The sequence below is a fragment of the Mesoplodon densirostris genome, chromosome 11 (assembly GCF_025265405.1).
Source record: "Mesoplodon densirostris isolate mMesDen1 chromosome 11, mMesDen1 primary haplotype, whole genome shotgun sequence".
NCBI lineage: Eukaryota > Metazoa > Chordata > Mammalia > Artiodactyla > Ziphiidae > Mesoplodon > Mesoplodon densirostris.
In genome coordinates, this window is record NC_082671.1 from 76,500,767 (window position 1) to 76,644,945 (window position 144,179).

Genomic DNA, 144,179 nt, shown 5'->3' on the forward strand with positions numbered 1-144,179 from the left:
GCCAACTCTGGAACAATGTACCTCCAGTCTTCTTGTCATGCAAGATAATATCATGTCTTCATTGTTTGTCACTTTTACTTCGTTGTTTTGTTCCTTGTTGTTAAAAGCATTCTTATATAAATCCTCTCATTACAGGAGGAAGGTGCATTTTCACTAAGGCTGTTCAAAAGAATGTGCCACATACTAAAAGGTTCTTCCGAAAAAGGTCCAGCAAGTGTACTCCCCCTTTATGGTGACTACTCTGAAATGGACACCATTCATTTTGGATTTATGTGTTTTAATGAATTTAAAAAAAAATCAGTCTCATTTCTTTATAGTTACACACTTGGGCTTTAGCTCAGCTTATTTCAATATTTACTTAGCACCAATTGTATCAAACATAGTAATAGCACTAGTGACACACAATGAAAAAGAGACCCAGACCCTGCCCAGTCCAGGGGGGGGGAGAATAAACAGATAAACAGATAGTTTCAAAAAATGGACATTTCAATGATGATATGGAAGTACAAAGGAGGGGAAGTAGCCACATGGTTGGGGGAGATGAAGGGGGTAGCAAATCCAACCAGGAAAGAGAATATTTATTGAACACCTACTATGTGGTGTACAGAGTATATGAATGCGTGGCTTTTATCTTGAAGTCCTGGTTCTGGAATCCAGATCAGCTCATGAGAACTGCCTTCCTTCCTCATCTTTTCAACATCAGCAGATTAAGGTAGATTAACTTCTACCTCCATAAATGATAGAGAGATGGGTGGGGGAAGCACAGCCAGCATGGACACTAATCAACATACCTAGGATCAACACATTAGGGTTTGCTTATCTTCATAGAGCCAATGAGAGCAAAAGTGTGAGCAGCAGCACTCCAGTGAAACCAATCACAGAAAAGGAACCATGAGCTTTCAAAGCTGGACGGCATTTGTTGACACGATGGGGGCAATGTGGTGCCCCTCTGCATGCCCCTTCCCCACTGCCCTAAGGAACCCTTGGGAGACTTTCGTCAGAGGCTCTGAATCATGCTCTCATGAGAACTCTTGTACTGGATCCAACCCACACTTATGGCTGAGACAATAGCTGAGGTGAGAGGGAGAACGTCCATTCTTACAAGTGAGTGATTCCTACAGGTACCTTCCTGGACATTAAGGCACCAATAAGGCCTTTTATCCCAAAGGAATATATGTGTTTGCATTAAGGTGAAGGTTTAGTCTAGAGAGTTTAGATAATTTTATATTGCAAGATCTTTTAATGTTAAGTAATCTTGTGTGTGTGTGTGTGTGTGTGTGTGTGTGTAATCTGAAAGGCGTCCTCTGATGAGTTTCTACTTATGACAGAGCAAGTGCAATGAACAAAGCCCAGCTCACTGTAGTAAACCCCTATAGCTCTGACCAGGTGCTTGTAAACGGGGACTATGCCAGATACTTCTAAAATAATGAGGATGGAGTTTGTGGGGTCCACTGTCTCTGCAACTCTGTTGTTTATAGGTTTCACTCAAGAGGCCAGAGCCATAATCAAGGTTGGACTTTACAAATCCAGGAAAACATCCTTAGAGGACAAGATCACCCCTGGCCAACATTGCCACGTGGGACTTATTTGCAAAAGGGAAGTTCTCCTTCACCTGCACTGACACTTCTTAAGCTCATCTGGCTATGCTTGAAATTCTGTAATTAGAGTTTCATCCTTTTGGCTAAAGTCAACCAGGCAATCTGTGCCTTGACTTAACAACATTGCTTGGAGAGTGAACCATTACATTTACTGGTCACAAAAGTGATGTTCTCATATTCTTTCCTCTCATTGGATGCCCTGAGCAACCCAGTAAGATAAGTTTGATGATTATACCTGTTTAACTGATGAGGAAACAGAAGCCCAAACAGAAGCCAAAATCTAAACCCTTGGCTTGAATTCCAAATTTCTATGGATGATGTGGCTCTTGGGTCTCACATTGCTCACGTAAAACTTGGACACAATAATGTAATAACACAACTCTCCTGGACGTCATCAGGAAGACCAAATGAAGCATGCTGCTCTTTCGCTTGTTAGTTCCTTCATTCACATTTAGCAGGTGGGTTTTCATAGTTCTGATCTGAGGGGCAGAGGGCTACCAAGATGCATGAGGAGAAATTGCTGTCCCAACAGTAAAAAATAACAATATCTCCCTTTAATTGAGCCCTTATTATGTGCCAGACGCAAGTCACACTTCAATATAATCTTCCCCAAGTTATTTGTTAGGTATTGTTCCCATTTTGTAGATGCAGAAACTGAGGCCCAGAGAAATTAAGCAATTTGCCCAGGTTTTGACTCAGATCCAGAACTTTCATTCTCCATGTACATGGCCTCTCCTACGTTGGACTTCCTCTGCTCTATATTCCCTTCGACATTGGCTGGGCTTCTTTTAGGTACATGCAGCTGGCTGCTATGGAGCCACACAGTCACATGGAGCTCTGACCAGCAGGTAGACCCAGGACCCAAGCAATTTGGTGAGAGCTGCTGGGACATTTTAGGTACTGGGGGCCGAGACTCTCTGGATAATCACTGTATCTTTTTGTGGGTGGATGTGATGAAGCCGGCTGCTCCCCAGCTCCTGCCTCACAGGAGGCCCTTTCCTCTCTTCATGAACTTCCTGGGGGGCTACCCATGGTCCAGTCTTTGTCAGTGTGGGGATCTAGTCCATCGGGCCAGAGGCCACTCATCACCCACCACGTCTGGTAGGAGTGGCTGGTCCTGCTGCTGAAGAGAAAGCCCGCTGGTAACGGGAGAAGGCCAGGGGTGAGAAGCAGAGTGAGAGTCTGGAAGGGGACTGACTGCTGGGTGAAAATACCCCAAGGACGCATTAACTTCCCTAAATGCCCTTCCAGCATAACGAAGGTGTGGAGAAGCCAGTCAGCTGCTCTTTTCAGAGAACGTCAAGGGGGCTGTTCTTTTTTTAAAATAAGTTTATTTATTTTATTTATTTATTTTTGGCTGCGTTGGGTCTTCGTTGCTGCACACGGGTGTTCTCTAGTTGCGGTGAGCGGGGGCTACTCTTTGTTGTGGTGCGCAGGCTTCTCATTGCAGTGGCTTCTCTTGTTGTGGAGCACGGGCTCTAGGCTTCAGTAGTTGTGGCACGCAGGCTCAGTAGTTGTGGCGCACGGGCTTAGTTGCTCCGTGATGTGTGGGATCTTCCCGGACCAGGGATTGAACCCGTGTCCCCTGCATTGGCAGGGGGATTCTTAACCACTGTGCTACCAGGGAAGTCCGGAGGTGGCTGTTCTTTTTGAAAGAGCAGGAGACCAAGCTGAAGCCAAGGAGGGGTTCTTTGTCCTGCCTTTTTTTTTCTGGCTCACTGTACTCTAATCTGGAGGCTGAAAGCTCCGTGCATTCCATTTCCTTATAAAAAGGACATCGAGACCCTGCAACGAACCATGTAGAAAGTATTTCACAAGTGACTTTCACAAACATGCCCCCCACGTTTATTTTTCATTTTGACAATGTCCCTACGATGGAATATTGTTGTCTCCCATTTTACAGGTCACACAGTTAGTGGCAGACCTGGTCCTTTGACTCCATCTTCTATTCTCTTTCCATCACATCACTTCTCCCTGAGTTCTTCAAGTTCTTTGAGTCTGTCCTAGGAGCTGGTCAATTTTTCTGCCCGGTAGTATATATTTTAGGCTTTGATGATCATATGGCTTCTGTTGAAACTACTCAATTCCGCTCTTATAGCTCAAAAGCAGCCATAGACATACATAAATAAATGGGCATGGCTGTGTTCCAAGAAATCTTTATTTATGGCACTGAAATCTGAATTTCATATAATTTGCAGATATCATAAAGCACTATTCTTATTTATTTTTCCAACCACTTAATAATGTGAAAATCAGCCTTAGGTTGTGTAAGACACAAAAACAGGTGGTGCAGGTCCCTGCTCTATCTATATTCATAAAACTGGGGAGCACGCATGCCTCTCTCTTAGGCTTGTATGGATTAAATGAGATCATACAGGGGATGTGCTTTGCACAGGGGACATCATTGCTCTTATAACCCACCTGTAAGAACATGAACTTCCCTGGGCTTCCGTTTCCCCATCTATAAAGAGGGAAGGGTTGGCCACTTGCAGCCCTAGTAGTCTGTGAATTTCTGCCAAATTGCTTCTTAATTTTTAAAAAAATTTTTGCCGTACTGCACAGCATACGGGATCTTAGTTCCCCCACTGGGGATTGAACCTGCGTCCTCTGCAGTGGAAGCACTGAGTCCTAACCATTGGACCACAAGGGAAGTCCCCCAAATTGCTTCTTGATAAAGAGCTTTGACTGCCTGCCTTCTCCTGTTCCTGAGGACACCCATGCATCCTGGGTTGCCCCTGAATTTCTCCATTCCACTTCCGCCAAGTTTTTTTTTTTTTCCTCAGTCCTGGTCATTAGGTATTTTGTGTCTTGTCTTGCCCTGAAGTGAACTAGAGTTCTTCTGCCTGTTTCATAGAGATTTTCGTGGGCAGAGGCTCAGCCACTTGGTGGTGCTGTGGGAAAATGTTTCTTCTCATAAAGCCACCTGGAAGTTTCTCCCAGAGAACTTCAGGTTTCAAGGGAGGAACACCAGAAATGGCACTTCTGGGGAAAAAGAGGTGAGGTTCATACCCGGGCATGAGTTTTCTGCCTTGGTCCACATCCTGTTAATTTGGGCAGTCAGGGCTCTGAGTTTTGAGGTTTTAGGAATCCCGAGTGGGGTGCTTGCATTGGAGGGGCTATGGGAAGACAGATCTGGGGAGACTCCCAATTCATCCGAATTCCTGGCTGTTTCCCAGATGTCCCCTCTTCTGTCTTGTTGGGGGAGGGAGTCAGTCTCTCTCCTGTCCAAACAAAACATGCAATTCTCTTTGGAGCCATTCAAATGGCCTTTATCTTTCAGTGAGCTGACTTTTTGTGATTTTTATAGAACTGCTGTTTGCGAGATGTGATGTTGCTTGGATACTAGCTGTGGTGGAGCCCAAATACCTGAGTTTGAGTCCTGGCTCCCCATTTGTGAGCTGCCAGAACTTAGATAAGGCACTCAATCTCTTAGCACATCAAGTGTATGTGGGGAAAGTAAAAATCTCTAATCCTAAGTAAAATATCATTATGAGAATGAAAAGAAGCCAGTCGTGTGAAGGCATTTGTAAGGTGTCAAGCAAGATACTGATGGGAGGTATTAGAAACTTCCCGAAGGCAAAGGACTCCATTGATTACTCTTGATCCCCAGTCCTGGCACAAGGAGTGCATCTTACAGATGCTCAAGGAACATTTGTTGCATGAATAAATGAAACCGGTGGATGCAGAGAGCATGAAGGGAAGGGGAGACTGGAAATGTGTCTGTTAAATTAAGGGTTTCAAAGGATGAGGCTGCAGAAGGAGCTGGAACAGCAGACCCTTGAGAGGAATTTGGGGCACCTGCCTCATCTGCGGGGAAGGCAGCTAACGCATCCTTCACCAGCTGGCTGCCTGGGCAGCCTGGCTCCGGTTGGGCCCAGCTGTCAGGCCCCGGGCTGTCTAAGGCCTGGGGAACTGCTCTAGAGCAGGTGGACCAAAGAACTTCTGCCATCACAGGCAGGCTGGTGACATGCCTGGAATGCCCTCCCTCTCGAGCCTGCTTTTAGAGCTTAGGACCTATATCCCAGGGTTAGAAATACAAACAAAGACAGGTAAATATAGGCAATTATGTAGGATATCTAGAGCCCAGGACTATTTTTCCCTGACCTAACATTTTTTGTTTGTTTCTTTGGGACAGAATTACTTGGGAAACAGTAATTGCTTTACATGGTTGTTATAGCTGGTAGAATAAATTTAATAATATTATTAATTAAACCGTAAGATAGCAGCTCCCAGTTTGTCAGTGCTTACTACATGCCTATGTAGGTATTATGCTTAAACACTTCATAGACATCATCTTATTTAGTCATATAAGGTAAGCATTAACCCTGCAGGATCACATCGCACAACTCTAAAAGGTAAGTATTACTATGATACCCATTTTACAGATGAGGGAACTGAGGTTTAATCTTTAATTACTTACTGGGGTCATGGAGCTAGCAGATGAAAGAGCTGGAACTCAAATTATTCATCCATCCATTAATTCATTCCACAAATAATGATTGAGCACCTATTATATACCAGGTACTGGGGATTCATGAGCAAGTAATATAGATAAAAATCTCTGCTTTGTCCAGACAGACACAACAAATAAGTAGATTGTATAATATTATACACTGGTCAATGCAATGGTGAAGAATAAAGGGGGTAAGGAGCACCAGTGGTGGGGTGAGGGAGAAGAGGGTGGGCTGCAATTTTAAACAGGATGATCAGGAAAGACCCCACGGGCCAGGTTACATCTGAGCAACAGTAGAAGGTGCTGCTGGGTTGCTGAGTTGTGTGGAAGTGAGTCAGAGAGTATAACTTTAATGCCTTTGAACTTTGCCCAGTGGGGCAAATTGAAAAATTGGAGTCCAAGGAAGACTTCTACGGATTTACCTTTCTCTTAAGTTCATTCTTTCTTTCTGGGGGTATGCATTTCCAGAGTAAGAAATAAGAAGGTAAATTAGGGAGGAAGTAAAGGTAGTCAAATTCATCCATCCATCCGATGTTTATATGGCACACATTATCAGCCAGATCTATACTTCTATTAGAATGAAGAATAAGATTGAGCTCTGTACTGCTGGATATAATGGCTATTAGCCACATGTGGCTATTGAGTGCTTGAAATATGGCTGTGTGACTGGGGAACTAAATTTTTAATTTCATACAATTAACTAAAATTCAAAGTATAAAACCTTGGAGCAGTGGAAAATATTTTTCTGTTAAATACAACTTTATTTTTTTGCTAGGGTTACATTTCAGTTTAACCATTGCAAACTTAGCTCTGAATTAAGATTTACTGTAAGTGTAAATTATGCAAAAAGAATGTAAAATATCTCATCAATAAGTTTTTTTTTTTTTTTTTTTTTTTTGCAGTACACGGGCCTCTCACTGTTGTGGCCTCTCCCATTGCGGAGCACAGGCTGCGGACGCGCAGGCTCAGCGGCCATGGCTCACGGGCCCAGCCGCTCCGCGGCATGTGGGATCCTCCCAGACCGGGGCACGAACCCGTGTCCCCTGCATCGGCAGGCGGACTCTCAACCACTGCGCCACCAGGGAAGCCCCCAATAAGTTTTTATATTGAATACATGTTGATTGCATATTGAAATAATATCTTGAACATACTAGGTTAAATAAAATATATGATTAAAATTAATTTCTCTTGTTTTTCTTTTTTAGCTCATTTTTAATGTGGCTGCTAGAAAAGTTTAAATGTTATACATGGCTCACATTATATTTCTATTGGACGGTGCTGTTCTAGACCTGACTACCCTGGAGCTCTCAGGCAACTGGGCAGAGCTGGGCACATAACTGAATAACTGTGCTACCATGAGGTAAGCGCTGTAATAGACTCAGGAACTGAGTGTTCTGGGGCGAGAGCCTTCAGTTCTGATTAGCACAGGATCAGAGGCAGAGTGATATCTTAAGCTAGGTGTCCGAGGTGAGTAGGAGTTTGTCATCTGGAGCACAGGAAGGGGGGTGTCCCAGGCATTGGGTGCAGCACGTATAAAGGTGGAGAGAAATGAAACAGTGAGAAGTACCCCAGAAACCATGGGCGCTTGGTGGAAGGAGGTGGTGTGGATATGAATCAGGAGAGGGCCGTTAGGGTCAGACCTTGCAGGGAAAGAGAAGCCGGCATTGCTCAGGAAGAGAAAGACACATGGCTGGGCCCCCGCGTGCCAGCCACTATGCCAGGTGCTTTCTCCTGTATTAGCCTATATTAGCTCATTCGTTGACTCCACACAAACTTGTTGAGTACCTACTATGTGCTGGTCATTGTTCTGGATGCTGAATATACAGAGGGAACAAGACAAAGTGTCTGCTTTCAGAGACATGAAGGTCATAATATACAGGACAAGGAGGAAAGAGAAGAAACCAAGGTCAGAGAGGTCGAGTGACTTGGGCAAAGTCACACAGCTGGTGACAGGTAGGACCAGTATTCTGATCTGGGTCTTTCTGATGCTAATGCTGATGCTCTTAGTACCCTGTCAAGCTGCCCTGTATGTTAGGCCAAGGACTTTGAACTTTGTCCTGAAGGCCATAGGAGATCAGTAGAGGAGGTAGATACAGGGTCAGATAGACGTTTGTTTTAGGAACGACATATGGTGACCACGTGGGGGAAGGATGGCAGAAAGGAGACTGACTAAAGAGCTATAGTCCTTGCTTTGTAGTTCTTATAGGTGCCTCTCCTTAGCCCTCGTCAGAGTCACCTCCCCTGTCCTTCTCCAAATCACTTCCCTCCCTCCTCAAGCCTATTTTCAGTACAGTGGTTGCAGGGAGACTTCTCAAACCCAAATCTGATTATGTCACTTCTCTCATCAGATTGGTCAATGGCTTCCTGCCTGACTCAGAATAAAAGCCAAAGTCCTCCCACCATTCCACAAAGCCCTAGAGGATGGGGTCCTCTGTTAACTCTCCGGCCTCAACTCCTATTCCACTCTACTCGCAGTGACCTCCTCACTGTTCCATCAACAGGCCAAGGATATTCCTGCCTCAAGGCACTTACCAGACCCTATGGCTGGGAGGGTCTTCCCCCTGATATCCATATCGTTCCCCAGAGACCCAGATGGTATATTCTCTCGCTTCCTTGGAGCCTCTGCTCAAATGTCACCTTATCAGAAAGCCTTTTCCTTACTGCCCTCATCATTCTCTACCTCCTTACCTTGCTTTATTCTTCTTGCTAGCCCTTACCGTTACCGGACACATAATACATTTATTTGTCTATCTATAAACCAAACAAAGGCAGGGGCTTCGTTTTTGTTCACTTCTGTATCCCGAGTACCTAGAATCATGGTGAGCCCATGGTAAGCACTTAGCTCACGTGACTGAGTGCATTCGCCCATGCAGGGAGCGAAACGTAGAGAATTCTTTGTATCTCCCCAACCTGCCCAGAACGCCCCATGTAACCTCAAGGAAACCCAAAGGCTCTTCCACTGTAGCCAGTTAGAGTTCTTCCCACATGACCCCAGTGCATCCCTGCATGTGACACGTGTACTCTCTTGACTTTCTGGCAGCCACTCTTTCCAGGGTGGTATGGTATTGTTTGCTCCTGCTGGAGTCCTGCCAGTATTTTCCTTGTTGATGGGGAATTTATCACATTTCAGTTTCTTTTCTCGATAACAGAACCTTCCAACGAATCCCCGCTGTTGTATTCCCACAGGAAGCCGGTATCTTATTTTTCAGTATAAAGTTTAGGACAGAGAAAACAAAGCGAATGGAGCTGCTGCCAATCGTCCACTTGCCCCATTCTCTTCACACGTGCATGAAGAAGGGAGGAAAAGAAGGAATGTGCCGGGAATGTAAAACTGAAATCTCCAAAAGGGATCGCAAATTGTCAGCCCCGAGGGGCGTCTCGCCTGATGACAGGATTCCACAGAGAGGCGAAGGTACCTGCCCAAAGTACCACCTCTGGGTACAGCAGGGGCCAGGAGCCCTGTCTCTTGTCCCGTTGGTTGTCTCCATACCCCGGTGGATACCCAAAGTGATGCTTTTCCCAACAGGACCCTTTTGTCCCCTCAGTCACCAAAGAGATGAGAAGAACGGAAAGTAGGATCTCAGTCTGGGTTATTTCAGTTGAATCCTTGTAATATCAATGGATTTTACTGAAAATTCTGCTTCCTGGTGTCATCTGTCAGCCCCCCTGAAAAGGTCTTCCCTTGTATCCTTTTATACACATAATGTAATACCAGTGGGAAGATGGCAAAAAATAATAACAGCCAACATTTATTGGATGCGATCTCGTGTCATCTTGTGTTGCTCTTAGTGTCTTTTTTGTTTGTTTTGCATTAACTCAATCAATCCTCAACAGAAACCCTTTGAGCTAGGTATTATTAGTGTCCCATTTTAAAGATGGGGAAACTGAGAAACAAAGAAGTTGCCCAAGATCACACAGTTTGAAAGTGGTAGAGCCAGGATTTGAACTCAGCTGGTTCTGATTCTGGAGCCTACGCCCTTAACCACCGTTTTTACTGTTTCTCTAGCTACTTAGCAGGGAGAGAAACACAGCTTCTGTTTTGATTTACGAGGAAATTTTAGTTTTTATTTTAAGTATATATTCCACATTCAAGTAGCCTGGGCTCTCCCAAGAAGTTTGGTGGCTGGAGGTCAGTTGAATGCTGTAAATTGTGTTTATTACCCACAGACTAGAAACTTCAGGAAGATGAGACTAGGCCCGTCTCGTTACAGTGCATTCTCAGCCCCAGATGCCTGGTATGTAGTGAGAAAAAAAGAACTATTGTTGAATGACTAAATTTGTTCCTTACTAGTTTTATGACTATTGAATACTACTCTTGTTTGATCGCAGATACTTGTAACCTGGGAAAAATTAAAGGAAAAACTCCTGCTCCAAATAATAAGCTTTCTCCTTAAATAAGCAAGCGGACAGAGAACATAAAAGTGGCATTCTGGGCTCCAACTATTCAGAGGGTTGTTATAATCTTCCATTTTGCTTTTTATATGTAAATACAGACAGTATAAGCTCTCTATATTAGTTAGGGTAGTACTAGCTGCTGTAACAAAGAAACCCTCTAATTTCAGGGGCTTAACACAATAGAAGTTTACTTCTCATTCATGCACCAGTCGAATATCCTGGTCAGAGGGTGACTTTATTCTTCAAGGTGCTGCAGGGACACAGGCTTCTTTTATTTGCTGACTCCACCATCTTCTGGGGCCTTGGAATCCTCTGCTTCCAGCTAGGCAAGGTGGGGAAGGTATACCCGTTTTTCAACACCCTGGTCTAGAAGTAATGCATATCACTTTTGCTTATATCTCACTAGAGATAACCAGTCATATGGCCACACTGGGATGCAAAGGAGGCTGGGAAATATATCCCCAGCGGAGCAGCTGTGGAAGAAGCATGAATATTTGGCGGGCATCTAGAAATCCGCCCCTGTGAAGAATAAGCGTCTGCCTGGGTTGCTTTTTATTGTAGGACGTCTACCAGACAACATAAGTTAGAAATGTCACAACCTTAGGTAACGTTCCAAAACCTCATCTAGAAAAATGGAAGACTCGTGTCAACCAAAGCATATGCATTCATTGACGTGAGCTGGGATGTTAGGCAGCTTGGAACGGGGGTTAGAGCAAAGCCTGATCACAGGTAACTTAACCTCTTTGAGACTCAGCGTTAACAGCCAAGTGGGGATCATAACACCCATCTTGTGGTTTTATGATGATTAGAGGTAATACATATAAAGGTCGTGGCAGACAGTAGATAAACCGTAACTGGTATTACTATGTTTTTGAACAAAGATTTCTCAAGAGAGCAAACACTCTTTCTTTTAAATTGCTTTGAAATAGAAAGTGTAGTAAAGAACAAGTAGGGAGCCTTATGTAAATATAAGTTGTAGGACCGTGTGGATGTCATGCTTCCAACTGCTGACGTGACAACATTGGTCCCATATCCAGAATGAAACCAGAAATCAGAGTCTAATCAGGCAGTATGGTTACCCTGCTTGTAACTGCCTGAATTCTAGTAGGAGCCCTAAGAAGACAAAAAATAAGTATACTACTAATAGTCATGACTTATTGAGTGTATACATTATGTCTCTTAATCCTCACACCAACCCCCTGGGACATACTGTTACCCCTGCCAAATACCTCCTATGTTATTACCATTGCCATTTTGCAGATGAGAGAACCGAGGGGCAGAGAAGGAAAAGAATTGTCCAAGATGCTCAGTTACGCATGGTGGAACAGGGATTTGAATCCAGACAGTCTGACTCCAGAACTCAAGTTCCTAACCAAGGAGCCTGGGATCTTGTTGGAGGAAATGCTTTATCTATGTGAAAACACTTGAGCACAATGCATGAGAACATTGTGCTGAAGTGTGGTTCAAATTATAAATGCTATAGGAATTCAGTCGGGAGAGGAACTCTCTGTGCTTGGGCATGACTGTGTGCCAGGCATTGTACTGTTTCCATCCTTTCCATTTAAGGAGAGGTAGCACAGCATACGTGGAAGAAGAACATACACTTTGGAACTGGACAGGTAGTATTCAAATCCCGGCACTGCTATTTACAGCCTGTGTAATCCCAGGCAAATTACTTAACCTTTCTGATATGGCTTCCTCAACCGAAAACAGGGTTTCCTGTCATAAAATAGGTTCGGCACATGCTAGGTGTTATTCACGTAATAAATACTGATTAAGTCCCAGGCACTTGGGAGCATCTCTATCAGCCAGAATAAGCAACGTTATGCTGCTATAATAAATAACCCCTATATCTCCCTGGTTTAACATGGGTTTAATATTTGCTCATACTACTTTTCCAATGCAGGTTAACTGGGACAGCTCTGCCATCTTTACAGAGGCCCAGGCTGGATGACGGAGGCTCTATCTCTGTACTTCATGGTTGTCATGATAAGATTGCCAAGACTGAACTTGCAGGATTGTCAAGACATGCGCATTTGCCCATTGGTCCTTAAAAGTTTCTACCTAAAAGCAATGCACATCACTGCTCTCATTCCATTGGCCCATGCAAGCCATACGGCCAAATCTAATTTCAAGAGGATGGGGTAGCAGATTCTTACCATGTCCCTGGGAAGGGAAAGACCCAGAAAATATTTGGTTAACAATTTTAATTACCGCTACAGACACGATCTGTTTATCTGTAAAACAGACCCACTAATCTATACTTTAAGAAGAAGAAACTGAAGCTCTGAGAGGTTGAGTCATTTGACCAAGGTCACACAGCCTATCCACTGGGAAGCCAGGCTCAACCTGCATGTTACTCACTCTGACTTTTTAATCTACATACACAACGTCTACAGACTTTGTATAAAAGCAGAATAGTTGCAGGATGGGGGCAGGGAGGCCCTAAAAGCGTGGAGGACAGAATAGGAATTGAATAAACATGGCCGTTGTGTTTGTATTAAGCGATAACCAGCGTGCTCCTGGGGAAAGCAAAAAGGGACAGCGGGGTTTATGTCAAGCATCAGTAGAAGAGAAGTTTGGACAGAGAAGAATACCAAGCACAGGAGTGTGGCATAGAGAGGATATGATGACTGCAGTGTTATAGGCCATGACTCTGGCAGCAGGGAGGGGGTTTGCGGGGAGGACATGCTGTTGCCGGAGTCCACGGTAAGGTGATAAGGGACAGACAGGAGTGAAGACAGCAGGAATGTAGAAGGGATGAACCTGAGAGCTGCAGAGGAAGGGCGAGCCCAGCTCACTGGTGAAAAAGTAAGAACCACCAAGCCATCTGCAGAACGCACCAGACATCCTTCATACCTCACTGTTCCCATCCTAGTCTGGTACACTGCACCATTTATAAAAAAAATTCCTAAGGTTTCTTGTCCTTTTGCCTTCTTTATTTTTCCTTGCTGCTTCTTAGAAGAACGGGGCGGCCTGGCTGCAGACGTAGGCCCTTCCTGCCTAACCCTCGCTTGTGGCGGGTAGAGTGCCTGGTACCATGTCCAGGATCTGGCCATTTCAGTTAAAGGAAAACTCTAAAGGCCCAAGGGGCCGAGAGGCCTGCAAGTCGCCTCTGGCTTCAGCAGGCCCCAGGCCCTGCTCCATTCGAGGCCCCTGGTTTGCCCACCTCCAAAGGCAGCATTGGCGGGCAGGGTGGGCACCCAGCTCTCCTCCTCTGTCAGCCGACGCCCTCCTCTCTCTGGATGGTGTCGGAGGGCGGCAGTGCGGCGGCGGGCCCCAGATTCAGCCTCCTAGCCTCCCTCCCTCCCCGACTCCGCCTTTCTTCGGGGAGGGCGCGGCGCCGGGCTCAGCGCGCCCCTCTTGGGGTTTTCGGGGGCGCGCAGCTGCCCGGGGCGAGCAGCCCTTCCACTGCCGCGGCGGGGGTCTGCGAGGCGGGGGTGCCAGCCCCGGCGGGGCGGAGGGGGCTGAGCACCGCGGCTGGGCAGGGGTGGCCGTGACTCACCGCCTGTAACCCAACACCCGCGCTGCTCCCCTCCCCCAGCCTCTCCCCCGTCTCCGGCCTGGCGGCCGCGGCGACACCCAAAAGAAAATGAAGGGGCGCCCGAGCCCGCGGCGCCCCCGGCCGGATCGCGAGAGGGCCCCGGTGGCCCTCGGCTCCGAGCGCTCTAGCCTGCCCGGCCCCGGGGCTCGGCGAGCCACCGCCGCAGCCGCCGCCGCCGCCGCCAGGGCGCGAGCAGGAAGGGAGGCCGAGCGGCCGGAGCAGGAGTCGGAGGAGGCGGTGGCGGCGGCCGAGGGCCCGCGGTAGTTGCGGCGGGCGAGCCCGGGGAGGGGTCGCCCGGGCTGGGAATCCCCCGTCTCCGTCCCGGCCGAGCGAGGACAAAGCCCGCCGGCCGCCGCCGCCGCGGCCTAGGCGGCGCGGCACAAAGGGCGAGTCGCGACACGCACCCGTCCCCCTCCCAGTTCGGGGTGGCCCCGGGTCCCGGGAGGTGGGGGAAGCCCCGGCCGCCCCGCCCCTCGCCCCCCTCCCCCGGGGCCGGCCCGCGCTCGCCGCCTCCGCCCCGTCTGCGCGTCTTCCCGGGGAGGGGTCCGGGGGCGCGGCGCCCCACATAACACTCCCCCTTCTGCGCTCGGAGCCACCCCTCTCCCCTCCCTCCTGCGAACACCACCGCCTCCCCCGCCACCGCCGCCACCTCGCCCGACGCGCCGCAGCTCGCCGCGGCTGGTGGGCGGTGCGCGGATCGTGCGCGCCGGGGGCGCCAGATGTGCGGTCCCCGCCGCTGCCAGTGACCCAGCCGCAGCCCGGGCGGGAGCCGGCCGCCTACCCAATGCTGCGGGGGCGACCTTGAGCGCGCCCAGGTTTCCCTCGGCGGGGACCCAGACACCGCGAGCGCCGTGCCCTGTCCTGCCCTCTCCGGCCCGGCTTGCCCCGCGTTCGGACATGGAGGGGGCCGCTGCGCCCGCGGCCGGGGACTGCCCGGACTTGGGGCCGGGGGCTCCGGGCTCTCCCCCGGAGGCGGGGGCGGGGGCGACAGCAGCCCCCGCGGCGGCGGCCCCGGAGCCCAGGAAGCCGCACGGGGTGAAGCGGCATCACCACAAGCACAACTTGAAACACCGCTACGAGCTGCAGGAGACCCTGGGCAAAGGCACCTACGGCAAAGTCAAGCGGGCCACCGAGAGGTTTTCGGGCCGAGTGGTGAGTTGGGGGGAGACCCGGGGGGCTCGGGCTAGACGCGGCTGGGGACCCAGCGCGCGCGCGGCGGGGTCTGGGGCGCAGAGGAGGGTCTCTTGTCCGAGAGGGGGCTTCCCGGGAACCCCCAGACAGATTCCTCACTCTCCCCCCAGCTCCCCGTGACTCAGGCGTGTCTTTCTCCCGAAACACTTGTTACATCCTGTCTGCGCATATTTTGGGGGTTTTGATCCCATCAGCAAAGTAGTGTTTATGATTTGCAAACACTTTGCAACGTCGGGACCGTTGGGGTCTCCCTCGCGGGCATGCATTCATTCCCTGGAATGCCTTATTGCTTTAACTCCAGACAGAACCACAAACTCAGCCCGGAGCTGGTCCCCCAAGCCCCATGTCCTGTAGATGAATGAGACCCCCCTCCCCTGCATCCTCACACTCCCCGTTACCGCGATGCTGCTGTCGCTGCAAGGGAGGACGGACTCCTGCCTGTTTTTAAGAGAGAAGGTTAGGCGACAAAAGTAAAGGCTGCTGCATGCCTGAGGGTTATGACAGTTTGTTGCTGGCTTCTGGGAGAACTGAAATGCCTAGGGCATGGACACCCACACGGACGTGGAGTTGCAGACTCAACTGCATTTCAGGCCCTGGCTGCAGGGCTACTACATTGCTTAAGGGGTCTGCCCCAGCCACCCCACTCTTTGTGACAGCCGAAACCCTGCCAGGGTCCCAAGACCATTTACACAGCCCCAAGTAGCGCCTCGAGTGCCTTGGGGTCTCTGCATTGTCCCAACCTCGGTGTGTTGTCATTTTCCTTTCTGCAGAACGGGCCCTTGAAATCCACACTGCTTGTGGCTGGAGGTTTGGGTTCAAAGTGACTGACTGTTGCAGAAAGATTTTGTGTGGTGTGTGGCAGGAAATTAACATGGCTCTTTGATTTGCAGCATATCAGATGGATTTTAATCGATTGGGGGCCAAAGTCAGGAACTAATTATGGGACTCCTTGTGTACACTTTTGGGGGCTGTTTCAGGTCCCAGGTTGCTTATAAACTTAACAAATGACCATAGGGGACAAGCAAAATGGACTGTTGAATGAGGTGGTAGGTTAATGTCAGTATTTTTCTTTTGCATCTTTGCAGGGACAGTTCTGTGGACAAAATGGGGCATCAGTCAGAAAGTTCAGCCCCCAAATTCTCAAATATTTGGTTACCTGGGTAACTCCCTCATTCTAGGCTTCACTCTTTGGGTTGATACGGCTTTATCCTATAGCCTAAAAAAAGTCTGTTACAGGTTAATTGGAAATTTGAGAGATTGTACCTTGTATTTTTAAGTTGTCGACTATCAACAAATTCTATAGCAAGCAAGTCGTTGAGGGGGCAGGTGCCATTTTTGTAGGTTGAAAAATTTCAAGAGGAGATGGTAGTAAAGATGACCTTTGAGGAGCACACTGGCAGGTCTGTGGAAGAGGAGGCTGAGAAACGTGCACTTCATTCATGCTTTTCGTCTGAGGTGATATTCCCCAGGCTGGATGTTGAATAAGCAAAAACTAAGCCTAGCTCCTTGCTCATGTTGTCTTAATAGCTGTTGAAGAATCGCGCTGGGAAGTTGGAAAGCGGAGTAATGAAAACCAGACGCGGTTGGAGCTGCAGGTTGAGGATGTGAGCTTGTGAGGGGTTGAGTGGTAAGGGTGTGTCTGGGATTTGTGAGGGGACACAGATACCAGAAGCCTGGGGAGCTGCCGCTAACTGCAAGAGTGAAAGCTTGTCTCATGGCAGACATCTTTCTGAGCTTCACTGGGGCCTCAGGTATTTGTCTTGCTGTCTGATCCACGGACTAGGGTAGAGTGAAAGGGATTGCATCAGTAGACGGGAGCCTGCCTTTCTCTTTTGGTGGGTATCTTTCCCTTTATTTGCAGAAACTCTGAGCATTCCGTCGGGATTTAGTCGAGTGGCCACTAGGGGGCGCCCTGAGAACGGAAGAGGCTCATTTCACGGCCGCAAGATTTGAGTCCTGCTCTGGTATTGTCCAGCCCTAGTTCAGTTTCCCATTGTGCTATTCATTTCAGCTCCATCTCATGTTTTACTCAAAAATTATGCAAAGATTTTGAATCTGGTAGCATATCCACATCCAGAAACTGGCAATCCCCAGACTGCTTTCTACTTGATAGATAAACTTAGGATGTTAGCAAAATCATCTGGTGAAAACCCTGCATTAAGCAGATGGGAAAACCGAGGTTGGGTGAAGGGAAGGCTTCCTTGGCCTCAAGTCCTTCCCCTGCTGAGCACACTGCTCACAGATGGTGTCAGAACTTAAGTGAGAAACAGGAATTGTCAGGTGGAAAATTCCCTGTGCCTGACTGGACAGAAAATAAAACAAACATCAAACAAATTGGTCAGCAAGTTGTTCTTGCCTGTACAGTGCTTGGTGACTCAGAATCTGTCAAGAGCAGCAAGGAATTTTCATCTGAAGTGTGAACTTGGAGTTTTCTTCTGGTTCTAAGGATGCACTAAAATCCACAATTTGATTTTGGGGTGCAGTTTAGGAGAATTCAGAGCACGCTGTCTCAATTCTACCTTTTAGGTCTTTGGGTAGAATTGTGAAGTGATGCTTTATTTTCATTTGTACCCACGCCCTTCAGAGCACTTCCCAAGAGGAGCGGTGACTTTCAGCTCCTTTGCCAATGTGAGTGGCGGAAATCGGGTGCTGGGTGTCAGGCTCCATGAGATGCTGTGAAATCAGCCCCCCTGAGACAGAGAAGTGTTTAAGAATAAGAATGTTGTGGCTTTTAATTGCACGTCTGCAAGGGCCTTCTGAATCAAACAAAATACCATGCAGCATCAGCACTCCGTGAAAGGCAGTTCCATAGAGAGTTGCAGAATCTGGAACTTGGAGTCGGCTGGTCCAGTCCTCTGCGTGGTCCAGGCATCTTCCCCTCTTCATCCCAAATGTAGTCTTGCTGCTGCTGCCTGAGCATGTCCATGAGAAAGGACTCAAAGTGGCTTCTTCCAGAGATTAACAAGCCCCACAAAGGAGGCACTCTTGCAGAAGGGCTAAGAGTCCTGGCTTACGTTCAAGTCCTGACTGATCCCTGACTAGCCTTGTGACTTTGGGCAAGCTATGTAACTTTCAGAAACCTCCACTTCCTCATCTGTAAAATGGGCTAATATAGTACCAACTTCATGGACTAGTTGTGAGAATTCAATAAAATAACCTATAGAAAACCTCAAAAAGGGAAATTAGCAAATTTACTTTCCTCTTTTAGCAGATGTTTTTCTCATATCATTTGTACTTTCATTTAGATTTTAAGACCATCAGAGAGGCATGATGCATTGGACAGTTAACTCACTCAGAGAGAGGAAGGAGAAATCATCAACTTTTCTGGTTAATTAGGGATGTGCACCCATAGGAAGTCACGACAGTCAGCCAGATTCCGATAGGATCTGAACACATTTCTAAGGCCTTGAATTTGGGCTTTGTTTATTGCACAACTTTTGTTTTGATACAGTTTCAGGCAGGGCTGTGTAGTGAGCCCCAGTGTTATAACATGGCATTTTCTTTGAGCCAAACTCCGTGGACCCTCAGGCTGCACAGAGCATTGCCAAAAAATTCAAGGGCAAAAACAAACAATGTTTTGGGGAGAGGTGTTCTGCGATCACCTCACCGTCAAGGGCTAAGTTCAACTCTCCCTCTGCACCAGGTTAGCTCCTGTGAGCAGTACGTGACGTGGTGTGAGCAGGAAGCAGGTCTCCGGGAGGGGTCTGGCATGGGAGTGACAGGGCTGGCGGGCAAATCATGCCCCCAGTTTGCCATGGTGCGTGGGAGATGGGGCATCCTTGCCCAGCAAAGGAACTGATTTGACTAAAAATGGGTGTTTAAAGCACTGGCCCAAAGTTATTGATAGCCTGGTGCTGGAAAATTGCAGATCAGGGATGCAAATTAGTAAGCTGGCCTGCTGAGCCAGGGGTGCATGGCTGTCATACGCATGGTGGCTGAGGTGCCATGTTGCAGCTAAGGCCCAAACCCAGTTTCAGGGAGTAAGGGACTTTGGCAGACACGTGGTCCAAACTTCTCATCCTTGAGGTGGGAAAAATAAGGTACAGAATTGTTCAGTGACTTTTCTGAGGTTGCCCAGCTGGTGAGTGACTGGGCTGGGTCTAAGAAACCTGATTCTTAGTTTGGTACTTTTCCATCACTCATTTAATAAATCTTTACTGGAGCAAGACATGAGCCTCACTCTTAAAGAGCTTATAATCTAGTAGCAAAACGAAATGTACTTACAACTATTGAACTAATTCTGCTCAGTTCAACAAAGATTTATTACCATCTGCCATATGCTTCTCACCATGTTAAATTCTGGGACGTACACATGGATGAGACCCGAGGAACTTAAAGTCTGGTGGAAGAAGCAGAGTGAGCAGTTGCTAGGCCATGGGTACCTCTTCTATACAGGAATTGATTACTTCTGGAGATTTTCAAGTTGGAATGTAGCTCATTGAAGATCAGTTCATTACACTGAGTTCCATGCTAGACAGGAACACCCACTCCTGTATTGCTGCTGCTGCCGCTGTTATTACTACCAGCGGATATTTTTGAGAGTTTGTGGTGTGTCACGCTGTGCTAAGTGCTTTACAGACATTTTCTATTGTTTGATCGTCACCGCGATCCTAAGAGGTGCGCACTCTTGTTAGACCCATTTAACCAGTGGGGAAAACAGCGCTTGGGGAGGTTAAGTAACTTGCCCAGGATCAAACAGCTAGGCAGTGTCAGACAGGTTTATCTGTTTTGAGACCCATTGCTGCTGGTGAAATGGAAAACCTTCTTTTTGATGCACAGCAGGTGACCTCTGGATTTGGGTGCGGTGTTTCACTCATGTGCCAGAAGATTAGCCATGGGGAGGGTCTTCTCCTGGAGGGGTTTCTTGTTGTTAGGAAGGGTATAGAGAGAGGGTGTACTGTAGGATTAGGGAGGGCAAGGGCTGTTGAAGATGACCCTTGATTTGGGTTTCCCAAGACTGAAATATGGAAGCTTTCAGGCAGAGGGCAGATTCCAGGGTGAGCAGGCCAGATCTCTTGGAATGCAGGGTGTATGCTGGGGCATAGTGGGAGGCAAGGTTGGTGATATGGGATGGGGGGAATAATAATAACATTGAATAATAATAATGATAATAATAGCGGCTAATTCTTCTTGAGTGCCTCTAACATGCCAGGTCCATTTAACTAATTTAATTCTCGTGACAATCCTGCAATCGTCTCATTTCCCAGATGAAGAGATGGAGTCACAGAGGGGTTCGCTAATTGCCAGAGTCACACGCAGCAGCAGAGCCAGGGTCTGGACCCAGGCAGCGTGAATGCAGAGACCTTGGCCAGCTCCCTTCCTCTAGGTGGGCTGAGCTGGGCTCTGGCCGCAGCGGGGGCTCCGAACCCATGGGTCTGGTGTGCTGGCTTGGAGCAGGGAGCCAGCCTGGAGGTTTTCACAGGAGTTGAGCTATGAGAAGATAAGCCTCAGCACGGTGCTGGGGGAGAGAGACCTCTGCTTGTTGGGCCCCGGGTCTGTTTTAATGAAGCAGGTCAGGGAGCTCTTCTCCTGGGCACACACTCTGTTCTTTGTGCCTTCAGCAGCCTCAGGTTCTGGAATCCCTAGGGGGCCTCGGGAGGTCAGCTGGTTCACTTCCCGGCCTGCAGACAGAAATGCACCCACCCCACTCCAGGACATCTGATCTCACTTCCTCCTGGGAAGCCGCAGGAGATAAGGGTTGAGTTGAGGTGTCTTGTCTGCTGGGAAGCCCCTTCTAACCGTCTTGGACCTACTGTCTGTGCCTAGCAGTGTGCCAGGCACATAGTACGTCCAGCGCAAAGGCTTGTAGGATGGCACAGAAGGGAATACCGTGAGCGAGGGACTGTTTTAGGAGGTGTGGAGGCTGGAGGTCACCACCCCTGACCTCAAGGAGCTTTCCGATTTGTGGGCAAGGAAAGACAATGGCTGGAAATGAATGGCGGGTTACGTAGCAGAGTCTGCAAAGCCAGGCAGACCTTCCCTGCACGAATTCTCTTTCTGTTACATTTGGTCATGCGCTTGTTAGGGGGAGAGAGCCTTCCTGGCTGTGGCTTCCTGTCCTCAGTGGCTCTGGAGTCAGACAGCCTAAGTCTCATTTGTCTTTCCCACATGAAAGTCCTGGAGCATCTGTAAGTTATGATTTGTGAAGTATCTGCTTTAAAGCAGAATGCATTTATCATTCCGCTGGCCCAGACGCCACTGTACAGCGCAGGAATGAGAAGATCCCAGGCCCCGGCACAGGAGGGGCTGGGCCAGATGACCCACCGTGAGTGGAGTCTGGCTGTATTGATAAAATTCTCTGGAAATGGTCCAGAAGCAGCCAGATGTTGACTTCACGGCGAGGCTCTCCGGTAAGCTGTTAACTGCATGTTAAACCGGGGCTGGGCTGAAGATTCCCCATGTTGAAGACACATCCTCCGCTGGGGTTGGTACCCCTTTTCCTTTCAATTTGGCAGTAAACCGGGTGTATCTCATGAGGGCTTCCTAAAGTGCCCAGGACAGTGGGAAGTTTCAGAGCAGAATATGACCTGCCATCGAGGTCCCGAGAACTTAGTTGGGGCGTGTCGTGAACGCATCTGGAATAGTCTGAGAATGATGCAAGGGAGTATATAAATGAGGAGAAAGAAATCATGGCTGTACAACCAGGCAGACGGGTTCCTTTGCCTCCCTGCGGCTCAGCAGCTGGAGGATCCTGGGCAAGCTGCACGTTTCCCCTGAGCTTTTGTTTTCTCATCTTGAAAATGCGGCGACCAATATCCGACCAAGTGTGATTGCCATGAGAAGTAGGATTTGGGAGCTTGCAATGCAGATCCTGTGCATAGTGTCTTGAAAACCAGAGCTAGTATTACTACTCTGTTGAGAAGTACTAGCATCGAGCACCTGGTGGCCTTCTTTTTTTTTCCTGGTACGCGGGCCTCTCACTGCTGTGGCCTCTCCCGTTGCGGAGCACAGGCTCCGGATGCGCAGGCTCAGCGGCCATGGCTCACGGGCCCAGCCGCTCCGTGGCATGTGGGATCTTCCCGGACCGGGGCACGAACCCGTGTCCCCTGCATCGGCAGGCGGACTCCCAACCACTGCGCCACCAGGGAAGCCCCTGGTGGCCTTCTTATACCAGGTCATGGCTGTCCCTGCTTTAAACCCTCCCATGGGTTGCTGAGGACTTAAACTGAATCTGTCACATCCTTCAGGTCCTGACTGGCTGTCCAAACTCTCACTCCCTTGTCCTCCTGTCTTGGCCCTGTATCGGTTTCCTTCAGAGCTTGTGGGTTTGATGCTTTGTCTGTATACAGCTTCCCCCTCCTCCCCCATTAGAAGGGAAGCAGGGTCACTGTCTGACGACGGCATCCTGGCCTGTACCCGGTGCCGGGCGTACAGTAGGTGTTCGGTAAGAATGAATGAATGGATGAATGAATGCACGAATGAACAGCTGTATCGAGAGTGCACCAGCAGTCCTGAGAAGGGGGGAAGGCCCCTTGGGCCCCCATCCTCCTGCTCTGGGTCACCCCTCTCCTTAGCACCACGTGGACCGCGGTGGAGGGCCCAGCACGGCCAGGTGCGTCTCCACTGCGGCTCTGAAGGGCTGGAGGGAGGAGGAGGGAAGCCGGTTCCCACCCCTGGCCGCTGCTCCCCGTGGTTCTTTGGAGCTCTGTGGCCTCCTTGGGTCACTCCCACACTTCCGGGAGTCGCCCGCCCCCCATCTGAGAATCCCCGGTGATCAGCTCTGCAGAGTAGGCAAGCTGGAGACACGAAATGCATTTGCAAGATTTTCAAAACATTTTCTCTCTGGGCTGTAAATCAAGCACTTAAGGAATTGTAAACCGGCTGGAGTGCGGAGTTTAATGTATGTCTGGAAAAAACACCATCGTGATTTGCCTTTTAAACTCGAGAAAAGAATGCCACTTCGCTTACTTTCATTAGAGGTATTGAGAGGCAGCTGGAGGTTTCCAGTGGGTGGGTGCTAAGAGGCTGCTGTGGTAGGTTCCCTCCTTCCCTGGAAGGGGAGGGGAAGGGCGGTGTCCAGATGGCTCAGGGCGCAACTTGCAACTCTGTGGCCAAAGGGAGTTTAAAAAAAGGGAGCTGCTGCTTTGTCAGTGTTTCCTTAAGTCCCCAATTCCCTCTCGCTGGTGTCATGCTCCTTGTAGCTCACGTGGCTCGAAAGCCACAAAAGCAGCTGATGGGTGCAGGTTGGAAGGAATCCTTGCTGGCTGCTGTCATTTCATTGTGAGTTGGGCTCAGTTCATGTATGATTCACCCCAGCTGCCAATGACACTCACAGGAAGGTGGAAGGGAAGTGGACGATCCAATCCAGGAATCCAAAGGGAGTGTGGGCTGGTTCTGAGCGCCTGGGTTTGAGACCCTGCTCCAACCTCCTGTGTAAATTTGAGATGGTCAGCTTGACTCGGTTTATTCATTTGTGAAATGGGAGTGGTTGTGAGGATAAATGAGTTGTACGTCAAGTTCTTAGAAAAGTGTGTGGCCCACAGAGAATGTTATCCTTGGAAGGAGCCCTCTTGGGAAAGGCAGGATGGGATCTCAGCTGTCTTTGTACCTTGGGCAGCCTGGGCACAGGGCATCACAGAGTAGGTGCCCAGGTGTTGAAGCCCCTTTCTTCGCCTGTAAATCGAGGGGCCAAGACAAAATGCTCTCCAAGGTTCCTGCCAGTGCATAGGAAGAGAATCCTGGGATTTGCTGAATGCACCTGGTGAAATGTAGACTTCATTTCCTACTGCCTGGTTTTTGGCAGGAGGTCTTGTTGCGGGAAGGGGAAGTATCTTCAGCTTCCCAAACCTTTTTCAGATTGTTAGGTGCAGGCTTTGTCAAGCGTAGGGAGAGTCTGCATTTCCATTCAGCTCAAGGCAGACATTGCTTTTGAAGCACGTCTATGAAGTGAGTTCTGGCCTAGGCTCTATTGTGAGTTAGACCATTCTCATTTTCAAAGAACCTAATCAGTTTTCTCATCTATAAAGTGGGATGATAATAGAACCTGCCTCCTGGGTTGTCAGGGACAGTGCCGAGGACTGTGCCTGACATGTAGCCAGTTCTCAATAAAAATTAGCTGTTATTATTTGGGATTCAGAGGAAGGCAAACTCATATTCTGCTGGGTTGCTTGGAGGGATCTTCACTCATTCCTTAGTTACTTCGAGTTTAGGGGACTTTGCTTTTGGTCCCAGTGAGGCTGGAGGCCTGTGGCTGCCTCTGCTCTCCATGAGCATTTGGGTCTCCCAGTGCTTTTAGCATCGACGGGGCGGCGGGGGGCGTTCAGCATCCAGGGTGCTTCTTCAACCTGGGGACAGGTGGGTGGAGGCAAGACTCCGGGAGGGAGGAGAAGACTAAGGAGGGGCCCTCTCCCCAGTGGAAGGCATGTTTTCGGCATCCTCACTTAAAAGGAAGAATTGACCGGTATGTTTACTAGTCTTTCATCCTTAAAGATGAAATCACTCTGTCAAGCTCACCTCTGTGGAGCACTTTATATTCACCAGGCCTTGGGGTGAGTGTGTTGCCTGCATCATCTCGCTGAATTCCTGGTCATTCTTAGATACCCTCCGTCCCAATGAGAGAGATGCTCTCACAACCCCCATTTTACTGCAGAGGGGACTGAGGCCCAGGGACACACTCTTTGTGACCTGGGGATGATGGCAGGAATGAAACTCACGTCTGACTGAGCTCTCGGCTACGACCCTAGACGGCTTCCAAGGAGGAGTAGAAATAGCTGTCATTTTTCCTCTGCGTCTCCCAGGTTGCACGTTTAAACACATTTATTCAAATATTTGCGGAGCTCCACCACTGTGCCAGGCCCTGTGTGGGCACCAGGGAGGTGGTGGGGTGGGGCTGGGCAACAGCAACAGGGAACAGCCCCTGCCCCAAAGGAGCTCAGCCACCTCTTGGTTCTAGAACGTGCAGCTACCCCTTGTCATTTCTAGATCCCCAGCCTTTGTGGTCAACGCTTACCCCTCCTCGCTGGTCCATTTAAGGACACTGATTCCCTATGGTATTTCTTTTGTGTGTGCTTTAGTCTCTTAGAATTTCACCCCTTTACATCAAGTGCATTCATTATGCAGATATGACTTTCTCAGTATCGATTAGAAGAGAAGACAGCAAACTTTGAGAAGCTCTCAGTGGCCCTTGATGTAACGCTGCTACCTTGTCTAGCTCTTGGTAGATTGGAAAGTGAATTATTTCTCCAACTAGCAGAAGCCGTGGGAGGGAAGAGGCTGATACTCGGGTTGATCTGGTGAGCTCAGAGCCCAGCACGTGAATGTATTTGGGTGGAAAGGCAGGGCAGTGATGCACCTGCTCCAGGGAGAACCCTGCTTTGCATCTTCCTTGTGGTTAATTGATATCTGTTTCCCAGGCAGAATCAAATGGGATGCTTGGGGAAGGAACCAGTGTGTGAGTGGGTGTGCAGGCAGCTCGTGGCAGAAATCCTGGAGAGGGGAGGAATGAAGTGGAAATCTCCACTGAGTTGTATCCACCTTCTTGAATGTGTAGGAAGGTCCAGAGCGGAAGGAGGATTCTTTCCCTAACGGTTGTAATAGCAGGAAACATTTATTGAGTGGCGCGTGTGTGAGCCAGGCACTGTGCTAACTACTTTACATGCTATCTCTCCTTTGAGCCTGTATTATTAGTACATTCATGTTGCAGACCAGGAAGGAGAGGCTTAGAGAGGTCACAAGACTTGCCCAGAGTCACAGAGCTGGCATCTAGGGCTGGGCTGTCTGACTTCAGGGTCAAGGTTGTAATCATTGGGCTCCATGGCCTCTCATGGGCACGGATCCTTGGAGGCTTCTGCAGCTTCTTGCTTTGGTCCTTCACCCACACGCTGTGGGGTGGACTCCCACTGAACCCAGACTTACCGTTCAGAGAAGCTGTGTCCAGGCTTGTGAAAAGAGCAACTGGAGGAACTTGGTTCCATGAAGCCAGTTATTCCGTGTCTTACTCACTTATGTCCTCCCTGTGTCTGGTTCTGTGCCTGGTGCACGAGAAGAAGGCACTTCGTGTTTGTGGAATGGCTGTGGAGTGTGAGGAGTCTGGGGATGTTGTCAGGAGGCTTGGGGGCCAGTCCCACCACTGCCACAACTTGAGCTGTGTGACCTTGGGCGAATTACGCCCCTCCTATGGCTTCAACTAATTTCTCTGTGAGATGAGAGTTCTGGGACTGATTTGGAGCTTACTTTCCAGCCCCATCCAGTTTCTGCATTTGGTGTGTCTTCAGGTCTTGTCTCCAAATTGCAAGTGGCAGTCACCAGCTCCTCCCTTGTTTGTCCTCCTTCACGGGAAGGCAGGCTCTTCCAGGGCCTGGATTTTCACCAGTTTTGTTTACCGGTGTTATCTCAAGTGCCTAGCATGGTGCCTGGCAAATCAGTATCGGTGACCTGCCTGCCTGCATGCCTGAATGAATGATTGCAGTCTCTCTCTTGCTGATGAAATCTCAGCATAGAAAGAATTCTGGGGCTAAAGCCTAAGAAGAAAATTAAGGAGCAAAAGTACCATCTTCCAAGAAAAACACCATCTTTATAAAGGCAAGGTGCAGCCGAGACGGGGAAAGTTTATTATCTCTGCTAGCCAAGGGATTAGGTAGTCAGCAGGATTCCTCGGTTTTTCATCATCTGGTGATGCTTTTTGCAAACCACAGAGAAAACAAAACAAAAACAAAAACTCTCCCATTCCTTCCCCCCACCGCCCCAGCGCCTCCTTTAACTTCAAGCTGAAAAAGCACTTGCTGCTTGAAACAGCTCATGAAGGAAAAAATTATAACAAATATTTTGCATTTCTCTGGTGGCGGCACAGTCTGAATTCCTTTCAGCCCCACAATGAGTTCTAATTTTATGAAATGTCTGGATTAGCCACCAATTTTCCGGTGGAATTTAGGAGGCTTGTATCCGTACTTATGCTTGAAGCGAAGAAATCTCGTAAAATCCACGCAAGGCCCAGTGGGACGTTGTAGCCAAGGACAAAATGACCATCAGCGGAATGACGGGGAAGAGAGAGATCTCTCTGGCAGCTGTGGGCAGGCTTTGTGGATGGTGGTGTGTTCTTGAACCACAGTCTCTGGGGCTTGGCCGGGCTGCATACCACTTCCAACTGATCATGGCCTATAAAAATTCCAGCCCAAGTACAATGCCTTGTACCTGACCTTGTTCTTTCAATTCCCAGAGCCAGAGAACATTAGGGCATCTGGTAATTGGGTGAGAGGCATTTGATAACACATGGTGGTCTACCCGCCTCCCTCACCCTCATAGCACTGAGTGCCTTGTGTTACGATTTCTAGTCTACTAATCTCTTTCTGCCCCTAGACGTGTGCTGTCATGTGGACACACGTGCCTATTAAAGTTAACATTAATTACAGTGAAATAAAATTAAAAACTTAAGTTCCTTGGGCATACTAGCCACATGTTAAGTGCTGGAAAACCCTATGGGGCTAGTGGCAACCATCGGACAATGCAGGAAAGATCATTTCCATTATCATAGAAAGTTCTAAAGGGTGGCGCTGCTCTAGAGGCCGAGTTTAATGACAGCAGGGACATGCTCGACCAGTTTCCTTGCTTTATTAGCTCCGTCCACAGCACTTGTCACCACCTTTAATTATCTCTAAACAATCTCATTCATCATGTTCTCTGCATCTCCAGTGTCTAGAACAGCACCTGGTATATAGTAAGCAGGGTGAAGATTTTTAGAATAAATGAATGAAGTTGTCTGTCTGATTTAGCATTGCTTTGCATGTGCCTGCCACCTTCAAAACAACTGACTGACTACTTACTGAGTTGTAACTCTTGAATGGATTCATCTGATATTTGTTGAGCACGTACTATGTGCAAACCTCTCAGGCTATGATGGTGGGCAAATGGACATGACCCTCTAGTTAATGAGCTTAGCCAGTCTAAGGGCTCTTAGATTTGTGGGGACATGGGAGTCCCCTGGGTGTGCCAGTTAAAATGCACCATCTTTGGCACCCATCCCAGAGAGCCTGGTCCAGCAGGGCTGGGGTGTGACTTAGGTAGACCTGAGAATCTTCAGCATTTTAACCAGATAACACAAGGGAAGGTGATGGGGTTGGTCCATGGTCTGTCCTTGGGAAACACAGTAATGGAAAGCTCGTTGTATTCATCTGAGGATATACCACCCCCCTTTCTTCAGTCCACACCTTCTTTTGTGATAACTGGAGGGCCCTAAGACCCCACGCCTTTGTACTGGAGCCATAGTTTGAGGTCTCCTTGCCTGTTACTTTCCCATGGAGTAATCATAATAGCAAACAATTACACAGCAGGAATTGTGCCAGGCGGTAGTCTAAGCACGTTGAATCACCGACCTAATTCATCCTCATGGTAACCCTAAGAGATGCACAGCATTATCATCCCCATTTTACAGTGGATAAACGGAGGCACAGAAAATTAAGTCACTGGCTCACGTCTGCACTACTTGAAGGGGAATGCCGGCGTGGAAGTGCTGCGGGGCTGCTGCTCTGTCACTGGACCTTGACCTCCTGCCCCCCAAATGCCAAATGTGCCTTGATATCCTTTTCTGCCAGTTGCTCAGAATCAGAGTCAGGTATATGTATGAAATGCTTGTTTAGGGGATTAACACGTGTGGGCCTTAGGAGCTCTGTTGATCTACAAATACCCATCCCTGGCCTCAAAGAGCATAATTAATTCAGACATCCCCTTGGGCCTACTATACCTCAACCCTGTGCTGCCAGGTGTAAGAGGCTTGCAGCTAACGGGAGAGATAGAGGCAGAGGCAGGGACTTCCCGAGAACATGTCACACCCAGGTTAGGTCTTCCTCTCGCCGGGAAAAGCAAAGCAAATCTTACAAGCTAGGTGTTCCCTCATTTTGCTGCTTGTGACTCTCCATTCTTTGCATAGTTTTGCTGTAGAATAATATGCCTGCTTCACCAGTAGGGGTTCCGAGTGCGTGTATTTTGTATGTGTGATGGGGCGGATCCAACAGAAGGAAAGATGTGCCTCCCTCCCGCCCTTTTTCTTCCCACCTAGCAAGGCAGGAAGCCCCTTAGAGTTAGGAGGTGCCCAGAACTCCTGACCCCCTTGGGAGAACCTTGAAAGAAGGGGGCGAAGGGAGAGGAGAGAACATTTGTAGAATAGTCCCCCTCCATGAGGCCGTTTACGTGCATCCTCTTATTTCACAGCCGCTCTGTCATGAAGGGACCGTTATTCCCACTTTGCAGTTAAAAAAGTTGATGCTCAGAAAGGGTAACTGATTTGCTCAAGTAAGCAAGGTAGCGCCGGAGTTAAAAACTCAGGTCTGTCTGACCCCCCTGTGGGCTCTTCCGGCTACACCGCTTGTTCTCAGTCCCGGCAGAGCGTTAGAATCACCTAGGGACCTTTTAGCAGCTCTCTGCGGGTGGGGCCTGGGTAGCACCATCTTTAAACAGACGCCTAGGTGCACGGCTGGAGCTGAGACCGTGGCGGAGCATGGTGATGACAGAGGCCCAAGGGTCTGCACTCCTGAAGGTGTGTGTCCCATCCATGCCTGGTCCACCTGGGACCTTGCCCACAGCAAGGTGAGGCCCCTCCCCTATGTGGCTCCCAGTGTGCTTCCTCCACGGAGGGCTGGTGTGTCCAGAGCCATCCCACTGGACCTGAGCTGGGGACCTTTTGCTCTGTTGCATGAGAGGCTGCCTGTAAATCAGCAGCTGGCTTGTTTTCTTGTTAGGCTCCAGTTGTAGCGACTTTTGTGTGTCTATTTATTTCAGGGAAATAATTCCGTCCTGCAAAATCGATTCCCTGGGGGCTACAGAAGTACATTTGGAAGGACTTCTTTTACTGGGGTGACCCGAAATGTCCTCTTCCAAAAGAGGCTACAGCTGTTCCTTGTCTCCCAAGCCCTGTGTCACTTTGCCCTCTGACACCATCCTCTCAACCTCGTATTTTGAAGGTCTCACTGCAGGGTTCTTACTCACACACATTTCTGCATGTGGCCTAGTTGTTAATAATAATAATTTAAAAAGGGGCTTTGCAGTATGTACTGTATGTTGGACAGTATTGGGCATTTTTCGTATGTTGTCTCATTGCATTTTGCCTTTTCTTGGCAGTGATGAATCTGGGGATCTTTATCCTCAAATGGAGGAAGTTACAATTATACCATGATTTGCTGGCGTTTTGGGAGCATGAGTTGCTCCATGGACTATAGAAGCTGCCATATTGGGGCAGTTGGCTTGGCTGGGATGCCGGTGGGGAGTTGGCTAGTAAAACAGAGGAGGGTGGGAGAAGCAGAGAGCAGCGCAGCGGCCCCTAGGGTTCACCGTGACATGAGCCCAGTCAAGAAAGTGGAGAATTCTTGTTAATCTGATGCATTGGTTAAGTGGAAATACTAAAAGGTTATAATAGAGAGCTCTAAATATAGTTTTCCAGGTAATTGAAGCTCGCTTATTTACAAGCCAATCTTTTAAAAAATTGTAGCCATTTCTTATGGAGATCTTTCTCAGTTGGATGCACACTTTCTTGCTTTCTTAAAACAGAGTATCTTGAAGGTAGTTAAACCTTTTCTCGAAGTCTTTTTGGGAACTTCTAAATGGTTCTCAGTACTGTATTTTGGAGTTCTCATGTCTGCTATTTATAGTTTGTCTATCTGCTCCTTCATCAGCTTCCATGCCTTTTTGTGACCCTTTTAAATGATAACATTTTTCTTTTCCCTCTAGCAAAAATAATGCACGCTCAATACTGAAAACTCACAAGACACAGAAAAGTTAAAGACGAAAGGTAAAAGCCAGTCGTCCTGTCTTGATTCCACCAGGGAGGCTGTCTCTAGTGGCTTTCTAGTTCCATATTTCCACTTCTCTACAGCTTTGCCATGACAAGCTTGTTAGAATTGTGTTAGCAGGAGAACATTGGGTGACCATCTTCAGGGGCTCAGTGGATGGATTCTATTTCTTGGGGTGGCTTTTCTAAGAGTTCGTTTCCTTTCTCATACAGTCTTCAGAGCTGAATGGGCCCTGACAATGAATCTAAGGAGATTCCGTTTTCTCTTGTAAAAGAATGAGCCATTTTGGGGAGAGTTGGCCTGGCCAGGCTCACTCAGTTAGTATGTGGCTGAGCTGAGTCTCTTGATCCAAGGTCCAGTACATTTCCCATTTCGCCACATCTTACCTGTGTTCCGGAGGGGCAAATGACTTTGTAATAAAGGAGCTATTGCTATATTTGGAAAATTAAAACCAAGAGAAAACCTACCTTCACCTCAATCATCTAGGGTGCTCAAGTGACAGATTTTTTAACTTCTTTTCTGAGGGAGTAAGAAACAGAATGTGGCCTCCTCTTTAGCATGCCAGCCAGACCCACTGCCCTTTTGAACATCAGTCTTAGATTAATACCGAGATGGACTCAGAAACACACTTGAAAGCAACTTGCATTATTATCCGTACATAGCTTACATTTTATGACCTGCTTAAAGATGCAGGGAGCATAAATCTTGGGGAGGACCGTCTTATTTACTTGTTCTTCTTTTCTGCAGATGGGATGCTTGCATCAGAGCCTGGCTGGCTTCAGATGTCTGCTCCAGGATATTTTAGCTGAACTGTATGAGTCCATTAAACAAATGTAAGAGTTTTTGGGAAAGGAGGGCTGTGTCTCAAACCAAATGTTTTACATGGAGAACATCTGGGGAATATTGGTATTTGTGTGTACAGTACATCAGAAAGCAGCTTGGCGGGGTTCAGCCAGGATGTTTCTGGCCTGCGGTTGCTGGATTTGACAGTTGTATTGTAAGGGAATGGTTCTTATGAAGTGTTGCCATAAAGGCAAGGCTTGGTCCAGGAAGGGGTGTCCTCGTTTAGCCGTGCACTCAAATTGCTCTGATTAGCTCCCCAGCCAGATCGCCCACGACATTTGAACAGTCTGGTATCTGAGCTAGTTCTCCCCAGGGTTTAAACGATGGAGAAAAGAAGCATCACAGTGCCAGGACTTGGGGTGTTTCTCCTTTACCCCGTGGTTGCATGGATTTCACGACACTTGGAAACAGGTGTGGCCCAGTGGAAGTAGTACTGGCCACAGAATCCAAGTGCCTGGGTTGGAACTTGGGGTGTTGCCTTTATGACCTGTGGGCACTCGGAGAGTTCCTTTCTGCAGGATCAGTTTCTTTCTCCTGCAAAATAAGTAGTTTGTCTTATGGGTGGTAGGGAGAGTAAAATAAAGTGAGATGGCACTGTATACATGGGGGGGTCATTTATACACCTTGGTATTGCATACACGGGTTTGCAGTCTCACCCGCAAGTATAGAATCAACGTGAACCAGAGTGGAATTGGGAACCTGACATCAGCAACTTGTAGATTTTGGCCCAGGTTGGTGGTAGTGGGTGGATGGGTGAACATTCTTTTTTTTTTTTTTGCGGTATGCGGGCCTCTCACTGTTGTGGCCTCTCCCGTTGCGGAGCACAGGCTCCGGACGCGCAGGCTCAGCGGCCATGGCTCACGGGCCCAGCCGCTCCGCGGCATGTGGGATCTTCCTGGACCAGGGCACGAACCCGTGTCCCCTGCATCGGCAGATGGATTCTCAACCACTGCGCCACCAGGGAAGCCCTGGGTGAACATTCTTATAAAAATTATGACTGATGAGATTCAGCATGTTTGATTCAGTTCAACTCAACACGTGTTTATTGAATGTCTGTTATGGGACCAGACTCATCCCTAGTTGTTGGGGACGCAGGGGTGAATGAGGGTTCCTATCCTGCCGTCTCTGCTTCCTATTCCTGGTATTAACTGTGAATGACTCTCCAACTTGTTATATTATGTGTTGACCGTGATTTAGGTAGTACAGACAACGACTGGCATATTAGTCTGCTTGGGCTGCTGTAACAATACCATGGCCTACGTGGCTTAAATGACAGAAATTAATTTTCTCACAGTTCTGGAGGCTGGAAGTCTAAGATCAAGGTGCTGGCAGGGTTGGGTTCTGGTGAGACCTCTCTTCCTGGCTTGCAAATGGCTGCCTTCTCCCTGTGGCCTCACATGGCTTTTCCTCAGTGAGCACGTGCTCCTGGGGTCTCTTCCTCTCCCTCCAAGGACTTCAGTCCTGTTAGATCAGGACCCCACCCTTATGGCCTCATTCAACCTTAGTCACCTCCTTAAAGGCCCTGTCTCCAAATAGTCACATTGGGGGTTAGGGCTTCAACATTTGAATTTGCTGGGGGGAGGGGAAGACAATTCAGTTTATAACAACTGGTAATATTTTATAGGGTAGAACATTATTTGGCAGGGAATATCGTTGGACTTCCTGTACCTTTCTTGCAAGGTTGGTCAAAACGACCTGACTGAACCCCTAATCAGCCAGAAAAAAAGGCCAAATTCCACAATAATTTACTATGTCTTAATTGGGGTGAGAGAGGAAATTATTGTAAGAATTAATCTGGATGGGTCCTGAAGATGGTATTTCAACTAGTACCAGTCAAGTGAAGTAGTCAGAGGCCCATCTTATGGAGGGGATGATGGAGTGTAAGACACATGACATGAGTGAGCAAAGAGGACAGGGGAGGGCTTCCCTGGTGGCGCAGTGGTTGAGAGTCCGCCTGCCGAGGCAGGGGACACGGGTTCGTGCCCCGGTCCGGGAAGATCCCACATGCCACGGAGCAGCTGGGCCCGTGAGCCATGGCCGCTGAGCCTGCGTGTCCGGAGCCTGTGCCCCTCAACGGGAGAGACCACAACAGTGAGAGGCCCGCGTACCGCAAAAAAAAAAAAAGGAGACAGGGAAGATTCTCTCCTGGCTCTTGTCAGGGATGGGAAAATTCATATTCTGGGCAAAGTGAGACTCAATTCTGCTCTTAGGAGCATGAGGGAGACTTGGGGGTGGAAATGGGGGGATGAGGCCTGGAAGGGCTTCTGCATCAGTTTCTGCCTGTGATCTCACAAAAGAACACTTTGCTGGGAAGGGTCTCAGAGTCCTAGGAAGAACATCTCCTTGGCCAAACTGTAGGTCATGTGTCTACCCATTGGCATGGGGAGGGTGCAGTATCTTGACTGGCAGACTCTTTAACAGTGGGGTAGGGGTGGTCCCCGGTGCAATGTTAGGGTGCTCCTACCAGGAGAAGGATGAATGGGTGCAGGGCAGGGAGAGCCTGTCCATTGCCCTCTCCATGGGATTGTAAGCAACTTGAAGGGTAGGTCCATGATCTGCAGGACCTTAATCAGTACCTTATCTAGAGCAGATTTCCCAGGATTGCTTGCTGGAGAATTGACTCACTGTTGCATCATTTTAGGGATGTGCTTCCCAGACCCTCTGGTCTGATTCTGCCTTTTTTTTTTTTTTTTTTTTTTTTTTTGTGGTACGCGGGCCTCCCACTGTTTGGGCCTCTCCTGTTGCGGGGCACAGGCTCCGGACGCGCAGGCTCAGTGGCCATGGCTCACGGGCCCAGCCGCTCTGCGGCATGTGGGATCTTCCCAGACTGGGGCACGAACCCGTGTCCCCTGCATTGGCAGGTGGACTCTCAACCACTGCGCCACCAGGGAAGCCCCGATTCTGCCTTTTGTTCAGCTGTTGCCTGGTCCTGCAGAGAGCAGCAAGAAACACCAGTGGATGTGCTTTTGAAGATGGGAGTGATTTGAATAAGAAAAGACTCAGGGTGGGGACAAGGCGGTGCAGTGTGGCTTTGGTGGCGCCTGCATCTCCAGAGACTCCAATTCAGCTTTTTTTATAGACCCCCACTAAATGCCAGGCACTGTGCTACTTGCTTTGTCAGTGTTGGTACCGAGATTCAGAGTGTGGTCTTTTGGTTTAGCGAGACCCAGCTCTCCTGTTCATTAGTTGTGTGCCCCAGGGCAAGTTACTTCACCTTCCTCAGACTCAGTTTCAATTCACTGAGAAAGCAGAAATACTGTTTCAGTAAGAATTTCATGAACGAGCTGTTGAGAGGTTTAACAGGATGGTGCCCAGTGCCTGGCACACAGTAAGGGCTTGATAACCGGGAATTACCATGATTACCACTAGCTATTGTCGTGAATTCTCTCCCAGCCTTTCTGGAGTGGGCACTATTATTGCTCCATTTTAAAGATGACCAAATTCAGGCTCAATGATTTTGGGACAGGCAGGGATTCAACACTTGAGATTTTAGCTAGGTCAAAGAAGACTCAGTGGCAGGGGACTGGGGGCTGGGTTGGGTGGAATCAGATGCCCTATTATTGTTGTATAGTTTCATAAAGGTCCTTCTTAATACTTGGGGACCATGTCAGCCACAGCTCTTTGGCACATACAGAACACCAGTTACCTGCCAGGCGCTGGAGATGTTGCAATGAATAAAACAGAAGCGGTCTCTGTGTGAATGAAGCCTGTAAGTAATGGTGAGCAAGGTTATGAAAGGGGACCTAGATGTGCGTTTCGGGGGCTCATTGCAGGGGGTGGGTGCGGAGGAGGGGGTCAGCTGGAGGAGTTAGTTGCAGACTGTAGGGTGTGGGGGGACCCGGGCAGAGGAAATGACAAGCACAAATGTCCAGGGGCATGGACACACCCAGGCTGCCCCTTAAGTCCCTGTAATGACCACAGCCCCCTGCCCCAACCTCCCTGAGGGTAGGCACTGAGTGATGGGTGTGGGTGAGGCCCATGGAGGCAACCGGCCTGATGGGGTGGCAGGAAATGCCCACCTGGGACTGAGCATGCGCCTTGGGGGTTGGGCTGGCAGAGCTGGGTGGGGGCTGTGCCTTTGTAGCTGGAGGTGCTTCTGTGACAACATCCCTGGTAGCAGGTTGGCGGGGCGGTAATTAGCGGGCTGACAAGCATCCAAATGGATTGTGCCGGGGGGCGGGGAGAGGATAGGGGGGAGTGGAGGGGGATGGGGGGGGGGTCCAGCGGGTGGGGGGAGGGGCTGTGGAGCAGGGATAATGGACACTGAGAGCTGAGAGCTTCCCCTGGAAGGAAAAGAAGCTGCTGCTTGTGAGGAGATGATGAATGAGGGCTCTGGGGGTGGGGGCCAGGGAGAGACTGCATCTCGGCTCTTATTCCTTCCCTGTCTGATCCATCTTTTTTTTATTTTACATCTTTATTGGAGTATAATTGCTTTACAATGGTGTGTTAGTTTCTGCTTTATAACAAAGTGAATCAGTTATACATATACATATGTCCCCATGTCTCTTCCCTCTCTGATCCGTCTTTGTGCTCTAATTGCTATATGCCCGTTTTCCGCCTAAGAGGGATTCTGTCAGGATAAAAATAACCTCTGAGGAGTCTTCTCTTTCACTTATCTTTAAAATCACTCATGGTTAAAGTATAAAATTTAAAGCCATGCCGTTTAATTTGTGTGTGTGTGTTATATGTATCCTACCATCTTAAGAAATTAAAAACTTTTTTTTTTCTTTGTTCGGCTCACCTGGATAAGCTAAACTCAGTTGGCTAATTTCCTTTCCCTTTGGAAAACTAATGTTTCTTTGGTCTTTTGTGTCCCCTTTTCATTGGTTCCCAAGGTCAGTGATTCAGTGGCCGCCTGAAGTTAATATTTAAAAGCAATGTTTTCAGTGAATTAAGAAATAATGGGATAAGAACCGCCCAGGTATGCCTACTCATGTGTGATATCAAATCAGGCTTCAGATATTGGAACAAGGATCGGACTGCATTGGACTGAAAAGTGTCCCCAGCAGGTCTGTGTGAGGACAGCCCCCTGGCATCAGATGGAAATGAAATGACGCATCGTGCTGTGAAGCGGGTCCTAAATTGCCAGCACGCTTAGGAGTGGCTGTCACCTCCGCCCCACACCCCCATCTCAGTTTATTAATAATGCAGCAGTTCTGGGGACTTTGCTGTGCTGGGGCTTGCCTCACATGTAAATGTGAATTTAAACCCTTGTTTTTTGGTGGCAGTTTCAGTCCTGCTGCTAGCTGTGGTTTGGAATTTGGTTAGGAATCCCCACCCAGGGTATGATATATCCAGGAGTGGAGTGGGAATCAGGACCCTTGTTGCCGTTCCAGTGCTGCTGTTAGCTTCGTGAACTTGAGCCTGTACTTTAATCTCCCTGGGACTTGGTTTCCTCATCTGTAAAACGAGGGGGCTGGCATAGAACATTCTGGGGCCCTTGTCGCTCTAACATCTGCCAGTGATAATGTTGCTGGGTTATGCCTTCTCGCCCTTCATCATATACACAATCTGATACGAGCCCCACAGCAACCTCGTGGGGTCAGTGCTCTTGTCACCTTATTTGCAGATGAGGAAACTGAGGCTGTGACATGTTTGTCCGAGTACCTCCCTGTGCAGGGGGCACCTGGGCCAAGTTCCTGTGACTGATGACAGGGCCAAGGGGCTGAGGCTGGCTTTCCTAGCACTTCTGGCTGGGGCTCTGTTGGGCTTGGAGCTTGATAAATCAAGGTTGCACAATCCTAAGCTTATTCAAGCTGTGGTGTAAACAGTGTCAGAGTGATGAGATGCTACTACTTGAGGCTGTCCAACTTAGAAGTAACCTCAGCCCTCTGGTCTGGTCTGTCCTCCCCCCAGAACTATTGAAACCTGGAAGAAGAGCCGTTGAGCTTTAGATTTCTGAGTTGGTGTTGCATTTGGCTTTCAGGAATGTGAGAGTCCAAAAATAACCCCCTGCTTGGCCACTCGAGTCCCAGCTGAACAAGCCTCGCGTTTTCAGTATTTTTGTGATTCTGGTGTTGCCGGTGTAGCATCTCTTGTGCTACTGGAGACCGTTTCCTGCAGGGGGCCTTGGGATGGTTTCTTAGAGGTTTCCAGCAGATCCCCGTAAGAGGGGGCTTCTCACAGCCCCGGCTAGACCCTGTCTCACGGAGCAGGCAGGACGGGGGGCTCCGGAGCTTACCTCCTCTCTCCTCCTCTGGACACATTCACTTTGACCAGGCGTGGGAGCTCCAGGTGGCCTGCAGAGCATGAAGTAACCCATGAGCAGCCAGCTTCCGTGGCCTCTGGGCATCCACAGGCCTGCCTCGGGCTAGGATGAGCCAGATGTCCTCTGGGAACAAACCTTCCCTTTCCCAGGGGCAAATTAATGCAGGTCACTGAGTCCCTTCAAGGAAGTAGCTTGTTTTAAATTCCCCTCTTTATAGATGGGCAGTTCATGAATTTTCCTTAATCATCTAGCATTTAATATGACTGCATAGTATTTAAGTTACGGAAGGTGTGCCATCCCGGCCACATTGACTGTGGTTTAAGGTCAAACTAAAGAGTGCAGCAGAATCACTGGGGAAGCTTGTAAAAAGTGCCCATCCCAGCTTGTCCTCATCCTCAAATTCAATAGGTCTGGGGTGGGCCCTGGAATCTGCATTATGGCAGTCAACATCCCCCTTTCCTCCCCAGATGGAGGATCTGATGTAGGTGGTATGCCAACCAGCCTTTGGCAAATTGCTGTCTCCTGGAATCTAACTGCGTGCTCGGGGTGGGCTTGTCGCTTGCTCTATCATTGCTGCTGGTGCTAACTTTCCATTGGTTCCTGCCCGGTTAGCCCTGGCCACTGTCTCCTGTTTACAAACCTCAGTGCCATACAGGGAGTGTAAATCTGCCTGCAGTTTCTTAGTCATTAATTCCACTTCCCTTGTGGCATCGACACGTGCAATAATGACATTCTTCGCTCAGCCCTTGAAGGGGGCAGGTCCAGAACAAGGGATGACTGTATCTCTAGATAGAAACATCCCAGGCCCTTCTGAGGACCTCCTAAGTTCCTAAGTGGGCCCTGGCCCGGTCAAATAAAAATCTGCTTTGCTGTTTCAATTCTGGAGATAGAACACATTTTTCATGGCAGGAGAAAAAAAAAATCAGGGTCATCTGAGGAAACACCATCTCTTATGGGGAGTTTTGGGAAATCGAGGATTGAGAGCTGACTTACACAGGGTTATATGTTCAGAACCTCTTACAAGGTTAAAAGGCTGGTGGTGGTGAATGGTAGGATGCTGTTCTTTGAAGAGAAAGGTCTTTCTTCTATATGCTGTGCTCCCTGGCATCAGGATGCCTCTCCTCAGAGCCTGCTGATACAACTCTTGGCTTCTAACCTGCTTCTGTCTGAAGAAACATCCACGCATTGACATGAATCAACAGGCCAGAGAGGAAGAGGCCCACGGGCCCCACGGTGGAGCTGCCTTGGATTCCCATGGGGCTGGTTGCATCATAGCAACTTGCTAGAGTGCTTCCCTGAGTTGGCCAGACTCCTCACAAAGAGCTGGGGGTCATTTAATTAATTAGGGGCTTTGGCTGCAAGGTGGCCTCCTGGCTGGTGTCACCATGGTGATGGCCGGGCACAGCCTTTCTAAGTGAAAGCCGTTTGGTGATCCTGGGGAGCTTTGGACCTGTGGGGCCCATGTGGAGCTGTGCCTTTGCCTTGAACTCTGACCATCAACCAGGCCAGAGCAGGAACGCCCTACGCTGGCCTCCAACTTGACTTGGCTAACCATTCATTCCCACTGCAGATGGCCTCTGGGCCCCTTGGTAAGAAAAGGTCCCCTGAGCTGCCTCTGACTCAAGTGCCTTGCAGCTCCCGTGGAGCGGTGGAACGTGGCCGGGTGTGAGATCACACCTATGAATGGCAGGGAAGCTGCCAGCTCCTGTTGCTGGGATTAGAACTCAAACTTGTTCTCTCTAAGTGATGCTAATGCCGTGTTTATGGCCCCGTTTCTTCCCTGCTGCTCAGTCCCCAACTCCTGACCTCCCAGGACCTTACATGGGACCCTGTAAAAAACTTCATCCGCTTGGAGGGGGCCCATCACACTGGACTCTGGGGACTGTTTGGGATCCTTTGAGAGATTCTGTCACCTGCGATGTTTGCTATCCGTCCCAACTTTGTCCAACGCCTCAAGAATCAGCAGCCTCTGGGCTCAGCCTGCCTGGGTTCAAGTCCTCGCTCCATCTCTTACAGGCAGCGTGACTGTGGGCAAATTTTATCTCCTTGGTGCCTTGGTGCCCCTGTACAATGGGGTTGTAGTTAGGACTAAATGAGATAAAGTCCACTGGCACGTGGTTAACACATAATAGATATTAGTTACTGTTATTATTAAGAATATTGCCGCTGCTTTAAAAATGTTGATATGTTAGGCCAAAGACAAAGCACTAAGATCTTGCTACTCAAAGTGTGGTCCCTGGGCTGACATCACTGGTGCATCACCTGGGAGTTTGCTAGAAATCCAGAATCCCAGGCCCCACCTTAGACCTTTGGATTCAGAATCTTCATTTTTTTTTTTTTTTTCTTTTTGCGGTACGCGGGCCTCTCACTGTTGTGGCCTCTCCCGTTGCGGAGCACAGGCTCCGGACGCGCAGGCCCAGCGGCCATGGCTCACGGGCCCAGCCGCTCCGCGGCATGTGGGATCTTCCCGGACCGGGGCACGAACCCGCGTCCCCTGCATCGGCAGGCGGACTCTCAACCACTGCGCCACCAGGGAGGCCCCAGAATCTTCATTTTGACCAGATGCCTAGGACCCCTTTGAGAGGCACTGTCCTGGAACCCTCTCTTTAGGCTGACAGATGTCAATCAATGAGCATCATGGAAGGTGGCTCTGGAGGGAAGAGGGTAGTGATTCTTTTGGTTGGAGCCTCAAATACACACAGTCTGCCTGGAATTTTCTCCACTCCCCAAAGCAGCCCAGGAAGATGGCTGGCTGCCCTGCTCTGTGTAGGCATGCAGGCTGGATATTAATTTTAACCTGTTCTTGCCTCAGTACAAATGTGGAGAAGGGGAGGATGTGTGAGGGAGGAATGGGGAGGGGAGAGGCCCGTGTGATGATGTGCTGTGGGCTTGTCACCCCTTTAAATGTGGCCCAAGACCCTGTATCACTGTGTCGTTCTGACAGGCCTCGTTATAGTCACTGCCATTCAGTGAACACCTGAGGGCCAGACACTGTACTTACTTCTCCTCCTTACAATAGCCCCAAGAGTTAGGACTTGCCGACCCCATTTTACAGATGAAGAAACTGAGACCTGTGAGGTTCAGGTTTGCCTGAGGTCATCCAGCCAGCAAAAGCCTGAGCTTTCATCATACTGCTTTGCTCCCCATAGCCCTGCCTAGATCCCCGAGCTCTTAACATTCACAATGGCCACGGTGGAAAAGGAAGCCCAGCAGGCTGCAGAGCAGGTAGTTTTGGGTGATTATTCAAAAAAGGAAAAACGACCACTGCAGAAGAGAAGGCTGTTATATTTAGCAAGGGATCAGCATTGGCTGGGCTGTTTGCCTCTAAAACAGTCAGGCACCGCAGGGCAGAATTTGCAGGTCCACAGCCACAAGGTTTAATCATTAAACGACAGGGTGGCCTCATTTATAAGGCACACGGTGATGTCTAGACTTGGGAACACTTAGGAAAGGGGCTGTGCTGTGCGTCGGGCTTAAACACCTGAGTTCCCAGCTTCAGTCATTTGGAAGGCAGAGTGAAATCTCTCCAACTCCTGCAGGAGCAAACTGGACTTTTTTTTTGGAGGGTGTATGATTTCAGACATTTGGTAACCTCTTCCTGCTGGGCCCTTTCCTTACCTCTGTCTTTCTTTGTAGATGTGGGTGAGGATTGAGGAAAACTGGGGAGGAGGTTTGCTCCATAATATCGGGCATCTCTGTGTATCTCTTTGGTAGCCTTCGGCCACGAGGATAATTACGTAATTATTGTGTGATTTTTGCTTATTGCCCTTGTCCCCTTGTCCCCCCGCCCACCGCTTGAGGGCTGGTTGCATCATGGTATCTCAGCACTGTGCTTGGTACCAGGTGGGCGCTCAAAAGGATTAAGTCAATGAACAGTCAAAATCCAGAAAGGCTGGGCTTCCCTGGTGGCTCAGTGGTTGGGAGTCAGCCTGCTGATGCAGGGGACATGGGTTCGTTCCCCGGTCCAGGAGGATCCCACGTGCCGCGGAGCGGCTGGGCCCGTGAGCCATGGCCGCTGAGCCTGCACGTCCGGAGCCTGTGCTCCGCAGCGGGGGAGGCCACAACAGTGAGAGGCCCGCGTGCTGGAAAAAAAAAAAAAAAAAAAAAAAATTCCAGAAAGGCTGAAGTGGATACCGTGAGTAAGACTTTTGTCTCTAAGTGGGAACATTTGATTCCCCTGTTCACCTGGCAACTATTGGAAGGAGAAAGGGGAAATGGTCCTGAGGTTGCTTTTCGGGTTCCAGTTGTCTGTCCTCCTGTCTGGTCTCAGACTCAGGAGCCACGGATGCTCATGTGGGCTCAGCTGTTCTGAGCTTCCAGACATTTCTGATGAGGGTACAATTTAAAGACCCAGGAGAGAGATTCTCCTGCCCTTTGTGCACTTTGGGAACAAATGTGGTCTCCATTCCCTAGACCTTCACTTGCTGCCCCACGAGGAAGCGGGAGGAATTCAAGTTTGTTCTCAGGTTGGAGAAAAGACAGGAAGGCCCTATTCAGGGGGTATTCTCTCTGGGTTAAATGAGGCTGACATTTATTAAGCCCTTATCCTGGGCCAGGCATGTTCTAAGCCATTTAATCCTCATAGGGACCTGTGAGGCAGGTCCTGTATTTTCCTGCTTGACAGATGAGGAAACTGGAGCACAGAGAGGTTTTGCAACCTGCTCGAGGTCACACAGCTGGTGAGTGGTTTTAGCCAGGACTCGAGGCCATGTCCTTAACCATCGTGCCATGCTGCCTCACCGTGTGCTGGCTCAGTTTATCCTTCAACTTCACAAAGGAGGCACTGCATTACATTGCAGGAGCTGCATTTATAGATCTCGTTCTCCTTTTTAAACAACTCTTCAAAAATGTGACAACCATTTTTAGCTATCTGGCTCCTATGGAAACATCCTGGGAACTGGATTTGGCCTCAGGCTGAATATGCATCAAGCAAAGAAGCAGGGTAATTTCAGATGGTGTGGGAAAGGTGTAGGGAGAGTATAACGCCAGGAGTGTCCTTATCAGGTAGAGGGGTCAGGGAAGGCCTCCCTAAGGGACCGTGGAGCTGAAGCTTGAATGATAAGGATGTAAAGATCCGTGGTGTGTAAAGCACTTATCACAGTGTCTGTACCGTATATTAAGTGCGTCATGAATGCCGCTATTATTTCTATCCTTATTGCTTTCGTGGTTGGCCATTCATTGGATCTATGACCTTGGGTGAGTCATCTCCCGCTCTTGGGAGTTGAACTGAATGTCTTCCCTCTGGCCTTGACAGTTGCACAGTTCTAAGTGATTTCTAGCATTTGTCTCCCACCATGCCTTTGAAATAGGGGGCAAATGAGCCCTCTTTTACACTTTCAATGGAAGATTCATTGTCGGAAGAGGGAAGCTTTTGTGGAGGGACAACCACCGTGGCTATTAACATTTATGGAGCCCTTTTAGTTTCCTCAGTGCCGAGTGGGGTGTGATTAGAATGTGGGCACTTTCCTTTTCACACTGGGCTGGAAACATCCCTCTGGCAAATACACCGTGGGACCGTTGGCCTCTTGCTCCATGGTTGGGGGGATTGACAAGTCCACTTATTTTCTCAACCCCCAGAATGTCACTACCCTCCCCTGACCTTGGATGGTGAAAGAATTTATTTCTATTGTCATTTGACAATAGGGCCTCCCCAAGGCCAAGTTCAGCCTGCTGTATAATCAAAGGGGTAGTTTCACCACTCGGCCCATCTTTAGTTCCTGGAGGAATGTAGGAGTTGGTCCAAGAGCCACCCACATCCTCCACGGCCTGCGTGTGTTCACTGTCCGCTTCCTGCAGATCAAGCTCCCAGGATCGCAGGCCCTGCTCAGATAAAATAAAGCCTTCAAGTCATGTCTTTACATTTGACGTAAGCAAAGGCAGGCATTTCTTGCTGCATCCTGAATGGGGCTGTCATGAGGGCCTGGGGGAGCTGGGGGGCCTGGCACCCTGGTGAAAGGGGGCCTTGAAGCTGGAAGCTCATTCATCTCTGTGCAGCCTCCTTGTCTCCAGACGCGTGATCCACCCACACTCTAGGGAGGGTGCTACCTGCCCCTGGGTTTACAGCAGGGCGTCCTGTGTTTCCTGTTTGCTTTCCCCATTCCTCGATTGCCCACGTTAAGTAGGATGCCAAAGAATTCCTAAATCATCTTCTTGACGTGCCTGTCTCAGTGGTGCTGTTTGACTGGAGTGGTTGCTCCTCCGTTTTTGCTCCAATTCTACTATCACTTCCCTGGTCTGGCCTCTCATCCACCTAATAACATCAACCCCTGCCCCCCTGGCCTTCTTCCCTCCTTCCCCCTTCCCTCTCTATGTACCTGCCTCCCTGCCCACACTCAGTGTTTTCTTAGGCCTGCCACGCGCCAGGCATGGTTTTAAGCTCTGGAGAGAAAGCAGTGAACAAGATCCCCCACTAGTGTAGGGTCAGGTAATGACACCAATACTGATTTAATGACAGCTGGGGAAAGGTCTGCAAAGGAGAAATCCGGGGACGTGCTAGTTGATTTAACCAGCAAAGAGCAAAATCAAGAATAATAAGAGCTTCCTAAGTCTTGTGGCATCACAGATGGACTGGTTGTATTTTAGAAGCATTTCCATGTATAGTGCTGCATGGGGATCTGGTGCCCAGTCGGAAACTGCAGATGCTCACAGGTGTGAGTGCATTCCTGCTGCCGCCGCCCATGCTTGACCCTGTGATAGGCAAGGTGTGGCCCTGGGCTGCTGCTCACAAGGACTTTTTCCTCCAGAGCCTTTGCAATCCGAGGGGTGTTTTACTTCCTTTCATCCAGGAAAGGTTGCTAAGGTGAGGGTTGAGGTCACAAGAGGACCAGTTTGGAGAGAACTAAGCAGGCGTTCAGAGCTGGCAGCAAATCGATTGGCAGGTTTCCTTGTTACCCATGGATAACCCCCTCCACCAAAGTAGTTTTTGCCCCCCTTAGAGCCAAGGCGGATTAAATTACCAACCAACTTGTTTATGAGCAGAGATGAATTCATTGGCAAACATATTTCTTCCTTATTAGATTCCCATTGTCCTTTAATGTCTTTTTATTTATGTGTTTCTTTTGAGTAATTGCTCTGCGCCTTGGCCCTGGCAACTCTCTGCAGTTTGGATTTGCAGACAACATTGGCACGGAGCTTTTGGAATCAACTGGGGCTGAGTCTAGCTTAGCTTCCTTGGTTTTACTCTGACTTTTCTCAAGCAGGGCCTTTTGGTCGTATCACTTGCTATCAATGGTGCCTTAGTGAGAGGAAGGATGTAGGAAGGATTTGGCTTCTGAGCAATTGCATCAGCATAGCATAAGCTGGAGTCTTAAAACCCAAGGTTTGAGCAGAACTGGCCTTGAGACAGGCCACGCAATAAAGCCTTTTCTATCCATCACTGCGGCAGCTGCATGGTGGGGCTGAGTGATGCTAATTTCACCTCTCCATGTTTAGTCATCGACACCCTGTAAACCAAGCTCTCCTTTTTTCTTTTTTCAAAGGAACAGGATTCCTAGAGTAAATGAATCTGGCCGCGTGAAGCAGCCCTCTGCTTTGTGGGGGAAAAAAAAAAAAAAAGCCACCATCCCAAACCCAGGCTGTTAAAACCTGATGTTTTCTGTTGTCTGGAGAAGGGTGTTTTTGCTATAAATGAAAGATGTGACGGGGGTATTTCGAAGCTTTGTTTTGGTTATTGTCGGTTCTGCCAACAAGTAACATCTGTATTTATTTTCCAAACTCTCCCAATGGCTGATTTGCATCTGTTTAGTTCTCTGAGTAACATTTCATTTCCTGACTTTATAGGTTGCTATAAAATCCATTCGTAAGGACAAAATTAAGGATGAACAAGACATGGTTCACATCAGACGAGAGATTGAGATCATGTCATCCCTCAACCATCCTCATATCATCAGTATTTATGAAGGTCAGTGATTTTTTTTTTCACCCCCGTATCAGTTACCATTTCTCATACCATGGGGCCTGCCAAGATTTTGAGGTAATTGCCCTTCTGGGCAGGAGCCAAGTATTTTTCCTCATGATGCAAAAATAGCTGGGTGTTATCTCTTATTTGGTTACCTTGAGTGCAACCAGACACATGTAGCACAGCGCACTTTGGTGATAAAATAGCCCTGGCTGGTGCCTTCTTCTATCTTCCCAGTTTCTTGGTGGTTGCTAAGCAACCCACCTTATTGAAAACCAGTATGTGAGACAGGCATGGTTTCTGGAAAATGGCAGTTTTCTGGGTGGCCAAGTAACGGTGGATCTATTGTAAATGTCATTCCCCAAAGCTGATGCTTCAGGGGTGGTGTCATGAGTTATTCAAAGTTAGCCTTTCTGAGTTAGGAATTAACTTCCAGCAGGTCCAAGAAATGCCAAGAAAGAAGAGGGATCTGTTGGTGTGAAAGATACTTTGCAAATGCACTTCGAGTTGTTGGTGTTTATAGAAGGACAGGGAGGGGAAAAGCTTAGAAGGGTGTTCATGCTTCAACTCTTTAGTTCCTCATGGGAAGAAATGGAGAGTATCAACTTCCCAGTCTATCATTTAAAAAAAAAAATCCTTCAAAAAATTACACAAGCAACATGTGTTTATTGCAGAAATGATTGAAATACAACTGTTAAAATTTTAAAAATAATTTCTGCTCTCTCATTTTGATAAATGGCTCTTTATACATATTTATATTTTTAGTCTACTTTTCTATATCTGTATGTAGTTTTTATCCAGAGTTAGATCATACTGTTTATACTGGGTTTTAGCTTGATTTTTTTTTCATTTTTTATATCATGCATCTCTTCCTATATCAATAAATATTCCACTATAAGGACATTTTAAAAGGCTTTATAGTGTTCCATTTATGGACATACCATAATTTATTGGATCTATTTTCTTTTGTCAAATATATAAATTGTTTTAAATTTCTGGTTATTATAAACAGGGCTTTAAAGACTCTCCTTATACATCATGTTTACATTCATTTCTGATTATTTTCTTATGAAAAATCCCTAGTCTTGGATTTACTGAGTCAAAACATTTCTGTAGAATATTTTTTAATATATGGCTGAGTCAGAAAAATAAACCTATTTTTAATTTCTGGTCTGTTCATCATAACTTTTACAGTAAGGGCTAAGAGGAAACCAGACGGTGACCCTAAAGTTTTTCTGATATTTCAGTTTTCCTTCTTCTGGTTCCCTGCTGGTTTTTGCTATGCTTTTTTCCCCCTGCTATTTCTATTTTTGCTCCTCATGTAGAAGTAAATGCTGGTAGTATCTTTTATCTTGATTTTTCTAAAGCTCATTTTTGGGACCCTTGGAGGTAGGATTTTTAAGGGAAATTTGCATTTATTCAGTCACTTATTCATTCCACAAACATCTCTTGCAGTGAGCCTCAAACTGCAGTCCCTGGACCAGCAGCATCAGCATAAATTGGGATTGTTAGAAATGCAGAGTCCCAGGCCCTGCCCAGGACCTGCTGTAGATATGTAAACAATATATTCTGGGACCAAGGAGGCCCAAGCTTAGAAGTTTTCATGGAAATATATGGCATCCAAGCTGGGCCTTGAAGGAGTTTTTTGGAGGAAGAATTGACAAAAGTAGAATTCCAGGCTGGTAAAACAAATCTGAATATGCCTGGTAATTGAGGGGAATTTCCAGAAGTTGAGAAGTGAGTTGAGATACAAAATGCAGGATGAGAGTGAATTTTATTAAATGTGGAGTGTTTTTGCTCTGTGCGGGCCGGTTGCCATGGAAACCTGAAGGCCATCATGCACGGTGTGGACCAGTGTGAGTCACGTGCTCTGTGTGCAGTTCTGTGAGATTTCTTAGCCTAGAGCTGGAGGCTTCTTTACCAGGAAGCAGAGTTTTAATCCAGCATGAAGTTTCCAGTTCTTTATTTGGGAGACGGTCTGTGGTCACAGAAGTCTGGCATCAAGAAGCCTACTTCTTTACTAGCATCATGCTCTCCTTGACCTTGGGAATCCTTCAGGCTGAATGGGGAACAGGAGTCTGTCCCCCTTCCAAGGGAAGGCCGGAGATGAACCTCAGTGGAAGAACATCCTATTATCAAGGTCAAGGCCTTAGTCCAGCCCCTACTGGAGGCTTCAAGAAGAGAAGCCCTTGCTTGTAACTTTAAAGATGGGTATCAGCATGAATTAAAGTTCTTTGGGTGACTAGAAATAACTTTCACCAAGGCCTCAGGTGAGAGCTTGGGCTTCAATTCATAAAACCCTTAGAACTGGTTTTAGGGAGTCAGGGAAGAGCTTGAGTTCTCACACCAGACTTGAGACTTTGAGCAGGATGGTGGGCCTTTCAGTGCCTCAATGACTGCACCTATAAAATGGGGATAACAATTCTGCCCCCTCCTAGGGTTTGTCAGTAGGATTAAGTGAGATGATACATATACTGGTAAGCTCAAAAAGGTCATTGTTATGAAGACCCCATAATCATCCTAAGTAGTTCTTAATCTGGGGTCCATTGACAGGGTATTTCATGAGTGAGCTACAAAGGGTCTGTAAAGCCTCTGAAATTAAGTATGTAACTATGTTGTCTAAGCCACTAGCTACAGATGGATATTAAAATTAATTGAGGGCTTCCCTGGTGGCGCAGTGGTTGAGAGTCTGCCTGCCGAGGCAGGGGACACGGGTTCATGCCCCGGTGCGGGAAGATCCCACATGCCGCGGAGCAGCTAGGCCCGTGAGCCGTGGCCGCTGAGCCTGCGTGTCCGGAGCCTGTGCTTCGCAACGGGAGAGGCCACAACAGTGAGAGGCCCGCATACCGCAAAAAAAAAAAAAAAAAAAAAGAAAAGAAAAAAAATTAATTGAAATAAAAATTCAGCTCCTCAGACACTTTAGCCACATTTCAAGTAGCTCAACAGCCACATTTGGCTAGTGGCTGCCATATTGGACAGCATCGTAGTTGTGGAAACTGAGGCTCTGGAAGGTTCATGACTCCCTGGGTGTGTTTGTTTGCTAGGGCTGCTACCACAGACTGGTTGGCTTAAACAATAGAAATTTATTTTTTCTTGGATTTGGAGGCTTGAAAGTCCAAGACTAAGGTGTCAGTAGAGTTGGTTTCTTCTAAGGCCTCTCTCCTTGGCTTGTAGATTGCCATTTTCTCCCTGTGTCTTCACATCTGTATGTGTCTGTGTCGAAATTTTTCCTTCTTAGAAGGACACTAATCATTTTGGCTTAGGGCCCACCCTAATGACCTCATTTTAACTTGATAACTTCTTTAAAGACTATCTCCAAATAGGATTGCATTCTGAGGAATTAGGTGTTAGGACTTCAACAGAGCGTTTTTTGTTTGTTTGTTTTTTGTTTTGCAGTGGGGCTGGGAATATTCAGCTTATAATACTGGGTATGCTGGCTAGTTGGTGGCCCTGGCACACAGGTCTTCTTACCCCACTTGTTTTTTCCCTCTGCCAGGCCTCAGCCCTGTATTTCTGACCTTGTGTCTTGTTTTGCTGGCTCTGCAGCCCACCACTGTGCCCCAGGCATCCCCCTCAGCCTCGCCTTTTCCCTCCTTTTCAGCCCTGGGGTGTGGCAGGGGCAGTGCAGAGGTAGCAATGGTGGTGGGAACTGAGTCTGTGAGTTAATACCCTGGTCTCTCTGTAGCTCACAAAGTGAAACCTTCTCCCTGGAAGCTGATTGGTCATTTGATGGGCCAATCAGGAGCCTTAGCTGAGTGCAGACATGTGTTAATTTTCTGAGTGAAAAATCAGTGCTCAGGCATAATTGGCTGTTTGGACATTAGCTAAGTGAACTTTACAATTTCTTCTTCAACAAGGACCTTTATGATTTAAAACACACACACACACACACACACACACACACACACACATCCTAGCAAAAGCAGCAGTAGCAGTAACAATAATAGCAGCAACATGACAAAGCAATGATGTACCTAAACCTGTACGTTTAGGGTCTTTGGGGTTTCATGTGGGGAATGCACCATTTTGGACTGTACAATCAGGTGATATTGAAATAGCTAGTTCCAGAGGAATAATTCATTCATTAAAAAAACTAAGTGCCTACTATGTGCCAGGCCCTGTTCTAGGTACTAGGAATGCAAAGGTGAACAAGACAGGCTCTGGGCTATGGAGCTGAAATTTAGTGAATAGACAAGCGAACAGATAAGTGACTTTTGAGCTGAGACCTGAATGGAATGAGAAGTGAGCCCTTCGAAGACCTGGGCATTCCAGGCAGAGGGAACAGTATGTGCAGATGCTCAGAGGAGGGAAGCAGCTTGTGTTATGAGAAGTGAGAGAGGGCCTCTGAGGCTGAGGGACTGAATAGGGTGGCAGGAGAGAGGAAATTGGAGAGGGCCGGATTTTGACCACATTGGCTAAAGGAAAGAGTATGGATTTTTTACACCAGGAGTAGGGGGATGCCACTGGTTTTGAGGAGGGAAGTAACATTTTAAAATTAACACTTGAGGGCTTCCCTGGTGGCGCAGTGGTTGAGAGTCCGCCTGCTGATGCAAGGGACACGGGTTCGTGCCCTGGTCCGGGAAGATCCCACATGCCGCGGAGCGGCTGGGCCCGTGAGCCATGGCCACTGAGCCTGCGCGGCCGGAGCCTGTGCTCCGCAACGGGAGAGGCCACAACAGTGAGAGGCCCACGTACCGAAAACAAACAAACAAACAAATAAAATTAACATTTGAAAATAATACTAATAATAGCTTGGAGTTATTGAGTGTTTACCCTGTGCTAGGATATGTGTATGTATGATCTCATTTAATCTTTATGTCCATGAAGGATGAATTGTTAAGATCCCTATTTTATGGTAAGGAAAATTCAGCTTGGTGGCTAAGTGCATTTTCCAAGGTTATACCAAATACTAGTAAGTGGTGGATCTGAGAGTTGAACTTAGCAACACTCTGAAGCTTGTGCTGCTGTTACTAACCAGGTATTTAGTGGTCTGCAGCAACCCCTAATTGGGGGCAAGCCTTGTCCTAAACCCTGTGATACAGATAATTCCTGGCCTTCATAGAGGTTTCTGCCTTAAATATGTGAGAGTATTAAATCCCAGCTTGGTGGGTATTTTAGAGACTATTTCTGCATACATGTTAGGAAGAAGCTTGGGTCCCCAGTCCAGTAAATTCATAGGTCAAGTGTTTTCTTAGCTGCAGTTCATGGAAATGTAAGTTATTTGTATATTATTCACAGTACCTGCAGGCTCATAAAATCTGCAGCTTCACTGAATCAGTGCCGCTGTTCACCAGATCTCAAAAATAATTCCTTTTAAATGTTTCTTTCTCAAACCAGATCCTGGGGTTACTCTCCTATTGACATGTAGGTGAAGGTGATTGACCCTCAAATTTGTCAACTCTGTGTAAACACACAAACCATAACTGGCTTCTAATGCTAAGTAAATAAAAGAGGATAGACATACACCTTCTAGCATGTGATGCTATAAGGGTAACCTAATCGAGAGAGAAAAGGAAGAAAGAAATCTCTGGCACCATCTTGGGATGGACCCCTGTTTTCAGTCAAAGGAATTCCATTCTCGCAGCAGGGAGGTAATTGACAATAAGGAAAGAACAGCTGAAAAGGAAGTGCCCTGGAGCTTTCAACTTGGTTGCCTAGGATGGAAGAGATAAAAACGGTTTTTGCCTGGGGTTCTGATTTCAGGACCCAAGTTCAAACATCAAAGGCACATTGTCTCACCCCCATTTCCCCTTTGGAAGCCCAGGAGACTCAATCTGCAAAACCACAAACCAGCTATCTTGCTGCACAACACTTAAGGGAAACAGCACAGTCCAGCACGTAAAAGCAAAAAGGTGGGGAGTGGGGGAGATTGGGCCGGTGCTTTCACTTTTATGCTCTTGGTTTTTTTTGTTCCTGGAAATCTCTTTTCTTGGCCCTGCAAGATTACATCTTCTCTCTCTCGGCCCTTTTTTACATTGTGATATGCCGGACTGGCCAGCCTTTTCATCACATCCCCTGTCTTAGGTAAGGGTGAGCCTGGCTTTCTGGGACAAAGTAGGATGGCTATTTGGCATTTGTCAGCTGTGATCTCTTGCCTTTGGGAGAGTCTCTCAAACTTCAAAAACACAGTAGCAAGCAAATGTGTTTCTTTTAATAATCATGTGAGTTTCATGCCCTGGCTCCATGAGCCTTAAACCTGCTGTCCATGAGAAGATGTAACAGAGTCTATATTCTACTAAATTCTCCGAACTCCTACTGTGGAGACATTTTGGATGAGTTTACTATCAGTTAAAAGCTCCTCCCAGCTTCTTAGAAGTATACATTACAATATGCTTTTTTAAGCTACCTGTGCCTTATGAGATTCCAGTAGATCTTTCTGGAAGGGGATCTAGTTCTTGCCTCTTGGTGAAAATCACTGCTTTAAAAATCCAGGCTCTGATGACGGGCATTCCTGCCTTCTCCTCCCTTGCAACTTGTGGCCAGAGGCAATGGGGCCAGTGCAAGATGTTTCCACAGAACTCAGCAGAGGTCCTGGAGTGAGAAACTTTTGCTGCCCCTGGAAGAGAGCCCCTTGAGGATGGCAGGATCCCGATAAACTGCTGAATAATACACTTGAGCACGATTCTCAGAGGGTGACCCAGGACCAGCAGCATCAGCACCTTCTGGGCCCCATCCCAGACCCACTGAATCAGAAACCCTGCAAGTGGACCTGATGTTCTGTGTAATAACCAGCCCTCCAGGTGACTCTGCTGCACTCAAGTTTGAGAAGCGCCATATTAGAAAAACCCCTGTTCAGTAGGTTAGAAACTAAAGCAGGGCTTCATTGCGAGCATCAGTGATTTGGGGATACCTACAATGGAAGCGGTTAACATTTTTCTTCTCTGGCTCAAGTGACTTAATCCAGGGTTTTCAGGCAGCAGGCAAATCCTGATTTAGGCTCTTTCGAAGCCAAGGGACAGCTGATTTGATCTAACAAGGTCTGTGGGTCACTAATACTACCCCGTGTTCTTATTCATTTGCCTTATTCATTCATTCATTTTACAAAGATGTATTGAGCACCTATATTCCAGGTACTGGTCTGGCAGGGTGAATATGTATGCATTGTCCAAACGGGCTTAGATTTGAATGAATCAATTGCTTTGCCAATTGCTACTGTGTGACCTTGGGGTAGTGACTTAACCTCTCTGAGGCTTGGTTCCCTTAGTTATAAAGTGGGGTCAATAGCTAGCTACTTTATAGATAAGATTGTGAGGATTAAGATAATGAATAAAATGGCTAAGCTTGGTCCCAGGTACATGCTCAATAAACCATACTGATCTTTCTTGATGTGATGTTAGTTAAGAGATCTGAGAGGTCCTTTCTGGCTGGAATAGAAACTTCTATTGGGAGGTGGTAGCAGAGAAGGTTGAGGCCAGATTGTCCATTTCAGTGATTCTGAACTCTGGATGCACATTAGAACCTCATGGGGTGTTTGCAAGAAGAAATGCTGATGCCTGGGCCTCACCCCTAGGGATTTCAATTTAATTGGCCAGTCTGAGAAAGATGGGCTTGATCCTCCAACCAGGAGGAAGTGAGCCCTGCCCTAGAAACTTGTCTTGGTCCGATCATTTGTCGTCAGTGGATTCCAGAGCAGAACATGTGTCTGGCAGCTGTCACCAGTGAGCCGTGGGCGATACCTTTGGGCTTGGGTTTCCTTCCTCAGCCATTTGGTTGCTGCCCTCATCAGGGACTCAGAGCCCCATGAAACAGTTTGTTGAACTTGGCAGAGTGGTGTATTATGCTTGTGTTTACTCTTCTGAACCCATGGCGAATTGCTGAGCATTTTAACACACTCCCTCTGCTGTCAGATTCACAAGTTCCACATGAAGTCTCTTCAGACTACATCCAAATGAAGGACCCACCCCTGTTAATCACACAGCTCCAGAGAGTTTTCTTCACTTATAATCAGACAAACAAGCTCTTGGGCTGTGAATCTGTCCAGTCACGTTTCTAATGAGTTTCCTATGAAGTTAGCTATTTGACCTTCAAGTGTATTATTTTCATTGTTTTCATTTGATTACACCCAAGTCATTTTTCTAGAGGCTGGAGATTAGAAATAAAACAACCCAACGCGAATGCTACTCCCTGGCTGTCCTGCCTCACCCTCTTGGGTTTCCTGGAATTCAGTATTTTCTAGTGCCTCAAATAACGCCACTTGTACTTGAAGCTAATGTTTAAAGAAAAAAAAAAAAAGGAACTGTATTGCCATGTAACTTAGGGTCTTTTGAAATGAACTGGGATGGCTCTGTTAATTTGCCGAGGCTGCAAGTTAGGAAGCCTCATGGAGTGTAGAAGGGGGAGCTCTACAATGCCCATACCCTACAGAGGAGATTTGGATATTGAAAGAGGGATTGGACTAGATGAACTATAACTTCTAACTTGCAGAGTTTTGAGGTTTTTTTTGATTTGGGAATTTGTGCTCCGCCCCCTCCAGTGACTTCTGACAGTGGGTTCATCTGGTAGGTACGGCTCCAAGATTGACATCTGTGCTTTGGAACACCACTGGGGACTGAAGAATGGACCGCAGTTAAGAGAACCAGGCTTGCGGAGTCCTTTGATGTCTTTGAGTGTTAGTTCACTCTTTCCTCTGTTCTCCTACCCCTCTCCCATCCCTCAAGGGCACAAATGCAATCTCACGTGTGGATTCTGCCAATGCAGATCCATAATAATCCTGGATTTGATCCAGGCATGTCTTTGTTTGTTCTTCTTTCTTAAACTAAGATTTGCTGCCTGATAATAACAGCGGACACTTACATGTCTGCTTACTGCTGCGTGCTGGGGTAATCCTCACAAAGAGGATAGAAGCTTCATTTTAACAGATGAAGAAACTGAGGCAACAGAAAGGTTAAGTCACTTGCCAAGGTCACTCAGATGGGTAAATGGCAGGACCTGGATTTGCACCCAGGTAGCCTGGCTTTGGGAGTCAAGCTCTTAAGCTCTGCACTCTGTTGCCCAACGAAGCAGACTAGAATTTAGGGTTGACAAGATAGTCCTGAGCCATACCTCAGGGTCAAGCAGTGGCTAGAACCCAGAGGTGTGATGACCACAAGTTTGTCTTTTCCACCCTAAGTGATAAGGGTGGGATGAAACCATATAACAAAGCCACCTGTGGGGATTTTCAGGAGAGGGAGACTAAGGTTGTTTTCACAGAGGGTGGGATTTCTATCCCTTCACTGTGCAGATTGGGGAAGCATGCTTTTTTCCAGTTCACTGTAGAGGAGGGTGGAGTCCAATGGTTCGTCCTACATGGCGCCCTGATTCCTTCTCCCACACAGCCCCTCTATCCTGGTCATGTCCCCTGCCCTCCTAGTATTTGCTATTGGTCTCCCCAAATAGCACTAATAAATGGTACTTGGCCAGCCTTTTACATCTGCTCTTCCTCGGGCAGCTTATGCACTTTCTTTCATTTCGTCTGCCTTCTGTGGAGTCCACTGCTGGCGGTGGGTGGCCTGCTTGACTCTGGTTCTCCTTGGGCATGCCAACCGACATCCAGAAAGAGTTTTGGTTTAAGAAAAGACAATGAGTGAACTAAAGAGCCTTTCATTGTCCAAACCAGGAAACACATTGAGTCAACTCTGACCAGCTCACTGATGATGGGAGAGCTGCCAGTCTAGGTTAATTTTCTCACTCTCACTGCCTGGGCTTTCAGACTTACGGGATTAGAGGACCATTTTATGAAGGTCTGAGCCCATGAGGTGTCTGAAGTTTAGTTCTGGGGAGGGAACTCTTAAAGTATGAATCTTGTATTGACTAAATGACCCAGTTAGGCTGCAGACAATTCTTGCCAAGGAAAGATCACTCCATTTCTGAAATGAAAAAGAAAATGACTTTCTGGGAGGATCTTCCTGAACTTTAATAAAAGAGCACCCTGAGGAGTGGAATGGTACTTCTCTCTGAGGGCTTAGGAAAGTAATAAAGATGCTACTAATGTGAGGAGGCCCTGCCATGGAGCGAATGGCAGCATCCTGGAACTGATTTAGGAGATGGAGTCGATGGAAGGCAAAGGCATGAAGAGAATTCAGATTGGTCCATTCTAGGCTCTTGGCCTTTCACTTAAAACCAACAAACGAGTCTTCCTCTCTTGAGGTTACATGTTAAGCAGAAAGAGAGCCTCCATTTTTTATAACTTGCTTCTCATGGAACGTCCTGTTAATTGATTCTCACCCTCTCCCTCCCCAAGCCCATTTTCTTCCTAAATGGCCTCGTATTTGGCTCTAAATGACCAGTGGATGGGTGAAATCCCAAGATCTCCTCACTCATCGGCGTCTCTCCCAGGCCAGGCCACTGTTTTTATCGTATGCATTTTCTCAAGTTATACAAGTTGTGTTATTAACCCCAAGGGAGGGAATGGTTAGGAGTTGGGTAATTAGTGTGGTTGTGAAAGCCAGACAATCAGAAGGCAGAACTGGACTGTCAAACTGAACATCTAATGAAATTCAGAATTAATTGGGAGAAGTAGCTGTTACTATAGCAGCCAATTCCCACTCTCCCTTGAAATGGAAAATAAACAGAAAACAAGAAGAATAATTCAAGTTGGTATCCGGGAAGAAGGCCCTTCTGCGGAACAGCAGAAGAAAAAGGAGAGAGTCTGGATATTTTAGGTTATGCCGAGACAATGGTAAAACCAGCTGGTGCAGACAGAACCCAAGGTGTTTTTTTTGTTTGTTTGTTTGTTTTGTGTGTGTGCTATGCGGGCCTCTCACTGTTGTGGCCTCTCCTGTTGCGGAGCACAGGCTCCAGACGCGCAGGCTCAGCAGCCACGGCTCACGGGCCTAGCCGCTCCGCGGCATGTGGGATCTTCCGGGACCGGGGCACGAACCCGTGTCCCCTGCATCGGCAGGCGGACTCTCAACCACTGCGCCACCAGGGAAGCCCCCCAAGGTGTTTTTGATGGTTCAGTTCCACACCTGTTTTCTCTAGGAATCTCCTCAGGCCCGCTCAGGCTGCCTCACCCACCGTTCTCGCTGCTCATCTGGGGACTTAAAGTCTGTATCCCACAGGTTAGCATTTGATTTATTTTATAAGTACTAGTTTTATACAACTAGATAGCAACTCCTTGAGAACAAAGACCATCTTATGCTACATTTGTATCTCCTTTAACACGTAGCAAAATGTTCAGATAAATGCTTCAGATAGGCTGATAAACAAGCATTGTCAGAAAAGGGAGTGATGTTGGTTCTCCTTCATGAAGGAGAATCTTTACTGAGTATTAGACAAGGAGAGTAAACCTATGACGGAGGAAAGTGGTGGGGAGTCATGGCAAGAATATAAGCTTTCAAGTCACCCACATTTGGGATCAGAGCCTTACTGGTTATCTGCCCAGCAGACATGCATACAGAGGAGCATCCAAAGACACACACAAGAATGTTCACAGCAGCATGATTCGTAATGACCCTTACCTGGAAACAACCCAAATGTCTCTCACCAGTAGAATGGATAAGTAAGCATGACACACAGATTGGAGTACTCTACAGCAACAAGGATGGACGATCTTTGACTCCATGGAACGGCATGGATTATTCTTACAAATATAATGTTGAACGAATGAAGCCAGATGCAAAAGAATATACTGTATGCTGCATGATTCCATTTTTAGAAAACTCAAAGTCCAAAACTAATCTATGATATTGGCCTATATACATATCCTTGGGGAGACGGTTAGTGACCGAAGAGGACGTGCGGGGTGCTGGCCACGTTGTTTCTAGATCTGAGCGCTGGTTCTCTATTTATGAAGTAGGGGTGATATTAATGTCTCATAGGATTGTTAGTATTGGATGTGGCGATCCATGGCATGCAGTAATTGCTCAGTAAGTGTTAACTATGGTGATTATGAATCAGCCTTCTAGGAGAGGAGAGATCACTGTCTGGGGAGGCTCTTGGGGTGATGTGAGCTCTGCACTCTTTCATGGGTCCAGGATCCTGGATTCTACCCTGTCCCCTGTTCCATCTGTTTATTGTTCTTGGCGATGTTCGGTTGCGTGTCTGTCAAGCTCCTTGTGGGCATTCAAGGCCTCTGTGTTTCATTCATGGTCTGTTGCTTCTTTCTCTTGTCTTAGTCCCTGGCACCTGTCCACTCTGGTGGTCCTGCTTACGGCACTCCTGTTCCCCGCTTCACTCATGTTGCTCCTTCTGCCAGGCTGACCTTTCCTCCCCTTCTTACCCTGGTAAAGATTTCTTCCAGTATCCCCAGTGCCATGCACGTCATGGGTGCTTTGTAAAGTTTTTGTGGCTCTTCTAGAAACCTGGGTCTGCACCACATGGACCTGGCCCCTGTGCTGTGGGCTGACTCAAGTTGAGCTCAGTTTCTATTCAGGGGTTTAATTTTCCTGGTAGGCTTGGCATGTCAAGGGCCATAGTTTTCCCTACCATTCTGGAGCCACCGGGCTTCTGGGTAGAACTGTCTGGCCAAGAGACACAGGCTTTCATTTTTCAGAAAGGAAACCCTTCCCAACTGGTGGAAAATAAGCTTTTGCTTAGTGACTAATAACAAAAACACAGACAAGATTTCTGGGCTTATAAATAACCAGTTGTAAATGTGCCCAAGGGAAGCAGCCCTTTTTGCCAGAAGAATGGCTGAGAGTGTTCCTGTCACCTGGCGGATAGGGACCTCACCGTGGGCAAGGAGTCGTGGGCCAGGGGTGCGGAAGCCGGTCATTCTTCAGGACGAATTCCCAAGGACTTGCTGTTATACATTATAAATCCTGGGCTATTCTGGAAAAATAATAGCTGATCTCTAAGGTTCTTCCTGCTCGAAAATCCTGTGATTCTGGGGAGCCACAGCATGTTTTAAAGAGTGATGCCGGCCGGGAGAGGAAAGTCTTAGGGTTTTGTTTGCCAGAGCTGCCTAAGAGGCAGATGAAGTAATTATGAGAATAGCTCCCATTGACTGAGCAGTGGCCAGGGCACCGTGCTCAGGGTGCTAGGCCCATGAGCTCACTGAATCCCCCATTACCGTGTGAGGAAGTTGTTAGCCTCGTCTGACTGATGAAGAGACTGAGGTTCAGAGTGGTTGATGTATATGGATAGCAGTAGAGGGGCTAAGAGGGTGGAGTGTTCCATCAGACCGTGGGCCCAGGCCTTGAGCTTGCTCTCTGGCCGTGGCAGTTATTAACCTTGCTGTACCCGGGCTTTCTCATCTGTAGAACAGAGATACTCATAGGACCAAAGCCATATGAAATAATTTGTGCAAAATGCCATGGGTACAGTGCCTGCACATAGTAGGCTTTCAGTAAATGCTGCTGTTATTAGGAAGGGCTCAGGAAGCTTCATGTGTAATACCTCATGGCCTCCTGGATGAATCACTGATGCCCCAAGTCGAGAAATGTTGTTTGCACTTAGCTAATCCAGGGCTGCAATCAGGGCCTTGACGCTGACTCCAGCTGCTTCCTGCTGGAGGACTGGGAGTGGGATCTCAGAGCCAGGCCTGGCCCTGTGGACAGTTCTCTTGCCCGGCTGCCCACCAGCTCTACCAGCAACAGTGAGGTTATCGCCTCGTTCATCCATTGTTTCCCAAACTGGCTCCCAGTTAGTTCAGTGCAGTGGCCAAATCGCCCTGCAAAACTCAGTGTTAAAGAAACTAGGTTCTCCAAGGGGTGATCAAATATTAGCATTTTCCAAATATTTTACCTATGTTTTACCTTCTTTTCCTCCAGAATGTCTTGTGGGACTAGTGTTCCATGAAACATGCATTGGGAACTGTTCCCCAGCACCCCTCTCCAAATGCAGTCAGCAAAGAGGCAAGAGTGAACAGAGGGGAGATCATTCAGAAGGGGGTGGCCGGGGACGTGAGACAGGTGGACAGGATCAGGCTCTATTTTAGAGGTAGGACCAGAAGGACTTACTGATGGAGGCTGTTTAGTAAAACATTTGACATATTGAACTGTGTCGAACTGAATTGTGTTTACATCTCCTTGATACCAAGTTAGCCGGTTGGAAAGGGATACATCTGGTCACTGAAACAGTCCTTTTGTCTGAGTGCAGCCAGTGACCCGCACCTTCTGATGGTCACTGAAGAGGCCAGTGGCTTTGACCTCCTTCAAGGATGCATCAGACTTTGGGGGTGTGAGGCTCCTTGTTTATTTCCCTCTTCCTCCTCCTCCCTGCCCCCACTGGTTTTTAAAATTAGAAAACCCACTGCCCTCTCCAGGGCCTATCACTCTATCATTTTTAGAGGCTGAGCCACGCACCTTGAGGCAGCTTTTCCACTTTCCAAAGTTTATTGTTAATGAAAAGCGCACCACAGGCTGAAATCCCTGGCAAGAGCCAAAGCTGCAGGGCACACCGAGGCCAGCAGATGCAGGATCAGCCAATGTTGATCTGCTGTTCCCTTTCCTCCTCCTCCCTGCCCTCCTCCTCCTCCCTTCGTTTTATCAGAGAGGTTTGGCTGGACTTGAAGGAGCCAGAAAGGAACTGGAGGAGCCTGAGCTTCTAGCAGCCAGTGACAAGGTCTGGGAGGACAGGGGACCCAGGCTGGGAGCACGTTCCAGTTCATCGAGTGTGTCTGGCTCAGTGCTAGGCCCTGGGGTCCCATCGTAGTGATACCAACAACAATAAGTAACATTATTGAGTGTATGCCCTAAGTACAAGCCTAGTTGTAAGCATTTAACATACCTGATATCAATAAACCCTCCCAACAATTCTAGGAAGTACTTACCGATATTATTCACATTTTACCATTGACTAAAGTGTGAGGCACAGAGAGGGTGAGCAACTCCCCCAGAGTCACACAGCAAGTAAGAGGGAGGTCTAGGAATCTATTTAGGAGTGTCTGATTCCAAAACTACAGTTCTTATCTCCCCAAGTCCAGGCTCACAGTCCTGGCAGAGGAAATAAATATGTAAATCAGCAAATATATCCACGCAGTTTGAAAGTGCTGTGTTGCAAGTATCCATTATGAGAGGTAAAAGGGAGGCAACATGGGCATCGGATTTGAGTTCATCCTTGACTGATGAGTTCGAGTGTCCCTGGCAGGTGAGACAGGTGGGAGTAAAGGCAGAGGGCAGAGCACGGAGGTGGGAAACAGCAATGTGTTTGTGTGTGATTGGGAGAAACAGTGAACAGTCTGGCATGGGTGGGCATAGGGGGCCTGACAGGCAGTGGAAGAAGCCGACAAGATGGAGGGAGGTAGGCAGGGGTCCTTCAGGGAAGGAGGGTCTTGGGTACCCTACCAATGTTTTTATACCACATCCCTTGGAAGGATGGATTTCAACACAATTATTTTTTGTCTTTGCTCAAAGGACGTCTTATGTGAAAGCCCCAACTATAAAGCAGATAGCAGTGGAGTGGCTTTGGCTGAGGTGGAGCTGAGGACCTAGAGCCTGTCCTTCATGATCTCCCCTGACCTTCCCCCATGGGCATCTGCCTGGAACTCCTAGGACTCAGTCGAGCAGAGTTTGAGCATTACTGCTAGAGAATATCAGGTTTGGGGAGAGAGAAGCATTTAGTGCCATGCAGTTATTTAGTATAATGGTCCAGAATGCATTTATGAAGTTTTGAATTCCCTCATTTAATAAATATTAATTGAGCCCCTTTGCCAAAAGGCATTGAGTGCTGGGGATACATCAGTGAATGAAATAAACCAACCCTCATTTAGATTCTAGTGAGGTAGACAGAATAAATGCACAGACTAGATATGTAATAGGGCTAAAGGGGTCCATAGGACATGTAGGACCTGGTGGCCACATTTGGAACTTCGGGTTTTATTTTGAGTGAGATGGAAAGTCTGGAAGGTTTTGAGCAAAGAGACGACAAGTTTCGCCACCCGTGTTGGGGTCTGGGTAGCTGGTCCCTATCAAATGGTTAATAAATGGTGGTCGTGTTTGTTGTTCCCCATCTACAGGGAGGCAGTTCTGGTGGGAGGGTCTTGTGAGAAATGAACCTGGTAAAGGGAGTAGTGGGGTCCTCAGGAGAGAGAGGCACATTCCCCGTAATACTACAGATGCAAGTCCAGTAACAGCAGCGATGATGTCATTGTCCACCTGGCTGGGAAACTTGCCCATCTCCTCGTGACGCTGTGGACTGATTTGTTTGTCCAGCGACATCTCTGTTGTCCCCTCTCGCACGGTCTGTAGTCATTAGTGAGCTTGTCAGTTAAACAGGGTGTTTGTGTATCGCCGTTCCCCCTGCAGTGTTCGAGAACAAAGATAAGATTGTGATCATCATGGAGTACGCCAGCAAAGGGGAGCTGTACGACTACATCAGCGAGCGGCGGCGCCTTAGCGAGAGGGAGACCAGGCACTTCTTCCGGCAGATCGTCTCCGCCGTGCACTATTGTCACAAGGTACGGCCGGCCCCACCACAACTTTGGTCACAGACGGTTTTCATGGCACCACGTGATTCTGTTCGTATTATGAAAGTGACATCTGTTCATAGTAGTATGTATGGAGAATTCATAAACCAGAAAGAAGAAAATCACCATCACCCAGAATCCCAGAATCCAGGGATAACCCACTATTGACATTTTTGTTTGTTGTTTTCCAATCTTCTTTCCCCTACTCCTCACATTTATTTTTCATTTAAATTTTTTATTTTGAATCATTTTAGATTTACAGCAGAGTTTCCGAGATAGTACAGAGAGTTCCCATGCACCTCTCACTCAGTTTACCCTAATGCTAACGTCTTACAGGACTGTAGTACACTTGCTAAAATGGAGACACCCACATTCATTTATTGCTATTAACAAAACTCCAGATTTTACTCGGATTTTGCCAGTTTTACACCAGTGACCTTTCTCCCTTCCAGGTTGCAATCCACATGCAATCAATGTGGTACACATTGCATGTATTTTTACATTTCTGTCTTGCTTTTTCACTTAGGATTTTAATCTAAACATTTTCCTATGTTACTAAAAAGTCTCTGGAATTATTGTGATTGTTGGACACTTAGGCTGGTTCTAATTTCTGGTTATTAGAAATAGCGATTGACATCTTTATACATTAACCTTTTTTCTCTCATTTGAATAATTTACTTAAGAGAAATTCCAGAAGTGCAATTAGCGGGCCATAGGTTCTGAACCTTTCTATGCCCTGGTTTCTTTTTCTTGCATAGGTTATATCCACAGAGGTTACATACCCACGTGTACAATTTTATTGCAACACAACTAATGGGATGTGCTCTTAATCCAGCCAGTTTAGCTACCCTTGGTCTCTGGAGAAGGGAATGAAGTACTCAGATAGTTCCAAGCCATACTTCAACCAATTATTATTTATCATTTTAGTCCTGATTTCCATCCCATTCGTACTTTGCCCCAGAACTGCCACACCTGGAACAGTCCTTCACTTTGAGGACAGTAGTGACTTGAATCCCACATGCCATCCAAAATAGAGTCAGCTTCTTCATTTGAATGATTGCAACACGGGGCCTTCTGGTTTGTTAAATATTCTGGTTAATTGAGAATGACTCTGGAATGATAATCTTCTAATTACTTACAATCTAAAACCCTTAACCCATGTGGACATTACTTAACTTCTCTCTGCTGACTCAAAAGGCACTGATGATTCAGATCGTACAGTGTTTTGTATTTTATCATCAGGCGTCATCATAAAGCACCACAGATCCTGTTTTCATTATTTGAAGTGTGCAAAACTTGGATTTTGTATGAATGGGGCTTTAGTAGGCTCATTCCATCTTATGAAAACTGGGAATGCAACAGTGTAAACCAAACTACTCCCAATATTTAAAATTAAACAAAAGCAGCTACCTTGCATTCCTTATCTTTCCTCCAGGAGCCCTGGTTTGTGCATTTCTGAATCCCTGAAGGTTTGGGTTAGAAAGAGTGGTAGAAATACATGTTTTCACCTCTCCAGTCAGTGCTTTTAGAGATACTAGGAACTGTCAAGTAGAAAGGAAAATAAGCAATAAAGTACCAGCTGTGAACATGGAGATTCTGAACTAAAGAAATCCTGAATGGAAGACAAAGAATTCCTAACCAGTTGGTTTTCTTGAAAGGGCAGCTTCAATTGCCAAGGTCCTTTATGCTGAATGATGTTAAAAACGTCCTCCCAGCCCCAGTAGCTGGTTCTTTCAGTTCCTCTTCCCCTGCTCACCCATCCCCTTAAAAGATCACTGGGTTTAAAAAGAATTGAGCAAGACAGTTGTTGCTGCTGTATAGACCAACAGCCTATTGGTTAAGGACTTCTTTTCACCATTCAGCTGGCTGTCTGCTTGTCACTGGGCTCATCTGCCAGCTTTGCCAGCATTTGCTTGAATGGAAAGGTCCCACCGTATGGCGCCGGCTGGCTTTGGTCTCAGTGGCCTCTCCCATCTTCACCCTTCACTCCACACTGAGTCCTGCCCAGCAGAGAGGAACCTTCCCTCTCAGCTGCTTAGGAAATAACCCTTGGGAATGCATCTGTTATCCTCAGGACAGATCTGCATGGTTTCCTGGGTCAGAACAGATTGAGCCAGGCTCTGGGGAGACAGGTAGACAGACAAGCAAGGTCTGTGAGCCCCACATTCTGAGTCCCCAGCAGAGAAATCTGCTGCTTCCCTGGGAATCACATCACAGACAGACAATGTTTGCCACTGCCTGGGACTATATGGCTTTCACACAGTGGAATTACATTCCGACAAAGAATCCCCCCGCTGTTTTACAGGCTCTGGGGGAGAATGGATTCCTGTCATTTTTCCCTTAACCACACAGCAAGTGACTAATGCTCTCCTGTCGCTGGTGCTGTGCTGGTTGCTGGCAGGGAGCTTCATGACAGTGAGAGAGGCCCTGAAGGACGGGGGTGAAGACCACCGGCGCTGGCGCATTTCTTTAATCTGTCAAAGATTTCCCTTTGCTCCCTCTCCTCTTTCCTCCCCCTCTCCCACGTTCTCTCTCATCCCAGCTGCTCCCATTCAATTCCCTGCCTGTCTTCTCATTTCAGAATGGTGTGGTCCACCGGGACTTGAAGCTGGAAAATATACTGCTCGATGACAACTGTAATATTAAGGTAAAGCTCTTGCCTCATTGATTGATACGCCAGACCTGGGGATTACAGCTGGTTGAAGCCTTAAACTCTGCTCCAAGCTGCAGCCTACGACTGAGGCAGCCACTTCCTTCCCGGCAGGCGGGTGGGGAGAATCACTGGGTTTGAGCCCTCAGTTCAGTTCCAGTGGTTGAATTCATTCAACAGGCATTTATCGATCTCCAACCACATGCCAGACGTTGTCCTAAAAGTCGACTAGAATACAGTCCCTGTCCTCGGGAAGCTCATAGTCTGTAATTAGCACCATCAAAATACTTACAACAATAACCTAGTGCATTTGTATCTCATAGCATCTTTGCCCGATATCACTTAAATTCAATCTTCACGGCCATCATGAGATAGATACTGTTATTTACATCATTTCACAGATAGGGAAACTGAGGCACAGAGACGTTAAGTAACTTTCCTGAGATAACACAGTGGTAGGTAGTGGAGTTGGGGTTTGAACCCATGTCTCTCTGACCCACTGAGCCCAAGTTTGAACCATTCTGCTGGAATTTGCCCGCTGTCCCTGCCACTTCTCTGTCACTTCCACCCCCTGTCTCCTACTTGTCCCTTCCAACTCCTCCCCACCGCCCCCTCCCCACCCCCCACCCCCAGCTGTGGAACTGGGAAGCCGCCTGAAATGGTGGCGGTGGTGGCTTTTGGGAAAGAACATGCCAGCAAGTGATGGGGTTGACTCTCACGGGGAGTATTAATGCGGGCTGCTGACGGAGCTAGAGAAAGCTCTCCTGGCCGACAGGGTTCAAGGGCCTCCCTCAGAGCACTCCGAATGGCCTTTTGATCATGGCTGCAAAGTAAGCAAATACAGTTTCAAAATAAACTGGAGCTTGCCGCATGGGTTTCATTATGAAATGGCCTTAGTACTCCCAGCACCAGGGGTCCCTCTCATTGGCCGCTGGTGACGTTAGTGCCTCATCCCTGGTCCCTGGACCAAGCATGGGAGTGACCTTGCATCATCCCCTTTTTTTGTTGTTGTTGCTCTCCATTGAGGGAGTGCATCACAGGGAGGCTGTTTCCTTGCTGGGACGGTTGGAGTTGCTTTGGTGTTTGGATTCTGGTTGCAGATCATGGTGGCAACCATTAGTCACCATTGTCCTTTGAGAGGCCCCTGGAAGCCGCGTCCGGGTGACCTCTTGTTTTTTGTGAGTGGTTGACTGTGATCACATATTTCTCTGTAGCCCACAGAGTAAGGAGGAAACAGTCGGTCAAATTAGTCTTTCTAGGAACAGGAAGTGAAATCTCAGGGTCTCTCTGTTTCTGGCAAAGTGGTTGGATTATTCCAGAAGGAGCAGTGGCTGCAGAGTTAGAAAATTCCATCCTGTGTGGTTTACTAGCTGTTTGACATTGGGAGAGCCACTTAACCCTGTTTCCTCAGCCATAAAATGGGGAGAGGGTAATGCCCACGGGCTTGTTTTGAGGACTGAACAAGATGCTCTGCCTTTAGCTTTATCTGAGCACTGTGCAGTGAGTTGAGGTTAAGAGCAGTGGCTTTGGAGTTGCATGGCCTGCGTTTGAAGTGCAACCCTGCCCCTTACTAACGGCAGTGTTTCAGATTAATTATTCACATATCTAAGCCTCAGTTTCCTCATCTGTCTAGTAAGGATGCCAGCCCCTTTCTTTGGGGATTGTTGTCTATCTGCTCATTTCTAAATGAGTATTTGCTGAGTCGTTACTGTGTCAGGCCCTGTGCCCAGTCCTGGACAGTCAGTGACAAACATGAGGATTTTAGACAATATGTCGTCAAAGCACTTAGCACTTACCTATTAATATCCAAGGCCCCAGCTGACAAGGCTGGCTGTTGGGGAGGGAATTGAACAGGAAGTGAGCTCTCTGAAGGTGCTGGGGTGTGGTGGTCAGGCCACGGCTAGAGAATTGGGTTCCAGTCTGAGGGGCACATTCTAAGGGTTTTTGTATCATCCACCCTGGTAACTTTCTCTACAGAGTCTTCCTGCCACCTGCCCCCGAACTCTCAAAATGAAGTGTGGTCTTTACAAGGCCTGGAATGTGAGCCTCTCGCTTGGGGATCGGGTTCTGTGCTACAGCTTGACCTCATGGTCCCATGATGTAGTCCCAGAAGTGATAAGGCACATAGCTTCCTACGGAGTCATAGAATTCCCCGATGGAGGAGAAGAATGGTCACCATTCTGAAAGCAATTGTGTGGGGAACAATGGGCAGGAGCCTGGGAGAACGGCTCATTTGCATAAAGCAAAAGGGCAGTGATGGGGGCCTCCCAGCTCCCAGGAGCAAGTCCTTCATCCCAGGGTCCCTAACCATTAGGTGGGGAAATAACAGATACGTAGAACATTATAAAAAGTAAGGTTTTCCATAGGATTCTTAATCCTTAAGTGTCTACTCCTGGCGTTTACCAAGGTAAAACACACACACACACACACACACACACACACACACACACACACACACACACACACACACACACACATTTTCCAACCCCTTGTTTGAATGATTATGGCCCAGAAAGTCTAAGCGATGTGCCTGCCCAAGGTCGTACACAATGAATCAGTATGTCATTGTGTCTTTGTTTCCTTGGAATGCGGCACAACGCTTGTCACATGCAGTAAGTCGGTACTCTAAGCTGTTCGATTTCGGAGTGAAGGGATGACAGCCAGGATTAGAACTCACATGTTTGACTTCCAGGCAGATTCTCTTTATATCATCTCACACCCACTTCCAAGGTTTTTGAAAATGTGTTTCAGCTGCTGTTGATCTGTCTTCCGGCTGCATATGCTCAACTCTTCCTGACTCAGCATTTCGCTGGAAACATATTTAGAAAGGGCACTCGTAGCAAAGGCAGGCAGACACATGGCCACAAGCTGGCCTCCATGCTCAAGAGGGTCCATGTCATCAGTGTCTGCACCGGGGGACCACTGACCCTGAAGGTCTGTTACCAACCAGCACAGTATGAGCAGTGAGGTGCTTCTCAAAATGTGGGTCCATGTTGTGTATTTCGAGGGTGGAGGGCTTTTGCCCAGAAAGCCTATAAAAATGCTACTGGTTGAAACTTGTCACTGCAGTTTTGGTGTGAGCCATGGCTCTTGTTCCTCTCCCCTTCCCTGCCTGATGTTGATTTGCAAAGAGCACATCTGGCACTGGGAATTATTTTTCTGGCCACTGCGCAAGGGTGTGGCTTCTAAAAATATTCACACAGTCGGTCGGCAGAAAGAATGAGAGCGATGTGCTTCTTTGGGTTGCATTCCGTACTTTGCGGAGAAGCATGTCTACCAAAATAGACACCCAGCGCAGCATTAATTTGCAATTAATAAAAATGGGCCAGATTCACATCCCACTCTCTGGGAGAATGGAATGCTGACAATTCCCATAGACAGCTCCTGTAAAAGTGCCTGACAATGAGAAGAGGGCCAGGCACCAGGGTCAGCAGACCTCCACAAAGAGGGCTGGGAATTTGGTGAGCTCCCAGGGCTCAGAGTAGAGGGACATAGGGGAAATGGCCCGTTGCCCCTGATGACAATGGAAATGCCTGCTGCTGTGGATAAGAAGAGCAGCTTTGAATGGCCAGGGCTAAGTCAAGATGGAAACCCCAAGGCTTAACAAGACCAAGAAGGTCAGCTCGGGGTCCGGGCCTCTGGGCTTTGATTATATGAATGTGAGGATGCTGCATTCATGCATTAATGAATCCATTCATTTGTTTGTTCATGTGTCCACTTATGTGTATGTGTGTGTATACATACTTATCCATGAATGCCTGCATGCACTCTTCCACTCCTGCATTTATCCATTCAGCAAATTGAATACCTCCCGTGAGCACTATTTATTTGACCACAAATGTTTACTAAGTTCCTACGGTATACCTGGCATGGTGCTGGATGCTGGGAATTTAATAGTGAACCAGATGGCCAGGTCCTTGTCTTCTTGGAGCTCAGAATCTAGCTGTTGTTAAACCAGCAGTAATAATGAGGCATGAGAAGGATACAGAGGTGAAGGAGGAAGGTAAGGTACCTGTCCTAATGGACTTAGAATTCCAGTTGGGGACACAAGCAATAAACAAATACATAGTGTAATTCTCTGGTGGTGATGAAAATCCATGCAGGATGAGGATGGGGAATGACAGGTGTTATTTTAGCTAGGGGACGGTGGGTGGGGGGCAGTCAGAGAAGGTCCCTTGCCTAGGGCACAACTCCTCAAATCCATCAGACTTTTTGGCCTTTGCACACACAGTTGCCTCTGCCTGGAATGCTCTTCCCACTGCTCTTTGCCTACCCCTCCTTAGAGTTTCAGCTTGAAGGCCTCTTCTTCCAGGAAGCCTTCCCTGTTCCTCATCTCTTAGGCCCAGGTGACTCTGCTGTGTGCCTCATAGTCCCTTTGTAATCTGTCGTGGAAGTGCTGAGGACGAAGTGGTGGGTCTGAACTATGGGCAGATCAGAAAGCCTTTGCTGAGGCAGTGGCAATTGAACTGGGTTTTGAAGGATGACTAGGAGTTTGATAGAAAGGAATGTGAGGATGGCCTTCCAAGGGGAAGGAGCAGCAAGCACGGGAGCAGGGCAGGGCATGGAGGCTAGACAAGGAAAGTAACCTTTTTGGAGCCCCTGCTAGAAGCCAGAACCCTGTGGCAGACCTTCCACGTGCCTTATTTCATTTGGTTCTCAGAATGTCTCCACTGGGGTGGGTCTGATTACCCCCATTTTACAGATGAGGAAGCTCCTGCAGCTAATAAGCAATGGGGTTGGCTACAAACCTAAGGTTCTTTGACTCCAAAGACCAGGCACCTGATAAATTCTCTACTACACCCACCCAGATTTGCCCTAAATCCAACAGGGCATCCTCACACTCACAAGGGGAGGCCACTTTTTTCATCCTTGCTTCAGCTGGCCTTACCTTGTATATAGGCAGCCTGCAGACAGCTGTCCCTGGGGGAGACTCTCCAAGTGCTGATGGTGGCCACGGCCAGGTTGCCTGAGTCATCGTGGCCAGAGTAGCCATGCGGGGCTGCCAGGGTCGAATGAGCTGGGTGGTTGCATGTTCGCATCCCCTGAGAGGCCGCTTCTTGGAGGTACCTCAGTGAAGAGCTTCCCCAGATGGCTCGGGATCCGTTATTTCCCATCTCTCGAGAGAGGAGGTCTGACCTTAGATCTGACGGTGCAAGCTGACCCCACTCACTTTTGCTCACCATTTCACTCCGTACCTTCACTTCCTGATAACCCGAGTGAGGCTGTCACGGGAAAGCCACAGCAATGAACTCCAGGGCCTGACAGAGCTATGGAGTGTATCTTTCTGGAGAGCGACACAGGAAGCCCGTTTCCTCCTCAGCCACCCGAGAACAATAACTCCCCTTTATGTGGAGCTTTACAGCCAGTGCAGCTCTTCACCCACATCTCAGGCCAGCCACTTTCCTGCCCTGGGCCTCAGCTTCCTCATCTGCAAAATGGAGATACCAGTGGAACCCTGCTCATTGGGTTGGTGTGAGGATTTAATATACGTAGCGCTCACAGAACAACGACTGGCATGTAGCAATGCTGCTGTTATTATTATTATCTCATTTAATCTGATTTTGCTTTTCACAACACCGTGTGGTCGAGGCTATTGCAATTCCCTTTTCCAGCAAAGGAAACTGAGACTCAGGTGAAAGTAGTGATCGCTAACATTGACCGAAGGCCTACTATGTGTAAGGCGTGGTTTAAGGCACTTTCCATCTATCAATTCATTTGATTTCATATCCGCCCTGTGAGGTAGGTTACGTTATAATCATCACCGCCCCCCCCCCCCCATTTTACAGTTGAAGGAACACAGGTTCAGAGTGACTGACGTGCAGCAAATCCCCTGGGGACCATGTGACAATGCAGATGCTGACTCAGTAGGACTGGGGTGGGGCTCCCAGCTGGTGCTGATGCTGCTGGTCCAGCTGGTAGAAGGCGAGGCCAGGATTTGAACTCAAACCCAGCATCCCTTACTTCTCCTGTCCTACAGTGCAGCCTCTCATGCTGGACAGGCTTATTTCGGAAATGAATGATAGTCATTTCTCTTGGCTCTTTGGTGGGCACTGGCTCTGAGCAAACAATTGTTAAGTAGACCAAACCACCAGCATTATCCTAATGGCTGTAGTTTATAGAGTCAGCCAGTACCAGGACTCTTCCGGGGGCTTTACGTGCATGTCTTCAATCCTCAGGACAGCTTTAGAGGTGGGTTCTATTATTATTCCCATTTTGCCGATGAGGAAATTGGTGGCAGTTCCCACCCATGATCTAGCAGTGCCAAGTCCAAGGTTAACCCCAGGTGCTTCTGGCTCCACAACCTCTGATCTGTCCAGTGCACTTCCTCTCAGACACTGCAAATGACTGTCAGACCGTTGCTTTTATTATCATCAACATCAGCATCCTTTCCCAGTGGTTAATCATCAGCAAGCTGATCCTTCCTTTTTCACTGGGTGAGCTCGCAGGGATGATTCACAGTGATCCGAGGTTAATCCCCTTTTAAAAAAAATGGTGGTAAAATATATGTAACGTAAATCTTACCATTTTTAGGTTTTCGGTCCAGTGGCATTAAGTACATTCACATTGTTGTGCAACCATCGCCACCATGAATCTCCAGAACTTCTGCATCTTCCCAACCAGAAACTCTGTGCCCGTTCACCACTAACTCCCCGTTCCCCCCTCCCCCAGCCCCTGGCAACTGCCCTTCTACCTTCTGTCTTGATGAACTTGACTCCACTAAGTACCTCACATAAGTGGAATTATATACTATTTATCTGTTTGTGTCTGGTTGGTTTCGTTTAGCATAATGTCTTCAAAGTTCATCCATGTTGTAGTGAGGTTAATTCTTTTGAAATGTGAATAATCACTTCCCACTTTGTATAACTCTGATTTTCATCCAGCAGGGCACACCTCTAGAAAGGTATGAAAACAACAAAAACTCCAGAAATTAAGGACATGAGTGTTGATATCCTTTTCAGGGTCCAGGCTGAACTGAATAGCCCAGTGTGAGGACAGAGGGTGGTTCTGAACGGGGCAGGGCAACAGCCCATCACCAGCAAAGTGGTTACCTTTCTCCAAAGGTTACCAGTGTGTCGGCAAAATACAACTTTGAAAGCAAAGCTGGATGCCTCGTTGGTGGAGTCACCCTCGAAACACAACTGATGTTCTGTTACAGAGAATCGTACAGAACCCAATGTTCACGTAGCTGTTCTGTCTGTGACCTTCAGCGGAGCTTCTTAAGTCCTCTAACCTTCAGTTGCTTCACTTACAGAGCGAGGGGCAGGATTAGTTCACCGCTTACGACTCTTCCAGGTTGGAACCATTTCTGGGATTCCTTTTTGTTTTATTATGTTTAAAATCATTATTTCCCAAATTTCCCAAATGTCTTTTCTTTTGTTCTCTTCATGGATTTTGCCTTTTCCTAGTATCTTCTTTGCTATTTCACTTTAATACTTTTATTTAGTGCAATTCACTTAAGAAATCATGTGCATTTGAAAAAGAAACCTTACATAATTACCTCCAATGGAAAACCAGTATTGTTTTGAGTATCATGAAGCTAATAAAGCTACCCAGGTGGATTTAAAGGTGGGACATGTATTTGAGCTCCAACTTTGTAAAATGCTTAAAATAGTAATTGGCACATGCTTTATGTCATTTAATTTTCACTATGACACCGTGGGGGTGGATACTATTCCTACCTCCATTTTACAGATGGGAAATTGAGGCTTTACGTTTTATACAGTGGCCATTTCCCATCTTATAGTTGATATAAGCTCCATACGGCATGGAATCTTAGAGCTGCAGCCCAAGTTTAAGTGGCTCAAGGATGGAGAGCTGTGTGTGTGTGTGTGTGTGTGTGTTGATTAATATTTCTTTTCCACTGAAGTGCCAAGAACATGGACTAATCTAGATTTCTATTAATCTTATGTCAGCAACAATGACAGTTTAAATGGGAGAGGCTGATAAACATCAGTCTGTGAGGATGGGAGTGGGCCGTAACATAAACACACTTCTCAGAAGGGCTACAAAGAAAGCAAGGATGCCCAGACTCGGAGCACTCCTGGTGTGTGTGTGTGGGGATTTGCACGTGGTGGTGGCGGGTGCCTCTCACGTGTGTGTGTGTGTGCCTGTGTCTGGAAGCTCACGCAGTGCCCCAGATGCCGCCAGCATTCACAGTGCTGTGTCGGTTCCTGCCTTAGCCGACTTCTCGGGATGTTCCAGGGCTGCAGCTGGTCCCTTCCTGTCCTGATTGACAGGGCACACTTCATAAAGCTTCCAACCAACTTCCTGCAAGCCAGTCAGGGGCCTTGATAAGAAAGTGGAATTCAGGGCAATTAAGTGCAAGCTGAGCCCCGAGACTGCATTTTCTGAGGGCGGTTGTGCGCCAGCTGCTTTCAGTGCCATTCCGTTCATTCAGGGGTGACTTTTACAAAGTAGCCTTCTTCTGGGCTCTGCCTTCAAAACAGAGCCTCAGCTGGGCTGTGTGTGAATCACTCATCCAATTTATAAGCTTCAAGTGGAAATCAGTTTGGGGACGGGCAGAAGTCCGCAGAGGCTCAGCGTGGAAGGCTGGCTTAGACTGGGTGAGATTTGCAGATTACCCAGGGGCAGCGCTGGGCAGTGGTTTGAACCTTTAGAGACACTCGGTAGCTAGGTAGCTCTCCTGAGACGAATAACCTAATTTCCCTAAACCTCAGTTTTCTCATCTGTTAAGTGGGTTTAAAAAATTATGATAGAATATCCATAACATAAAATTTACCATTTTAACCACTTTTAAATGTACCATGTCAGTGGCATGAAATACATTCACATGGTTGTGTAAATGGGATTTTAGATAGGATTAGAATAGAGAGTGTAAGGTGCTTAGAACCATGCCTGATAATTGGAGGTTGTTCTGTAAGTGGTAACTAAGTTTACTATTATTATTTTGTATTATCTGCTAATTGTCTTGTGCTTTTCAAAATATAATGCCTATTCTGGTGACAGGTGTTTCTTGGGTGAGGGCAGGTGCTAAGCAGTGGATGTTACAGAGATGAGGGGCAGATGTGGAACCTGCCACCTGCCTCGGGGGACTCAGCCTAGTAGGCAAGGTGAATTTATATACATATAATATATATATTTGTATATACATATGTACATACATATGTAAGTACATATGTAATATATATTATATGAATGTATGTGATATATGTGATATGTACATGTATAATATATACATTATACATATATATGTGATACTACGTATATACGTGTAACATATATACATTATATGTATATATGAATAGGTGCACGCACACACACACAGAAGAGCGCTGCCATAAAGGATAGTAAAACACTTCAAGAAACCAAAGGAGAAGGGAGTGATTCCAAGGGGTGTGCAATACAAGAGAAGCAAGGTTAGGGAAAACATTTGCCTGGAACTTGCAGACAAAGATTCAAGGCACTTTTTCATTCACCTTGATTCATTCTTTTTTTAAAAAATCATTCTGTGATCCAGAAGAGGATAGGGATCATGGGTTTCCATTTTCTGGTGGTAAACTGAGGCTCAGAGTAGCTAAGGGACCTGCTCCATGTCACACAGATGGCTAGTGGCAGAGTTTGGGCTGCAATATGATGACTCAGAACCCGGTGCTGTGGGTCCATTTCATCTAGGTTCCCAAGGTGGGCAAAATACAGTTCTGATTGGTGCATAGGTCTATAAAAGGTGGTGATGTCCAGTGCACAGGTAGGTACGTACACCACTGTGGATGAAGGCAGTGAGATTTTAGGTAGGCCACAGACGGACGGGTCTCAGATTAATAGTTACACACTTTAGTGTTCATCAGAAATGTCGAGCATGTGATTCTGTGGGTATTTCTCAGGACAAGTCTACACTGACGTGAAAATAGAGTCCTTGCAAGGAGTGATTTTAAGTAACAGAGCATGCAGTGGGTTCCAGGGACTGCAGTCGGGAATCACTGGCCCAGTTGTGCCAACTGGTCCTTTCATGAAAGCTCAGGGCTGCAGAGAAAAGGGTGACCCAGCTGGCAGAGCCACGCAGGGGCGCCTCAGCTGCTTTGGTCCGTGTGGTGTGAGCTGAGCCAATGCAGACGCTGACTGTAATGCTAACAGGCTCCCTGGGTCTTGCTCCTCTTTGTAGATTGCTGACTTTGGGCTTTCCAACCTGTACCAGAAGGACAAGTTCTTGCAAACGTTCTGTGGGAGCCCACTCTATGCCTCTCCCGAAATTGTCAACGGGAGGCCTTACCGAGGGCCAGAGGTGAGCAGCTTGTCTGGTGTGTATGGTGGGGGGCTGGAGGGGAGAAAAGAACTGAACCTAGGAATACTTAAAAAAAACCATGGGCCTCCCTGGTGGCGCAGTGGTTAAGAGTCCGCCTGCCGATGCAGGGGATACGGGTTCGTGCCCCGGTCTGGGAGGATCCCACATGCCGCGGAGCGGCTGGGCCCGTGAGCCATGGCCGCTGGGCCTGCGCATCCGGAGCCTGTGCTCCGCAACGGGAGAGGCCACAACAGTGAGAGGCCCGCATACCGCAAAAAGAAAAAAAAAAAAAAAAAAAAACCAAACAAACATAAAAGCAAGCAAACAAAAAACCGTTTCTTTATATGACTTTATATGACTTCTTTATATGACTTCTTTATATGGCTTTATATTATTAAAGCCATAATATACACACCTGGGAGAAAAATCCAGAACAGCCTAAAAGAGAAAATAAAGTTGCCTGCAATCTCCCCACAAGAGATAACCACTTAATATTTATGTGACTTCTTCTTAGGCTTTTTTTTCCAGTGTAGATCTTGTATTTCAAATAATTGAGGTCACTATATATGTGTATATCTCGCCTTTTATTACTAACTTAAAATTGTGACTTTTCTGAATTTGTTATTACTAAAAACATGGTTTTTAACGATGACATAATGTTTTATTGTATGAATATACTGTAATTTATTTAATCACTTCCCTAGTGTTAGACAGATTGTTTTCAGTTTTTCCCTATTATAATAAAACAAGCAAAACAGAAAGCAAACAGCCTCACTCTGCAGTGAACCTTTTTGCGTGTATTTTTGACAGCATGTATTTCTGATCAAGGAAATACATTTTAATTGCATCTTCTGGTTCATGAGAAATACATTTCTCTGTGTGCCTAAAGCTTTCAGGGCCACTGTAAGACACAGGTATGTGAAAATATCATTTTGAAAATGGGTGAATTGTGACTGATAACTCATTTTTAAAGAGATAGTTCTATTTATAGAGAGATTCATCCACTCAGGATACTTTAAGTAGCAGCCATTCAGTGGGTTGAAATGTTTCCTTCCAAATATTTATCTGTTTGAGAGTGTTTGGGGCAGGGCTAGAAGGTAAAGAGATGGATGCCAAGAGCCTCCATCCCTTGCAGTAAGGAGAAAGTCTTTTCCAAAACAAGAATGTAAAGGAGGAGCCTAAGATCCAATTTACAACATTGCAGAAACTTGACACTGTAAATTTATCACAGATAATGAATGCTGCTTTGATCCTCGATGATCCGTTTCTGAGGTTACAAGCTGGCAGCCTGTGATCTGGCCAGCAAGAGTGCTTTATTTGGCCATCTTTCTAAAAAAAATTGAACCTTTAATAAATGGGAGATTTCACATAAAAGTCTGTTTTCTGACTTATCTTGAAAAACCAAAGGATCTAGCAGTGCTGGGTCTATATTACTATGTGACAGCAACTAGCCAGAGGAGGCTGCCTGTGTAAGACTGGTGAATGCCCTCTACAGTTTGTCTTCAAACCAACACTCCACGTGTTACCCCACCGTCTCTCTTTCTTTGTTCATGTTTGTTGTCTGCCTGGCTCTTGTAAGCATTTGAGTCTGCAACCCCTGATCCATTTGAAGAAGGTGCAGGATTCCTGGATTAGGAGTCAAGAACCCCATGTTCCAGTCTTACCTCCATCACTGGGATGGGGAGGGGCCTCTGGAGAAACCATTTAACTTCCTTGGGCCTCAGTATTCTCATCTGCCAAATAGGGCTGAAAATAATCCGGGGCCCTACCTGTTTCACAAAATGGTAGTGAGGATCAAAGAATATCATCTGTTCAAGAAATTTCTTCTGTGGGTTGGGACCGTTGGTCTCAGTTTGCAACGAAAAGGTCAGGCTCTGAAACAGGCCCCAGGTGCACTGCATATCAGGTGTCAGGCTGTGGTGGGAACCTGTCTGCCAGGTGCTAAATTCCATTCCTGGGGTCGTTGAGGGTGGCTGCTCGTGGTCTGTGATGCTAATGGTTTGGAAGGGAATCTACTTCCCAGCTCCTATATGTCTCGTCTCTCTGCTCCAGGTGGACAGCTGGGCCCTGGGCGTGTTGCTTTACACTCTCGTTTATGGAACAATGCCCTTCGATGGTTTCGATCACAAAAACCTCATCCGGCAGATCAGCAGCGGAGAGTACCGGGAGCCCACGCAGCCCTCAGGTGTGTGCCTGTGGAGGGTCAGCGGCTCAGCCGCGCGAGGCCAGCTCACACTTTCTGCTTTCGTGTCAACGTCTGTAAGGAGACTCCTGCTTTTCCTCTTTCTTCCCCCCAGATCTTTGCCTTCTGGCGGAGCTGGCTTATTAGGCCACTTTCCCCAAACCTTCCCGCTGTGATATTTCCAGAACAGTTGTTCTACTCTGCAGGCTAGGAGTCCTGTTTGCTTGCTGTGTGAACTTGGGCAAGGCCCTTACCCTGCTTAGATTCTGTTTCTCCACTATACATTCACATTTTGGAAAAGGTATTACGTGAAGTCCCTTCCAGTCCACGTAGACATAAAACCCCCTCAGTAGACTCTAAGGGTGGCAGCTGCTCTTTTGCACACCTTGCCCTGGCCGGGGATATGGTACATGGGTGCTGTTTCATGACCTGTTGCCACAGAACAAGTCTATCCCATCCCGCTCCCACACCCAAACAAACTCAGCAGTTTAAACAACGTCTATTAGCCGTTATCTCTTGATTCCCTGGATTGGTTAGAGCTTTTCTGGCCTGCCTTGGGGTTTCTCCTACAGTTGCAATCAGACGGTAGCTGGAGTTGGGGCTGATTGTGGGGATACCTCGGGGCCCCTCTGTGTGGGCTGTCTCCCCATGAGCTGCCTCCCCAGGCCTCTCTCTCTAGGAAGGAGCATGGACTTCTTACATAGCAGCTCAGGGCTCGAAGATGGAGGAAGAAGCAGCTGCCAGGCCTTCTTAATGTCTGCTTGGAAGCCAGATGATGTCACTTCTGCCACGTTCTATTGGTCAAAGCGACCAAGGCCATAAGCTCCATCTCTTGATGGGAGAGCACTGTGTGGGTACAGAAAGGGTGTGCACAGGTGGCCGTATTTGGAATGTGGTTAACAGACACTTCGTATATTGCAGTACGCGCATCCTACATGTGTATATAACACACACACAGTTTATTCTCATTATTTGCCACAGTTGTGTCCTATAACATTGCTGTGAACGCTGAGTTTGTGAATACTGAAGCACTACTCATAGGGAAATACAGGGCTCGACTCCTGGGAGCCTCTGGTCACAACGTTTTTGTCAACTGATCAATCCATATCCTTGTTTTATGTATATTTCTGTTTAAAGACGCCTCATTTAAAATATATTGTTGATTCATGAACATCGAACTTACGGCCAACAGCACTTTAACTCATGCCTGAATGAGGCTTATCTGACTCATATGTTTGCTCCGTAAGGTACATCACTGCCTTCTTGCCCTTAGAATCCCCACATAGCACTTCAGCACCATGCTTGGAGGCCATTTTAAACAGTGAAATCACCAATAAAAAGTGCAAATATGTGAAGCATGAACTAAACGGATTGTGAAAAGGACACTTGCTTACGGCATGAGAGCAGAAACAAGAAGGCAGTGAGTGCCTTGTCACCTGGTTCTGCTTCAGCTGGGAACATACATGTGCATGGGGGGGCAATTCACATTTTTTGCCACTTCGTGGAAAGCACCTTGAGTATTGATTTGGGGGTTCCAAATACATTTTAATGAGTAGGCGAATTTATAAATACAGAATCTGTGAATAATGAGCACTGACTATTTTATATGTATAAACAGGTATAGATATGCAGATATCTATATCTATACATTTTTTCAATAAGCTAACCCATGTGTTTTTGTTTGTTTGTTTGTTTGTTTTTAGAAAATTCAGGGTGAACTCTATGGCAGCCTTTTTGCCTGACCAGCTAACTTGTGTCAACACAGTTTCTGGTACACTACAGGGGTTCAGAAAATATTTATTGACCAAATGAATGAACACCCTGTTACTTTTCAGGGCTGCAGCTCACCCCCTGGCTCCATTGCCAGATCCCGGCCAGCTACTCATTAGCTACATAAGTAGCTGAGGGGAGGTGGCGCCTTCCCAGGATATAATTCAACCCCCATTTGGGGATCATGGTTTGATCTTAAAAGGCAATTTATAAGCTGTGAGAGTCTGTTGGTTCCTGTGGCCTCCTCAACATCCCTTTGGGGCTTTCCCCTAATTCTTTGGCAGCAGAAATTGACAAATGGAGTTTTTCAGACAGGCCCTAAAGGGATAGCAGATAGAGATCAGCTCTCTGATCTGACAGCTTGGTAGGCTATGGCTTATGTCAGAGAGGGACAGGAGGTGAGCCCTGGGTGTGGGATTCAGAGCCTGGCCAAGGCCCGGGTCAGGCCAGCCTCGGGGACGGCCCCCTCTCAAGGCCCAGGCGTGCCAGGTATGAACACCTCTCCATCCTTCTCTGTCTCTCCCTCTCTGATGAGAAGCCTTTTCCTTGCCATCTCAACCCTAAATTTCCTTTTTGCGCTGACACGTTTTCCTGGTGACCTGAGCGCTGTGTGTTTATATAAACCTAACTTTGGAGGACTAAAAGCCATGGTAATCTATACCTGTTTTCCCATTTAGTAAAATGATATCCACCAAAGGAATGGTGGGGCCCTGCTTGGGGTCGGGTCTGGATTCTTTCCTGGTTACCTGGCCTTCCCCATTTTATAAAGATCTGAGTGGATGGAAAGTCAGCAGTTTGACATTCTGTTGGTAGCATGGAGAAACATGCCAGGCTGTGATAGCCCACTGGCCTGTGGCTCTGAGTCTTGATGATGCTTTCTGATGTACAGTCTGGAAGGCTACAGCTTCCTGCTCCATAGTGTGGCTGCACCAGGGCTCCATTTGGATTTTTCCTCAAATGAGTGTGTCTCCTTTGCGCCCCCCGGAGCGTCAGCTTTGGAAAGCCCGAAACTCCCGTAAAATGTATTGTTCCTTCTGCTTCTTGTCCCATAGATGCCCGAGGCCTCATTCGGTGGATGTTGATGGTGAACCCCGACCGCCGGGCCACCATCGAGGACATTGCCAACCACTGGTGGGTGAACTGGGGCTACAAGAGCAGCGTCTGCGACTGCGATGTCCTGCACAGCGCCGAGTCCCCACTCTTGGCCCGCATTATCGACTGGCACCACCGTTCCACAGGGCTACAGGCTGAGGCTGAAGCCAAAATTAAGGGCTTGGCCAAACCCGGGGCCCCCGAGGGCATGCTGGAGCGGCAGCGGTCGCTGAAGAAGTCCAAGAAAGAGAATGACTTTGCTCAGTCCGGCCAGGACTCGGTGCCTGAGAGCCCGTCCAAGGTGAGTTCCAAGCGGCCTAAGGGGATCCTGAAGAAGCGGAGCAACAGCGAGCATCGCTCTCACAGCACCGGCTTCATCGAAGGCGTCGTCAGCCCTGCCTTACCCCCCGCTTTCAAGCTGGAGCAGGACTTGTGCCGGACTGCTGTGCCCCTGCCAAGCGCCCCCGAGGTGGAGGTGCCAGCTAAACTCAGCCCCAAACAGTCGGCCACGATGCCCAAGAAAGGCATCTTGAAAAAGACCCAGCAGAGAGAATCGGGTTACTACTCGTCCCCGGAACGCAGCGAGTCTTCGGAGCTGCTGGACAGTAACGATGGGCTGGGTGGCGGCATCCCCTCCCCGAGCCCCCCGGATCCGGCCAGGGTGACGTCCCACAGCCTCTCCTGCCACAGGAAGGGCATCTTGAAACACAGCAGCAAGTACTCAGAGGGCACCATGGACCCGGCCCTGGCCAGCCCCGAAATGCCCACACTGGAATCCTTGCTGGAGCCCGGCATCTCTGGCGAGGGCCTCTCCCGGAGCTACAGCCGGCCTTCCAGCGTCATCAGCGACGACAGCGTCCTGTCCAGCGACTCCTTCGACTTGCTCGACTTGCAGGAGAATCGCCCTGCCCGCCAGCGCATCCGCAGCTGCGTCTCTGCCGAAAACTTCCTCCAGATCCAGGACTTTGAGGGGCTCCAGAACCGGCCCCGGCCCCAGTACCTGAAGCGGTACCGGAACCGGCTGGGAGACAGCAGCTTCTCCCTCCTCACGGACATGGACGACGTGACTCAGGTCTACAGGAAAGCGCTGGAGATCTGTAACAAACTCAACTAGCTCCCCAGGGTGCAGGGGTGGGTCGGGGTGGGTACGAGGGAGGAGTGGGAGCGGTGACTGGGCTGCGGACAGAGCTGGTTGCCTCTTTGCTGGCCGGGACGACAGACTGAAAAAGGATTGTGCGGTCTCGCTTTGGCCAAATTTGCAGCCTTGAGCCAGTGCTTACGAGGGAGAAGTGGGCTCTTGGCCAGTCCTGCCAACGGCCAGTCAGAAGTGGGATCCTCATTGGCATTTGCTTTATGGCACCTCCTAGAGTCCAGGGGAGGTGGTGTTGGCCAGCACTTAGGGGGTGGGGAGGGAGCATATGGGAGAGGAAACGTTTCCCTAGAAGTCATCCACGTGCTTCTGGAGGAGGGCAAGACAGACCGGGGCCATCTGCTCTGAGTGAACTCAGAGCTCGCTTCTTCTCTCCTCACATTAGCAGGCTTGGTCTGACTGCAGGGGGTGGGCATGTAGATTTCATCTGAGCTTGAATCGGTAATCGATGGATAGGGGCTGCTGGGTGTGCTGGTTTGAGTAGCCCAGACAGTGGGAAGGAGTGCTGAGATTGAGTAGTTATGGCTGCCATGGGGATGGGAAGGGGTGCAGTAGCACTCATGCCGTGTAGTTGCCATCCTTGACCTGGCTAAGCCCTGGGAGTGCTAGTGTAGATCCCGTGGGATCTATGTTATCTCATGTCACTGGTGTGGCATTTGTTAATTTGCTACTCTACCTTGAATGGAAGACAGGGCCTTGGTCAGAGAGAGAGTGCTCTGAACACTGCTAAGGACTTAGAGTCAAGCCCATGGTGGTTTTTTGGCTTTTTTATTGTCTGCCTCTTCTTTCCTGGTGTCTGCCTGGCTCTTCAGCACAACCTCCAAGGGTAGACGGGGAAAAAGAGGTGGTGTCAGAGGTCAAAACTATGGTGTATAACAGAGCTTGGAACCCTCTGTGATCTTTTGCAGATGAGTGGAAGTTGATCCACACCAGCAAGGGGACAACTTGTCGATTTCTTTAACGTCTCAATATTAACTGGAATGCTGCCTCGTGGGTTCTGACCTGCGTGAATGTTTTGAATTGGATGTGATACCGTCCACAGTCCCCAAAGGAGTAACTCGCTCAACCATTTACCTTGTTTACTCATAGCAAACGGTTTCCCCATCCACTAAGCGTAGAATCCTCAGAGGTAGGCGAGTTTGCTTCTAGGGAGCTAGTGTGTAGGTGGGATATTTGGATGAGGAAAGGTAAGTCAGGCAGAAGGTGTTTCCCCCTACGAATCTAGGTATTCTGTGTCCTACCTGCCTAGAACTCCTAGGCTTTAGGGGGAACGTTCCAGCCACTTAGATGAATAAGATGCTTAAAGAGCAGAGTGGGTTGAGAGGAAGCAGACAGGAGAGGGAACACTTCCCTAGAAGTCCTCCAGATGGTCCTGGAGGAGGCAGAAAAGAGGTGTGACAGGACTTAGCTTGAAAAGTAACATAGCTAACATAGTGTAACTTCTAGACACCCGGATTACAGGTGATCAGATGTCACGCCCACAGTGGGGCATCTTCAGATACCGAGTTTGGAATTAATGGTCTTATTTGGGAGTTTGGGACAACTTCAGGTTCTACTGGCCCCAGCTAATTGAAACTCTTGTTTCAGGATGGCTGACTTCTGAAAGCCACCTAGACATTTTAAGGAGAACTAGTCTTGGGGGTATTTTGGGGAAAACCAACAGATAATAGTTCATGGGGAGATGAGAAGGAATTCACCTTCAGGTACTAAGAACATTGATTAGAATGAAACTGCCCTTTTCCCTACGGAGATGGCTCCACTTCTCCCCTTGTCACCAGCTCTGGGGTTTTGGCTTGTGCATCCCTTCGGGTTGAGCTGAGTAGTGTAATATGGGAAGCTTTTTGGGTTTCCCTTCATTCAATTCCACCTCCTTCCTGAACTCCAAGATAGGTTCAAAGGGAAAAAAATTCTGTAGCTAGTAAACTGTGTATGGGGCGTGTGGGTGCGCGGAGGGCATTCTGCAATCTCTAAAGCTCCTTCCTTGTCTCATTTTACTCAACCTTTTCTGGACAGCCTGCACTGCCACACTGCTGGTCCCTCATGCATGGCAGCCAGCCTGGTTGGTAGCTGTCAGTGTGACTTAGGTATAACACCTACCTACTGGTTGGTGTATTTTCCTTTTGCCCAAGTGATTGTGTCTGTTTGGTATTTTCCATCCTTACAACCTTCAAGTAAAAATGACACTATTAAGGAAAGTCATTCTACGTGCCCCCAAAACGCATGTATGTTCTCTTTTGTCAACAGAACCAGACAGTGGATTGTGGTAAAGACAGTCCTCCACTCAGAGGAAGAGACCCTGAGTTGAATCCTGGTGTGCTGGTGGCCTTAGGCACCTGCACTATTTCCGGGGCTGAGTTTTCCCTTCAGTGAGGGCTGGAGGGGTAGATTAGCTGGTCTCTCAGGCCTTGCCTAGTTCTGACATTCTGCTAACATCCTCTGATTCTAGACGTGATGTTGACTCTGTCCTTTTAAGGAAAAACTTGGAATAGAGGGACAAGCCCTCAAAGCAGCTCCCTTGCTTCCTGATTAAGTCCTATCATCCCTTCCAGCCAATCCCAGCCAAGGAAATTATGCTTGATTCATTTCCATGGAATTACAAGTGAGAGACACTTTGATGACCTGGTGGACCAAGCAGGAGATTCAAGGTCAGCTCTCCTGGTCCTTTCCTTGCCTCTGTGGGCCTTTCAGTGTCTTAGTTTACACATCTGCCAAAGGAGTAGAATTATACTTCTTTTTACAGGTAAATTTCAAGGCATGATCAGTTTTCAGGAAGTGCTTCAAGACCCCAGGCAAAATGAAAATGCCAAGTACTCTCTGAATTTCCATCCCTGTTATAAGGTGCTGCTTCTGCAGATGACAAGGTGCATCTTTCAGGGTGAGACTCTGGTGAGTGTTGGCCACGCCTGCTGTCTTGAGTACAAATGTGAATGACTGACTGACTGCTTATTGCCAAACTGGAAATGTTCTGTAGGGATTTACTGGCATGGTATCATTCCTAGAAGAAAAAAAAAAGAGAGAGAGAAACTTGACTGCACATTTTTTTAAATCCGTGTTGTGACTTTTATTTAATTTCTATTTTTTTTTGGTAATAAAAAGTTGACTTTTTTATTTGAATTTGTCTTTTTTTTATTTATTGGTCTGAAAGGCATTTCAAAGGTATTATAATAATATATTGGTGTAATTTAAACGGTGCAACATGCTTTATGTCTCCAGTCAAAATTGGTTTTCATTCATTTGATTGGTTTGAGCCCAGGACAGCCTACAGGGGAAAAAAAAAAAAAAAAGCTGGATAACCACCCAAAGTGTTTGTATTTTCATTGGAAACTGATTTGTTTTTTGTTTTTGTTTTTGTTTCTGTTTTTATTTTTAAATTAAATAAATTGCCATGAACTGAACTGAACTGGGACCTTGCTTCTTTATTTGGTGGTTTTTCTCTTAGTTCAGAGAATGACAGAATGGGTATAAGTAACAGAAACCCACCTGTTAGCTTTAGCACGGAAATTTCTTCGTAGTTCTCAGAAGAGGAAATGTAGCTGGCCGTGCAGTTGCAACCGGAAACTGGAAAAGTAGGACCCAGGCCCTCTTTTCTGCTCCTCCTTGCATGCCAGTTTCAGTCTTCTCCTTCTGTAGCCTCACTTTCCCCTCCCTGATTTTATGACCCACCTTGGCTTACCCCATAGCTTCCAAATTTACATGTTCTCAGTTCTGGTTTCCAAAAAGTTGACCCTTTTCCCACAGTCTGGACTAGAGATGGCATCAAAGGTTAACCCTTAGCCACACTTGCTCCCCACATGTCAGTTTCCTCTGCCTGCCCCCTGCCTCGGCCTCCCTCTATCCCAAAGGCAGACAAAACGATCATGTGGTTGCTCTGAGTCCAAATCATTGGGCCATATTTCCTAATGGGGAAGGCCACTGCTCTGCCTATAATAAAATGCCGTCCTTAGTCCCATTTGCCATTGTTTTTTGTGCGAACAGACCTTCAGGAAGGTCTTGGAAAGAGGGATGAATAACAGGGTAAGATTGAGGAGTTCCTGGATCCCAGTCATGATATCAAATGACATCCAATCCTACCCCTAGTCTCTAATATTAGAGAGTCATGCTGTGCACTGAATATCAGTGTTAGGGATCCAAGCAAGAGAAGTCTGACTTTCCAATGAAAGTGCAACTTTCCAGTTTGGACATGATGATTGCTACTGAGTCAAAGTTCTTCACCTCTTTGGGCCTCAGTTTTCTCATCTGACTCATGGGTATATTAATTGCTACCTTTGCCAAACTCTAACAGGGCTTTGAAGAAGGAAGGAGAGAATTTCTGTGAAGTTAGCCTGAGAGTAAAACTCATTATGAATGGGAAACTACAGTCCTTTCTTTACAGGGCAGTATTCACTGACTTTTAAAATAGGACGTTTGAGACAATCTGCCTGGTCTGGAGACTCTTAATTCTTACTTTGGTCTCTACTGCTATTAGCAAATGTGCCTGTCAGTCGTGCAGGATAAGAGACTAAGGGGAAGTTCACCTATAAGTGAACCCCATTGGTTAAATGCTGGAAAAGGTGTGGAGAAAAGGGAACCCTAGTACACTGTTGGTGGGAATGTATGGAGAACAGTATGGAGGTTCCTTAAAAAATTAAAAATAGAGATACCATATGATCTAGCAATCTCACTTCTGGGCATGTATCTGGAAAAGGTGAAAACTCTAATTTGAAAAGATACATGCACCCCAATGTTCATAGCAGCACTATTTACAATAGCCAAGACATGGAAGCAACCTAAGTGTCCATCAACAGATGAATGGATAAAGAAGATGTGACATATGTGTGTGTATATATATATATATATATATATATACACACACACACACTGGAATACTACTCAGCCATAAAAAGAATGAAATATTGCCATTTACAGCAACATGGATGGACCTAGAGATGATCATACTGAGTGAAGTAACTCAGAGAAATATTACATGATATCACTTTATGTGGAATCTAAAAAATAATACAAACACAAACAGACTCACAGACATAGAAAACAGACTTATGGCTCCCAAAGGGGAAAAGAGAGGGAGGGAGGGATAAATTAGGAGTATGGGATTAATAGTAAAAACTACTATATATAAAGTACATAAAGGATTTACTGTATAGCACAGGGAACTATGTTCAATACCTTACAATAACCTAGAATGGAAAAGAATCTGGAAAAATAAACTGAATCACTTTGCTGTATATCTGACACACAATACTGTAAATCAACTATATGTCAACAAAACAGTAAATAAATAAAAAATAAAAGTGAACCCCTTTAGAAAGACATAATTTGGCAGTCAGATAGGAAGAATAGCATATGCCTGTTCTAGAGGCTGGACCGAATGTGACATCTAAGGGGTAGAGAGGAAATAGGGGTGGCTGGATTGGCACAGCTGACATGTTGTCAACTGACAGGTCAGTGAGGTTAATGGGAAGTGGTCACTTTGAGGAAAATCAAGAGAATTAATATTTATTGAGCTTCTACATGGTGCTCACTTCATCCTGTTCAGTGGCAAGTGGTATAAACCCAACTCAGACCATATTAAGTAATAAGACGAATTTACTGCTTCTTGCAACTGAGAAGTCCAAGATGTATGTCTCAGGCACAGCTGGATCCAGGAGTTCAAGTGATGCCCTTGGCCTCTTTTTCACTCACTCTCGCTGGATGTGGGCTTTATTCTTAGGCAGGCTCTCTCTGCATGGCAGCAAGAGAGCTCCCGGTAGTAACAGGGTTATGAGGTCTTCTTACTGTGTGATCCTAGGGTCAGAGAGAGATTCTTACTATCCTAGCATTTATGTGTCAAGAAAGGGCTGTGATTGATTTTTTGGGGTCATTTGTCTCCCTCTGACCCAGTCACAGAGTCCAGGTGGAGAGATGCTCCAATTGGCTAGCCTCGATCCTGTGCCTACCCTTGTGGTATACTTGAATGACAGCTTCCTCAGAATCACAGAGTTGGGGAGGGCACCTGTCCCAAAAGAAGGGATGCAAGCCTGACAAAAAGTAACCCATGTCAGCTACAACTTTTGGACATTAATTTCCTCATCTATAAAGTAGCAGTAAATGATTCCTAACTTTCAGAGTTATTGTGAAGATTAAATAAATCACTTAATACAGGACTTGACACATACAAGATTTTTAATTTATATACAAAAGATCAGGAAAGACAATAATATACTATAGAAAGGAAAGATATTTGTTAGGAAGATTTTTAGCTGTAAAAATCAGGTATAACATCAGCAAATTCAGCTGAAACTGGTTTAAACACTACAGGGGCTTTATTAGCTCATATATTTGGAATTTTAGAGATATGGTGGATTTCATGGTCTAGGGGGAGAAATGGATAACAATGGAGAAATGGATAATAAACAAGTAAACAAAATCCCTGAAAATCACAGATTGTGTAAGTGCTATAAAGGAAATGGATAGGGTGCAGAGTCAAGAATTAAGGGAGGGGATACCTCTTGTATAAAGGGTAGTCAGGGAAGGCAAACCTGAAGAGGTGACCCTTGGGGAGAAGTCTGAAGATGAAGAATTAGCTATATGAAGAGTGAGCATTCCAGGCAGAGGGAACAGTGCAAAGGCCTTGATGTCTTCAAAACAGAGCTTTACAGGGTTAATATCTGGTCTATTTGTATATGACAACCATGGTCCAGGAAGTCTGGTGTTTTGCTAAACATATGTGGCCACATTCTAACGTGAACTGGCTGTGATCATTTATGATTTTGTGTATCCTTAATTACAAGTGGCTGCTTCCTTTGACAGGTGGTCCCCAGATGAGACACATGCAATTTTAAAAGGAGAATATGTTTTCACTGCAGAAATTCACTGCTAATTTACTGAAATTTATGGAGAGGATATTTTTAAACCACAGAATCCTGTGAAGTTTGGGGTATGGAAGTGGAGCAGCAGTGATGCTCTATAAAGACCAGAAAGTGGGGTCTAAGGTTTTCATGTCATAAAACCTGCCCCATGCTATTACAGCTTTCTGGTTCCAGTAGGGAATTGTATAGAAAATTAACAATCAATTTTGTTTGAAAATTATGACAATTATTTTCCTATTGATGAAAATTTACACTGCCCATCTCTACCTGACTGGGAATATCCACTGTATCTTCACCAGTAGTTTCCTCCATCCACTCCCTGAGCTAGTTTTCATTTCTGAATTAGTCTGGATGGGCTATGTTATGTTAAAGTAACAAACCCTGAAATGTCAGGGGCACAATATAGTAAACGACTATTTCTTTTTCTCACCAAGTGCCATACAGTTTGGGCAGCTCTTCCTGTCATGCTGTCTCCATACAGGTACTTTCATCCTGTGGTCCTGCCTTCTTGAGGTCCTTCATTTCCAGCTGTGCCAATGGGGGTGAGAGAGAGCCCAAGTCAGGGCCTTTTAAGGAGCAGGCCTGAACGTGGCGTCCATCATTTATGCTCAAATCCCACCGACCAGAACTCAGTCACCTGACTCCAACCTAACTTCCTGCATAGTCTTCAAGTCTATAGTACTTAAAAAGTGAAAAGTAGGGCTTCCCTGGTGGCGCAGTGGTTGAGAGTCCCCCTGCCGATACAGGGGACACGGGTTCGTGCCCCGGCCCGGGAGGATCCCACATCCCACGGAGCGGCTGGGCCCGTGAGCCATGGCCGCTGAGCCTGCACATCCAGAGCCTGTGCTCTGCAACAGGAGAGGACACAACAGTGAGAGGCCTGTGTACCGCCAAAAAAAAAAAAACACATTCCAGAAAGAAGACAGGTAAAAATCCAATCAGTGAAAGGCAAGTCAGTTATTCTGCTTACTGGTAATTCCAATAAAAAGGATTAGTCAGGGAGTTTGCCATTGTAGTTGGCTGCTTCTCAGAGGTGCCCTGCCAAAGTGAGCTTTCACTTAATTTTTCCTTGTGAGTGAAGAATCTACTGGGGCAACTTTTCACTTATTTGTTCATTCGTTCATTCATTCTATCATTTATTCATCCATTCAAGATTATGGAATAGCTATCACGTTCCAGGCACGAGGCTTTTCTTCACGTTGGGGAGCAAGAAGTAACTCCCAACAGGTTCTCTTTTGCTTTCTTCTTCCTCTCCTTATTCACTCTCCCAAACCTTTAACATGATCACGTGGGAAAGGCCCAGATGGTGGCATTTTCAGGATGTCTCCCAGGACTCTGGTGAAGCTTCTAGTGGTTAGGAGAGAAGTTAGGGTCTCCTTCCCTATTAAACATCAATACCCCTGGGAGGAATCACACATCAAGCCACTAAACCTGAGCCAGCCATGAATGTTTTAGGAGAAATGTATTAAGTGCTGAGAATAAGAATGAAGAACAACATAGGCCTCTTGGGAAACGGGATAGGATGAGAAGGCAAGGGAATTCTCACAGGAAAGGTGGCAAGGACATACTCTGAAATTTTACCTCAAGCCGAGCCACTTAAGTATGTGTCTCTTGCCTTCTTTGGTCTGGGTGTCATAATAATAACAAAGTGAGTAATGTTTTGTAATTTCCCCCTATACACAGTTTTTCCTTGAGGCTGCCTCTCAATAGTCCCTGGAGGTAAACATTAATACCTCTGAGGAAATGGAAGCTAGGGAAGGTCAATCATGGGCTCAAGTCATCCAGCTGGTAAGTGCTTGGCCTGAATCTGAACTCAGGCCATCTAACTCCAGAGCCTCTGATCCTAAAACCTGCTCTGTCATCTAAGCATGCAAAGTTGCTTGCTATGACCGAATAATCTGTCTTCGTTACTCGTGCAATCAGTTGAGCATTTTGTACGTGCAACCCCTCCACGGAGCACCAAGTTCTGTGCCAAAGGTCATCTGGGCTCTTGCATGCCATCCAGATGTTTGTTGCCAATCTTGGGAATAATTTCTTCCCCTTTGTGACTGGTTGATTGGAATGGAAGTGAGAAGCAAGTCTGGCCAACGACTGCCCAGGAGACCAAGAAATGACAAACAAAAACATACAAAGATGTCCTCATCTTCAAGCTCGACCCTCCATTTGGGCAACTAAATTGGAAAGAGAGGACTTTTGAGGAAAGGCAGGAATTAAAGGATAGTCTATCACCAGGTTTGCTGCTTCTGGAAAACAAAATGCAATGTATTGGGTTGGCCAAAATGTTCGTTTGGGTTTTTCTGTAAGATGTTACAGAAAAACCCAAACGAACATTTTGGCCAACCCAATATTTGCAGGGTGAGGTTGAAGAGAGGCTTAAGCAGGCCTTAAATGAAGGCCTAGATGGGCTAATGAAATAAACGTATTTCCTGCTTCTCCATGATTTATATTTCTAAGGCTGCACCACACAGTAATTCAATGAGGCTGAAATGGCAAGAATGTCTGGCAGATATTTTGGGAATATGATGCTCGCCTCATTGCGGTGGTTCAATTTCAGTATCTGGATATGAGTGAGATACAAAGCGACATCAGAAACAAGGTTTTTTTCTTTTCTCTTTCAGCCTCTACTGCCTCAAACATAGCCCACGCCTCCTCAACTTTATTCATGTCAATATAATAGGATGTTTACTGAAGACTTCCTGAAGCTTATGGTCTATTTGAGAATGATGAGGTATTCACTGCCTGCCAGTCATGGTCCTCACAGTTAGGAAGTTTATGCTTCAGTTCGTGGTTTTTCCTTTCCCTCCTGGTGTAACAAGAGACGTTAGCTTTGTCCCCTAAGTAATACTGGGATTGCTCCTCTGCCGTTTTTCAGGGCCCCAGAACTGTTTGAATCCTCTTCCTTCTGTGTGTGTATGTGGGCCAGTGAGGCAGGAGAGATAGAGAACTGTATTAATCTTAGGAGAAGATGTTTCCTTTCCATTCTAGTAGCTTTTTTTTGACTACAAACTCTGTGCTACTTATGGTTCCGAGGTAGAAATCTGTCCTTTTTGTCACTTCTGCATGTTTTGCATCACTCTGGGGAATAGTCCCCCCCAAAGCAATGTGACTCCAGTGGGGCATCACCCAGCTGTCATTGCCTTCTACACTGCAGGGGTAAGCTCTTTACCCATTCTATCTAGTTGGAATTCCTGTTCTCCTGAGCCCAGTGAGTGGTCCTGGATTTACTCCAAAACACAAGGCCAATCAGTGCCATTTGGGTGAACAGGTGTGAATGTTGGGAGAGAGAGGTTTGTGTTCTTTTTCTTTTCTTTCTGGAATTATCATGAGAATGATGTAAATCTAGAGATACTAACGGTGGCAGTTTTATAACCAAGTGATAAGAAAGATGGCCTGAGAATTCAGCCAATTGAGAAAAAAAAAATAATAACTAAGAAAGTAAATGAAATGTGCACTGTAGCATTGTTTGAGCTTCTGGGTTCAGCTGTTCCTAAAGCAAACACTAACCCAAGACTACAGTTATGAGAGTTAGTACCTTTTCGGGGGGTGCTTAATTAGTTTGATTCATATTGCTGTCACTTGCAACCAAAGAATTCTTGACTGATAGAGTTTCTGAGCATAACCTGGGAGATAAAGCCAAAGGGAACTCTTAGTGGTACAGTGGTGATCAAGACAAACTTGGCCTCTGCCCTCATGTTGTTCATGGTCCAAGGGGCTGTCATTTCAATGGCTATATCAGTCAGAGTTCTTAGCTTCAAACATTAGAAACAAGTTCTGGTTCTTTTATGAAGAAATAGAAATTATTAAAGGCTATTTAGTAAACACAGAACCTTCAAGAGGGCCAGACATTGAGACTGCAAGTGCAGAAACAGTTCTGTGGTAGACTTCGTTAGGTGGAGACTCCCCCGCCAGCCCCAGTGGTCACAGACATTGTCCCTTGCCCTGCCAACGTCTGACAGGGTGATGCTGGGGACAGGCCATTAATGATACAATATTTGTCACAGATGCCACTGAAAATTGAAGGTACCTGCCACTGCCCTTCCTAGAATAGACTACACGTGGGGTCTGCCTGTGGGTCAAAGCTGGGCATGGGTTTGTCTAATTGGTGGGGATTGGGTCACATGCCTGTACCCTAGGGGCAAGGGAAGTGACTATCTGGTTTCTACAGTAACCTCTACCTTGCACTAAGCCTCATAAGATGGGGACTTCTCTGGACAAAGGATGAGCGTTCAAAGATGTTAGGCAGCCAGGATAACAAATATCCACAGTGTTGACCATATTAAGGAAGGTTAAGTTTGAACATACAGCATCTTCAGCCCCAACTACGAGAACTGTGGTGTATGCTGTCTGGGAAGACCCCGGTTGGACAGACTTTGCAAAACAGGCTCATATGGCATATTTCCTCAAAAAGCCAAGCAATGAATGCTGCTTCTCTTTTGTTTGCAAGTTATCTTTTGGTAGAATAATAATAATAATAATGGTGATGATGATGATGATACCAAATCAACTTCTAGTTTAGGATAGGATAACAATGTTCACTTTTTCTGCTCCAGGTTCTAACTCCATTGAGAAACTGACCCAGGTGTTAGCTTTATTGATGATCAGGCAAAATTAGAGACTACAGCTTGGCCCTTGGGCCATATGGGGCTTTTTTTGCTCCTTATCTTCAGGTGAACTTGTCTAGCTGTCAGAGGCAGAGAAGCCTCCTCCACATAGGGTACCTCACCTGGGACCAAGGGAAGAAGCTGGGACTCCTGTGGATGGGTGTTGAGCAAGAGAGTGACCCCAAAAGGCCTTGGGTGACCTTTCCCTGTGCCCCTTTTCTGGTCTCACCGGCTAGACAATCAACCACTCTGCGCCACAAGAGAGAGTGGGAAGAGAAGGATGAGATGTGCCCCTCTTCCTAATATTCCCTCTGTTAAGTAGAAAAGGAGTTCCTCTCCCTTTGTCAAAACAAAAGGAATAGGGGCTTCCCTGGTGGCGCAGTGGTTGAGAGTCCGCCTGCCGATGCAGGGGACACAGGTTCGTGTCCCGGTCCGGGAAGATCCCACATGCCACGGAGCGGCTGGGCCCGTGAGCCATGACCGCTGAGCCTGCGCGTCGGAGCCTGTGCTCCGCAACGGGAGAGGCCACAGCAGTGAGAGGCCTGCATACCACAAAAACAAAAAACAAACAAACAAAAAACAAAAGGAATAAACACTCTCCTAGTACTGCCATTAATTGGGGTCTTCCTCTGTGTCAGACATGCTACCGAGCATTTTACAAAAATGATCTCATTAAATTTTCATGAAAACCCTATGAAATAACCTAAGAGCTACCATTTAGTGTTTATGCCAGAAAATTTTCTAAGCCCTTGGCATCTATTAATCAATTCATTCCTCATCAGCTTTAGGCAGGGTCCTGGTATGAAACAGGATAACTTGAGGTTTTAATAAAAGGACAATTTCCGAAGTAGCGAGGGATAGTGAGAATGATGTGAGGAAGGGGGCAGGTCCTTGTGTCTGGAAGGATAGGAGCTGTCATCAGGGGAAGCAGCAGCCTGAGGCGACTGTCGGGAAAGTTAGTCTCCGGCCGGCAGTCTTTCAACCTCCACTCAGCTGCCTAAGGACCGCTTCCTTACTGAGAGAGAAGGGGCCCACCCCACCTGCGCTGGGCCTACCACTTTGGCTGGGATTATCTTTCCCTGCTTCAGGCACGATGAGTGCTCTTTGGTCTAACAGCATGTGTGTCACATGGCACCCAGCCAGCCCCACTGTTGTAGCTGTCCTTCCTTCCACGGTGGCACAGAGGAGGGCACGTAGGCCAACTGCCCTGCATCAGCCACTGGGAGAGACCTGCCAGCCAGGAGAGACCCACACCCACTATTGGAAGCTCATCTTGTCCTGTCTCTTTTCTGTGTCAGTAAAGCTTTGCTCCAACCAGTACTTGACTGCGTTGTGTTCTTCTTGGCGACTCTGGCACCAAGATGCAGTGGGCAGAAGTGTTTAGAGCCCTTCCCTGGGACTGGCAACCTGGGCACCATACTCTGCTCCACACTGACCCTGCAGGGAGGGAACTTGGAAGTGGCCACGTCACTCTTCTCCCTTCCTCTCATCTGCCAGCTCGCCCCCTCAGCTGAGCTTCAACTGGAGCCAGCGGGCAGGGATATCTGTTGATGTAATTGTCACCTTCCAAGGGCTCAGAGCAGATGGCAAAAGGTGGAGGGTATATCTGGACGGGCACACGGCAGATCCTCAGCAGAGGCACATGCTGTTACTGCCCCTATTTCCTAGACTAGGAAACCAAAGCTCAGAGAGGTTAGATAATGAGTCCAAGGTTATATTAATAAGAAGTGGCAAAGACAGGTGGCAATTCAGTCCCTCTCACTGTAAAGCTTGTGCTCACCACTGTCATTCTGGCGCTGGGGCCTTTGGCTGTACCTTACTGCCTCTGAAAAGAGATCCACAGGCTTGTGTGCTAGGCTGGAGGAGGGGAATTGACATCGATTGGATTTCTACTTTGCACTGTAATAGGCAATTTACTTGCAACGGGCCTATTGAGACAGGTATTACTGATTTCATTCTGTGCGAAGAATCTGAGCCTCAGAGAGGTTAAGTAACCTGCTTGAGCCCACACAGCTGGTTAAGGTACTAACCTAAGTCTGTTGGATTCCTGAGCCCATGATCTTTCCACTGTTTCATGGGGCAGGAAAGCAATGTGTATGATTCCGCAGCAGATGGAAACCTTAAAAATCACAGGTCGGACTGGGCACAGCCAGCAGGATCTGACTCCTTAGCAGTGCTGTGAGTATGCTTTTTTGTTTGTTTGTTTTTGCGGTACGGGGGTCTCTCACTGTTGTGCTCCCTTTGCGGAGCATAGGCTCCGGACGCGCAGGCTCAGTGGCCATGGCTCACGGGCCCAGCTGCTCCGCGGCATGTGGGATCTTCCCGGACCGGGGCACGAACCCGTGTCCCATGCATCGGCAGGTGGACTCTCAACCACTGCGCCACCTGGGAAGCCCCTGTCAGTATGTTTGAGACGCTTCTTATCCTCCCTCCCGTGACTGCACTTTCCACTCCCTCTGAGTTCCTCCGCCCTCCCTTGTCTTTGTGTTCACTGTTTTTGGCTTTAACTTTTGTTTTCTCAAGGTCCCTCTGCTTCCTCCCGGGACCTGGGGATGCATGTTCACTGTGATATTCTTTAGGCCTTTCCAATGCAATGCGTTCAAATTAAAACCATTTTTTTCCCACCCATCAAACCCGCTTCTCTTCCTCCCTGGTTTCCCATTTTGCTTAATGGCACCAGATAAGAAGGATGGAAACTGGGAAGAACCAGCCTTGCTTTCTGCCTGGCTCCTCCTCCCCACCCGCCTCCCGACCTCCGTCTATCAGGTGGTTTCTCCATCACTCTCCATGCTTTCTGCTTCCACTGCCAGGCCCCCGGTTTTCACCCTCATTCTCTTCCACACCAGTTGATTTCCCCGACTGCTTTCTTCCTTCCCCACTCCCTCGTGCACACTGCCACCGAGTCGTCTTTCTAAAATGCAGATCAGACCTCGCTTGAAAACATTTTCTAGGAGAGACCAACAGTCTTAGTGTTGCTGAGCAGGGGCTTGCTGCCTGATGCGCAAAGAAGCCCATATTATGGCGCCGGCTTTTGAGAAAAGAAAGAGCTGTATTGCAGGGTCCACTGGTAAATAGACAGAAGGCAAAGCTCGCAAAACTATCTCCCCGATCCAGCGTCCAGGGCGAAATTTAAATGGTCAGGGGAATTTCAAACTTGGAGGCTGATTGGCTAGTCTCCAAACTTGGAGGCTGATTGGCTAGTCTCCAACCCGTCCGTATTAGCTATTCGGGCTGCTGGAGGCCAGAATTTCCTTATTGAAGCACTTCTCTCTTCATGAAGGGCTCTGGTGGCAGCATTTCTATTCTTTGAGCTCCGTAGACTGAAGATTCCCGGGTCATCCTGGAGACCCGGCCCCCCGTCTTGCATATGTGCAATGCTGTCTGTAAAATAACTCGAGGTTTGACTAATCAATCAACCCACTTAAGGATGCAAACCCCGTTTAAGCTGGTCAATGTTTTACTGCTGTTTCATTAGCAAGGGGAGGAATTTGAGGCATGGCAGAGTGGGTTGGGGGGCGAGGGGGTGATGGGCAGAATTACAGCCCCCGTAAGGTTCCAGCCCTAATGGCAGAGGGACTTCATAGATGTGATTTCGGTTAGAATCGGTTGACCTTAAGGTAGGAAGATGGGCCCAGGTGGGCCCAGAATAGTCACACGAACCCCTCACAGCAGGAGAAAGCAGAAGGGAAAGTCAAAGAGATTGGGAGTACGAAAAATTCAATAAAAGAATTCAATAGCCGTTGCTGGCTTGTAGATAGAGGAGACCACAGGTCAGGGAAATGGGTAGCTCAGTCCTACAGAAGCAAGGCATTCAACTGTCAACCTCTCAATGAACCTGCAAGTGGGTTCTTCCCCAGAGCTTCCAGAAAGGAATGCAGCTCCGTCAACACCTTGATTGCAGTCTCCTGAGCCCCTGAGGGAAGAACTGGGTGTTGCTTTAAGCTCCTAAATTTGGTGTACTTTGTTTGGCAGCCCTAGCAAACTAACACGACCAGAAGAATAATTCCGAGGGAGATGCGCATGTGCTGACCAGGCACTGTGGCAAGTCCTTCCCACTGCTGTGCCAGGGACAGGGCTCTGAGTTGCAAGCAACGGAAAGAAACTCCAGCTGATCTGAGCAGAAAAGGAATTTATGAAAGAATATGGGGAAGCTCCCAGAATCTCCAGGAAGTCTGGGAAACAAGTCTTGGAAAACGGAAAGCTTGGGGATATAAAGGAAGCAAGGTGTCCAGAATTCAGCCAAAATTGGGCCACAGAGCCTGTTTGCTGAGAAGACTGTAGGGGCCATGGCTGGACACTGCCCTCATACTGGCTTTGCCACCACAGCCAGGTCTGACCTCCGGCCACTGGGCACTACTGCCCTAGAAAATGCAATGGCCCTGGTCAGAGCTGCTAAAATGAATTCTCCCCCTTCCCTGCTTCCGAGGATCCTTATTTTGAGTTTTGAGATCCTGGGCAGGAGTGTCTGATTGTTCTGGCCTGGGTCATAGGCCTAGAAGTTTCAGATGCTGGGAAGCCACAAAATGACTCACAATTAATGACAAATTACCCTACATCGACTCATTTCATCCACATAATAACCCAGCAGGGGGTTACTATTATCCCTATTTAATAGGTGAGGGAACTGAGGCCCTGGGGAGGTGAACCTGCTTCCTTGAGTCCTGAGCTTGCACTGGGCAGAGCTAAAACTTGAAGCCAGTCCACCAAAGTCTTGAGCCCATCACTTGGGCTCTCCCTGTTGTGACTTCAGCTGGGTGAAAGTCAAGGTGCTGATCCCTTCCGAGGAAAGAAGAGGCAGGCGCATACCATTTGGTCCTTGGTCCAGAGGACTCTGGGTAGATTGATTGAATGTGGGCAGAAATGTATCTGGCCAGATTCAGTTCTGACCCATTGGCTTGTGAGGCCTGGGCATGGCAGAACTTTATCTTCCCTATTTGGTGAAATATGCCTTCTAACATCTGTTCTGAGTCAGTCCTCTTTTTTTGTTTTGTTGTGTTTTTGGTTTTTTTTTTTTTGCGGTACACAGGCCTCTCACTGTTGTGGCCTCTCCCGTTGCGGAGCACAGGCTCCGGACGCGCAGGTTCAGCGGCCATGGCTCACGGGCCCAGCCGCTCCGCGGCATGTGGGATCTTCCCGGACCGGGGCACGAACCCGTGTCCCCTGCATCGGCAGGTGGACTCTCAACCACTGCGCCACCAGGGGAGCCCTGAGTCAGTCCTCTTTGGTTGTTGTTGATTGTGTGACACGGCCTGCCCTCTCTCAACCTCAAATATAGACAAGGGATGTCTGAGGCCCTTCTGGTGAGAACCCCATGGGGAAGCCTCACCCTTCTGTCTGTCTTGCCCACCCACACCAGATACCAGCTCTCCTGTCCCCTTTGCTGTCTTTCTCCACCTGGCATTGCCAGGAAATGGGACGGAGTCCTGAGGATCCCATTCACCAAGGAATAGCCAGCAGTCACAGCATTCCGTGGGTCACGGGACCCACCTGGTGCGTTTAGCACCCCAGGCACCATCTAGCCTCCTTACCATATCCTTTCTTCTCCTGCTCCACAGTCTCTTAGCTGTGAGCCAGGCCAACACCAGAAAGAACAACAACAAAAACCTCCTCTCATTTGGAGCCTATTTTCTTTTTTTCTTTCTTTTTTTTTTTTTTTTTGCGGTACGCGGGCCTCTCACTGTTGTGGCCTCTCCCGTTGCGGAGCACAGGCTCTGGACACGCAGGCTCAGCGGCTATGGCTCACGAGCCCAGCCGCTCCCGCTGCATGTGGGATCTTCCTGGACCTGGGCACGAACCCACGTCCCCTGCATCGGCAGGTGGACTCTCAACCACTGCGCCACCAAGGAAGCCCCTGCAGCCTATTTTCTGACTCGGGGTTTTGGGAGCAGGACCAGGGACAGGACAGTGATTAAAAAAAGGTTTGAGTTACTATACTGGTGTGAGGGCCAGGCTAAATGGAAACAACTAAGCTCAGACACCTGAGAGAGGGAACCCCAATTCAAAAGTGCCTCGGATGATTCCCCCTATAAAAGTTATCTTTGAGGATGACTAGTGGCATTGACAAGGATTGGTTCATTTAGGCATTTATTTATGATAAATATTCAATATAAACCTATATATTCAATACAGATATTAATATACATTCAATATCCAAATATATATGAAAAAAAGATTCAATATATAAACATGATATTTGGTGCACACCTAGGGCTACGCAGTAGAGCACAGGAATAAAGCATAAGAATTGTTGAATACCTATCATGTGCCAAGCACTCAACACACGTGATCTCAGTCTCTAGTTACATCAGTTACATCTCTAGTTACATTTTCTCATTTTACAGATGAGAAAATGGAGGCTGAGCGCATGAGCTAATATGAGGGAGATTGTTTTCATACCTTGTAAAGCACAGTGGATGCATGATTAAAATTACTGCTATTATGATTAATCATTATAATTCACAATAGTAATGACTGTGAAATATAGAGTCAATGGTAACAGATGCTCTCTGGACCACAGCCTGTTGGGGTGACAGCCAGGAGGGACAAGATAATGGACTGGGTTCTTTATCCAAAACCCACTTCCCGTATCTATTTAGACACACCCTGTCCTAGGTATTTTGTTCACATAGCTCATCCAATCCTAACAACTATACCCTAAGAGAGCCTATTATTATCCTCATTTTACAATCAAAGAAGCTGAAGCATAGGAAGAGACTAGAAACACTAAGAAATTATTCAAGGTCCCATCATTCGTGGGGATTGAACCCTCGTACTCAGACTCTGGAGTCGGCTTGCTTTGCTGCTAAACCATATAGTCTCCCAGCTAATTGCTAGCCTTTACCACCTGAGGGTGTAGGATTCCCAGATTTCACTAACAAAAATATAGCATGCACAATTAAATTTGAATTTCAGATACACCAGAAATAAATTTTTGGTATGAGCATATCTCATGCACTGTGGCCATGTAATAGACATGCAAAGTCTGTTAAAATACCTAGCAGGTAGTTTGTGCTCAAAAACCCTATTTTCCTTCTCCTATGGCAGACACTGCTAGCTGCCTACCCAAATTCCTGTTAACTTTCTCTCCTCAGTAACAAACAGTAATTTCCAGCTGGGCACACCATCTAGAATAAAAGATGATGTTTCCTGGCTTCCCTTACTGAGCCCTTATATCTAGGTGTGATCAAGTGACTAAGTTATATCAAATGAAATGTAATCACAAGCATTGTTTGGTGCTTCTGGAAAGTTTCCTTAAAAGGGAGGGGACGAACTGTTTTTCCTTCCCTTTGATCTTTCACATTTCCCCCTTCATTTGGCCTGTCATGCAGATGAAATGACAGGCACTGTGGCATTCATATTGGACCATGATGTGACCTTGAGGCCTAAGCCATAAAGTGAGGTCAGTGGAGCAGAAAGACAGATGCCTGTGTTCCCAGTGACCATGGGTTCGCCATATTTACCCTCGACTGTTTACCTCGAGACATCTTTTTTTTTTTTTTTTTTTTTTTTTTTTTTTTTTTTCGGTATGCGGGCCTCTCACTGCTGTGGCCTCCCCCGTTGCGGAGCACAGGCTCCGGACGCGCAGGCTCCGGACGCGCAGGCTCAGCGGCCATGGCTCACGGGCCCAGCCGCTCCGCGGCATATGGGATCCCCCCAGACCGGGGCACGAACCCGTATCCCCTGCATCGGCAGGCGGACTCTCAACCACTTGCGCCACCAGGGAGGCCCGAGACATCTTTTATGTGTGAGGGAAGTAAACTTCTTTCTTATGAAGCTCCATCTGTGTTAGTAACAGTCAAATGCAATTCATAACTGATATGCATCTATTCAGTAAACATTTAATGAGCATCTATTATAAGCTAGACATTGTTCTGGCTTCTGGAAATAAAAGGATGACAACATGTAGCTCATGGTCTTGTCAATTTCTCTTTGTTTGAAATTTAGATCAGAGCTAGGAGAAACCTCAGCAACTACTAGAGTCAACCCATTCATTTTATTTAGGTAGTATCTGTACTACATTTCCCCTCGTGGTCCGAGAATTTTGGAAGTCACACCTCTCAGCTCATAGCACATTGTCATAATTAGTCCCTGCAAAACCTCTCTCCTAACACCCATGTCCATTCTCTCTCCCTTCAATAGGTACTCATTCTAATGTGATATATCCTTATATATGGGTGTGTCCTTGAGAGATACTGCTGCTGTATGTGTTTTTAATTTTCACAAATAGTATTATGGTATAAATCTTATTCTTTCCTTATTTTCTCACACAATACATGTTTTTTTTAAAAAAACACAAATATTGTTATTAATAATAAAGCTACTGAGTGAAGTTTAAGATTTCTCTGCAAAATATTTTTATTGTGTTGGTTCTTAGAATAGATCCCACTACGGATGAATAGTTAGGATATTGTGCTCAAAAGTTTGTTTTCAATTTTGGAGTATGTCTTTTTCCCCCTCTTTTTGGTTCAGTTTATTTTTTGAATATGTAAGACACATAGTTCAAAAGATAAAACCAAATTAAAAGTTGAACTCAGAGATGTCTCCTTTCCATCCGTACCCCTCCATCCTATTTCTGGTCCTCATACTCGTAAGAGTAACTATTACTACCGGTTTCTGGTTTTTGTTTCTGGCAAATTTTTTTTTTGGCAAAAGTAAACACATATACAAGTACATGTATATATATTCTTATTTCGTGAAATTTAGTACATGTATAAACAGTCTTCTATACCTTGTTTTCTTTCACTTAATAATATACCCTAGAGTTACTCCGAATCAGTATATAGAGCTCTTCTTTTTTTTTTGGCTGCACCTCATGAACCGCCCCCACCCCCACCCCCCCCCCCCCCGCCGGCAGTGGAAGCACAGAGTCTTAACCACTGGACAGCCAGGGAAGTCTCAATTCTTTGTTCTTTTTAGAGTTGCATAGAAACCCATTGTGACAATGTACAATAGTTCTTCAACCAGTTTTCTATTGTTGGAAATTTAGGTTGCTTCCATTTTTTATTGTTACAGACAATGCCACAATGAATAACCCTGGGTATATATTGTATTTATGGAGGTGCGTTTTCAGTGTAGATTCTTAGCAATGGACTTATTTGTCAAAGGACAAATGCTCTATCCCTTTATGAGATATTTTCAAATCCCCTCCATAGCGATTGCATCCTTTATGTGATGAAATGCATGGGATGCCAGTTAATCCACAGTACTGCCAATAGAGTGAAATCATACCTGTATATTTGTAGCAATCTAATAGGTGAGAAATGGTATCTTACTATAGATTTAATTGGCTTTTTTTTTCTTGTTATGAGTGAGGGTGTAGGTGTTTTCTGTGTTTCTGGCTGCTTGCTTATTTTGCATATTAATACTGTCCCTTTGAAGTCTATCCACGCTGCTCTAGGGATGTATACTTTGTCGATTCTCTTTGTAGCATTGTGTTCCATAGACCACATTCATTATGTTTAACTTGTAATTTCCCCTGGCACCAACCATTACCTTAAAGCATTATTGTGAACCAGAATTTCTCTGGGATATACATACCCAGGAGGACTTAGACACATTTAATTTCACTCAGGGCTAATAGATTTCTTTTGGAAATGTCTGAAATGTTTACCTTTCCACCAACATGGCATAGAGTTTTTACTTTTTGAATTTACTAATTTTACAGATAAGGCAATGAGACCTAGATCAGGGATGGGAGGGTCACAAAGTTTGCCAGTAAGAGCCAGGATTTAAGACCTGGTCCTTTAAGTCCATATTAATCATTGTTTGTTAATGCCTTATTCTATAAAAAAAATGAATTAATTCAACAAACATTTTTGGAGTGCTTACTGCATGGCAAGAAAGATGCTGGGCCCTAGAGATACAAAGAGAAGGTTATAGTCTTGGGAGGGGAGATCAGTAAATAAGAAAATGGCCACAGTCAGGATTTATGTTTCCATCTGCAAATGAGCACGTGTCACATGGATGATCTGTGTGAACTGGCCAAGCCAGCCTTTCTTCCTACTCTTGCCCAAGTCAGAGCAGGATGAAGGAGGCTGGTGGTTTTGTTCTTTTGTCTTCTCTAAATTCCCCTGCTGGTCACATGAACATTTTATGAGGTTCTCTGGGAATGTTTCCATATCTAGAAATGTTGGCCAACTCACCAGCCATAGTAAGAAGCTCTTTGGAAAGTTCAATGCACATATAGTTAGAAAAAAGAAATACATTTGTACAGGCACATCTTCCTCTGGCAATGTCCTTAGGACTGTGAATTTAGAAAAATTGAGTTTTTCTTTTACAGTTTTGTCCAACTTGGCTCCCATAATTTCCCACCTTCATTAGAAGCAACAAGATGGGCTGGAGTAGGGTCTCACACTTGTCAATGCCTGGGGACTTTTTTCCAATTCCTTTTCTCTCTGTGTTTTTTTTTTTTTTTTTTTTTTTTTTTTTTTTTTTTGCGGTACGTGGGCCTCTCACTGTTGTGGCCTCTCCCGTTGCGGAGCACAGGCTCCGGACGCGCAGGCTCAGCGACCATGGCTCATGGGCCCAGCCGCTCCGAGGCATGTGGGATCTTCCCGGACCGGGGCATAAACCCGTGTCCCCTGCATCGGCATGCAGACTCTCAACCACTGTGCCACCAGGGAAGCCCTCTCTCTGTGTTTTAAAAAGATACTGTCTTCTGAACAGACTGTTTGTTAAATAATAACCACTTTTCTTTTTCTGCTATTTATGATTCAAATGTATAAATATTTCTGACTATAATATAATAAAATCACATTTTAGGAATTCTTATGATAGCCCTGATAGTCAATCAGGGCTTCTAATCAGTATCTAGTAAGTAGTGCTGGTATACCTGGTCTCCAGGATGGGACTGACAGACCTCAATATATCTAAGAACTTTTCTGGTTCCATATTTCTGATTTTATCTTTCTGTCATCTATCTATCTATCTATCTATCTATCATCTTTCTATCTTTCTATTTATCTATCTATCTAGGCTTACATCTCAGGAATTCCTTTGATGCACCTAGGATTATTATTAGATAAATTCAGCAGATTCAGTTGACGGGATCTCAGACAAAATCCAAGTATAGTTGGATTTTGAAATGTTTGGTTAAACTTGGTTAAAACTTTGCTCTGTGAAGTCAGACTATCTGTGTTTGAATCCCAGACCTGCCATTTGCTCCTTGATGGCTGTATGACCTTGAGCATACAAGGTCATATGTATCTCTAAACCTCTGTTTATTCGTCTGTGATTTAACTCTAATAGTCATTCCTCTTATGAATATTATGGGGCTATTATGTGGATTTAAAGAGATAAGAAGTGAAAAGTGCCTTGTAGCACATAATACATGCCAACTTGTTATGATGGTGATGAAGAAGATGATGATGATGGCGATGATGAAGAAGAAGACAATGCCTTTAGAAGTTTTGTTTTAATTTTTACCTATGTTGCTGTCCTCACCACTATCATGTAAGTTGCATTTCCAAGCTGCCTATTAAATTCTCCAAACCTCACACTGCTTGTGCCCTTGAAAATATTGGGGTCTTTGGGCTGCACATTTCACCACCAGGTTTACTTGATGGATTTAACATTCATGGCTTTGGTCTAGATCAGTGATTTTCAACTGGGATGACTTTTTTTTCCCCTCCAGGGGATATTTGTCAATGTCTGGAGACATTTTTGGTTGTCACAATGGAGGCCAGGGATGTTGTTACACATCTACAATGCACAGGAATGCCTCTACAATAAAGAATAATCTGATCCAAAATGTCACTTGTGCCAAGGTTAAGAAACCCTGGCTTAGATATAATGGGGGAGGCAGTCACTGCATCTGTTTTGGGGCAGGACAAGGGGTGAGACTTTTCCTTCAGTGTCCTGGGGATGGTGTGAACTTTAGTGTGGCAGACAGTGTTTTGTTGGCAGCCAGAGGCTCCTATCAGAGATACTTCACAGGCTCCTGGAGGGAGGCAGGGAGCTGCAGAGGAGGCTAGTGTCTCCTTTGCTTCCCAAAACACAGGCCTCCCTAAGACCTTCAGTTCAGGCCTCATCACCAAGGTGGAGTCATGTAAGCTTGAGAATAATGGTCTTCAGATATTGAGTAGCTACTGTGTGCCAGGCATGGCTTTAAGCCCTTAGAATATATGTATATTATTCAATTAAATGCTCTATTAGTTGGGACTTTTGGCAACAGGTGACATCTTAAACTGGTTTCATCAAAATAAAGATAATTTATTTATTTGCATTGGAAAAGTCTTGGCTTCAGGTATGGCTAGATCCGGGGATTCAGAAAATGTCATCGAGTCCTACTCTTATTTTCTCCATCTCTTGGATCTGCTTCTCAATCGGGCTGCCTACTGTGACAACATGTCTTCTAGAAGTTCCAGTTTTATTATAATCTACCCACTTCACAATCTGAAGAGATTCTCTCTTCCTGATAAAGTTCTCAGAATGAGAATAGGTTCACCTGTTCACATGTTGGTTTCTGAACAACTGGCTGTGGCTATGGGAATTTCATGCTCAAATCATTCAGGTCTCTGTCAAATGCCGAACTTGGACCTGAGGGTGAGGTCAGCTTCACAACATGGGCTGAGACTGGAGGCAGGTGGTTTTGCAAGGAAACTCAGGAGCCTATATCCAGAAGGGGGCATGGATGCTGAGCCTGCAGAAGAAGAGATGATGCATCCATTTCACAGATGAGGAAACTGAGGCTAACTTAGACCAAGAGGTTAAGTCACTTGCCCAAGTCACAGCTGTTAAATAGAGCCACCGAGCTTCTGACTCAGGTCTCCCTAACTCCAAAGCCCCCGCCCTGCCTGCTACATACTGCTGAAGGCATGCTGCACCACATGCTTCTTTCTGTGCCTTCTCCTCATTACATTCTCCGGCTATTCCTGGTTCTGAGATCCTACTTTTACTCTCAGGAGGTCTGTACATATGTATTAATCATGCTCTCCTCCCTCCACCCTTATTAATAGGGCTTTGTGGTTTTAGGGACCACCTTGCATTCACTATCTTGTTTCAGCTTGTCCTCACAATAATGCAGGGAGGTAAGCAGAGCTCAGATTATTAACTCAGCTGTTACTGATGTGACAACCACAGCCCAGGGGACCTGAGCAGAGAGGCCCATTGATGATGGTGGTGCGCAGTGAGTGCATCACAACCTTGAACATTAATGGTCCCCCTACAAAGTGTTCCCCCCATTTGTCCCTCAAAAAGCAGCAGGAGGTGAGTTAGCTCTGGATCAGATGGCAGACTCACGGGCGTCCTAACACTAACCCTGGAATAGACAGATTCCCACCAGATTACGCAGTGAGGTCAGAGCTGCCGGGAGGTGGGAGAGCAGAATGAATGCTCCAAGTGGGCAACATGGTCCTGAGACGAAGGGAAGAGAAAGGAGAAGTGAGAGGAGGGGAGGGGTGGGGAAAGGGCTTCCTTTCAACCTCACCTATCAGGTTAAGTGCCCCCTTCTTCCCTGGGGAGAGGTGGGAGAGGGGCCGGAGAAGCTGAGAGTGTTACTCCAGGGGAGGGCCTCCCCTTCAAGGGTCAGAATTGCTTGCTGATGCAGAGTCCTGGGCTCTGAGATTCATGGAAGGTTCTAGGGAAGCTGCCTTGCCCTAGCCCTCAAATTGTTCACATACCACAGATGTTTGAGGGAAAGAGTTGGGGGGGGGATTGAGGAGGGAGGAGAGGGGAAAACACAGAGGCACTGTAACCACTAAAATCCTATCCTTTTACCCAGCGTGGTGCAGTGGTTAGCTGCACGGGCTTTGCAGTCCGACAAATGTGGATTTAAATCCCAGCTCTGCCTTTTACTGTGGGATATAGAACACATCATGTAACCTCTCTGCATTGTATCATCTTCATCTATAACATGGCGGTCATGACACGGACCTTGTGTGGTTACCCTGAGATTTAAAGAGAGAGTATCTGTGAAATGCCTGGAACATAATAGGTGCTCAGTAAAACTATGAACAAAATCCAATCTCCTCGACATGGTCTGCAGGCCCCACGTGCTCTGGCCCCTCAGATCTCTCCCATCCCATCTCCTCTCCCCTCCCTGTGGTTTATTACACAGTGTGCAAACACCAGTCTTTCTCTGGCTCCTCCAACATGCCAAGCAAGTTCCAAGCCTTTTCATGTGCTGTTCCCTCTGCATGGAGAATTGTCCGCATGAATTTTCAGCCTTATGGCTCCTTCTTATCTCTAGGCTCTCACCTCCAAGGATGCTTCCTCTCATCTTCTTATCTAAGCTTTCTCCCCCTTGTGGACCCGAGCTTCTCTCTACCACATGACCCTGTCATCTCTTTCATAACATTTATCATTATCTGACATTCTCTGGAATTGTTTTATTGTCGTTCTTCCATGAGGATGGAAGCTCCATGAGGACAGAAACCTCCTCTGTGTTGCTCATGCTGTAGCCCCACTCATGTTGGGCACGTAGTTGGTGCTCAATAAAATCTCCTGGAGACGAGAATGATGATGGTCATGCTGGCAGTGACACTGGAGGTGATGAGGACTTGTTCATCTCCTCCTTCCCAGGCTTCAGAAATTTTTTTCTTTTCTGAACTTCCTCAGCTGCAGAGCCTCTCCCTGTGTCTTGCAGGCGTCTTGAGGATAAGAGGCAGTGCAGGTCGAAGAGAAAGCAACCCATGGGAAGAACTTTCAGGAGGAGGCAGCTCGGCTTTTGGGAAACAATGACGTGAAGCAGCGGGGTTTTCTTGGCTTGAGGCCTGAGATTCTAGAGAGAGTTTATAGAAAGCTATCCCATTATTACCGCTTGTTATTGATCATCTACATACCTCTCCACACGGGCCAGGATCTTTTACAATGCCTTTTATCAAATTTGCAAAGAGCTTTATACATGTGTTTTATTAGCTATTATTAACCTGGCAGGGGTGTACCTGTGTCAAACGGAACGCTTGCATTTTGTGGGACTGGAATGTTTTCTGTTTTCAGATGTCTGATGTCGTCTCCTCAGCTGGTTGTGTAAATATCAAAGAACAAAATGTCAAGAGCAACATGAGCTTTTTGAAGGCAGGGACTACATGTGAATCATCTTTTTATCCTCAACACAAGACCTGGTGTGTAGTAGGTACTTAGTAAATGTTTCTTGAATTCATAAATAGAATGAACATAAGTCAGTAAGTAATTGAGACATCCCTAGTGTAGACACACATCATATATGGAGGGAAAAATCATCAAAAGTCAGATCACCATCTGCAAGGGTTAGCTTTCCCCTCTGTTCCTGGGCTGTGGTCTATGGACCCTTCTTTTTTCCCCACACCTCTCCTCCCCATGCTAACCAGTTCAAGAACAGGAAGAAAAGGTTCAACCCTGCCAACAGCAAACTTGCAGGTCTCTCTCTCCCTGAAACCAACAATCCAAGGCCGGGTGGCAGAGATGAAAATGTTCTTTTGTTAACTGGCTGTTGGTCAACTTGTATATATCACTGGGTTGCAATATAATTTTTGGAATCTCAAAAGACATTTCTAAAATAATAAAAAATCCCTAAAAATATGTTATGTAAGTAACACATGCCTCGTGTAGAATAGTTAACAAATATAAAGAAAAAGAAGAAAACAGAAATAACCTGTAATCCTACCATCCAGACCTAATCACGGTTATTTATCAAGGATTTAAAAATATTTATAGATAAATGAATAAATAAATACCTATACATATATATACACCTGTAAGTTTTACCTATATGTATTACATATATATATATGTAAGTGATTTTTACAAACATGAAATCAAATTGCACTACTAATTGTAATAGCTAATATTTATAGAGGACCTCCTATGGGCAGGTTTTATTTTAATGTCTTTGTATGTTCTAGCTTACTTAATCCTCATAATAACACCATGAGGTAGGTATTAATATGATCATCCTCGACTTAGAGATGAGGAAACTGAGTCATAGAGAGGTTAAATAAGGTGGCACAGCAGTAAGTGATGGAGCCAGTATTTAAACCTTGGCAATTTGACTCCAAACTTCATTTGGCAATAGATGGGAATATATTGCCATATTAATCATTTTTCTATAGCTATGGCTGTGAAGTTTTTTTTTTTTTTTTTTTTTTTTTTTTTGCGGTATGCGGGCCTCTCACTGTTGTGGCCTCCCCCGTTGCGGAGCACAGGCTCCGGACGCGCAGGCTCCGGACGCGCAGGCTCAGCGGCCATGGCTCACGGGCCCAGCCGCTCCGCGGCATATGGGATCCTCCCAGACCGGGGCACGAACCCGTATCCCCTGCATCGGCAGGCGGACTCTCAACCACTTGCGCCACCAGGGAGGCCCGGCTGTGAAGTTTTTATTGTACTACCCAAGATGGTAGACAGATTTCAAATCATGTGCCAAATTTAAAAAAATAAAGAAAAACTCATGATTAGTTTCAGTCCAAAATTTGAAAATGAGCTAAGATATTCCCATAATAGCTTGCTAGGGCTGCCATAACAAGATACTATGGAGGCCATAATTTCAAAATCAAGGTGTCAGCAGGGTTGTTTCCTTCTGACAGCTGTGGGGAAAGGCTCTGTCCCAGGCCTCTCTCCTTGGCTTGTAGATGGCTAACTTTTCCCTGTGTCTCTTCACATCATCTTCCCTCTTACGGATCTGTCTTTGTGTCCAAATTTCCCCCTTCTTTAAGAATACCAGTCATATTGGATTAGGGTCCACCCTAATGGCCTCCTTTTAACTTGCCTACCTCTGTAAAGGCTCTGTCTCCAAATAATATCACATTCTGAGGTCCTGGGAGTTAGGCCTTTGACATAATTTTTTGGGGAAGACACAATTCAATCCATACCATTTCCCAATCACCACCATAAGGACATTTGTCCATATAATTTCTTTTTATTTGTCTTGTTGGAAGTACTGATGTTTTGCAATTGTAGCCTGCTGTGCAAAAAAATTATGAAATATGTTAAGGACTTAGGAAATTGGCTAATATATCAGAAAGCTGTATGCCATGGAATTTCTAGGGCAAAAGTGTCCTTTAAATAAAGATGAAACTGATGAGAAGAATTCAGCCAGTGAGAGATCAGGAGAAGATGAACAGCTTCTAGGCAGATGAACAACTTGTACAAAGGTTCCATAGCAAGAAAAACTTGGGAGATTTGGGTGTTGGTATTCAAAAAACAGAAAGGAGGCTGAGGCATATTGGGTGAGGGGATAATCTTGGCAGATAAGGTTGGAGATGTAGAGAAAGGCCAGATTGTGAGGCACATTGTAAGCATGGAGGGCAGGTCCATTAGATGTCCTCCTCACCCTCCTGGACACACAGCTAGACTACATTTCCCAGCTTTCCTTGCAGTTAGGTGTGGTCACGTGACTGAGTTCTAGCCAATGGCACCTCCATTTCCCCAGTGCTTGATGCTCTTTCTTCAACCACAATGTGGTTTAGTAACCACATGTTTAAGATGGTAGAATCATAAGATGGAAGGAGCCCGAATCCTGAATCATTACTTGGATGTCAGCTGCCCATTGACCAGGAACACCTGTTTGGACTTTAGACATTGTCTTAGCTTGGGCTGCCATAACAGATTGGCACACACTGGGTGGCTTTAACAACAGGCATTTATGACTCACAGTTCTTCAGGCTGAGAAGTCCAAGATCAGGTGCCAGCTCTCTTGTAGATGGCTGCCTTCTTGCTGTATCCTCTAATGGCTGAGAAAGAGAGAGAGAGAGAAATCTCTAGTCTCTTCCTCTTCTTAGCAGGACACTAATTCCATCATGGGGGCTTTACCCTCATTATCTCACCTAAAACTAATTACTCCCCAAAGGCCCTAGCTCCAAATACCATCACACTGATGATTAGGGCTTTAACATATGAATTTGGGTGGGTCTAGGGTGGGGGTGACACAAGCATTCAGTCCAAAGCACAAGTGTAAGAATTAAACTTCTGTTGGGTTTTGTCACTGAGGTGCTTGATACAGCTGCTAGAACTGCCTTAACATCTGGATAAGTAGCATGAATTTTTTTTCTTAAGTGCATGGGAGACCATTAGAAGATTTTTAGCAGAAGCACCAGACCATACAACTTAAGTTGTGGCTGATTTAAGATTTTGGATGTAGTTAGCTGACTGAGTGAGGGGCTAGTGCTAATGAAGTGAGTGAACCTTTCAGTTATCCATGCATCTGTGGGTTTCATTCTATTTTTGCAGCCAGAATGCTATCTGACCACTTCTAGAGGGACATCATGGCAGAGAGTGGGCAACCTTGCTCGAACCATCTTTCTTGCTGGGCAAATGATCCCAAGTGTCCAGTGTCCTGACAGTCAGTCCCTGCTGTCTCCATTGGACAGAACTTTTTTGTTGTTGTTGTTTTGCCATACGCGGGCCTCTCACTGTTGTGGCCTCTCCCGTTGCGGAGCACAGGCTCCGGACGCACAGGCTCAGCGGCCATGGCTCACGGGCCCAGCCGCTCCACGGCATGTAGGATCTTCCCGGGCCGGGGCATGAACCCGTGTCCCCTGCATTGGCAGGCGGACTCTCAACCACTGCGCCACCAGGGAAGCCCTGGACAGAACTTTTGACTCCATCTCACAATCCTTCCAAGCCTACTCCTTTCCCCTCCACTTCTCCACCTCAGTAAATGGCACCCCATCTCCCCAATTTCTAAGGTCCCCATACCTAGGAATCATTCGAATGTCTTGCCATGGTTGACAAAGCCCTACATGGTCTGACCACTTTCTACTCTTCCGTTTTCCAACCTTGTCTCTGGCTGTCTTGTTCTCACTCACTCAGCTCCAGACACACTGGTCTTCTTACTGTTTCTCAGACAAAAACCAGTCTGTCCCGGCCTCAGGGTCTTTGCACAACCTTTTCCTTCTGCCTAGAGCACTCTTTCTCCAAGTCCTCTGCATGGCTCTTCTTCCCATCGTCAAACCTTGTTCCTCAGAGAAGACATCATGCCCATGCCCCTCAACCTGCCCTTCCCTTGCCCTCAAGTCACAGGTATATTATCTCCCTGTTTCACCATCTTCCGAACACTCATCACTGTCTAAGGCAGAACCCCAGAAAGAGGCCATGGTAACAAAGTAGGGGGAGATGTTAAGAGGACCATGTCGGTAGCTCTTGTCAGACCCCAGTGACTCAAGGCAACTCAGCACTGTAGCCTTTGAGAGAGGGGCTGGAACAAATAGTGACTTGAGCTGTGAGCTGCCCCAGCCTATAATGCAGTCAGAGAAGAGAGAGGACGTGATCCCCCAGACACAAGGAGGGCCAGGAGATGCCATCGTGAGAGTAGGAGAAAGAGAGTGGCCGTTGCTACCTGGTGGCTGGGAGGCGACATTGGTGAGCACATTTGAGCCCTGCCGAGGGCTCCCACAACTCACTGGGGGGAATCTGATGGTGGTTGGATCTCCCTTGACTGTGTGGGTCTGGAGCCAGAGAAATTCTGTTTGTTACCGGTACTGGGTAGAGGGGAAAACTGTGGCTAAAATGACAAATCCTCTTCTTTAAGAGAGGTGGGGTGTGGTTAACTGGACTGAGGCCTAGAGAGTGATAAGGAACGCTGATTTCACTCGGTCCTCCACAGTGGGGAAAGGCCAACCCCACAGGACATTTTTGTGGGCCGGCTGTAAAGGGTGATCTTGGTCATGAGGGACTTTTGGGTTTATTGGTCTTCTGGCTGCATTAGTCCGAGGAGAGTTTGGGGTGGGAAGGTGGTGGGTGTGTGTTGTGATGTGGAGAGGAATCTTTGGCCAAGTAGAGGCTGGACGCTTTGAGCCAGGAAGCCCTTTAGGAGAAACATTTTCCTCTGTTCTCACATTTCCATGAGGAACTTTTGCCCCACTTTCCAGGAGGTGAAAGTATTTGGAAGTAATGCATTTCCTACCTTTGCTCACTGAATCTTCCCCCAAGGGATGAAGAGGATCTAATCTGACTGGTCAAACCAGGAGAAGGAAGTGAATATGCATACTCACCTCTTCCCCTTTTTCTTCCTTCATTATGGTCTGTCTATAGAACAAAAGTTTTCTCCCAGGTCCCCACGTGCAGCTGCTCATGTTGTGCACTGCAAAACTCCATATGGTCCTTTGCATAAAGTGGGCAAATGGCACTCCTTAGAGTTGAGCAGGGTGCTAGCCCTGCATTCTCCTCCAACTCCAGCCCCCAGTGGAGTAAACACCTCTGGATCAGGGCTCAGAGACAGTTTTTAGAGGCAGTTCTGGAAGTGCATCTCTTGCTCTCCCAGTATAGGGCTCTGTTAGTGGCCAGAATAATGGCTTCCTACTCCCAAAGATGTCCACATTCTAATCCCCAGAACCTTTGAATATGTTACCTTACATGGTGAAAGGAACTTTGCTGATGTGATTAAGTTAGGGATCCTGAGATGAGAAGCTTACCCTGGATTACCTGGGTGGGTCCAGTATAATCACAGGGTCCTTATAAGACAGAAGGTGATGTGATAAGGAAAGAGAGAGACTTGAAGATGCTATACTGGGGGCTCTGAAGATGGAAGAAGGGGCCGTGAGTCAAGGAATGCAGGAAAGATTCTCCCCTAGAGCCTCCAGAAAGGAGCACAGCCCTGTGACAACAGAATTTTAACCCAGTGAAATTAATACGTTGGGTTTCTGACATTCAGGACTATAAGATAAAAAATTTGTGTTGCTTTAAGCCACTAGGTTTTGGTGATTTGTTACAGCAGCAATAGATACTAATACAGACTCAACTGGTATTAAGCAGCAGCTCCCCTTCTTGCTGCCCTGGTGTCTGGCTCTCCTTCATGAGTTGTGCTCCAAGGTCTAGAGCTGTGTTGTTCACAGCAGTAGCCACTAGCCATATGTAGCTCTTAAAATGAAAATTAAACACAAATTTAAAATTCACTTGCTCCATTGTACTAGCCACACTTCAACTGCTCAAGAGCCACAGGTGGCTTGTGGCTACCTATTGGACAGTGCAGGTACAGGACATATTCATCATCATAGAAAGTTTGATTGGATGGTACTGGGCTGGACATTGGGGGAAGTCATAGGAACCCCATCAGCCAGGGGGTATCAAGCGTGTTCTCCAGCCAGACAATACCAAGTTGGCAGTTTAGCCTCCATTTGACTTCTGTGTTTATAGTTCTTGAGGTATTTTGCCCTGGGGGCAATGGGGCAGAGGTGAGATGGATCCCTTCAAATCCCAACACAGTCAAGTGAGGACAAGGGTGTAATAGAACTGGGGACCGAAAGGGGAACTAGAAGGGAGAGGCCCAGCTGCCAAGGACCCAAGGACGCCAGGCCCAGCACTCAGTAGGAATCCTTGACCCCCAAAGAGATCTGGGGGAGAGGAAATGGTCAAGTCCTTCAGAAACATAACTCAGACAACAGCTGGGTTTCTGGAACCCTTGAGATCCAGAAAAGATTGGTTTGAAAACTCGTTCCATTCCCTGGGCAGTCCAACACTCTCCTCCAGACTTCTGGATATTCTTGACATCCTCCAAGCCATTTTTGCCTTGAGACTAACCTCTCTGAACTACATTAACCCCGACCTGACTTCCAGCTCCTACTTTGATTTCAATGCAAAGCAATGCTCCCTACTCCACCCCACCCTGCCACCCACCAAGTGTTTGAGAGACAGTGTGGCGTGGCAGTGAAGGCCATGGATCCTGAAGTCAGACTGCCCGGGCCTGTCACTTACAAGCTTTGGGACCTTGGACAACTTACCTAACTCCTCTGTGCCTCACTTTCCTCATCTGGAAATTTGAGATTATAGTTAACTTCTTGTGGGGATTAAATGAGTTAATTTGTGAAAATTCCTAGGACAGTTCCTGGCATGTAATACGTCCTTAAAAGGGGTAGGTTAATCTTTGTAGGTATATTGAAAATTTCGGGTTCACAGAGGGAAAGCTGTATCTTGCTGTAAACAATTCAAATAGCCAACTAGCCATTCCTGGCTAATTACATCTGTTCAGCTTCTGCCACTAAAGGTTCTAATTAGCCTGCCCCTGTTTGTGGTATCTGTCTCCTGGTCTTATTTCTCTCCTTTCTTTGGCAGGCGGTCCCCAGAGTGGGTGTCCCAACTGGCTGTAGCAGGGTAAGGGAGTTTAAAATGCAAGTCCCTGACTGCAATTTTACAAAGATTTTTTTTTCAGTCCAGATTTATTACTCTTTGTGTGTCTATGCCAGGGGCATTTCAGACTAAAATAGCCATTGTTATCTATTTCGGAGGAAGTGGGAGATAGGCGCCTCCAGACACTGTCTGTGAGCAATTGGCTGCGGCTATGAGTCAGTAATTCCTGGTCCCCTTTCTGCAGGGTCTAGGCTGGGGGCTGTCCGGGAGCTAGTCTAAGATTTATTCTAGAGTGTTGCTTAAGCCCTGTGCAAGTACCACCCATCTGAGAGAGAAGACGAAAGGACCTCTAGTGGCAAATATGGGAGGAATCAGCATTGATCTTAGCATCCAAAAGATCTAGGTTTTCTCCCAGCTCTGCTCTTTACCAGCTCTGTGACCTTGGGCAAATGACTTCACTTCTCTGGGCCTCAGTTTCCTTACATGCAAAACACAGTAGCTACGAGGCTGCCACTATAGTTCAGCATGATAATGTATTTAAAAGGCAATAGTGCATTTAATGAGCCTGGTATGTAGTAGGTGCTCAATAAACAGTAGTTATAACTTATCTGGTGATCAGAACATTATTATGAGGAAGGTGTTATTGCCCCCCCCCTTTTTTTTTTGCAGTACGCGGGCCTCTCACTGTTGTGGCCTCTCCCGTTGCGGAGCACAGGCTCCGGACGTGCAGGCTCAGCGGCCATGGCTCACGGGCACAGCCGCTCCACGGCACATGGGATCTTCCCGGACCGGGGCACGAACCCGTGTCCCCTGCAACGATGGACTCTCAACCACTGCGCCAGCAGGGAAGCCCTATTGCCCCATTTTGACTGAGCCAACTGCCAGAGCTCACAAAGCTGATAGACGTCAGAGCCAGGATGACAGCCCGACTGATTCCACATGTTATGATTTTCTTTGTCTCTTACATAGTACATGAAATTCACGAATGTTTTCTTTTTGTAAAAACTCAATCATCAGAAGCTGAAGAGTGAAAAGTAAAATTTGTCCCTTATCTGTTGACCCTGCTCTCCTCCTCAGAGATAACAACTGTTCATAATTCATTATGGACGAGAGTCGCCCATTTTCTATGAACTTCCCTAATGATTTTCACCATGCTCTTTAAATGTGAGTGAGATCTATCATCTATTATCCATCCCTCTATCCAGTTCTGTGGCTCATTTTTGACACTTAGCTCTATGTCTTGGAAAATTTTCTACACCTGTATATATATGTATATAACTTTGCCTTAGTTTTGGTAACCACTATTAAGATTCCATCAAATGGCTGTAGGGTAAATTATGTAATCAAATTTACTAGTGATTACTCTATTGAGAATGTTTGGATTGTTTTTAGTGTTTCACCTTTGAATTTCACTTGGTGTTAATGTAACAGGAGTTTAAATTTTGATGTAGCTGTGTCTGTCAATCTTTCCTTTACAGCTTCTGAGTTTCGTGTCTTATTTACAAAGGCCTTCTCACCATCTCAAGGTTGTAAAAATATTCTTGCAAGTTCTCTTCTGGTATACTAAAACCCCATGCTGTTCCTGGAAGCGGGGCCCAAAACGTTGTCACTTAGGAGGTGGGGTTGGTGTTCCAGTGTTAAAGATGAGAATTAATTCCCAATCACTGGTCGTGCTATATCTGAATTCATTTGTTATGGGGGATACTCTGTAGTTTTGGTTTTTATGTTGAAGTCTAAAGCATCTGGGATATATTATTTTGAATGGCATTGAGTAGGATCTAATTTTATTTTCTCCCTTGTAAATGAGAAATTGTGTCAATATCATGTATTGGAGGGTCTTTTTTCCTTCTTAAATTGTCACCTTTATCTAAAAAGTATGGTAAGTGTCTAGATATGGATCTGTTTCTGGAATCTCCTGTTCCAGTAATATATTTGTAGGCTTAATCATATTCATCCATCTATTTTGTTCTATTGCTCTGTACTTGAGCCAGTACTACATTGGCAAAGAGTTAAATGTCCAAACAATACAATAAGTATTTTTGAATGAGTTAATGTAATGAATTACAATGATACATGTCTCGCTTCATGATTCTTGTATTTCTTTTATTACAGTGCTAAATCTGATCTGTTAATATTTATTTGGAAGTTATCATCTGTTTTAGTGAATAGGGAGTATGGTTTTTTTATTTGCATTTTCTCCTCGTTTAGTTTTGGCACAAGTGAACAGTCACTGGTTTTGCCACTGGATCATCCCTCCTCTCTGTTGCATTTCCACATATGTTAGTGACACATTCTGTTCCAGCTGTCATGATGGATCTATAGCCCTGGAGCATCAGTGAGAGGCTGTAAGTAAAGAAAACTCAGATCTTGGTCCTGGATGAAATCACTAGAATCAGAGGGTGTAGTGGAGGGGGTCGCAGGCTGGAAGACTCAGCTCAACAGAGGAAAGCAGGCATCAGTTCTAGGGGTCAGTGTTGTGAAGTTGCCTCAAGGGGTGCCAGGGTATATTCACACCATAGGTGAATGTGTGTGTCTTTTTGTTGTGTATCCTGCATTGGTATTTGTGTATGTGTTTGTGATAAGCCTGGGTGCATGAATGTATGTGCATATGTACATGCCTGTGAACATGTGAATGAGTGTAAGCCCATGTGTGTATGTAGATGTGTAAGAATGTGTGCATGTGTCAGGGTGCTTGTCTGTGTACTGAAGAAATTTCTGCTTCATTCCAAGCTGGTCAGGCAGGACAATGCAGGGATCGCTTAAGCCTTCATGGGTTTTGCGGGAGGATGGGTCAGCGGGCCTAGATAGGGCACAGTTGGAAAAGGCTGAGGCAGGGAAACTGAAGCATAGGACTGGAAGTGTGGTTTTGACGAAGCAACTTAATCTCTTTTAACCTCAGTGTCCCCAGGTAAAACATGGGAGAGGCTCACCCCTGCCCTGGCCCCTCCTCTTGTCCTTAAGCTCGAAGGGAGACTCAGATGAGCTGACATCTGTGAAAGCCTCTTACAGGTTGAGAGGGAAGGAAATGCTATCAAGCACTGCTTTCTTGTTTCCCAGGTGGGCTGTCACCCACAAGGCTGGGGCAGTGATGTGGCGGCCCAGCAGTGGCTCTGTTCCATTTGCACTGGGCTGTCAAAAAACACGTGGGAATGTGTTTTCCCCAGGAGCTGGTGCCCTCTGATCCCACGTCAGATGGTTTGGACACTCTTCAAATCAAGCTGGCTTCACTTCTCTGTATCCTGTGGATAGAAGTGCTGGCTCCTCCTACGCCGACCCCATCGGCACACAGGAGCCAAGACAGACAAACTGCATCTCTCTCCAGAGCAGATGCTGGACACGCGGTCCCAGCTTCGGAAGCCACCTGTTGGGGAGAGACAGGAAAACTCTGACCACTCCCTCTGGCTGAACCTGTTCGGCTGGCAGACTCCTCTAACTTTCTCTCAGATAACTGCACTTGTAGGTTTAAAGCTTCCTGGAATAGACTTAAGCAGAACAGCCTGACGTGGTTTTTCCTGCTTTAAATGCTGTGGTGTGGGCCAGCCATGTGCTCTGTAGAGGTCTGTAGGCGTGATGCCATCCATGCCACTTGGTGGCCAAGGACTGGACGGCAAGGGAGAATGGCCACTTTTCAGTATGAAGTAATGTGGCAGAATGCTGCCCAGTGGTGACCCATCTGACCAAATGAGGCCAAAAATGTTCAGTCAGAGTGCATATCATGGGAAGTGTATTAGGATTCTTTTTGACAAAAGTGACAAAAAAACCCCGCAACCACCCAAGTCAAATTAGCTTCAGGAAAAAGTAAAAGTTGTTGGCTCACATAACTGGGAAGTCCAATGTAGGTTTCAGGCATAGTTGGATCCAGGCCTCACTCATCTTCAGAGTGCCCTCTTTTTCTTCATCTCTTTGCTCGTTTTCCCTCTCTGTATTGGCCTTATTTTCTCCTCCTATAGACAGGTTAACTCCCTGTGATGGAGGAAGATGACCACTGGAAGCCATAACTACACACCCTCCCAAGAACCGCCATAAACAGGAAGTTATCTTCCCAGATTGCTTTAGCAGAAAAGTCTCAGTGAAGCCTGATTGGCTTGGCTCAGGTCATGTGTCCACTTCGTGTCCATTCACTGTGGCTGGAGAGATAAAGTGTTCTGATTGGCCATCCTGGATTCCTGGACCACCCCTCTAACTGGAAGAGGGGTGGGGGGATTGGCAGTCCCCAGATAGTGCTTGGAGTGGCTTAAACTAAAGACATCTATTTCCTCATAGTTCTGGAGGCTGGAAGTCCCAGATCAAAGACCAGTAGGATTGGTGTCTAGTGAGAGCCTTCTTAATGGCTTAAACACAGCTGCCTTCTCCCTGTGTCTTTACAGGGTGGAGAGCTGTCTGGTGGATGCCTTTTCTTATAAGGACATAATCCCTTTGGATCAGATACCCACATTATGACCTTATTTAACCTTAATTACCTCCATTAAAGCCCTATCTCCACTGGGGGCTGGGGCTTCCCGCCTTTGGGGGGGAAACAAACTTGCAGCCTAGAGGAAAGGGCAGTAAATTTATTCTCAATCCCACTGAATCTGTCTCCTATGATTATGTGTCAGAAACTGAGCTAAGTGCTTTATGTGAATTATCTTAATTAACCCTTCCACCTCTATGAAACAGATATTATCTTTACCTCAGTTTTACATAAGAGGCAATCGAGGCTGAAGGCAGTTAAGTAAGTTATCTCAGGTCACAGAACTAGTAAGCGGCAGAGCCAGACCTCGGGTCCAAATCTGCCGAGTTTAAAAACCTACACGTTTAACCATGATGCTCTCAGCCACTGAAAGCCTACCCCGGTGAGGGTCTAAACCACAATTCTCTTTGAATGTCCAGGCTCCTTGGAAGAATTGGGCTTCGGTGTCTGCCTATTTCCTGAAGCACCTAGTTTTGAAATAGTTTCTTATGGATAGAAGAGAGAACTACAGCCTGGGGAATCAAAAAGTCCTTGGTGGTGTGGTTTTGGAAATGATCTCAGGTGCCCTCATTCACACTTGGGTATCCTCTGCCCTGCCCACCATGACTAGTTAAACCACGCTCTTATTGGCAGCCCAGCTCTGAAGGTAGGTAACATCAGGTTCTTGGTTTGATGGAATGACATCAGGAAGCAAAATGTGGAAGACGCAGGAGTTCATGGTCTTAGTTCTCCATCTCCATCAGGGAAGCTAATGAAGCTTTGGGGTCCCTCACTTGCCTAGGGGTGGGCCTGGCTTCGTGTTCACCTGGCCATGTGTTTCTGTAAGCGGTTTTAGCTGCAGTGGGCTCAGTCTGCTATCTCTTTCCTCCCCTCTCCCTCTCCCCTCACACTCTTGGGCTGCGTCATGTTGGGGTGACCACTCTTTCCTTCAAGGCGGTATTGGATGGCCGAGCATATTTTATAGGCATAGTTTTGTCTGATTTTTCTCAAAAAGGTCCCCCCACCCCGAAGTATAAGCTTCAGGCTCCCCACACTGATCTGCCTCTTCTTCCCTCTGCTGATGGCTTCTACGACTTGTGATCTTCTTTCCAACTAGCCGAGTACCCGTGAGCCATCAGTAGGATGGAGATCACAATGCCTCTGCTTTCATGTCACCCTTGGGGTTCCTTTCAGCTCAAAGAGCAGAGTCAACAGCCAGCAGGCCCCGAGTGACCGCCTGACCTAGGTGCCTCTCAGGAATGAGCCTATTATTCATTAACAAGCCTGGTTATGTTATGGGCCAATTAACTTGGGAGGACATGGAAGGGAAATTCCAACATTGTGCAAGGCTCCTCATCTCTTCTCCTCTCTGTAGTTTGAGTCTCTGCCACTGTTTACATTTAAGCCGATTTGCTATCTCAGCATCTGCAGTTTGATTATTTGACTATGGCCTGGCTCTTGGTCAAACCACTGGGGAGCCCACTAGCCATGATTATAACGGTTTTTTTTTTTAAGTTGGGCCTCTGTGTATGGACCCACTGGTATTAGAGTGTAGAGTTATTGTAATGAGGTATTAGCCTCATAGAAACAATCGTGCAAAGCAAGTGGGCTGAGAAATGCCAGACAAATGCAGTTGATTATTTGGTCAGTACATCTTTGCTTGATTTTTCATTCTGTTGTGAAAGAGGGTGTGTGGAAAGAGAGGAGACTGGCCGTTACTGAGCACCTACTGTATATCAGCACGACTTAGGTAACTTTTCCATGTTTTATGTTTTGTTTTGAAATGATTCAGCAAGGTAGCATTATGAGCTTATGTCTATTTACAGAGGAGACACAGAGACGTTAAGAAAATTGCCCTTAGTCACACAGCAAGCAGATGAAGGAGGCATACGCACAGCAGAGTCTGTGACTTCAAGTGCTCCGTTTCTTCTACTTTAAGCTGACTGATGTGGATATACTTGTAGGGGCACTCCCAGTCTCTCCGAGCCTCTTGTGGTTTGTTTTTGGTCTCAGAGCCTCAGTATCAGACATGCTCTGAGGTGGGTGCTGCTTGGCTAGAGGAAACCATGAGAAGCCAGAATTCGGGTGAGGTCCTTTGTAGGAAGAAGGATCACCGGGATCATTTTGGAGGCAACTTGAGGTCGGCGATTTTGCTCCTGACTTCTTAGTGAGCACAGCGCAGCCTCAAGAAATGGACAGACCCGCCATCCCGGGAGCATCTTCTAATTCCGGCTGTGTCACTACTTCTGTGTGTCTTTAGGCAAGTCCGCACCTTTCTACCTCTCCGGTCCCTGTCTACTTTCCAGCATTGCCACCTACCATTCCCTGTCTTGCTCAGGCTGCTTTAGCTTTGCAGAATGCAAGTAGTTTATTTAGTAAGTGATCCCAGGAAATGTGGATGAGGGAGACGGGGCAGGAGACAAGGAAGAGAAGAAAGGCAATAAAGAGTGAGTTATTAGGAATGACCCCCCTGGGCACCCGGAGCTTAATCCTGCTTGGGGTCGTGGGAGCCCATATAGAACAGCACTTCTCATCCCCCACCCAAGGGCAGAGTGAACTTCTGCGACTTTGGAGAAGGCTCTTGAAGAGTTGTATGTTCTGGCCTTTGGAAGACTGGCTACTGTGCACAGAGGTGTCCACTGGCAAGAGGATATGGGGGTGTCTCCACAAGATTCTGATGCAATCAGAAAAACCACTATTTCTTGAAGCCACTGTAGTAGGATTTTCTGTTATTTGCAGCAGAAGGGATTCGCAAGGTGAGCATTTATCTAAAGACACGTCACTTTCTTGCAGTCCACCGAACATGTCACTCTTTTTCTTGCGTTAGATAGGGACTCCCCTCATACTCATGTCTCTGCCTGGTCCACTTTCCCCTCCCCCTCCTCACCCAAGGCCTCACTCCGTCTTTTCAATGCCCTGCAGTTTCCAAAAGGGGCTGTGTCTGACCAACCAATCAAAAGTGGTTTCCCTTCTGCTGTTTGAACCCAGGTCTGACCAAATCCAGACAAAGCATAAGTCCAATTTTTTAAAACTTATTAGATTCAACAAACATAAAATCATCCTGTGAAAGCTTCTAAACACTTACTCAATTTCTATACTAACTGGTAACATACAGTTCATTCCCCAGCCCTGGGCCAGGGACCACACTCTGAGTAGCTCTGTTTCATACGGTTCTGGCCACTGTGTGCCCATTGAATGGGGCTCGGGTTAGCTACTGCTGCATAAAAAGGTCATTCCCAAAACTTCCTGGCTTAAAATAATTATTTTATTATTATCTCTCATGATGTCTTTGGGTTAGGAATTTTGGGAGAGGCACAGCTGGTCAATTCTGGTTTGGGGGTCTCTCATGCAGTGGCAGTCAGAGGTGGCTGGAGTTGTAATGGTGTAGGACTGGAGCAGCTGGGGGCTAGTCAGGCACCTCTCTTTCTCTGTGTAGTTTCAGGACCACTTCATGTGGCCTCTCTGCGTGGGCTAATTTGGACTTCCTCCCAGCATGGTGGTCTCAGGGCAGCTGACTGCTGGCGTGGAGGCATAAATGGAGACCAAGGGTATCAAGAGTGAGTGTCAGGGCTTCCCTGGTGGCGCAGTGGTTGAGAGTCCGCCTGCCGATGCAGGGGACACGGGTTCGTGCCCTGGTCCGGGAAGATCCCACATGCCGCGGAGCAGTTGGGCCCGTGAGCCATGGCCGCTGAGCCTGCGCGTCCAGAGCCTGTGCTCCGCAACGGGAGAGGCCACAACAGTGAGAGGCCCGCATACGGCAAAAAAAAAGAAAAAAAAAAAAGAGTGAGTGTCATAGTGAGCAAAGTGTTACCTGAATCGCCTTTTAGGAATTAGCCGAAGTCATGTAGCAGCACTTCTGCATACTCTATTGATTGAATTAGTCACAAAACACACCCATATTCAAGAGAAGGGATATTAAACCCTACCTTTTGATGGAGTAGTGGCAAGATTCTAGAAAAATACATGAGATGGGAGATTCTGTAACCATCTTTGAACTATACAATCTGCCTCCTACGGGGTGGTGGCAAAGGATGAAGGCAGAAAGCCTTGTTAGCAAGCTGGTCTGGGTGAAAAGTGGAGCTGGATATCATATAGGCAGTAAGAAAGAAGAGAAGAAAAGGAGGGCCTGATTTGTATTACGTAGGAGGTAGAAATCGCTAGGAAGTGGTGATCAGGAAACGAGGTGTGAAGGAGAAAGTGGGGCAAGGATGTGCCTCACATTCCTGCTTCCTCCGTTTGGGTGAATGGTGGGTCAGTTGCCAAGGTGGAGAATTTAGGAGGAAGAGCAGGAAGCAGGAGGGAGGTGGTCGATGGCTTTGGCTTTGGCCTTGCTGAGTGGGATTCACATTGCCTAATTCATTAAACTTCTTCCCAGTGTAAGACTGAGCAACAATGTGGAGATTGGAAAAGACTATATCCTGCTCTTAGAAACTCTGCCCGGGAATGTGTCAGGTCCTCGACCTAAACTAGGCAACAGAAGGGCTGGGCTCTCAGGCAGATGGACACACCTGACTGAGGAGGCTGGTAAACACAGCACAGCACAGTGTTTGCCAAACTGCCTGATTGTCAGAATCACCAGGGGAGCCTGTTAAAAATAAAACTTCCCCGGCCCCACCCCAAACTTACTGAATCAGCATCTTCGGGGGGTGAGTTTGGGAACGCCTCTTGTATAAATGCCCCAGGTGACGCTGATGATCAGGCGAGGCTGGCCAGCGCTGGGGAAGTGCGTTGTTCATTGCACAACAATGCACAGCGGCAGGAGGGTCATCCACATGAACAAAAGGTTAGCAGTACCCCCAGCGTTGTGCAAATCTAAGTGTAAATTTGGGCTCTACAGTTTCCTCCAATGTGATCGTGGGAATGTGCATCCAGGCTACCCACATCCTATCCAATTTGGCTACAGATTCAGGGGTTCCCACGATCCCTATGCCCCAGGTCTGATAATTCGCTAGAATGACCTTACGGAACTCAGGAAATTGCTATACTTAATGATTACCGTTTAAAGGATGAGGATACAAATGGGCAGCCAGATGAAGTGGTACATGAGGCAAAATCTGCAAGGGTCCCAAGTACAGAAGCTTCTGTCCCCAGGCCACAGTGATGTGTGTTGAAGTTGGAGAAGCACTGCCCTAGAGCCGCTGTGCGAACAAGTTGTCCAAGCTGTGAGAGGGGAAGGCCAGGTACATCAGATCAGGACGTGGCAGGCACCGTTGGGTTCCTACCCAACAGCTATCCTTCTGCCTTTGTACTTGCTGGCAGGACAACAATTCAGTTTTAGGTAATGGGTGGCTGTGCTGTTCTGGAGAGGCTGGCCCTTACCCATGCTCGAATCCTGATTGGTGAAAGCCAGTCAAGGAGCCCTACTTCGACTTGCCACTGCAGGTTTGGGTGTGGCTAGATGATGCAGTACTGACAGGGAGTTAGGAGGGGATGTCGGCAGGGGTTTTGGACATGGCTATCCTTGTGGATTAAATAGGTAAGGAGGAATCACTCCCTTTTCTGCCCTTAGACGTTGGAGTCAGCAGACGACACCTGGAGGTAGAACAGCCATCTTGGGAACATGAGGGGAGCCAGCCTAAGCAGATGGGCCAGCACAGTGAGGACGGCACTGTGAACCCCCCAGCCCACCTCCACCCCCCCAAAGGCTCTTGAGGTACAGTTGAGATGATAGATTAATCCAGCCCAGAGCTACTCTCTCCCTCAGGAGCCCTTAATACAAATAATAAGGGATAGATGTCTAATGGGGCTTTTTTCTACTCTTGACCAAGGTCCCAAACCTGAGAACTAGAGGCACCTCTCCACTCCCCAACCCCCAACATTATAGAAAGGGAGGTACTAGACCAGGTTTCTCCACCTTGGCACTATTGATGTTTTGGACCAGATAATTCTTTGTTATGAAGGGCTGTCCCACTCATCATAGGATGTTTAGCAGCATCCTTGCCTCTCAACCCCCTAGAAGCCAGTAACACCCCTCCAGCTGTGACAACCTAAAGTGTCCCCAGACATTGTCAAATGTCCCTGAAGTGGAGGAGATGGGGCACCAAACCGCCCGTAGTTGAGATCCACTGTGCTATACCGTCCATGTACAGGGTAGTCCCAAACGAGTTCTGTGAACGGTAGCCAGCCCTTGCTTCAGCCAATGTTTAAGAGAAGGTGAGACAGATCACGGAATGAAGGGAGGGAGGACTTCTGTGCAGAAAGTTGTCAGAGGCTGGGAGTTCCCCTTCACAGGGAGCAGAGAAGGCCACCAGGAAGGAAACAAATATGTCCCCATCGCCCCCCCCCCACCCGCCGCTGTCTGGGCTGTGCAAACTCATGGCCTCCAGGCCTCCACTGGGCTGGGGTTGAGTGTAGTCAGGGAACTTTGGGATGCCTGGATGTTTGGAGAAATCCAGGAACTGTTGCCAGACCCTGGACTGGAGAAGTTTACATGCGAGACACTAGCTTGAGTGACGCTTGACAGGACAGCAAAGGGCGAGGGCTACAGTGGCAGGGAAGGTATGGGAAAACCACGGCAGATCATCATGGCAGATCCACCCAATTCTGCGTGGAACTTCGAGGTAAGGTGAGGGCTGTGTGGGGTGTATGGGAGAAGGTGGTGGTTATTAGCCGGGGTAGGTCACCTTTGTCAGAGAAGGGGACAGTGGGAAGTACCAAGGAGAGAGTTATTGGTGGTTATTGGAGACAATAACCACCAAAGCATCCTCAACTGCTGCACAGATGGCCACCTTTCCAGCACCAACCAAATCGGGTTTTCCTTTCACACCTGCTCTCCCTCTGCCCTGGAGGGACCAGAAACAGCATTAGCCAGTAAGAGAGGAGCTGGAGCAGGGCTAGAAAAGACCCCTCTGTCCCCACCGCTCACTGGAGGCTTCCTAGCTGGGATGTGACTTGAACTGAGTGGTTGGAAAGGGCCAGGGTGTGGAGGGAGAAACTTCAGCTTGGGTTAGAACTTGAGGTTTTGATATTCATTTCTAGGAATTTATCCCTTTCTTCTAGGTTGTCCATTTTATTGGCATATAATTGTTCCTAGTAATCTCTTATGATCCTTTGTATTTCTGTGGTGTCATTTTGTAACTTCTTTTTTATTTCTGATTTTATTTATTTGGACCCTCTCTCTTTCTTTCTCGGTGAGTCTGGCTGAATGTTTATCAATCTTGTCTCTTTTCAAAGAACCATCTCTTACTTTCATTGATCTTTTCTGTTTTTTTTTTCATTTCATTTATTTCTGCTCTGATCTGTATTATTTCCTTCCTTCTACTAACTGTGGGCTGTTTGTTTTGCTTTAAGAAAGTATGGGTGTTTATTTTTATGAGTGAAAAGCATTCTTTTTCCTTCCCACTCCCCACCCAACTCCCTCTGATCTAAGTGACATGTGATCATCCCTCAGGCACAAGATTTCCCTGGACCTCGGCAGAGTAAGTTGGCTCCCTTCCTACATGCCCTGCCGGCACCCTGTACGTCCCTTTCTGGAACATTCTCCAAGCTTTGGATAGCTGCTTCCACTTCACTTTCCCAGTGCAAGCTCCGTGAGAGCAGGTCAGGCTTGCCTCCTTCCCTGCTGGGTCCCTGGCCCAGCTGGCAGCACATAGTAGGTGCTCACTAAAAAATGCTTGCTGACTGAATGAACTGCAGCCTCTCCCGTCGCCTTTGCCGTTCCACCCTTCACTCTCTGGTTCTGTTTTTAAGTGACCTATTGGAGAAAAGGGCAGGGATGATGAAAGTGAGGAAGGAAAAAAGGGGTTGAGGAATTTTGCACAAATGAACCACATTCAGCAACAGCAAATTCACCACATTCTTTAGAAGCCTGTGAAAATCTGGCAGACAAAAGAGGGTTTTGTGAGTGGGTGTCAGATGATGACTGTAGCCATGAACATTTTTTAGGCGTGGGGAAAGGGGTGAGGAATTGCTATATCCTCCTGGACTAGAGAGAACAATGCCTTCTAATTTTAAGAGTCTCTCTTTTAATGTAAAGGGCCCAGTGGATGGTTTAGGAGTATTTTCCCTCTTAGAAAAGCAAATCTATTGTCTTAACAGCAACAAGGAAGCCTTCCCTGGAATGAAGCTGTGTCTATAGGTGAGACGGTAAGAAAATATGCTTCACAGCTAGTATGCTCAGGGGCAAGCATGGACAGTGAAAAGATTGGTTCTTTGTCTTTCTTTTTCTGAAACATTTTATTTCAAAGTGATTCCAGATCTATAGAAAAGTTGCAAGTATAGTACAAGGATCTCCCAATATTCTTTACTTAGATTTCCCAAAAGTTTACATTTTACCACATTCATTTGATCATTCCCTCTCTCTATACATATTATCATTTCTTTTTCTGACCTTCTTGAGAGGAAGTTGCAGACACAATGTCCCTTTACCTCTAGATCCTTCAATGTGTATTCCCCCCCAAACAAGGACAGTCTCTTAGAGTGATCAAAATCAGGCAAGTTACATTGATATAATGCTATTTGTAATCCACAGACCTTATTCAGTTTTGCCAATTGATGTAATAATATCCTTTATAGCAAAAGAAAAAAATTTTTTCTGGCTCTGGATCCATTCCAGGCTCATGTGTTGAATGTAATTGTTAAGTCTCTTTAGTTTCCTGTAACATGGAATAGTCCTCAGGGTTTGTCTTTCATGACCTTGACATTTGTCAAGAGAATGAGCCAGTTATTTTATAGAACGGTCCACAACTTGGATTTATCTGCCATTTCCTTATAGTTAGATGCAGGTTTGCATTTTGGACAGGAATATCACAGGAATGATGTGGTGTCATAAAGACTGACTTTGAAAAGGCAAGCATTTCAAAGGGTTTGGCATTCGAGAAAGATTGGAAGCATCACAGAGTGGTTATGACTCCAGGCCTTAGACTCACTTGCTAGAGATGCAGTTTAGAAATGCGACCTTGAGAGAGTCAATTCACCTCTCTCAGGCTTTGTGTTCTAATCTGCAAAATGGGTAGATTGGTACTGGCTTACATTTATTGGGTGCTTACCTATGGCCAGAGGTTGTTCCAAATGTCTTATATGCAATGGCTCATTTAATCCTCATGACAACCCTCTAACAGATGTTTTAGAACATTATTAGAATAATAATGTAAATAATGTAAAAGGAGAGTCCTTTTACAGATGAAGGAACTGAGGCACAGAGAGGTTGGACAACTTGGCTGAAGTCACAGCTGATATGTAGCAGTGATGGGCTTCCAACCAGGTTACTTTGTCTCTAGAGGCTGCCTGTTTAATTCCCACACCATATGGACTCCTGCAAGTGACACCTTCGAAGGTTTTTATGAGGACTAAAGAAGGGTATGCAGGGCAAGCATCTAACCCAGTGCCTGGCACATAATCACAGTAAATACTAAGAGATAATTGTTAATATCTTCCTTTACTCCATTTTTTTCTCATTTTATAAAGGACTGGATGAAGGACATATTCCAACTTGATGATACTGAAGCCTGATTGGGAACCTCAGGCTATCCCCAGACCAGCTGACATTTATGAGGCTCCTGGGTCTCATGAAGCAGTGAAGTCGACCTTGGGCTGTGTTTGGAGGTGAGGGAGAGGAGAACATCCCAGAATCTGCACTTGGCTATGGCTCTCGCCATTGCCCAATGGTGGCTGGTGCAGAATGAAGCCCACAGAGGAGACTGATGCCACGCGTATTGGGCTTTGGAAAGCTTTGCAGGTGCTTTGTGTTAATGGCATTTCCTCAGGCGGACATAAAGCGTGTTCACATTTCCTAGCTGCTGGCTAGCTAGCTGTGGGGAGGCAGGGAGAAGCAGGCAGATGAGATACTGCCGAGCAGGAGAACTGATGCCTTGGGATTAGAATGTGTAATGCTGGGGATGGGTGGAGGAGATAGTTTGAAGTAAGCTGAGTTCATCACATTTTTGCAGGAATAACCACCCCGTGGCCATTTGTTTTCTTGCCTGGATGAGACAGGGATCAAACTTATGGGATGTTACCTGTGTAGGAAAGGGTTATTAAGCGAGTTCCATGGGTAGGTTTCAAGGGTGCTATGAACTCCTCGAACTGTATGTATAGAAGTGTGAGTGAACATGTATCTATTTACATGTGTTTTTCTAGGGAGAGATTTGCAGTTTTTTATAAAACCCTCAATGTGTTCTGTTATTTAATGCAGAAAAAGAATCCTTGGTGGTCAAGGAGAGGATATGAGAGAGAAAGGGAGGGAAGGAGGGAGGGAGAGAGAAAGACAGAGACAGAGACAGAGAAAGCGAAAGAATATTATTTCCTAATAGTTACACAAAAAGTTGCTAGGAAACCATTCACTGACTTTGTGAATTATAAACATTTTCTTCTTAACCCCAAATAAATAGACCTCATATCATTCCAATCATGAGAACACAGCTGTTTGTGTGTAGGGAAGGAGTGGGGTTGTGTGTTGTGTGTGTGTGTGTGTGTGTGTAGGGAGGGGTAGGGATGGTGGAGAAGGGGATGAAGGGAGGGTGAGTGGAGCAGAGAAGAGGAATGTGAGCTTCTTCCTGTCCTTAAGAAGGAGCACAAATGTCCCTGCAGCCCGCCCTCCGTGGATGCCCCAAGATGACGATCCTGGCCTGCAATGATGGTGGTTACCAGGTGACAGGACCTGTCCTTATTTACCCAATGGATGCTCCTCTTCAAATTTGCAAATCTCACAAATGATTCATGTCCCCTGAAAGGAGAAATGAAAGTAAAATAGGCTGTTTAGCTAGTTTGCTTCTCTAGTGGAGCCCTTTGAATTTCTGGGGCCTCATTCTAGGTATGGCTTCAGTGTGTCCCATGTGGGTTATCTGGTTAGTGACCAGAATTCCTGGATTTTTAGGGTGCCCTGGCTTCAGATACTTGGTTCATTTGACAGAACTTCCTGGCTTTGCTCCATCCCTTTGAGGGTCTGTCCTGTTCCTCTTGGAAGATTTCTGGGAGCAGACTCCCTGCTCCCCCAACAGAAGACTCAGAAAACACTCAGCTACTGACTCTCGCCTTCTCTCCAGTGGGGTCTTATTCCATTTCTTTCCTCCTGTTGAAGACATTTACTAGTTCTCTATCCTTGGCTCTTCCAAGTGCTCCTTCCCTCCCTCCCTCCTTCTCCCTCCCTCCTTCTCCCTCCCTCCCTCCTTCTCCTTCCCCCCTCCCTTCCCCCTCCCTCCTTCTCCTTCCCCCCTCCCTTCCCCCTCCCTCCTTCTCCTTCCCCCCTCCCTTCCCCCCTCCCTCCTTCTCCTTCCCCCCTCCCTTCCCCCCTCCCTCCTTCTCCTTCCCCCCTCCCTTCCCCCTCCCTCCTTCTCCTTCCCCCCCCTTCCTCCCTCCCTCCTTCTCCTTCCCCCTCCCTTCCCCCCTCCCTCCTTCTCCTTCCCCCCTCCCTTCCTCCCTCCCTCCTTTTCCTTCCCCCTTCCCTCCCTTCCTTCCTTCCTTCCCTCCTCTTCCTCCCCCGCATCACCGCATCACGCTGTATCTCTCTCATTTACTCTAAAACATTTATGAAGGCCTAGCAGGTGCCAGGCACTGGGTGCTGAGTGTTCAGAAGGGAACAGCATAAGGTGTAATCCCTGCTATTACAGCCCTGACACTCACAGACTGCATATAAAAATCTCGTTCTGCCTTCAGTGAGGAGAGAGATTAGAGAGTTGCAGGAGAGAAGGTAGGGAGACCAACTGGGAGGCTGGCAGAATACAAATAGAAATGAGCAGGTCTGAGATAAGGCAATGGCAGTTTTCACTTGATGGATACTGACGCTCTGCCACCGGGTCCATAAAAATTAGTGAGTTCACTGTAGTGGCGTTTCCCTTGTATCAGTTAAAAATGACCCTCTTTGTCCCATATACAGTGCACTTGTGCTTTGCTTTCTGTATCCTCTGGTGTGGTTATTGACACCCCTGCTTTCTCTTTGTTCATGTCTGCCTTTATATCTGAGGACACAGGGGTTCTGCACTGGACCATGTATTTTTTTTTTTTTTTTGCTTTATAACAAATTTAATCAGTTATACATCTACATATGTTCCCATATCCCCTCCCTTTTGCGTCTCCCTCCCACCCTCCCTATCCCACCCCTCCAGGCGGTCACAAAGCACCGAGCTGATCTCCCTGTGCTATGCGGCTGCTTCCCACTAGCTATCTACCTTACGTTTGGTAGTGTATATATGTCCATGCCACTCTTTCACTTTGTCACAGCTTACCCTTCCCCCTCCCCATATCCTCAAGTCCATTCTCTAGTAGGTCTGTGTCTTTATTCCTGTCTTACCCCTATGTTCTCCATGACATTTTTTTCCCTTAAATTCCATATATATGTGTCAGCATACAGTATTTGTCTTTCTCTTTCTGACTTACTTCACTCTGTATGACAGACTCTAGGTCCATCCACCTCATTACAAATAGCTCAATTTCATTTCTTTTTATGGCTGAGTAATATTCCATTGTATATATGTGCCACATCTTCTTTACCCATTCATCCGATGATGGACACTTAGGTTGTTTCCATCTCCGGGCTATTGTAAATAGGGCTGCTATGAACATTTTGGTACATGTCTCTTTTTGAATTATGGTTTTCTCAGGGTATATGCCCAGTAGTGGGATTGCTGGGTCATATGGTAGTTCTATTTGTAGTTTTTTAAGGAACCTCCATACCGTTCTCCACAGTGGCTGTACCAATTCACATTGCCACCAGCAGTGCAAGAGTGTTCCTTTTTTTCCACACCCTCTCCAGCATTTATTGTTTCTAGATTTTTTGATGACGGCCATTCTGACTGGTGTGAGATGATATCTCATTGTAGTTTTGATTTGCATTTCTCTAATGAGCAAAGATGTTGAGCATCCTTTCATGTGTTTGTTGGCAGTCTGTATATCTTCTGTGGAGAAATGTCTATTTAGGTCTTCTGCCCATTTTTGGATTGGGTTCTTTGTTTTTTTGCTGTTGAGCTGCATGAGCTGCTTATAAATTTTGGAGATTAATCCTTTGTCAGTTGCTTCATTTACAAATATTTTCTCCCATTCTGAGGGTTGTCTTTTCATCTTGTTTATGGTTTCCTTTGCTGTGCAAAAGCTTTTAAGTTTCATTAGGTCCCATGTGTTTATTTTTGTCTTTATTTCCATTTCTCTAGGAGGTGGGTCCAAAAGGATCTTGCTGTGATTTATGTCATAGAGCGTTCTGCCTATGTTTTCCTCTAAGAGTTTGATAGTGTCTGGCCTTACATTTAGGTCTTTAATCCATTTTGAGCTTATTTTTGTGTATGGTGTTAGGGAGTGATCTAATCTCATACTTTTACATGTCCCTATCCAGTTTTCCCAGCACCACTTATTGAAGAGACTGTCCTTTCTCCACTGTACATTCCTGCCTCCTTTATCAAAGATAAGGTGACCATATGTGCGTGGGTTTATCTCTGGGCTTTCTATCCTGTTCCATTGATCTATCTTTCTGTTTTTGTGCCAGTACTATACTGCCTTGATTACTGTAGCTTTGTAGTATAGTCTGAAGTCAGGGAGCCTGATTCCTCCAGCTCCATTTTTCGTTCTCAAGATTGCTTTGGCTATTCGGGGTCTTTTGTGTTTCCATACAAATTGCGAAATTTTTTGCTCTAGTTCTGTGAAAAATGCCAGGGGTAGTTTGATAGGGATTGCATTGAATCTGTAGATTGCTTTGGGTAGTAGAGTCATTTTCACAATGTTGATTCTTCCAATCCAAGAACATGGTACATCTCTCCATCTATTTGTATCATCTTTAATTTCTTTCGTCAGTGTCTTATAATTTTCTGCATACAGGTCTTTTGTCTCCTTAGATAGGTTTATTCCTAGATATTTTATTCTTTTTGTTGCAATGGTAAATGGGAGTGTTTCCTTGATTTCACTTTCAGATTTTTCATCATTAGTATATAGGAATGCCAGAGATTTCTGTGCATTAATTTTGTATCCTGCTACTTTACCAAATTCATTGATTAGCTCTAGTAGTTTTCTGGTAGCATCTTTAGGATTCTCTATGTATAGTATCATGTCATCTGCAAACAGTGACAGCTTTACTTCTTCTTTTCCGATTTGGATTCCTTTTATTTCCTTTTCTTCTCTGATTGCTGTGGCTAAAACTTCCAAAACTATGTTGAATAAGAGTGGTGAGAGTGGGCAACCTTGTCTTGTTCCTGATCTTAGTGGAAATGGTTTCAGTTTTTCACCATTGAGGACGATGCTGGCTGTGGGTTTGTCATATATGGCCTTTATTATGTTGAGGAAAGTTCCCTCTATGCCTACTTTCTGCAGGGTTTTTATCATAAATGGGTGTTGAATTTTGTCGAAAGCTTTCTCTGCATCTATTGAGATGATCATATGGTTTTTCTCCTTCAATTTGTTAATATGGTGTATCACGTTGATTGATTTGCGTATATTGAAGAATCCTTGCATTCCTGGGATAAACCCCACCTGATCATGGTGTATGATCCTTTTAATGTGCTGTTGGATTCTGTTTGCTAGTATTTTGTTGAGGATTTTTGCATCTATGTTCATCAGTGATATTGGCCTGTAGTTTTCTTTCTTTGTGACATCCTTGTCTGGTTTTGGTATCAAGGTGATGGTGGCCTCGTAGAATGAGTTTGGGAGTGTTCCTCCCTCTGCTATATTTTGGAGGAGTTTGAGAAGGATAGGTGTTAGCTCTTCTCTAAATGCTTGATAGAATTCACCTGTGAAGCCATCTGGTCCTGGGCTTTTGTTTGTTGGAAGATTTTTAATCACAGTTTCAATTTCAGTGCTTGTGATTGGTCTGTTCATATTTTCTATTTCTTCCTGATTCAGTCTTGGCAGGTTGTGCATTTCTAAGAATTTGTCCATTTCTTCCAGGTTGTCCATTTTATTGGCATAGAGTTGCTTGTAGCAATCTCTCATGATCTTTTGTATTTCTGCAGTGTCAGTTGTGACTTCTCCTTTCTCATTTCTAATTCTATTGATTTGAGTCTTCTCCCTTTTTTTCTTGATGAGTCTGGCTAATGGTTTATCAATTTTGTTTATCTTCTCAAAGAACCAGCTTTTAGTTTTATTGATCTTTGCTATCGTTTCCTTCATTTCTTTTTCATTTATTTCTGATCTGATTTTTATGATTTCTTTCCTTCTGCTAACTTTGGGATATTTTTGTTCTTCTTTCTCTAATTGCTTTAGGTGCAAGGTTAGGTTGTTTATTCGAGATGTTTCCTGTTTCTTAAGGTGGGATTGTATTGCTATAAACTTCCCTCTTAGAACTGCTTTTGCTGCATCCCATAGGTTTTGGGTCGTCGTGTCTCCATTGTCATTTGTTTCTAGGTATTTTTTAATTTTCCCTTTGATTTCTTCAGTGATCACTTCGTTATTAAGTAGTGTATTGTTTAGCCTCCATGTGTTTGTATTTTTTACAGCTCTTTTCCTGTAATTGATATCTAGTCTCATAGCATTGTGGTTGGAAAAGATACTTGATACAATTTCAATTTTCTTAAATTTACCAAGGCTTGATTTGTGACCCAAGATATGATCTATCCTGGAGAATGTTCCATGAGCACTTGAGAAAAATGTGTATTCTGTTGTTTTTGGATGGAATGTCCTATAAATATCAATTAAGTCCATCTTGTTTAATGTATCATTTAAAGCTTGTGTTTCCTTATTCATTTTCATTTTGGATGATCTGTCCATTGGTGAAAGTGGGGTGTTAAAGTCCCCTACTATGATTGTGTTACTGTCGATTTCTCCTTTTATGGCTGTTAGTATTTGCCTTATGTATTGAGGTGCTCCTATGTTTGGTGCATAAATATTTACAATTGTTATATCTTCTTCTTGGATTGATCCTTTGATCATTATGTAGTGTCCTTCTTTGTCTCTTCTAGTAGTCTTTATTTTAAAGTCTATTTTGTCTGATATGAAAATTGCTACTCCAGCTTTCTTTTGGTTTCCATTTGCATGGAATATCTTTTTCCATCCCCTTACTTTCAGTCTGTATGTGTCTCAAGGTCTGAAGTGGGTCTCTTGTAGACAGCATATATAAGGGTCTTGTTTTTGTATCCATTTAGCCAACCTGTGTCTTTTGGTGGGAGCATTTAGTCCATTTATATTTAAGGTAATTATCGATCTGTATGTTCCTATTCCCATTTTCTCAATTGTTTTGGGTTTGTTATTGTAGGTATTTTCCTTCTGTTGTGTTTCTTGCCTAGAGAAGTTCCTTTAGCATTTGTTGTAAAGCTGGCTTGGTGGTGCTGAACTCTCTCAGCTTTTGCTTGTCTGTGAAGGTTTTAATTTCTCCATCAAATCTGAATGAGATCCTTGCTGGGTAGAGTAATCTTGGTTGCAGGTTTTTCTCCTTCATCACTTTAATTATGTCCTGCCACTCCCTTCTGGCTTGTAGAGTTTCTGCTGAGAGATCAGCTGTTATCCTGATGGGGATTCCCTTGTGTGTTATTTGTTGTTTTTGCCTTGCTGCTTTTAATATGATTTCTTTGTGTTTAATTTTTGACAGTTTGATTAATATGTGTCTTGGTGTATTTCTCCTTGGATTTATTCTGTATGGGACTCTCTGTGCCTCCTGGACTTGATTAACTATTTCCTTTCCCATATTAGGGAAGTTTTCAACTATAGTCTCTTCAAATATTTTCTCAGTCCCTTTCTTTTTCTCTTCTTCTTCTGGAACCCCTATAATTCGAATGTTGGTGCGTTTCTTGTTGTCCCAGAGGTCTCTGAGACTGTCCTCTGTTCTTTTCATTCTTTTTTCTTTATTTTGCTCTGCATCAGTTATTTCCACTATTTTATCTTCCACCTCACTTATCCGTTCTTCTGCCTCAGTTATTCTGCTATTGATCCCATCTAGAGTATTTTTTATTTCATTTATTGTGTTTTTAATCAATGCTTGATTCATCTTTAGTTCTTCTAGGTCCTTGTTAACTGTTTCTTGCATTTTGTCTATTCTATTTCCAAGATTTTGGATCTGGGAAATAGAATCTTGGATCATTTTTACTATCATTATTCTGTATTCTTTTTCAGGTAGACTGCCTATTACCTCTTCATTTGTTAGGTCTGGTGGGTTTTTATCTTGCTCCTTCTCCTGCTGTGTGTTTTTCTGTCTTCTCATTTTGCTTATGTTACTGTGTTTGGGGTCTCCTTTTTGCAGGCTGCAGGTTCGTAGTTCCCGTTGTTTTTGGTGTCTGTACCCAGTGGCTAAGGTTGGTTTAGTGGGTTGTGTAGGCTTCCTGGTGGAGGGGACTAGTGCCTGTGTTCTGGTGGGTGAGGCTGGATTTTGTCTTTCTGGTGGGCAGGTCCACGTCTGGTGGTGTGTTTTGGGGTGTCTGCGGACTTTTTATGATTTTAGGCAGCCTCTCTGCTAATAGGTGGTGTTGTGTTCCTGTCTTGCTAGTTGTTTGGCATAGGGTGTCCAGCACTGTAGCTTGCTGGTCGTTGAGTGAAGCTGGGTGCTGGTGTTGAGATGGAGATCTCTGGAAGATTTTCGCCGTTTGATATTATGTGGAGCTGGGAGGTCTCTTGTGGACCAGTGTCCTGAAGTTGGCTCTCCCACCTCAGAGGCACAGCACTGACTCCTGGCTCCTCAATTTGGGATGATTTGTTGTCCATTCATGTATTCCACAGATGCAGGGTACATCAAGTTGATTGTGGAGCTTTAATCCGCTGCTTCTGAGGCTGCTGGGAGAGGTTTCCCTTTCTTTTCTTTGTTCTCAGAGCTCCCGGGTCTCAGCTTTGGATTTGGCCCCGCCTCTGCGTGTAGGTCGCCGGAGGGCGTCTGTTCTTCGCTCAGACAGGACAGGGTTAAAGGAGCAGCCTCTTCGGGGACTCTGGCTCACTCAGGCTGGGCGGGAGGGAGGGGCACGGAGTATGGGGCGAGCCTGCAGCGGCAGAGGTCGGCGTGACGTTGCACCAGCCCGAGGCGTGCCGTGCGTTCTCCCAGGGAAGCCGCCCCTGGATCCCGGGACCCGGGCAGTGGCGGGCTGCACAGGCTCCCGGAAGGGCGGTGTGGACGGTGACCTGCGCTCGCACACAGGCTTCTTGGAGGCGGCAGCAGCAGCCCCAGCGTCCCACGCCCGTCACTGGGCTCCACGCTTTCAGTCGTGACTCGCGCCCATCTGTGGAGCCCCTTTAAGCAGCGCTCTTAATCCCCTCTCCTCGCGCACCAGGAAACCAAGAGGGAAGAAAAAGTCTCTTGCCTCTTCGGCAGCTCCAGAGTTTTCCCGGACTCCTGCCGGCTAGCTGTGGCTCATTAGCCCCCTTCAGGCTGAGTTCTCGCCGCCAGCCCCAGTCCTCTCCCTGCGCTCTGACCGAAGCCCGAGCCTCAGCTTCCAGCGCCGCCGGGGCGAGCAGACAAGCCTCTCGGGCTGGTGAGTGCCGCTCGGCACCGATCCTCTGTGCGGGAATCTCTCCGCTTTGCCCCACCCAGGTATGTGGGGAGTTTCTTGCCTTTTGGGAGGTCTGGGGTCTTCTGGCAGCGTTCAGTAGGTGTTCTGTAGGAGTTGTTCCACGTGTAGCTGTATTTCTGGTGTATCCGTGGGGAGGACGGTGATCTCTGCGTCTTACTCTTCCGCCATCTTACCCGGAAGTCTTGGACCATGTATTTAAAAGGTTGATTTGTAGAAAAAAGTCGAGGTTGGACAACTTCCACACATTTCATTGATCTTTCGTGGCCAAAAGAGAACACTGGTAGAGCAGGAGGATGGCCTTGTTCAAGGAAGATGTTGTGCCCAGTTCTAAGTCAACGAGCTTCGATGGTAACCTTAAACGTAAGACAGCATGCCCAGGTAGGTCTCGATCCTGGGGGCAAGTAAGAGGCACACAGGCAGTAGGAATCAAAGAAAGGAGCCAGGAGGGAGATGAAAAGATTAGTGATGACTGTGGTAGTTTGATTTTACTGGCTCTGGTTATGATTTTCTCTGGAGTTAGTTGCCGTGGTGTCAAACTGAGAATTCATGAATGGATTCTCCTATCAGCACTAGCCTTAAGGTTGTGCCATGTACCTGAAGTTCTTTCCAGGAAGCAGGCTCATGGACTTAGGTCTTTCCAGGACCATCATGTTGTCAGGTCACAGTGCCTCGGCCAGAAGGAGCTTACAGGGCAGGACCAAGCATTATGGCTAAACCTTTGGAATCAAACAATTCAATTCCTATTTCCATCCCTTATACCTGTGGGACCTTAGACAAATTACTTAACCTTTTTGAGCCTCAGTTTCTTTATCTGTAAAATATAAGTTATAATAATACCTACCCGTAGAGTAATGTGAGGGTTAGATGAGATGATTAATGCAAAATAGTTAGTGCCTGGCTCAATAAATGGAAACTATTTTTTATTCAATCAGCAATAATCATTTGATCATATAATTTAGTAACCAGTTATTGAATATTTACTCTATATCAGATACTGTGCCAGTTACTATGAGGCCACTACTAATTTATTCAATGAATTTTTTGAGTATTTTCTGTATGCTAGACATCATATGAGGTGCTTAACCATCAAAACCTTCAGAAGTCTAGATAAAATATCCCCAAGGCTCTTCAATTCTAGCACTCTGTGAGACCCCAGGTTATGAACCAGTTTTTCTTAATTCATGCAACAAGCATGATGCCAAGAACTTTCTGAACCATTGAAAATATAAACAGAAATAAAACTTGGCCCTAACCAGGAGAGGTTTCCAGCCAGGGAGGGCCATTTTGACACCTCTGTCTTATCATTTCTTTCTTTCTTTGAAAGTAATCTATAGTTGAGTTCTCTTTTGTGATGTGCTCTATGGTTATATTAATTAATTAATTAATTGGATAGATCTGTGCTGTGCATCTGCTCTGTGCAGCTCATAGTACTGGGTTCTGCTTGGAATATAATAAGGAAATAAGATATAGTCCCTAACTCTAGGAAGTTCTAATTTAGTGATGGAGATTAGGCATCCATGAGAAATCAAACAATAATATAATAATATTTCACTGGACACAATGAATGCATGAATGAAATGATGACTTTGAGGAAGAATCATGGTTAAAATGCATGGACTTCATAGGCAAATGGATCTGCCTTCAACCTTGCCTCTGCTCTTAACTAAGTCTTGATTTTGCCAAGTCACTTAATCTCTTTGAAAAGTCTGTCATCTTTAAAGTAGGATGAAACATTGTGAATATTCACGGAGACAGTGTCCCTGGCATAGAAAGGCATGACTTTTAGCCATTACTAACAGCATTAATATTATCATTATCATTATCATATTCATGCACAAACCCTCCCAGTCCTGTGTGAGGTTGTACATGCATATCTGTGCCCACTGTTTGTGTGGTTAGACATTTCACTTGTCATTCATAATCCAATCTGATCAGAGAGATTCACTCAACCATCTGTTCATTGAATAAATAGTCACGGAATGCCTACAATGTTCCAGGCACTGTCCCAGGCACTTTCCCAGGCACTAGGGATACAGTAGCGAGCAGTTGACCCTAAAAGTCAAGGTCTCTGTCGTTATGGAGCTTATCTTGTAGTGGAGGACCCAGAAGATACATATAACACATACACTATCATGTCAGGCAGTGATAAAATGAAGTGTTATGGAGAAAGGGGGTTGAGCATCTTCTCTCTTTCTATGACACAGGGACTATTGTATTCCTGAACTTGTTTCCCCATATCCAGAGCAATTCATCAGCATGAGTATCTCTGGTCTCCTACGAAGCACAAGGGCTTCTAGGAAAAGAGAGGCTGGGAGATAAAGGGAAAACCCGAGAGGGGGGACTTTGCAATAATGCTGGAAAAAAATAATTACGGGTGCTCACATTTGATCTGAATATTGGTCAAAACGCATGGCTTGAGTGGCTGGTAGCCAGCAGGGAACAGCTGCTTTTGCTGTCACTGTTCCCTTCAGTTAGAGAGGGAGATGTCCAGTCAGCCTGATGTATTGAATAATTTAACATCCATTAGATATTCTTTATTTTACCATTACTTATGACTTGCTGAGTCCTGGCATTAAGCTTTGGACAAAATAAGGTGCAGGTGGAAGGCATGGCCTGGGGCTAAAGAGGTTTCAACGTCAGGAAGGGACAAATCAAAGTGTCCCCAGCTGTCACTAAGTGCATTGGCTGAGAAGGTGGTGACACCTCCAGGGTGTGAGTCTAGCTTGTCCTTCATTCCCTGGATTCCTCACACCTCTGACTCATCCCCGCTTCCTGTTCCTTCCCTGCCTCTCTTCAGGGATGTGTCTTGACCTGGCAGCCAGTCCTTCATGGGAGAAAATGAACCACACACGTCAGAACCACCCAGGTATCTCAGGGATTTGGCTTGTGAGCCCAGGCATCGCATATTATGTTTATAAAAGTCGGGAAGAAAGAGAGGTGGGGGAGGGGAGGCCTGAGGAGGAAGCAGAGACGCACACACGGAGGCCATTTTACTCCCATGAAGAGGAGCAGATGTTTCTCCTGTTATATTTTCCACCTCTGGAGGGGCTGAGACGCGGGGGTACCATTGCTGGCTTCTCCCAGGGTTCAAGGTGGGGAGTCTGACGGAAGTGGGAGGTGGGTCCGGGCTCTTCCCTTCCCAGCTTTAGTCACGCACGGGGCCCCGAGGAGACCACGTGCTGTTTACATTCCCTTTCAAGGATCTACTGCAGAAGCTCTCAGATTGCCAAAACGCCTCACATTCCTCCAGAAGCCTCCACCTGGAAGCCCATCCGGTTGACCGCAGCCCATCCCATGCCTGACCCCAGCTTGCCCGCTGAGGGCAGCCTCTTAAACCTTTCCGTCCTCACTCACTCTGGACTAGCATCTCACCTCAGCCTCAGTTGTCCTGGGCTCAGCTGCCCTTCGAATGAGCCTCCAGCCCAGAGAGACTCCCCCGAGTGGCCTTGGTAGCTTAGCTAGACCCTCCTGAGTGGTCCTATGCACATGAACTGCCACAGACTAAACACTGGGTCTCCAATCACTCGCTCTCCCCGAAGCTCCGGTTTCAGAAGGAGGACCCGAGGGCTTTACTGAGGGAAATAGTTTCCCCCTTTTCTTGCTGGGTGGTTTTAAGGTGAGGCAAGATTGCTGGGAAAGTTGTGGGTGGTCCAAGGGCCAAGTACAAATGAAGGTGTCCCTGGGTCAGCATTTCGTCTGAGCATCAACCCCGGCCTCTTCCTTCTCCCTACCCCTCCGACTCCCACCCGACTGCAGTCAGGGACAGTGGCTTATTGTATGCCCACTACCTTAGGCTTCCAGAAGGGGAAGTGGCAATCGTACCACCTGATCCCACCCACAGCCCTGCAGGGCAGCCCAGGAAGGGTTCTCCCATTTTGCAGATGAAGAAACAGAGCTCCAGGAGGACAGAGGATGTGTAGCCGAGCTATGGCTAGAGAGTGCTGGAGGCTGGTCTTGGAGGCAGGTCTCCCAGCCCAGCGCTCTCACCCAGCAGGCGGCTGCAGGAAACAGCTGGAACGTATAATGAGAAGAGAGACTGGGAAACTCAGTGTTGGATTCTTAGGGAAAAAGGAAACTGACCTCCCACAGTGCAATGAGCAAGTCTTGGCTCACGGGCCAAATGGGCATTTGTTCAGTGGCCTATGCAGTGACCCAAAGGCTGCACTTTTCCATGGGTGGGGAAGAGTAGGGCAGAATCTGTTGGCTCTTAACATCTTGACCTTGTAACTGGACCCCTGAGAATTTGCTTAGCATGCTCCTCAGGGGCTGGTCCACTCTGAGCACCCTGGTAAACCTGAATGCCTGGCATGGCCGTCTGAAGCTTTGGGCTGATCTATTCGTGGATGGGAAGGAAGTCTGGTCGTTTTGTATCTTAGCGAGACAGTTCCAGGGTCATGACCAGTCACTAGTAAGGCATATCCATGAGCTGCCCATCAGAGGGATCCACACTGAGGCTCATGAGCAGCAAATTCTTGTCCACGCCATGAGTCACTGTTATGTATCAGCCTGTGCTCTTTCTCTTTTGTCTGCCCCATGTCCATGGACCTATTCATGGATAGAAGGAGGATAGGAGTGGAGAAAGAGAGGAAGGGAAGAGAAGCACTTTATAATTGAGCATGACATACATTTCTGCACCTCTTCAAAGCACAAAACCCCAAAGCCGGAGGATTCCCTTCCATCGCATTTCAAATCTTAGGAAAGCATCCAGTAAACATCATTGACCTCCATACTCTCTCCCATAAAGCCATTCCTCAGGAGTAGAAGTTAATAAAAGGAGAGTCTGACTCAGGCAATGTTCTAAAATATTTTTGACCATGACCCACGCATCCATGTAAATGTGACTGAAACAGTTTCATGAAGCGATATTTACCCTTCCTTCCTGCAATAAATTCTAATATGTACGATTTGGCTGTTTTAAATCACTAAAAAAAAAAAAAAACAAGAGACACTGGTTGACCCACTAATGCATGATTAGGAAAGCTCTGTTACAGAAATTTTGGTAAAAAATGGCTTCTCATCAAATGGCTTCACTTATTAGTCAGTCCTACAGCCTGGACCCTGTAGACGATACCAGTATGGCTAGCTGCTCACTGGTGCCCACCTACGAGGAGCAGGAGGATGACGGGGAGCAAGGTTTCAAATCCTCAAACAGATTATTACCAAAAAAAAAAAAAAAAGTGACTTCACAATAACAAACCATGAGGCCAAATAGGGGAATAGCAAAAGACAAATGAGAATGACCAATTTACGAATGATCATTCATCCTGCTTCCTGGTCTTTGTGCACGCCATCCCCGTCTCCTGAAATTTCTCTGGTTCCTCTTCCTCCATCCAAAGTCTCCCGATCTCTCAAGGGTCACCTCTTCCAGGAAGTCTTCCCTGACTATCTTTCCCTGCTAAGAGCTTTCGGACAATATCTGACTCTACCACTTATTTGATGTGACATCACACCTTGCCAGCTGAGCTGGAATACCATAACGTTATTTACATTTTGTGGTTAATCACTTTTAAGAGTCTGCCCAGCTTCATGTACTACCTGGAAACCACGTCTGTGAAGCAGTCTCCTGTTTCCTGGTCCCAGTAGAGTGAACTGGAGGGCACTGGCACCACCCAAGCTGGGCCAGTTAGAGCTTTTCCCTGGGAAGTTGGAACTGGAAATGATGGGGGGAGAGAGAGAATGCGAGAGGGAGAGAGAGAGGAAACTGCCTTTTTCCTAAGCACTTTCTTATTATCAGTTCTAGAATGATCGGAGGTGCCCCTGTACTCTTGCTCTTGGGCCTTGTGACACAGCCTATATGTGTCTATATTTGCCTTTATGTCTATATAATCTATTCCTAGGGTGACCAAATGTCCTGTTGGCTGACCAGTCCTGGTTTATGACTGTGATCCAAGCATAATTATTTCATTCACTCTTCAAGTGTGCTGGTCTTGAGGATTTGTGACCTCAGGTCACACTAGCTCGACTTGGCTTCTGTTACTATTGCACGTTTATAAGGTCTGTAGCTCACAAAGCAAGCTCACGTGCATCACCTCATTCTCTTTCCAAATTCATTATTTTCCCCTCAGAACTGCCCCTCCCTCTGTGTGCCACCACTAGCCCCCTGTCATGTCAGCCAGAGACTCTGGTGTTAGCCTAGACCCTTCCTTCTTCTTCACCTCGTAAATCCCTTTATCCATTTCTTAAAAAAAAAAATCGAGTGCCCACCAAGGACCAAGCACTGTGCTAGTTACTGGGTAAATAGTGTGGTGAATGAAACAGAGTCTTTGTCTTTGAATTTATACTCCAGCTCAAGAAACACCCCCAAAGATATAGTTTCAAGTTGTGATACGTGTGGCAAAGGAAAAGAACTGGCTCTCGGAGAGAGAAGAATGGGCTGGGTATGGGATGGGCCCACTTTGTACTGGGGGCCCCAGGAAGGCCTCTGTGAGGAAGTAACATTCGAGCTCAGATCTGAAGGGTCAGAGGAGCCTGTCAATGAAAGGACTTCAGTAGCAGGGGTTGAATGGAGTCTTTACATTTTAGGTTGATCCAAAAACTCTGTGGAGAATGGAGCCTAAGGGGTGAAGCTGGAAGCTGGAAGACCAAGTAAGAGGCTATTACAATTGTTCAGACAAGAGTTGATGGTGGATTACACACCAAGTAGTGGAGGTAAGTAAAAGTGGACAGATTGGGGAGATATGCTGGAGCTGAAAATCCTCAGGGTTTGGCAGTGGCTTGGAGGTGGTGGAGGCG

At 46.7% G+C, this 144,179-nt stretch overlaps 1 protein-coding gene across 1 annotated transcript; it reads left to right on the forward strand.

Annotated features, from left to right (window-relative positions):
* The first annotated feature begins 14,654 nt into the window (after positions 1-14,654).
* On the forward strand, positions 14,655-84,651 carry NUAK1 (NUAK family kinase 1). Its single transcript, XM_060113860.1, has 7 exons — positions 14,655-15,142; positions 45,728-45,848; positions 62,012-62,163; positions 64,754-64,819; positions 74,943-75,062; positions 77,115-77,247; positions 80,067-84,651. The coding sequence occupies exons 1-7, from the start codon at positions 14,888-14,890 to the stop codon at positions 81,218-81,220; spliced, it is 2,001 nt and encodes a 666-aa protein (XP_059969843.1). The 5' UTR covers positions 14,655-14,887; the 3' UTR covers positions 81,221-84,651.
* Positions 84,652-144,179: the final 59,528 nt, after the last annotated feature.

What these genes read in the sequence shown, in the direction of transcription:
- NUAK1 (XM_060113860.1), top strand. Translation starts at nt 14,888, where the DNA reads ATGGAGGGGGCCGCTGCGCCCGCGGCCGGGGACTGCCCGGACTTGGGG. An exon ending in TATCATCAGTATTTATGAAG is followed by an intron (nt 45,849 to 62,011) that starts GTCAGTGATTTT and finishes TTCCCCCTGCAG; the next exon opens with TGTTCGAGAACAAAGATAAG. An exon ending in ATGACAACTGTAATATTAAG is followed by an intron (nt 64,820 to 74,942) that starts GTAAAGCTCTTG and finishes TCCTCTTTGTAG; the next exon opens with ATTGCTGACTTTGGGCTTTC.